Source organism: Sorex araneus, chromosome 1, assembly GCF_027595985.1.
Source record: "Sorex araneus isolate mSorAra2 chromosome 1, mSorAra2.pri, whole genome shotgun sequence".
NCBI lineage: Eukaryota > Metazoa > Chordata > Mammalia > Eulipotyphla > Soricidae > Sorex > Sorex araneus.
In genome coordinates, this window is record NC_073302.1 from 23124321 (window position 1) to 23248009 (window position 123689).

The following is a 123689-nucleotide window of genomic DNA, read 5'->3' on the forward strand; positions in this document are numbered from 1 at the left end:
TATTTTTTTGTGTTTGTTTTTGTTTTGGGGCCACACTTGGTGGTGTTCAAGGGTTATTTGTGGGTCTGCACTCAGGAATCACTCCGGAGGAGCTCTGGGAACCATATGGGATGCCAGGGATCAAACCCAGGTCTCAGCCTCATACAATGCAAGTGTTAAGTGTAAGTGTCTTATCAGCTGAACTATCTCTTCAGTCCCTATATAATTTTTTTTGAGGAATTTGTTCAACTGCTCTCCTTATTTTTTTGATGAGGATGTTTGAGTTTTAATTATTGAGTTTTGTGAGTGCCTTATATTTCTTAGTCCCTTTGTCAAAAACCAAGAAGCTTGTTTGTACATTGTCAGCGAAAAGATTTCATGGTGACTGCTGGTTTTTTTCCCCATTAATCATCAACTTCAAAAGTAAATCAACACACGGGGGCTGGAGCAATAGCACAGCGGGTAGGATGTTTGCCTTGCAGGAGGCAGACCCGGGTTCGATTCCCAGCATCCCATATGGTCCCCTGAGCACCGCCAGGGGTAATTCCTGAGTGCAGAGCCAGGAGTAACCCCTGTGCAATGCCGGATGTGACCCAAAAAGCAAAAGAAAAAAAAAAAGTAAATCAACACCAAAAATCACACATACAAACAAGAACTTAAAGATTCTGTCTGAGACAAGCAAAAACTAAGCTCTCCAGTAAAGATAAGTCCCTTTATTAAGCAGAAAAAGGAAATGAAAGCAGAAGGAAATGAGATAACAAATACACTGCCAACACAATGAGCAGTTCAAGCGTGTTACATATTTGAACCCAGATTGATGAGTTTCTTCATTAACAATAACGAACACTTAACTATTGTATGAAAGCACTGGAGGGCAGGTAGGGGGAAGAGAGAGAAAGGGTACAAAATGACTACTGAGGCAGGTTGAATACAGTTCCTTAAAGAGGTAGACACACTTGGAGACACAAAATGACAGACACACACAGGAAGTATTGGGCTTCCTGCAAATGCCTGAATATGAGTTTTGGGGGCATCAAGAGGCAGAGATTTAACAGATGGAGCGAGTAAAGGGCTATTTCGGATCCATGAGCTGGAACGGAAGCAGAGAAGCTCTGGCTCCATTTGGAGAACAGGGTGGTCCAATGGGAGTAAGGCAAAAGGTGGGCGCTGGTGTTACAGTGGTGACAGGTGAAAAGAGAAAGTTTCCTTTCGGACAACCTTTGGCAGGCTTTGAATAATGTTGACAAATGTGGGTAAGAAAAGTGCCAAAGGCAAAAGTTAGACACTAAGTCATTTTAGTCTGAGCAGAGAGAAAATTCAAAACATTGGTATATAGAAGCAAATAAGACCAAAATGGAAAGAAATAGGCTGGAAGTAGGACCAGGAAGACTCAAACTCACTGGATGCTGTCTGTGGCATAGGGAAATTGGTGGAAGATCCCATCACAGAACAGGAAAATAAGGTGGACAATTGACTACCCACCATTCTCTTGAATGCTTAAAGAATTCCAGTCAGAATTCTTTTTGGTTTAGGATAACTTAGGTCCGTGGGTGGGAAGTGGGCGCTGCTTCTTCATTAATTAAAAATGATTGCATCATTGCTTTAATCCTTCTTCCTATTCTCCAGCTCCAATAATTCGATCTCTGTGCCTCCCACATTACCAAACTGACTTCACAACAGCTACCATTTTTTCACATCTGCCTGGCACAAGACCAGATACTCCCTGGATTCAAGAGCAATTTCTAGCTCTACCTGAGTGTGCCAGCCCTTTCTCTTTCACCCAAGAAAATAAGCTCTCAATTCAGAACGAAGCTATGTGGTCAGATAACCTCACCTTTCATTAATCAAACTCAATTCATAATGGACCGAGATCATGCACTGTTGACACATTCCTGACTGTCTGTCCATCACCCTCTTGACCATTTTTCAGAAAGCCCATTCCAAGGCTCCTGTGACACTGCTTTCGCTACTTCCTTTTGCCGTTTTGGGGCCACACCCAGTGATGCTCAGGGCTCACTCCTGATTCTGTCCTCAGGAATTACTCCTGGCAGTGCTCAGGGGACCATATGTGGTGCCAGGAATAGAATCTGGGTTAGCAGCGTGCAAGGGAAGCATGTTCCGCACTGTTCTATCGTTCCCGCCCTCCTTGCTTTTTCCTAGAAAGGGGAAGCTAACCTTCCCTATGCTTTCTGTACACGACTTCATTTCCTTATGTCTACACCTCAGCTAGTGTTTCAAGTCTCAATTATTAGCAGCTGATGGCTTGGGGAGATATAGCAAGGTGTGTCCAAACTCCTCCAGCCCCTGAGAAGCTTAGTCTGCCCTCATGTCTGGCAGCCCCTTTTCTTGTCTTTTCCCCATTACATTTCTAAATAGGCCCCCGTGTCACCCCCAAGCTTCAGTCCTTAGCTCTCACCTGCCCACTGACACCGCCCTGAGTGACACATTCACTGTCATCAACTATGGAAATGATTCTCATTTTCCCACTTCTGAACCTTCGCCCAAGTTTCAGAGCTGTACCCGAGTGAACTCTGCCTTCTCCCACATCCTGTCAACGCTCATTGTGTTGGTCAGTCAGGAGGTGATAGAAATTCCAGGGCTGATGACAAGGGCAGGATAGCCAAGTCAAAACAAGATGACAAGGGTAGGTGAAAGAGTCAGAAGAGGCCAAGGCAAGTTGGCCAACACAGATACTTCTAGGCCTGGCTGGAAAGAAATGATAATTTAGATAGTTTAGATAATTACAAGTCCATGCTAAGAGCATAGATGAGTAACAGTCTAAACACCACAACCACATGAAACCACTCCACAGACAACAGCAGCCTCTGCCCATCTTCCTGGATTAGGGAGGAGTCATGCAGCAGTTGGACACATTTTTGATTCTTAAGACAATTAAATTGTTGCTTAAGGAACTGTTTTATGAGAGAAAACAATTCTTTGAGGACTAAGGGTCAGATAAAAAATGTTTCCCATTGTTGATCTGAGCCCCATGAACTTTGGTTATGCATGCCATTTATTTTGGGGTGGGGAAAAAGTAGTCCCAGGTCTCTCAAATGGTGCAAAATTACAAACAAGGTCAAGAGGCTTATGGACCCTTCCAGCAATTCATGGAAACGTGTTGGGTAGTTGGGGGGGACCTGAGTGAGAAGGGGGGGTAATATTGGGGACATTGGTGATGGAGAATGTGCACTGGTGGAGGGATGGGTGTCCGATCATTGTATTACTGTAACTCAAACAAGAAAGCTTTGTAACTATATCTCACAGTGATTCCATTATATATATATATATATATATATATATATATATATATATATATACACAAGATGTAGAGGACAGAGGCATACAATGGCATACAATGCTGGAATTGACTTATACCATATTGTGGGGCCACTCCCAGCTCTGCCAGCCACCTGGGTGTAACCAGTGTTGACACTGTATATCTGTGTGTGTGTGTGTGTGTGTGTGTGTGTGTGCCTATGTGCGCATGCACTCTAAATTGAAAGCAAGGGCTCTTGGGGCTGGAGTGATAGTACAGGGGATAGAATGTTTGCCTTGCACACAGCCCACCCGGATTCAATCCCTGGCATCCTATATGTTCCCCCACAAGCATCGCCAGGAGTAATTCCTGAGTGCAGAGCCAGGAGTAACCCCTGAGCATTGCTGGATGTGCCCCCTCCCCTTAAAAAAACAAAAAGAAAAAAAAGCAAGGGCTCTTCAAAGTTTGCCTAGCTATAAGAATTAACAACATAAAATTCACCATTTGGTTAATCATTTCTTAAAACACTGGGGCTATACAAAGTAGGAGGAATGAGCTTGTTTGGGTGTGAAGGTATTAGGAGTGGAACCTCCGGTGGGCTCTAACCAAAGCACCCCTCTTCCTCTCCTGAACCTTAGATCCTTAAGATTCTTCCTCTCCTAAACCTCACCCCCCAACAGGAGCATTCTGCTTTTATAGGCGAGCAATAAAACATGTGTCAGAGGAGATGGGGAGGAGTCCGGCCCTGGACTTTGTGCAGGTAGCAGTTAAGTCTGGCTTGCATTTAGATCTCTGACAGCAAAACCGTTCCATTCCGTATCTTGGAGCAGACTTTTAGTCGCTGCAGCATTAAGATCTTGAAGGCTGGGTTCAGGTAGTGAAAGACAGGTGAGGGGAGCCTAGGGAACATTGAGTCTATTCTAAATGTTATTAATGGCCAGTGCTTCTCAGAAGAGCCTGCAGAAAACAATGGAAAAAACAGGAACTTCTGCATCTGTATATATATATATGAATTTGTAGAAAGTTGTCCAGGAGACTCTAATTACCTCAATAAATGCAACTTTAAGTGGTTACCTAATCTGTAGCAGAGATGAATGGGAAGATTTCAAAATTAACACTTGACAGAATTCTTCTAATAAATATTATATACAATCGATGAGATGGGCTGGAGCGACAGCACAGTGGGTAGGACATTTGCCTTGCACGCAGCTGACCCGGGTTGATTCCTCCGTCCCTCTCAGAAAACCCAGCAAGCTACCGAGAATATCTCGCCCGCATGGCAGAGCCTGGCAAGCTACCTGTGGCGTATTTGATATGCCAAAAACAGTAACAACAAGTCTCACAGTGGAGATTTACTGGTGCCCACTTGAGCAAATCAATGAGCAACGGGATGCCAGTGATACAGTGAATTTTATTTTTGTAGTCAAGGGATTTTTACTTTATTTAAAAAAATTTATTTTTTATTTTATTGAATCACCGTGAGATAGTTACAAGCTTTCATATTTGGATTACAATCTCACAATGATCAAACACCCATCCCTCCACCAGTGCACATTCCCCACCACCAGTATCCCGGGTATACCCCCCCTTTCCCACCCTCCCCCTGCCTCTATGGCAGACAAGATTCCCCATACTCTCTCTCTACTTTTGGGCATTATAGCTTGCAACACAGACACGATACAGTGACTTGATGAGATAGTAAGAGCATAATAAAAGTATAAAAGTACACCAAAACACATTGCTCGTATTTTGATTGTATTCAAACTTTTAATTTTTTTCAACAAAAACTTAAGACAATGATTTTAAATAATAAAAACATGGTATAATCTAGACTTTTTTTTCTATCGACAGTTTATTAAATTTAGACTCCTACAGTTCTGTTGTGATGCTTTCTTCAACATGTATATTGTTTCTAGTTTATCACTTAAACTTGCTAAACAAAGGCTCATTCTGACTGCTTAAATGAGGCATCACTTTACGGAAATATTCCACACTCCCACATAAAACACATGTACAGAACAGTCATATTTTCTATTTACAAAATACAAGAAGTCTGTCCCGCCATTTTGGTTTTGCTGTTACACTGCCATATTGAGACCAGCACAGAGCTAAAAATATGCAAGGTTTCACTTCAGCAGCACAAAGGATGGCATCAACCAAACTTCATTAAACAAACCAACAAAATTACAAACAAGGTCAGCAAAATTCAACTGGGTAATAGTGATTCAACAATAAATAAAAGAGTGGGTCACAACTAGACTGGTTTTCACTGTGCAACTTTCCTTGGGGAAAATATTACCCATTTCACATACACAGGAATATGCATCAAAGCCTTTGTTCACGAAGAAAATGCCCTTCAAAGTAACTTATCATAAGGCAAAAAAAAAAAAAATTAAAAAAAAAATTAAAAAACAAAACAAAGCAGTTTGGCCCAGAGAAAAGTCTCAAAATATGCATATACAAAGTATATAAATATTCTTGGATATACTGCCATTTAAACCATGTAGAGAAGTCATCTTACAACGAAGTGAATTGGCTCAGTGAAGTGAAAACGTGTTCATTTTCTATAGATCTGTTATTGCTAATATGCTATTCATTATGCTTTGACGTAAAAACTGGCATCACTTGGAATTTAAAGCTGCCATATTGCCAGGTCAGCCTTGCAGCAGGCATTCATAAGGACAACATGCCATCCAATGCTGGAGGAAAGCAAAAACTCCACTACCAGAAAAAGGAAGAACCAGAAAAATAAAATAAAATAAAAGGGGGGGGAGGGGCTATTTATGCACTGTCTCTTAAATGTTTGCCTATTAAAAAAACAAACAAACAAACAGAAACAAAAACAGTCCAGTTCACCACAAGTTAAGCACAACCCGACAAGCAATTTCAGCGCATGAGGGGTAGGAGAGTGAAATTCAGCATGCATTTACAACTAGCACTGCAGTCTATTGTCATACAAAGTGGAATACAAAAATCCAATTTAAATAGGGCTAGACTAACTGTAATAGTAAAAACAAAATCACACACACACACACACACACACACACACACACACACACACACACACACTAGACAGACTTAGTTTGATGACTTAGTTCGATACTGATTCAGTTGAAGGGTCAAACTTATTCTGTCCCCCCCCCCCTTAATATTCTAACTGCAGTTTATTCATTGATGGCTAGAATATTTACTTTAAAAAGACATTAAATACCTGTATCATGAAAGTACATTCTTTTTTTTTTAACAAGAAGACATACTGTGTAAGAAAATAGCTCATGTGTGAAATGTGTCTGAAATGCATTTTTTTCCTCACAACTATCAAAACATCCACTCACACAGAAATAAAACCACCCCCACCACCCCCCAAAAGATAAGGGAAGATGGGGTGGGTCAGGAGAGAAGAGAGCAGGGAAGGAAAGGTTTACCAGCACAGTGATTGATTAACAATGGTTCAAGACAGAGTTGGTCACAAAGATGCCTTCAGTACGTGGCTACAATTAAAAACCAAACTCGGCCACTTTTGGTTCATTGCAGTGAGACCAAAAACATCTCCTCACAGATTCACATAAATACTAGACTCCAGCTCTTTTTATTAAAGTTTTTCCATTTGTTTTTGCAAGGCCTAGCTACCTTATTACAGTTTTTATTTGCTCTGCAACAACTACAAGAGGTAGGCATAAAGCATGAAAAAGTTTCTCAGTACCTCAAACGCAGCTGTTCGGTTCCATTTAGATACACGAAGTGATTCCCTTCTAGCTATTTCTAAACCTTCGAACCACGCTGCTACCATCCCTTAAATGTTGTGTCATTAACAAGTAAGAAACTTTCTCGACTGAAGGATACTGTCAGAGGGCTTGTTGCAGAGCATTTATATATACGACCTGTATTTAATTTTAAAAAATAAACAAAACCCAAACCCAGGTTCCTAGAACCAAGTCTCTTGATTCTCTACTTCCACAAAATAAAGTGTACCTGTTGGCCAAGACTACCGATGTGTTTTGTTTTGTTTTCCACAGACGCAGGTGCCATGCAAAATAAATTAAAGAACAAGATACCAAAACATACATGTGATAAAACTACTGAAGGTAGATCTTTTAAAAGCATTTCTATAAACATAATTTATAATACTTCTCTTTTCTTCCTTTATGTACAGTCACAAAGCTGTAGTTATACATCGAGGATTTCCTCAGCTGTGCCACCACAGCGTAACCTGTAGCGACCAGTTCTCCAGCTAATCGTAGGGTCCCATAATGCCGACAAGAAAATATATATTGTCATGGATTCCCGGATGAACCAAGCTACTGCATAATCAAGTTTTGAAAAACACAGCGTGCCACCCTAGGAATGAAAAAAAGAGAAAAGGTAACTGACTAATCAACCACAAGACTAAGATATGCCCAACAATCATTTCTTCCATTTTAGTCTTTTTAGTAGTATATCAAAGTTGACTCTGCTTCTTTAGATAATTCAATTTCCATACAATACTGATGAAAGTGTTCATTACAAGAAACAGTAGCATTGGAGCTGGAGTGATAGTACAGCGAGTAGGGTGTTTGCCTTGCACTCGGCTGACCCAGGTTCGATTCCCAGCATCCCGTATTGTCCCCTGAGCACCGCCAGGGGTAATTCCTGAGTGCAGAGCCAGGAGTAACCCCTGTGCAACACTGGGTGTGACCCAAAAAGCAAAAATAAATAAATAAGAAGCAGCAGCATTAACATTACAGCTAGGGCCGAAGAAACAGTATAGAAGGTACAGTGGGGTAGGCACTTGCCTTGCAAGCCGCTGACCTGGGTTTGATCCCTGGCACCCTATTATTGTGCCCAAGCGCTGCCAGAAGTGATTCCTGAGCACAGGCAGTGTGGCCCAATCAACCCCTCCGAAAAAATGAAAACCAACTGCTTATAAAATACAGCTACTCTAACACACTATTTGTGATAGCTTAACAGTTTTCAAAAGCTTAATAAAAGTGACTATATAACCACTTTGTCTTCTTGGGATATTTAGGAGTTGGTGGGATGCAGACAGTAGCCTACCACCGGTCATATCCCGGCTATAAAACCCCTGAATGTTAAACATCAAGTTCTTAATAAAATCATGCCAATGTGCGGCAACATGGGTTGAATGGGAGGATGATCTTTATGTTAAATTAAAGGGCAAGGCCACACTAAGTTATTTTCACTAATCTCTGGCATACAGAATAACCTGCCGAGGGAATGGCAGGTAGCAAAGGCGGGCAAAACACTGGCTCTAGATTACAACATAAAAATGGCAAGGCAAGAGAGAAATGGAGCCAGGAAGTAAGAAGAGATCTGGAAGCAACAGAGGGCAAGGAACAAGGGCCTTGGATCCCTCTATGCTGTAGACGCAAAGTATCTGAACACATCTACACCACTCGATCCAATACTACTGTCGACCTGGGGCCCAAATTATAGCAATTAAATGCAATAGTCAAAGGAGAGACTGAAAAACCCGATGTAAATAACTACGTAAATCATGGTGTTTAAATGGGAAAGGAAAAGTTACCAGATTACCAAGCGGTGGGCAGAGGTGGTCAGAGGAATGAAGTGAAGAAGTAATAGAAGGACAGTGGCAGAGGGCACTGGGCATTTTGGTGGTTGGTGAGCTGCAGTAACCACAGCCATTAAAATCATGTTAATACTATTGTCACTGTATAATCTAAACTGTAATAGTAATAAAACATTTTTACTTTGACTTTTATGTTCATGGACTATTAAGGAAAGCAATGTTTAAACCCCAGAAGTAACCTCTAGTGGGAAGCTGAACAACGGTTTAGATCGACCTTTCACAAATTAAAATAGTTGTAGTTCCAAGTGACTACCAAGCCTTTTCACGCCTATCCACATACCTGGACACCCCTGAGTTGAATGTAGTCAAATATAAACCATGCCAGGCAATGACACATGAAAAATACCATGATATCCCATCTGAATACATGGTGGGCTGCCCAACCAATTATTAGGCTGGCAACAAAGCATTCTGAAATTGGCTCACAAATTATTGTAGCAGGAAGCATGTTGATTCGTAATTTGGTCCATCTTAAAAAAAAAAAAAATTAAGGTTTACTTTTCATAGCCCGGTTTCAAGACTAATGATTCTATTCTTCAAAATATCACAGGTCTCCACACTATTACATAGACACGCCTCTATATAAATCTTTAATGAAACTTTCCACATTTATTTCATGTCAAATAAAAGTCTATAAATTTATTTGAAAGACATTCTTGAAGAACAAAGGTTATAAAATCCAAAGAGCAGATAGAATGTTAAAAAAACAGACTAGCATATAAAAGAATAATCTAAGTTTCAACATCTGTTTGAATTCAGTGTAATACTCAACCAAGAAAATATACACATTTAAAGACAGAAGTTAAAGTCTGTTTTGTGGAACTAAAAATGTTAAAAATCTACCCTTAGCTTTTATTTTAAATGTTAGACTACATAAAAATGAACTCTACCTCTCTACTAAGAGTATAAAAAGAAAAAAACTCAGCTGATTTACCTGATCATTCTGGACTGAAACTGAGAAATTGAATAGGAGCCAGAGTTTTGCATGGCAACTTGAGTGGACATTGCAAACCTCCAACCTCTGAAAAGGAAGATAATTAGAAAATGAGCTCTGGACTATGAACACATACAAGCCTGACTGGTTGTGCATTTTGCTCATCGCTATACAGAGTTACCAACTGCTCATGTTTTGGGCGAGCCTGGTTCTCAGGATGAGCATCTGGCTTAGGTACATACCATACTTAGGGATGTTTTAGCAATTACCCAGACCTACAACAGTATCATCTAAGAGCTGGGAAGAACTGTAGCACTATGGTTTAAGGAACTCAAAATACATAGGCATTCTAAAGATACCAAATGCAGAGAGGGCTCTGCTGAATAACTGTCTATAATCAGTACTGATTAAAAGAAAATTAAAAAGGAGGGGTTATGAAGACACCAACAAGTCCAAAAAACACAAAATGAGAAAAAGTGACATTATGCACTTGGCTTTTGGGAGACAGAGTGATGCCATGAACCACATGAACACCCTAATAGAGAATTTTTTAAAAGCACACTTCAACTTTTAAAATCCTATCTTTATCAAATCATCACACAAGGCAACGACCCCCTTTCTAAGCAAACATGTTATCATTTTGGGATAGAGAAATGCTGAGTCAATCATGGCAATCATTAGATGGTTTCCTAGCAGAGTACTGAAATTTCAAATTTGAAATTATATTCTGTAAGATCTCTCCTCTAGTGGCTTGTGTATGGTTGTTGGTTTTTGTTTTGTTTTTAAAGAGGCCACATCCTCTTTAAACACGGAGACTTGGCCTGTTGGTGCAGACTTGATGGTTCAGTGCTCGGAGGGCTGGAGACATGCGGTACTGGCACTAGGATTCAGGACTGTGTGTCTGCTAGTCATGGGCTAGATCACTCACGCCATCTCCCCAGGCCCCCTGTAATCATGATTTTTAAAAAACTCTTCTAAAACACATAAAAATTTAAATCCATCATAACAGAAACTCAATCACAGGGCGACTGCCTTTTAACCACTTCAAAGGCATTAATCTGAAGACTGGAGTCACTGGAATGCTTATTTGCTTCATTAGGATACATCAATGAAAATACTGGAATTACTGTCAAAAAGAAAATTGAAACACATTTGTACTCGCTAGGCGGAAATTAAACGGACTTTGATCCAAGAGTAATATAATGAACAGAGCAGATCAAGTGAAGCTGAACACTGAAGATACCACAGCCTAGGGAGTGCTGGGAAGTGCTCGAAGGTAGAACCCCTGTCTTACTGCATGAGGCCCAGAGTTCACCGGGCCCCAGTCACCCAGAACAGCCCCCACGCCAAATGTGACCCTAGAAGCACTGCCGTGTGCCACGCCCAGCACGCAACCAAGGGAACCACTGGCGCACTGCAACCCGCATGTGTGAGGACCACAACTAAGCAGGAGAATGTTTGTTAAGTGTAAGGCCAAGTGTGTAAAGGTCCCCAGTCATTGCAGCAACTATAATGGGAAGAGGGTAGGGGAGCTCAGGGTGGACATACAGAACTTGACTTAATTTCATTTTCTTACCGATCAGCTATTGCTTTGGCCATAAAGTAATCTTCAGCGATGTACTGAGCAAACGCGATCAGCCCTCCTGCTTGATCTAATACGTCCTTTCTCATTAAACAAGACATTCCTGTCACACATTTGAAACCCGTTACATTGGCAGAGATGTAGGACCTTGGATGGGAAGTCCCAAAGTACACCTGTCAAAACAAAAACAGCAAGAGGACAATTAAAATTTGATTATCAAATGTATGGTGTATGTGGCCTTTTCTCGTAATGAATTTCCTTTAAACATACTTGAATGCCGATATATAAATATGTATAACACATATTTATACATAAATTTATGTATATGATTCTTAGAGAAACTACCTGTATAAAAAGTGGTACAAAATGGCATTTACATACATCAGGCAGTAAGTTCTTATTTGGTTGACCACTCTTGTTATTATCCCCTTTACAAATATATGTCCCCAAACAAAACAAACAAAAACAGATTATTTAGAGGGAGGACAAGAGAATCTTGTTCTGAAATACTGCCATTTCTAAATCTGCAGGAAGACAAGATTAATCCAAACAGAATTTAATTTGGGAAGAAAGTAAAACAGGTAAAATATCAGTTAATAAAACATTAACAATGCTTTTTAAAGGAGCTACACCCAGTAGTGCTCTGGGGCCACTGGTGCTACACCCAGTAGTGCTGAGGACTGAACACAGGGTCATGCACGGGCTTCTCTAACTGTGCTTGCTTCCCAGGCCCAGCAATGTGCCCTATGTTTCCTACTTACAGAATATTCAGGAAGTGAACGAAGGGAAGACCAACAATACACCCATAATACCCCCATACACACCCCCCCACGTGGGTCAACCAACCTACAGGAGAATCCTCCTGTAACCGTTTCACAGCTGTGTGCTGCCTGACCTTGAGTGGGTCAGTTTCTTCCTAATTTCTCCAATTTTATTTTCCATAAGCAAGATGCGTATTAAAATCCCCCTATTTTCATGCCCTTTCCCTAGAGATGCTTTGAAATCATGAGCCATAGAAGCTGCCAAATTCATGGTAGAATAGTGGGACATCACTGCAGTTACTACACATGAAACCATGCATCGCTTGCATCTTAGATATGCTGAAGTTTCTAATTAGCTTTGAATAAAGAACAGTGTGATCTTTCTCAATGGCCGAGTTACACCCAGAGACTTGGAATGAGAGAGGCTTGGAATATGGGACAAGAATATGACTCTGATGGCCTACTTCCATACTAACCTATGTCCAAAAAAGCAAAGAAAACTTGAAACCAACTTCTAAGACTAGAAGCATACATCTTTATTCTTTAGGCAATTATCGATAAGGTGACATCTCAGGAAGGAGACGAAAGGAGGGACCATGAAGAGGAGTTACTTGACAGACTGGAATAATTCTTTCCATTCACTCAAAGTATGGCAGAATGTCCCTTAGAAATTAAACCTAAGTATCTGGGAGATGTTTATCAATGACACTTACATTGCTTGGATATTTGTAACAAAAAATCAAGGTGGCACATAAGAAGTTTTTTTTCTTTTAAAGCATCTACTTAATATTTTTAAAAATTTTTTAATTTTTTATTTGGAGTCACATTCGGCAATGTTCAGGGGTTACTCCTGCCTGGCTTTGCTCTCAAGAATCATTCCTGGCAGAGCTCGGGGGACCATTGGGAATGCCAGGGATAGAATCTGGATCACCCACATGCAAGGCAAGAGCACTACCAACTGTATTACCACTCTGGTTATCAGAATAAATTTTATTAAAATATTATTAGAATAAATTTAGAATAAAGCCACAATTATTAGAATAAATTCTAATTTATTTAGAAATTTCTAAACAAATCCTATTTAAGACTTCTGATTTCATACTGTAGGACAAGTATATTTGAAGCACTAATTAGAAGTGCTTATGGTTTATACTATCAAAGGTCAAAATGCAAGTTTTAATAATGCACCTGTATCTTCTGTGTGGCGGTCATAAGATTATCAATTCCAAGGATCATTAATGCAGATAAGCTAAAAGCAATCTGCTATACTCAGAGACTGAAATAATAAATCCCTCCCTTATAACGTCAAGACAAATCCTTCATTCTAAATGCTGAGCAGTATAAGGATAGTCAAACCAAGTACAGAATAGATAGATGATAAGACTATAATAAAATCAATAAGAATTACTTTGGGGGACCAAGAAATACCTCAATGGGGTCAATGGGCAGGTGCGTTTGCCTGGCATTCAGAAGACCCCACGTTCAATTCCCCGAAACTGCATCACATACCCCGGGGCACACCGCCAGGCAGCCACTGTGGCTCCAAGTCCTGCCAGCCTGAGAATTATAACATCACCAGACCTGAGCACTGGACTAAAGAGCCCACATAATAGGTTCTGACCTTCTGAGCACTAGTTGGGGGAACCCTAACCTCCCAAATTACTATTAAAAGAAATTACTAATGATACAGAGGAAAGCTTAAGGACTGGGGGCAAAAAAAAAGGTGCATGTTGTTTTTAGAGTACGACTTCTATCAAAGTGGAAATATACTAACAAAAATAAACAAAAACTTGTAATTTTAAAAATTTAGTTATATGTTCCATGGATTTTCTTTAGAAATAATTTACAATTTCCTATACACAGGTCTGTATCTCAGTTATAGGTTAAAGAGTGAAAAATAAAAATTTTTGCAGCTATTTAGCAGTATCTTAAATTGATTTTATATTTACTATGAACAACTTTCATTGTTTATACACTTGAAATACTCTGATATTTAAAATCCATTCTTTTAAGATTGGTTCTTTGAAAGAACTATATAACTTGAGCTTTTACATCCCTCTAGAGGGGCTGGAGCGACAGCACAGCGGGTAGGGCATTTGCCTTGCACGTGGCCGACCCAGGTTCGATTCCCAGCATCCCATATGGTCCCCTGAACACTGCCAGGAGTAAATCCTGAGTGCATGAACCAGGAGTGACCCCCCCAAAAAAAAACCAAAACAAAAGACAAAAAAATACATCCCTCTAGGATGTTCCAAGGGGGCCACAGCACAAGACTAAGGGGCCAATGAGTAGGACAGGGTGGGGATGGGTATAGAAAGAAACTAAAGTAAGAAGAGGGTCATGGTCAGAAAAAGGTCAACGAACTCTGGCTTAGCTTATTTAGACCACGGGTCAGTACAGTACTGAATGGGGGAACTGGGGGGTGTCACCCAAAAAACCCTTCACATTTAAAAATGAAAAAATATGGGGATGTGGTTTGGGCCACCACATCTAGAGTGCTCAGAGCTTTCTCCTGGCTCCGGGCTCAAGAATCACTCATAGTGGGGGACTGGGGATAGAACCCAGGTAGGCCACATTCAAGGCACGCACCCTACTCAACTGCACTATCTCTCCAGTCCTAAATAAAAATTTTTGTGCTTCATTATCAGTGAATGCTTGATGAGTATGCCTAATTTAAAACCCTAACTATCCAACAGGGAGTTGGATAAATATTTCTTGGGTAGAAAGAGCTCACAAGTGGGCAAATCTACAGCAGGGAATCTCAATGTTGACTTCACAGTGGAGTCATCTAAACAGAATTAAAAATATTAAGGCTGGGGGCTGGAGCAATAACACAGCGGATAGGGTGTTTGCCTTGCACGTGGCCGACCCAGGTTCGATCCCCAGCATCCCATATGGTCCCCCAAGCACTGCCAGGAGTAATTCCTGAGTGCAGAGCCAAGAGTAATCCCCGGGCATCTCCAGGTGTGACCCAAAAGGGGTAAAAAAAAAAAAAAAAAAAAGGCCTGGATCCCACACTCAGAAAGGCTCCAATATCACTGACATGGCTGTGGTCTCGCCCTCAATCATGTAATTAGGAATATTAGAAAGTCATTAGGGGCTTTAAAAGCTCCCCAGGTGATTTAAATAAGAAGGATGGTTTAAGACTCCTTGGTCCCAAAGAGAACAGCAGAAGTGAGAGCAAATGCTCTTACAGAGGGTCTAGTGTGTTGAGCTGGTGATCAGGTGTCCAGATGTTTCCTGTACATTCGCTTTCTGCTAAGGCGTAGCAAGTTCAGTCATGAGTGACCCAGAAATGTGCTCACCAAAGAAAACACTTGGGCCAGAGAGAAGCACGGGAGGCAAGGTACTTCGCCCTGCTTGTAGCAGACAACTTGTAGCTCAGTTCAACTCCCCGAGCACTTCTAGAAGTCCCCTCTGAGCACAGAACCAGGAATAGCTCCTGAGTACTGTAGGTATGACCCCAAGAAATAAAAGTTACTTTCAACTTTGGTCTCTAAGACCTGGCAGATTCAAATGGATCCAGTGTTCAGGGAGCTCATCCCAAATCTCCAGATCATGTCAAATTTCTGAAAAGCTAGCAAGCCGGCAATATTTAGGAACATTTATATTCAGGAACATCACACTTACCTGTTCTAAAGTGGCAGCAAATCCTTGTCTGTCAGCCACGTAAGGCAGCCCATGTACCAACCCTACTTTCTCTGTCATCTGGTTAACCATGTCAGTGAGAGTGTCTGGAATTACTATAATTAAAAAAAAAGGAGGGAAGGAGAAGGTAAACAAGAAGGGAGAAAAGAAGTATTTTAGTAAGACACCCACTAATGCAAAATGTTATCTTGGGAGTTATGAATTACTAAAAGCAATTCTTTAAACACTTGTATCTAATAACATACATCTCAAACACCCTTTCTGAGTGGAATACAAAATTTTATAAAAGCTGAATTTGTAAGAAGCAATGTACCCTCTACATGTCTCCAGGCTCATCTACACCTATGTACCAGCAGCAGAAGATATTTTGAACTACACCCTCCACCCCCCTGTCAGAGCCTCTAAAGTGGAATCACGACCTCTGTGTCTTAAGGGGGAAAGGTACAAGATATAGGAGCAGAGGTCAGTGCACCTCAGTTCTTATAATGGCTCCCCATTTCCTAGCCATAGGAAATGAGCACCCATTTTCTCAGAGGGTATGAGATAATCTATCTTATATAGCTGCCAGGAGGAATCAAAGGAGATTATACCTGATCGATTTGCATGCTGAAAAAGTAACCTACAAACAACAGCAAATAATCTAAGAACAAATGTGAGAAACAGTCTCTGATCACGAGTTCACTGAAGTGTATCAATGCTGATTACTAAAAACTGCTAAGCCTCTACTAACTGGAGCAATAGCACAGCGAGTAGGGCGTTTGCATTGCACGAGGCCAACCTGGGTTCGATTCCTCTGTCCCTCTTGGAGAGCCTGGAAAACTACCGAGAGTATCCTACCCACGTGCCAGGGCCTGGCAAGCTACATGTGGCATATTCAAAATGCCAAAAACAGTAACAACAAATCTCAAATTGGAGGCGTTACTGGTGCCCGATCGAGCAAATCGATAAACAATGGGAAGACAGTGCTACAGTGCTAACTTCAGGGTAAAAGAAACAAAATCCACTGTACATATCCAATAGCAAACATCTCATACCATTTCACATAATGACTACATTTTGATTTCCTTCAAGTATTTAGGAATTTTAATCTGTTGTATAATTAACGTGGATTTTTTTTTTACCTGAAATACTACACCTATCATTCTAGGACAGTGGTCCCCAAATGCTGCCTCAAAGGGGCAATGGACATATTCTGGGGATATAAATGGAGAGGGGTGCTATATTAAGTAGGCAGAAGTCACCTGATAGATCACCTCAGCAAAAAGTATCCAATGCCAAATAGCAACAGGAATGAGGTGACTGGGGAATGTGCACTGGTGGAGGGATGGGTGTTTGATCATTGTGTGATTATAACCCAAACATGAAAGCTTGTAACTATCTCACGGTGATTCAATGAAATTTAAAAAAAAAAAAAGGAATGAGGTGATTATCTCCAATGATGATTATTAATAACCATCATCTCCAAAAATGGAAGCAATTATATCTAACATAATTTGTTATGCTTCTCACATTTAGAACACTAAAGGTAAGAACATAAACATTTAAAAGTATAGATTATAATTTCACTATATAAAGTTTCCACTTGATACTGAAATTTTCTACAGAACAAAGCCATGAATTCTGAAATGTACGTATCCTTGTAAAAATCTGTTCATTTCTGTCTCTTTGTGTGAGAAAGTACCTTATGAGTGCCACCGATTAAAATGCAAAATTTCATAAGAACAATGTAAAAACTACACTAAGAACTTAGAAGCTTTTATAATGACCCTTGACTTTTCTTTTTCTTGGAAGGGGGGGCATACCTGGCAGTGCTCAGGGCTTACTTTTGGCTCTGTGCAGAGATCACCCCTGATGGGTGGGGGGGAACTACATGCAATGTCAGGGATCAAACTGGGGTCAGCTGCATGCAAGGCAAGCATCCTGTATTATGTCTCTGGTCCATGACTATAAATTTTGAATGGCTGGAATATTCCACTAAAAATGGAAGTATTTTTATACATGTAATTTTCTAGGTTAGCATAAAAATATCAAAACCACAATAAGCATAATTTGCTATAATACCATGAAACAGCAATGAAATGATCCACTTTATTAGCAATAATGTTTTTTGACTGTTTTTAGCATTTTATCATGAAATAACAGTTCCCATAAAATAAGACCTCACCTCTTATTCCACTATCACAAATCCATATAAGATCATACTTCGCAACTTCATATCCAGGCATTAAATTATTAATTTTAGGATTAATGCCAACTTTTTTGCCACCTAAAAATTTAAAGGTAGAGGTGAAACATTGTGGAAGTGATGCAACAATGAACATATTCTATATTCTGTAAACACATGACTGAGAAAAATGAAAATTTCATACATATTTAATAATTTTTAAGTGAAAAACTTTTCATACCTAGGGCCCCAAAACAAAACGGAGAAGAGACATTTGCACTCCTAGGTTCCCTGCAGCACTATCCATAATAGCCCAAATCTGGAGACAACCCAAATGTCCAAGGATAGATGACTAGATAAAGAAATTATGGTACCTATGCACAATGGAATATTGTAAGGCCATGAGAGAAGATCAAATCAAGCAATTTTCTGTTACATGGGTGGATCTGGAGAGTATCATGCTGAGTGAAGTTAGTCAGGAAAGAAGAAATGGGCACAGAATAATCTCTCTCAGATGTGGGATATAAAGAAACATATAATAGAATAAAAAAATGCGCAAAGACAATGGAAACAGAGAGCATGAAAACTGGCAGGAAACTCGATATGAAATATAACACTTGGGGTGGTGGGCGTGTGCTGAAGGATAAGACAGGGAGAGAGCAGTAATTATGGTAGAAATATTCAATGAGGAACAGGGGGTGGTGCTCAATGGTGGTAAAATGCTATGTGTGAAGCCCTATCAAAAATAGTACTGTAAATCACAAGCACTCATGGGGGGGAGCCCCCCATTGGTGGAGGGAAGTGGACTCTAGTAAAGAGACTGAATCACTGTATGCCTGAAACCCAATCATGAATAACTGCAATTTCATGATGACTAAATTTTTTAATTAAAAAAATAAAGCAACAAGTTTTGAAATTGTTTTGTATGTTATTAGCCATACAAATAATTCAGAAAAAGAATTCTTTCTTTCTATTCTTAGAAATTCATTAGTTTCAGTTATCTAAGTCTTATGTTCTACGTCAATTAAAAAAAATGAATATAAAATGACAAAAATACCCCTCCAGTCTTTAGAATAAAGCAAACATGCTAATCATTTCAATGGGGCTAAGCTAAGCACATTAAGAGTTTAATGCAATACTACTGACTGACTATACTATTAGAGCAAAATAATTACTTCGAATTTCGATTACTTACCTATAAACAACCTAGCATCAACATTTGGATATTTCCCCAGAAGCTTCTTACACACATCAATGGCTGGATCGTCATGATCTTGTACACAAAGGAGTACTTCATACTAGTCAAAGAACACATTTCATTTATGTTAAAACTTTTTTGAAAAGAAAATAAGCACTTATTACTAGCACTGAGTGACGGGTTAAAAAAAAAAACACATTAAGAAAAACAAGCAACTGTACTAAGTTTTAAAGTACAGAGTGGAGCCGGAGAGATGGATCAATGGGTTGGCATGCAGATGGCAGCTGGATTTGATCCCCTGAACCACCAGGGGTGACAGACAGCTGAGCCGGGCAAGAGCTCCTAAAAGCACGCCCTGTGTGAGCCCTGTCCCCAGCAATAAAAATCAGGAAGTGAAGTGAGAATTCAGAATAGACCTATACACCCAGCATAGCACTTGCTTTAATTGACAGTAACTTCCCCAGAGTGGGGAACTGGTTGCAAGCAGGAGAAGGAAGATGTTAGATGAGCCGGCAGCTGCATCTTGCCATTCCTTCCTGGGGAGGCCTGGCCTAGTAATTAAACTCCATCTCAAGCTGCTCCAAATCATCACGGAGAAATCTTCTCTGATGCTAAATGCTCACGGTGTCAAAGCAGCAGAAGAAAGCAAATAAAAATAAAACACCCTTTCCTAAAATCTGTTATTTCATGAAAATGCTGCAAATTATAAATCAAATCAAATTCAGATCAATGTAAAAGGCCTTTCCAACTTTCCAAACTCTTAAAAAGTAAATGTGACATTAGACGGGGGGGGGGGGGGGGAGGGGGGTGTGTGGAGGAGGGGGTGGAGTGCTAGAGCTAGAACCCAGGGCCAGGTCTTGTACCACGGTACTGCTTTGCTGCCCCCTAGATTTTGTATTGGTAATAATTTTCGGAAATAAAATATTCTTTTATTTCTTTCATTTCCTTCTTTTATGGGTGGGGGGTGGGGGGGCCCAGCGCTTAACTACACTAGGCTGTGTTCAAAGCCTTCTCCTCTGTTCAAATATCATTCCTGACAGGGCTTGGGGACCATATGCGGTACTTGACCATATCAAACACTGGTTGGCTACGTGCATGTAGCCTTATCTGCTGTACTCTCTCGCTGACCCTCAGTGTTTTATTTTGCCTGCTTCTATGTTAGATAGTAAACTAAGGAAGTCATTTAAGAGCACTTAACCAGCTATGTCAAAATTTTCCTGGGGCAAGCACTTAAAAGAGAGAATCTGGGAGCTGGGACAATAGTACTGCAGGTAGGGTGCTTGCCTTGCACACGGCCAACTCATTCGGTCCCCCAGCCCTGCCAGAAGTGATCCCTGAGCACTGAGCCAGGGAGGAAGACAGGAGTAGGCTCTGAACATACTGAATGCGGCCCCTTGACCTCCCTCCTCCAAATGACTGGGTGGGGAGGGAACAAAAGGGCCAGACAAAAAGCATGTAAGTTGGGGCTGGAGCAATAGCACAGCAGGTAGGGCATTTGCCTTGCACTCGGCTGACCCGGGTTCGATTCCCAGCATCCCATATGGTCCCCTGAGCACTGCCAAGAGTAATTCCTGAGTGCAGAGCCAGGAGTAACCCCTGTGCATCACCAGGTGTGACCCCCCAAAAAAAGCAAAAAAAAAAAAAAAGCATGTAAGTTAAGGTGTTTGTCTTGCACAGGGTGAGCCTGTTTAATACGTCACACCACATCCAGCTCCATTTATACTTACTTTTGTTTGGGGGCCACAGTCAGCAGTGCTCAGGGCTTACTCTTGACTCTGCATTCAGGGATCATGCCTGGTGGGGCTCAGGCGATCATATATAGTGCCAGGGATCGAACCCATGTTAGCTGCATGCAAGGCAAGCGGCCTACCCACTGTCCTATCTCTCCGGCCCATCCATTGTACTTTTGCAATAGAATCTCTGGGGCTTCAGACATCGTCAGGTTAATAGTGATCTACTTTTCCTGGGTAGGGGCCACACCTAGCAATGCTCTGGAGTTGCTCCTGATAGTTCAAGGGATCATGTGGTGCTGGGGATCAAAATGGGGCGGTGGCATGAAAGCAGGTGCCTTCACCCCCTACTTAGCCCTATACTCCAGCCCAGGTTTATAATAATCTTGAGTAAGTGTCTAAGTTACCATTTAGCAAACTACTAAAAAACTTTTTAAGTGCCTACTCTGATAAATGGAGATACTACCTTATTATTTTCTGGAATATGAAAAAAAATTTTGAAAGTGATGTGGTGATAAATTCATGCTGACTTAGCTAAACATTGTGTGTGTTGTGTTTTGGGCCACACCCAGCGGTTTTCAGGGATTATTCCTGGCAGTGCTCAGAGGACTATATGGTGTGCTGGGGAACAAACTTATTTCCACTGCATGCAAGGGGAGTGCCCTACCCACTGTAACATCACTTGGGCCCAGTAGGTTAAACATTTTTAAGGAAAGGCGAGAGTTTCATGTCCATGAAAATTTAACAAAGCTATTTACCTTTCTGATCTAAAAAATAACAAGAGCCACAGGCACAACTTTCTAAGTGACTAACAGGCAAGGACTAACTCAGGGAACAGGAAGGCCAGTTTAATTATTTCCATTGATAAACATGCCCCAAGAAAAGGAAGAAATAAAATGTTTACAGTGTCCTCAAGCACAATGATTAATTACCATTTGCCTTACATTTAGCAGCAAAAACTGGCAGTAAGAGAAATGAGTGGTTCAGCACTTAAGGACCAGACAGACCTTCGATCAATGAAGGTTAAGCTAACAAAATAAAATTTCTTTTTCCCCTCTGCGAAAAAACAAACCAACCACATTTTCTTAATAATTGTGACGGGGAAGAGGCACTGTGCTTTCCCCTTCATTCCACCTACTGCTCTTATATATTTGCATTATATACTTGCTCCAACTCCTACCTTTAATGACTGACCCAAACTTCCATTCAAAAGATGTGAAAATTATTAAGTCACTTATAATAACCAGATGAATATCTTAGCCTGGGAAGGGCACCACTCCTGGCACAGCCCTGAAATTTCCTAGGGGGTGGTTCTATGTCTCTAAATCGTCAGCATCCTCCAAACTCGACTTTCAAAACATTGCTCTGTGCAGCTGCCAAAGAGACAATGATCTGAACTATGAAGATTAGAAAGGTTCAACGGTGGCTTTCCAGAGGATAAGAGTAACAATTAGCTTTCCTCTGGTACTCTGCTTTGGAGCCAGGCTTGCTCTCAATGGATTTCTTTTTCCAACCAGAGCAAAGCTTTCTTAATGTTTTCCTGGAGTCGGCGTTCTTCAGGTCTGAGTAAATACCGTGAAAGGAAAACTTCAAAGCATTTCAATTTCATAAAATGTAACTAAAAGACTAATCTTAGTTTTAAGTCCTTATTGTCAAGAAAAATACAGAGAAATATACTCAAACCGGGGGTGGGGAGCCTACAGTACGTTAGAGCAAATTTTGTGAGAACGGGAGAGAGAGAGTTTACCTCTATTGAAATTCAAAGTTTAAGTTTTATTGATTATACTTCTTAAAGTTAACTTCAGGGACTGGAACGATAGTACTGCGGGTAGGGTGTCTGCCTTGCACGTGGCCGACCCGGGTTCAATTCCCAACATCCCATATGATACCCCGAGCACTGCCAGGAGTAACCCCTGTGCATTACTGGGTGTGACCCAAAAAAACAAAAAAAAAAACCACAAACAAACAAAAATTAACTTCAAATGATAAACAAATACCTTCTGATTAGCCAGATTTCAAATGAAACTCAGTATTATCTTAACTATGTTCAGACACATAACAAATCGATAACTTCCAGCTGTCTCTGATATCAAAAACCTTATTAAATTGGAGGTATGGTCCAAGTCTTCTTGAACAAACTTTAAACCTCAACTGCTCAGGATATTCTCTGGCACTGAAAGTAACGAATGTATGTTAGATTAATGCAGAGTTTTACAAGAAAATTGCTCTGAGTTTAAAGTTCTGATGAAACTGAATACATATCTGATTCTAGAGCTATGTAAATTATATGGGTTTTCAAATCTGGTAAATCCCCAATCTATCAGACTTTAGTTTCATTCCAAGTATGGTCAGTCTTATAATAAATGTTCCTATTTTCAACCTTCTTGGATTCTTTGTTAAAAGATTAGTCAAAAAATAATTCCTCTTAAGGAGAGCCACACTACTGACAACGAAGAATCTAAACAGCAGAACTAGAACACTGTAAATGAAGTGTGTTTGAAAAAAAAATGAAAAATGAGTATCAGCTACCATATTAACTTCAGTTATTAGCCATCAGTTATTAACCTCACTGCTAATAACTGATCACTAATTAAAAAGATCTCCTATGGCCTCCTGTGGTTATTAACAGTGAGGTTAATAACTGATCACGAATTAAAAAGATCTCCTATGGCCAGAATTTTTAAAAAGGTCACTGTCGGTGCTAAAACTCTGCCCAAAGGACATCTTATATTCAATTTAATAGAAAACGAACATATCACTTTCTCATTCTGATAATCTTTCCTAAGAAACGACATTTTCCCCCAAAAGAACTAGGTATCCATATACGGTAGGTTCTTAAGACAGAGAAATCTCTCTGGTCCCACCAAAATGTCAACCTAAAAATTCACAGCTAGATCCAGTAGTAAACATCTTGCATATCCAAGGTTAAACAAAAAAAAATGAAAAACTTCAATGTGTTCTTTTCCTTTTTTCCACAAAGAAAAAAAAAAAAGACTTATAGTATCCTCAGCCCAAGAACAGAAAGATAAGTCATACCCACAATGTAGGGCCAGAGAAATAGTACAGCGGGCGGGGCACTTGCCACACACTTGGCTGACCCCAGTTCAATCCTTAGCACCCCACATGGCCCCTGGGCCCGGCCAAGAGTGAGCCCTGAACTGGTGGAGGGATGGGTGTTTGATCATTGTGAGATTGTAACCCAAACGTGAAAGCTTGTAACTATCCCACGGTGATTCAATAAAATTTAAAAAAAAGGGTGAGCCCTGAACACGGGCAGGTTTGTGCACCCCTCCCCCACCCCACCTCGAACTCCCAAAACTGCAGGATGAAAGTATTTCCATTCTTTCTTAAAAGAATGTTTACACTCGACAATAAGAAAAAAAGTCAGTAATCAGGCGTGCTGGGGCTTGGCGGTCACAGGAGGCCTGTGTGTGTGACAATAGCCTCATCTGTTCGCCCTCACGCCAGCCAGAGTTCACTGGCTCAGCTCCACTCCCCTGCAGAATACTCACCACTGTGTTTTTTTTTAGTCTTTTGAAAAGCAAATAAAATAAAATAAGGTGCGATCAAAACCTTCTTTAGATTGCAGATCCAAACTATCTTTCCTCTCTTTACCAAACGGCATGACTAATAAGAGATACCTTTAGAATTAGCAATGAGTTTCGGACTGAAAAATAAAAACGGGCCCGAAAAATAATACAGCGCGTAAGGCCTTGGGAGAGCTCTAGCTTTGTACACAGATGACCTGGGCTCACTTCCTGGAACAGCACTGGGTCCCCACAGCCCTGCTAGGAACTAGGAATGATCCCTGAGAAAGAGCTGGATGTGGTCCAAAATCAAAAGAAGTAAAACAAGATGCTTGAGTAATCCCAAGTTGTAATTTTTAAATGCCCAGTTTCATTCAGAGAAATTAAAAAAAATATCAATTCATCCCAATTTTAATATGGGTAAATATGTTCCTGAGACAAGTATGTTCTACAACTTAAACTCACACTAACTTTCATAGCCACTGAAACAACCAGACTGTAATTCCAGAAGAGAAGCTGCATAAAAACCAGAACTAAGTTGTATGAGGGGTTGACCCATGAAAGAGCAAAGGGTTATAAAAACTAGAGCTGTGAGACCAAGTCTCACACAGGAAGATGCACATGATTCTAAGCTGTGAGATTCAATCAAAATCGATACAACTTTTTTCTTTCAGAAGTTTAAACTCTTCTTTGCATTTACTTGCAACGAAAGAGGTTTCAAATAATTTCATTTTTCTAATTGCAAAAAATTCAAAATTAGTGTTCTTTACATCATTCAGAATTAGAAAGGACCACACACTTCCAGTGCTGGAACCATAGTTCAGTGGGTCCCTGGGCGCTTGCCTTGCTTGCAGCTGACCTTGGTCCCATCCCTGGCATCCCATATGGTTCCCTGAGCCCTGGCAAGAGTGATCCCTGAGTGCAGGGCCAGGAGTCAGCACTGAATGTGGACCAAAACCAAAAAAAAAAAGAAGAAAGACTGCACTTTCACTGTTAGCTTGATTAAAAAAAAAAATCAAGTACTTAAACCTTAATTTTTAAAAATTATACAAATGTACTCTGAATTATTATACACAAACTGGAAGATATACTATTGCTTTAATTAGTTTCACATATCTAGACTCCAAAATTCCTAAAGTTATAGTAGAGAGCTAACACTAAAAGTAACTGGATGATACTCATATCTACATATTGGGAAAGAGCTGCATTAAGGCTATCACGTCTGTATCTTTTCTATTCTTTTCATTGGTGCTCCTGAGAAAAGTAAGGGCTAAAAAAAAAAAAAGAAGAAGAAATAAGATCATGAAAACCAGTCACTAGGAGAGATCGGTGTATACTTATCATCTACCTTTTCTTTACTTAGGCTACATTGTCCTGATGAAGGCAGGGCTATCTGGGTGGCAAAATCTAAATGAATGCAGTGCCACAAAGAGGCAAGTAAAAAAGTGAAGTTAACTAGCCCCCCAAAAAACCCAAAATATCGAGGAATATAAGTCTCTTAAGAAACTTAAGGAAAGAGAGAAAAAAATTTCTCCCAACTGAAAGTCCTGCAGTGATGAGGACTTTACAGACCTACAGATTGTATCGATAAACGAAAGGGGGGAAAACAAGTATTAAAATCCAGAGAAATCGGCCACCTTGCCGCACTCAGCAGTGAAGAAACCCAGCAGGCACCACCACACCGGAGAATTCTCCGGGCCCCAGACTGAGTCGATATCTCTGGGACCCCCAGATGGAGCAGGTGTGGTCTCCCCGCCTTCTTCGGATGGAATCCCGGCGACCATGAGCTTCTACAAGCATGGCTTACGCAGCCGCATGACCTTTCCTGATATGCAAGGTGAGCAATGGAAAATAAATGATCTAGCGTCTGCCCCTGCCCAAAACTAGAGAGAGAGCAGTGACATGCAGGGCCTCATGGGATGGGGGGTGGAACCGGCCCCTCTCCCCATGCTGACAAGGCCCCGAGTTGCCTCCCACGAACGGCTGCTGGCACCTGAAGGGCCATGATCCCAGAGGCACACAGACCAATCTCGGAACCCAGCGGCTTTTGGCAGAAATGCATCTGGACTGAGCATTAAACTACAGCGCTATGCCACCCTGGGTGGGGAAAGGTGTTTGTCCCTTCTGCCTTTTCTCCCGGGCGGCACAGTGGCACCACCTTCTCAGCGCCTATTGGACAGCCAGCTATGAGACTGCAGTGACATGACACTTGGGGCCTCATGGGATGGAGGGATCCCAGAGGCAAACAGACCAACCTCGGAACCCAGCGGCTTTTGGCAGAAATCCCTCCAGACTTATAACTAAAATATCAGAAATCCAAAATCATCATATGCTCTTCAGATCAGCAATAGAAAACAAATTACCTAATGATGCCTTTATGGCAGGTCTGATTGTTGGGGAAAATTCCAAATAATAATGGTGGGTCTTTTGTCAAAATATTGAATGTGATCAAAGTTGAGAGAAGAGTAAAGGGGAAATCATCTGCCACATAGGCAGGGGGAGGGGTGAGATGGGGGTATACTGGGGTTCTTGGTGGTGGAAAATGTGCACTGGTAAAGGGATGGGTGTTTGATCATTGTATGACTGAGACTTAAACTGGAAGGCTTTGTAACCGTGTTCTCACGGCGATTCAATTAAAAAAAAAAAAAACCAGAGAAATTAATACAATTAAAAATCAGGCATGAAGCCCCATCATCCCAGAAATAGATCTAGTCCAGATTCCCAGGGAATTAATTTTCCTTCTATCTGTCCCTCTGTCTGTCCATTCATACCACTGGGCATGATTTTTCATTCCCTGCCTCCAGCCCCAGGCGCTTGCACACAGCTCAGAAGGAATACATCTTCCCTGCTTAAATGACCAGGCACCCACTAGTCTCCCAGTCTCAGGTACTACCGATTCTGACAGTGGTTACGGGTGGTTACAAAAGGAACTGACAGTTCAGTTTCTCAATCCTATTTCTGCCCTCTGACTTAACATGTAAGTCCAATGAGAGGGACATTATCAGGAGTTTTTAACACCTTTACCTTATACTGTATCATCCTTTTCAAGTGTTTACCAAGAGAAAAGAGAAAAACTAACAAATATTCATCTAGTTCATTCCAAATGAACACAACACTACTTACTTTGGGATAATCCAATTCAAAGAATGTTTCCAAGTTGTTGATTAGGTTAGGATCCACTCCTTTCAGGGGTTTCAGAAGAGATACTCCTGGGAGCTTGCTATATGGCTGTTTGTCTGTTGCTTTCTTGTTGAGGTGTAGCCGGCTGAAAGGCAAAGGATACATATGTTACTTCTCAAAAATCAAGCAGTGCTTGGGCCTGGAGCAATAGCACAGTGGGTAGGGCGTTTGCCTTGCACGTGGACCGGGGTTTGATTCCCAGCATCCCATATGGTCCCCTGAGCACCACCAGGAGTAATTCCTGAGCAAAGAGCCAGAAGTAACCCCTGTGCATCGCCGGGTGTGACCCAAAAAGCAAGCAAACAAACAAACAAACAAACAAAAAATCAAGCAGTGCCAACTCCACATAAAGTATTATCACACTATCAATAAAACTGTTTAAATGTTTACACTGGGAGTCCAGGGAGGTTGTATGAGAGATACAACACATGGCTAGCATGTGTGAGACTCTGTAATCCCCACTGCCCCCTCAACAACACTCACGGCATTATTTCATTTTCCAGCAACCATCAGGCTTGACCTCACTGCCTATGGTCACAGACCCTACTCCAAGCTCCACTCAGGGCAGTCTCTCTAAAGTAATTGCTTTTAAGACTGCGAGGTTTTTAAAGGAAATGGAAGAAAATAAAACAGGAGAACCAAAACTAAGTAGAATGAATGGTTCATTAAAGGTTGGAACTAAATACTACCAGTAATTGCTGCGTGCCTCGTGCCAGGGACAATGCCAGGCAATCACTAAACACACAGTGGAAAAGAAAGGAAGGACAGTTCAGTCCTACCAGAAAGTACAGGGGGCATGGGGGGTAAACAGGCAATGTTAACAAACTTCTATAACAGTCTAGAAGTACCAAGTTGCTGGTTTGGCAAGTAATATGTCAGGATAACAGACAGGATTGCCACCATCCACAAGCTCAGGATGATGATGGCAGACCAGAGAAATATTGAAGGAAAGAACAACAAAAATCTCAATGACTGGGGTGGGGGTGGGGGGGAGAGCAGGGGATGGCAGAAGGGAAACTGGGGACAATGGTGGTGGGAAATGTACACCGGTGAAGGACTGAGTGTTGGAACATGGATGACTGGAACACAATCACAGTGGTTCAATAAAAAGGGAGAAAATAATAAAAATTATCTTGCTTCACTAAAAAAAAAATTTCTAATAAAAATCTCAAGGATGAAAAGGTAGCTATCAATGACACCGGATATGATGTAGTGCCACCAACCCACAAGCAAACTGGCCAAGACTCTCTGTGCCGATCCAGCCCAAGAATACTGCAGCCCGGAAAGAGGGAAGTCCAGTCTATAGAGAAAACAGAGTGGTCCACCTGTGATTAAAGGTTCTCACAACAAAAAGATGCCATTCGCTGGGGCCGAGGATGGGGAGCTTGCCTTGCATACTGTGGACTTGAGTTCCATCCTAGTAAGTCCTGAGCACCTATGGGTGTGGCTCTCAAATCAAACAACAAAAAGATGCCATTCAGCAGACATTTATTCCAAAGGAAGTCAGCGATGACTTCCTCTTTCCTTTTCATAAGCAAGTCTCCAAGCACTCACCAGTAATTAGCGGCTAGAACAATCATGGCATCATCTGAAAGATCTTTAAAGACCTATGTGCTCCTGTGTTCTAATAACTTTGAAGTCTTTGGCATCTTCCTGACTTAATAGCATAAAGCCCAACCAATAAGACCCTTTCAGAAGATCAGAACAGCAGAATGCATGCATCTTAGGCTCGATGAAAAGCATTCTATCCACCCATAGCTTTTGGAGGTACCCTAGTATCATTACCTACAGCAGTTAGGTGAAGACATGCTCCCCTAATTAAGGCAGGAGCAGGCTGGAACAAACACCTACTGTTTCAAATAAGCCAAGACAAACATCTTTACAGAAAGAGAACTGGTTTACCTGCAGCAGAAGAAAATTTAAACCAACAGGGAAAATAATGAAGTACCATCTATAAGCAGGTGATCCACAAGCTTTCTGAAACTTACTGATGATGAGTAGAAGTAGCGAGAGAGCACTTTGAAGTGTGCTTAGCAGTGTGACAGTGCCATGACACTCACCTTTGATCCATTACTTGATCAGTGGTTTATTTTTATTGCAATTAACCGAAGTATCGGTCTAAGCAGATTGGGAAATTTTGAAGAACTGTTCCTTGACCAGTCTGAAATATACCAATCTACAGAGGTTTCCCCAACTGCTGTGGTGACCACCCCGTTTTCAGAAACACAATTACTCAGCACCCACCACTGCCCCAGGAAAATACCTTTCTATTTTTATTTTTAAGGACCCTAACACCCTTCCCTTTCAACCCCTCTGTCCCCACCAACTCAGTTGTGTGAATCAGTACTCCTATTATGTTGTCTTGGGACCTTTGTTGCTACCTTGCTGTGTATACATATTTATGCTTTTTAATTTATTTTAATCGAATCACCATGAGATATAGTTACAAAGCTTTTATAATAGGGTTTCAGTCAATGTCCCAACACTCATCCCTCCACCAGAGGACATTTCCTACCACCATACCCTTTCTATCCCTCTTGCCACCACCCTCCACCCCCCCCCCCACAACTTTGGGGCATTATGGTTTGCAATACAGATACTGAGAAGCCATCATGTTTGAATATACCTTTAAGTGAACAAAATGAAGAGACCCCCACCTTCCCCCATCTCCCTGTTCTTCCAGAAGCCTGGCGGTCACACCCATGAACAACTGCCTCTGGAGCCATATAAGCTCACCAACAGTCATGATCCAGACACTCACAAATAAATCTCGAGAAAGAGAGCCACAGCTGCAGAGATGCCTATGAACCCAAAGTCACCATCCAGTTAAAAATTTAACTCCAGTGATATCACCCTATTTAAAATTTTAGAATTCCTGGAGCTACATCTCATATCTAAGCCACTGGTGTACTAGGAGTAGCACACCACATCGGATGGGATGTGAAGTAAAAGGCAACTGATCTTAATTAAAAATAAATAGATAAAAAATTGAAAACTTTATATATTTGCATACAAGACTCAGCCTCAAGCTGTAATAACATGTTAGTAATCTCTTAGACAAGGGCTTAATGGATCCAAGGTGAGATACAACAATCTTCATACACTCTCCTCTATGGAAAACTTTTTGAATCATTTTTTAACAAATTATTCTTAATAAGCAATACAAAATAAATAGGATCTGCCTATGGGTCAGGCTTGGGAGGTGGTGGGGAAATTCAAAATAATGGTGGTAGTAAGGTGTAATGGTGGTGGAATTGGTGTTAGAACACTGAGTGTAATAAGTTATTGTGAAAACCCGTGTAAAAATAAAAAAATAAAATAAATAAATTGGAACTGATAATGATGATTCACATGATGATTTAAATCACTATTAAGAGGTTCATATAAAACCTCCTATCGTTTCACTGCCTCATTCCTATCACCAGCCTTCTCCAAATTTCCAAAATTAACAGTTTTGTGCTTATCTTTCCAAGGTTTTTTTCTTGGAGGGGCCACATCAGAAAATGTTCAAGGATTACTCCTGGTTCTGAGCTCGGAATTACTACAAGTAGAGCTCAGGGGATCATATCGGATGCCAGGGATTAAATCTGAGTCAGCCATGTGCAAGGCAACCACACACTCCATTGTACTATCACTCTGACCCCCTTCCAGGGATTTTTAAATGCATAGAGCTAGGATAGATAGATAGATAGATAGATAGATAGATAGATAGATAGATAGATAGATAGATAGATAGACAGACAGATAGATAGACAGATGTTCTCATATAATATGTTCAACATAGATAGACAGATACAGATAGACAGACAGATGTTCTCATAATACATTCTACATAGATAGATAGATAGATAGATAGATAGATAGATAGATAGATAGATAGACAGACAGACATAGACAGATAGATGGATGTTCTTATATAATAAGTTCTCCCCAAATACAAATGCACTAAATGTGTATCTAAATGTATCTAAGATGCTGGAAAAAGAATGGAAAGCTGCCCTACCTCTCAGAAATGAGGAAAGAACAAGTAACTGGCTGATGTTTGCCCAAGGCCATCCGCCCAAAGACCTGGAGCTGTCACGATTCTGAGACAGAATCATAGGACATCTAAGAACCTGGTCCAAGACAGAATCCCTGAGGGCAAAGAGGTCCCATGGTCCAAGCTTAGCGCTCTGAGACAATTTCCAGGTATGGCACAGAGGAAGGAACACAGGCAGAGCCCACTAGGACCCCCGAATTGAGGAGGTAGAGTCAAGTGTCCAGAAACATAAAAATATCCAGTACCCAACAAAGCTAACTTCAAACTCTCTGCTGTCTAAGAAAATATCTGGTATGCCAAAAGCCAGGAAAAACCCTACAATGAGGGAAAAAAAATCACTGGAAAGCAACACTGAGATGAAGTCAGCAGACAAGTCTAACCCACTGCTCTAACTCTTCCTTCAATCTCCTTCAAACTCCTCCTGAACCCTGAGTGTTTTCCTTTCTTCTATGTTCAGGCTGTGGGGGATGTAAAATCTTGACAGCATTTCATATGTTTAGACTAGGACAGAAGGTCAGGGATGGGGCTCAAAGGTCAAGTGCACGTTTCACATGCATGAGGCCCTGGATTTGATCCCAGGCACCAAACCGTGACTAGGAGATATGGTCCTCAAATGCAGGAACAACTTCTGTACAGTCTCTGTAATGCAGCCTGACAGAGACGATACTGAAAGCATGAGGGCCAAAAGAAGGAAGCTGTGTGCCTTTCTTATGAGATAATCCTTCTTAAGACTTTCATATTCCAAGTGTGCTCCTCTGACTAGCAGCATTGGCACGGGGGAACTTGCTAGAAATTCAGCACCCTTGAGTCCCACCCCCAGACCTACTAAACCAGAATCTGCTTTTTAACAAGCTCCCGAGATGATTCATAGGCACCTTCAAGTTGGAGAGGCACTCCTTTAAGACTCAACTCTGCTATAAACTCTTTCTCGACATCACAGACAAGGAGGAACAGAGGCAGAGCTTATCGTATAGGTGAGAAATAGCCATGCAGGGATATAAGGAAACAACAAAGATAATTAATGGATAGATAATAGAACAGGGGCAGGGGAGATAGAAGGCAAGGAAAATAGAAGTCCCCAGAAGAAAAAGTGTGTAATTAAAGAAGCAACAGAAAGATGGGGGAAAAAATGAGAAGTAGAGAGAAAGAACTCAGAATTCATGGGGCTTAGCTTATGGACAACAAGGGGGCAGAGGTGGAGGCTATGAGGGAGAACAGGAACTGACCACCGTTGAATCCCAGTTTTAGGGCAGGTAACTAGCAGCACCATTCATAATACCTGTGCAATATAAGCTAGTGGGAAAGCAATGAGCATTGTTTTAAATGCACTAACTTCAGTGTTACTCTTAGTTCATCACGTATCAGTATCTCTGATCCAGCAGGTAAGTGTTTTTCAACGTTTAGTACACATTTAGTCATGGGTTGCTAGGATAGAACTCAGTGGTAGACACACACACACACACACACACACACAGAAGACACAGGTAGAAGATCACAAGTTAAAGACTCAGGTGCAGAGCCAAGGTATCTGTATTTTGAGAGGGCCAAACTCAGCGATGCTGGGAGACCATATGGTGCCTCGTGGGTATCCCGGACCTCCAGTATACAAAACTCTGCACTAACTCACTCCACTGAATTATCTTTTCAGCTCTGAAATTTTACATTTTTGTAATAATTCCAAATAATTGTGAGGCAGATTTTCAATGAATCACATTTGCAGATACACTCCAGGAAACAAGTTCTCCTGCGCTGAGCAAAATAATATATAGTATGCTGTCAACTCCATAAAGGATTGAATAAATCGACAATACTACAATTCAGTATGGTTATATAAAAATATATAACAAATACACAACTCAGGGGCTGGAGCAATAGCACAGCGGGTAGGGCGTTTGCCTTGCATGCAGCTGACCCGGGTTCAATTCCCAGCATCCCATACGGTCCCCCGAGCATCGCCAGGAGTAATTCCTGAGTGCATGAGCCAGAAACACCAGGTGTGACCCAAAAAGCAAACAAACAAACAAACAAAAAACTCAGAAACAAATACATAACTCAGAAAAGTGGCTTTGATCTAGAGATAAAAATATATGGGAACTAGGCTCAGAGGGATAGTATAGGTGTCAAGACACCTGCCTTGAATGCAGCTAATCCCAAATAATTGCTGAACATTGGACCAGATAGGGTCTCCTGAACATTGCCAGGAGATTCCCTGAGCACCGCTGAGTGTGGCCCCCAAACCAAATAAAAAATTTAAAAAGACAGTGAGGAAGAAAGGTACGTTGCAGAAGAGTTTCTTTGGCAAGATAGTTTTTTTCCCTTTTTGAAAGGGTTCAAGAAAGTAACACCATGAAAGTTAAGGAGAGTTCAGGACAGAACCAAAATGCCCATTGAGTGTGTGTTCGTGGTGACCTCAGAGCACTGTGGACAGGGGGAGAGAGATAAAAACAGGTTAGGACGTAAATGAATGGGAGGGGAGATGCGGTCACAGAGAATAAACACTAGCTTTTCCTGAGCCCTGGCAGTGAGTAAAAGGGTTGAAGTGACTCGATGCAAAAGGGTTTTCAGCTTAGTAAATACTATAAGGGGGAAGAATGATTAATGGACATATTTTTATCCTTGTAATTACTATATTCTTTCAGATGAAGTTTTAAAGACCACGATTTAGTGCCATACGGTTGGTGCATTTTTATTTTTGAAAGATCGGTATATACTTTCAATTTTCACCTCAATTCAATAGTTATTTATTTTTACAGCATTCTCCCGGTCTTTTTCATTTTTACTGAATCGCCGTGAGATAGAGCATTACAAAATCATTCATGACTGTGTTTCAGTTATACAATGTTCCAACACCCATCCCTCCACCAGTGTAATTTCCCAGTGTGTCCCCAGTTTCCCTCCCTCCCACCCTTTCAAGTGTCCCCATCCTAGCCTGTCTCTATGGCAAGCACCTCTCTCTCTCTCTCTCTCTCTCTCTCTCTCTCTCTCTCTCTCCCTTCTTCCCTCCCTCTCTTATTTTAGGCATTGTGGTCTGCAATACAGATGCTGAGAGGTTCTCCTTTACCTGCTTTCAACACTCAGTTCTTGTCTAGAGTGACCATAGTTCAACACAGTTTTTAATTAAAAAGTGAGTCAATGGGGGCAGATGTGAAAGAAAACAATGGCACGGCAGGATCCGCAGACAAGAGTCCAGCCAATCTGATTAGAACTGGGGCAAACAGTGAAGATTTCCAAGTGAATCAGCCAAGAAGGGGAGTCACAGCTCAACAAGAAACCAAGCACTCGAGGTATCACTGTGGACTGAGCCGAGATCTGAGCATGTGGAGTCGCACCCATCACGCGCCCGTGATTAACCTCTGCAGGTGGAGAAGCTGGAAATTATGAGGCGAGTCAGGATCACAGGTCAGACTAGGAGGCAAGGCCAGGGGCAGGATCACGAAGGGATGAACTGTGTATTCTAGGCCAGATAAAGGGATGAACTGTGTATTCTAGGCCAGATAAAGAAATGAATGAAGAGGCAGCAGGTGGAGGCCAGGGCTGTGCCTAAGTAGCCTGTGGCAGTTGTTTTCAACCTCATCTGCACATGAACACCACCTAGGGAGCTTTTAAAAATCCTGGCTCACATTAAATCATTAAATCAGAATCTCAAGGGATAGACCCAGGGAGGGGGGCAGACAGGTGGGTGTTTAAGCCCTCCAGTGATTCCAAACACAGTCAAAGTTGGGGGTCGGGTGTGTGTGTGTGTGTGTGTGTGTGTGTGTGTGTGTGTGTGTGTGTGTGTGTGTGTGTGTGTGAGAGAGAGAGAGAGAGAGAGAGATGTATTTCAAGTCCTGGTCATTCCAGATTCCAAGTGCAAAGTTGTGTATATGTGTGTGTGTGTGTGTGTCTGTGCACTGTTTTAAGCTCCAGTGATTCCAAGTGCAGTCAACGTTGAGGGTGTGAGAGCGTGCGTGTGTGTGTGTGTGTGTGTGTGTGATGTATCTCAAGCCCCAGTGATTCCAGATTCTAAGTGCAAATTTGAGTGTGTGTGTGTGTGTCTCTGTGTGTGTGATGTATCTCAAGCCCCAGTGATTCCAGATTCTAAGTGCAAAGTTGAGTGTGTGTGTGTGTCTCTGTGTGTGTGATGTATCTCAAGCCCCAGTGATTCCAGATTCTAAGTGCAAATTTGAGTGTGTGTGTGTGTGTGTCTCTGTGTGTGTGATGTATCTCAAGCCCCAGTGATTCCAGATTCTAAGTGCAAAGTTGAGTGTGTGTGTGTGTCTCTGTGTGTGTGATGTATCTCAAGCCCCAGTGATTCCAGATTCTAAGTGCAAAGTTGAGTGTGTGTGTGTGTGTGTGTGTGTGTGTGTGTCTGTGCACTGTTTTAAACTCCAGTGATTCCAAGTGCAGTCAAAGTTGAGGGGGGGGGCAGGGGAGGGCTGGGGGTAGGGCTCTTCCAGGGAGTGAAGTACTGTGGGGTGGGGTGTGGAACGAAGACACTCTTGTCAGTCACCTCAGGGTTGCTAGCGTAATAAACAGAGATCCAGAGCAACGGGAGAATTTCCCATTTGGTCACCCTATCCCTATGGATTATTTCCCAGGTTATTTTTAGGTTATCACTGACAAACTTGAGCATGCCATTAAAGACACTGGGTAGGAGGCAAATGCTTGGATTTCTATACCCAGGGCAAGTTATTTCTTTACCTGAAGTTTCATGCTGTATTTTTTTTTAAGTATGGACAAAAACACCTACCTTATAATGTAGTTGTTAGAAATAGATGAGATTAAGCCACAATATATTTGGTTATTATTATTAACAAGTTAACTGCTCTATTTTCCACCAGAAGTACCTCAATTACCAAGTTCTCATTAGATTTTGAAAGATGAACATTGATGAGTTATACACCAAAACAAGATATTCATTTATTTAAAAATTCACATATATTTAAATATTCAGCCATTCTGTTCCTAAAAAAAGAAATAATAATATATGCAACCCGTGACTAAAAATTAAGCAGGGAAATAAAACTCATCAGAAGGACTGAATCATGGCTAAAACAGAATAAGCCAAAACAAGATGCAAAACCACTAATGTCAAGTTTAAATTATACCCAATATGCAGACTAACATAATAGCCTAAGGAAAGTCCAATATAAATATCCAATATTTAGGAACCAACTCCAAGTTCAATGGTGAATATCCAACAGTGTAAAAACAAAACACAAATTGGGGGCAGGAGCATTACCACAAATTTTCATCTACCAACAAAATGACTTGTCACTGTTCTGTCCCTGAGTTTTCCTTGTCAGCTGTTAGAAGGCATCTAATAGCAATGCTGACTAGTCTTCCTGGCTTCTCTTTTTTTTTCCTTACTCACATGCTGAGTTACACTGTCCCCAGAATTTCTCTTTACTTGATTCTGTTAAAAGGCAGCAACTCCACCCCAGGTGGAAGCCAACGATTCCAGATGGAATTTCAGGCTGTTTCAAGCCCCACCACTCAGTCTTAGACCCCAAAGCAAGGGGTATCAGCAGGTCACCACAACCCCTCCCAGACAAAAAGGTCCCTCTCTACCACCTGCAACACGCTGATTTTAATCAGCACTTTGATTTTCATCAAACTTGTAGTTTTTTTAAAAATTTTATTGAATCACTGTGAGATAGTTACAAGCTTCATGTTGGGGTTACAATCACACAATGATCAAACACCCATCCCTCCACCAGTGCACATTCCCCCCCACCAATAAACCCGGTATACCCCCCCTTTCCCACCCTCCCCCTGCCTCCATGGAATACTATGCAGCTGTTAGGAGAGATGAAGTCATGAAATTTGCTTATACATCGATAGACATGGAGAGTATCATGCTAAGTGAAATGAGTCAGAAAGAGAGCGACAGACATAGGAGGACTGCACTCATTTGTGGAGTATAGAATAACATCACATGAGGCTGACACCCAGGGACAGTAGATACAAGGGCCAGGATCACTGGAAGACTTGCAAATTTGTAGTTCTTAAGATAGAACTTCTTCTAGGGACCGGAGCGACTGTACAGCAAGTAGGGAGTGTGCCTTGCACGTGGCTGACCTGGGTTCAATCCCCTTCACCCCAGATGACTCCCTTACAAGCCCTACCAGGAGTGATCCCTGAGTGCACAGTCAGGAGTTAGCCCTGAGCACTGCTGGGTATGATGCCAAAACCCAAATCAATAGAGCTGCCTCTTCTAACAAGAACGCCCATTTGATTTTCGGAAGTTTGATTTTATTACTTTTCCAGGAATACCTGGGCAGGGTGGGAATGGGGGTGGGGGATGGGGGTGTATCAATGGAGGGGGCATCCTATATGACTAGGCAATGCTTTTGATTTGCTTCATTTTCCTAGAATAATCTCAAAATATATGTGTGGGCAACTGGGGGGGGAGGGAGGGGATCCAGAAAGCACAAAACCTGAATGTGTCACTTTTCCCAAGGAATCATTTCCACATTTAATTTTAAATCAGGTTCTAGTGACCCCCTGTCAAAAGAGAAAAAGAGCCCTTGAACTCTTTGGGTCTCTTTCGCTCACGGACACGGAAGGGAGGTGCTCCTGGAGCACTGGAGATGGGACAGGACTGCAGTCTCTCCAGGGCGTTTCCTCAGAGCAATGAGGGGACCAAAAGGCTGAAAGGCACCTCATGGTTCCCTGAATCCTTTTGGGAGCAACCCCAAAGCAGAGCCAGAAGGAGTCCCAGCCCACAAACCCCCCATCCCCCAAAGAACTATTAAGGGGCAGGATGTGGCACTGGTTTAGTTTACTGATTTTTAATTCCCTTTCAGCACACAAATTTTCTTTTTCTTTCTTTTTTTTTTTTGTTGGGGGGCAGGTGTTTTTTGGGGCCACACCCAATGCATGCTCAGGGATCACTCCTGGCTGGCTCAGTGAACCTTATGGGGTGCCAGGGATCAAACCTGGGTCAGCCCCCCCCCCACGCACGGCAAACACCCTACCCACTGTGCTATCTCCCCAGTCTCGTTTCAACTTTGAAGTTGACGGGATGCCTTATTTTATCCAAGTTGATTTATACTATACATTTTAAAATGTGTTTTTCTAAGTATATGTTTAGGGGCTAGAGAGATAGTATAGTGGCCAGGGTGTTTGCCTTGAATGTAGCTGACCCCAGCACCCCTGATGAATCCCCAGTACCCCATATGGTCCCCGGAGCGAGCAGTGAGCAAGGACAAGAGTGGGCCCTAGGCATAGCTGGGTGTGGCCCCAAGCCAACCGAACTCAAGTGTCCCTGTTTAGAGGTACACAAACTTGATTTGCCAAAACACCATCTACCAAGGTGATGTTTATTTCAGAAGAAATCAGGCTCTAAAGCTGTTGCTGTCTTTTCTTCCTTTTTTTTCTTGATTTTTTTTGCTTTTTGGGTCACACCTGGTAATGCACAGGGGTTACTCCTGACTCTGCACTCAGGAATTACTCCTGGCGATGCTCGAGGGGCCAAATGGGATGCTGGGAATCGAACCCGGATCGGCAGCGTGCAAGGCAAACGCCCTACCTGCTGTGTTATTGCTCCAGCCCCTGCCGTCTTTCCTTCTGAAGAACTGTTTTTCCTTTGGGGGCTGGAGTGATAGCACAGCGGGGAAGGGCATTTGCCTTGTACAAGGCCGACCCCGGTTCGAATCCCAGCATCCCATATGGTCCCCTGAGCGCCGCCAGGAGTGATTCCTGAGTGCATGAGCCAGGAGTGACCCCTGTGCAACGCCGGGTGTGACCCAAAAAGCAAAAAACCCAAAAAAACTGTTTTTCCTTTTCATCTTTTAGCTTGGCCTTCTTTTTTTCACCGTTTCTTCTCTTTCCAGTTCCTCTTTCTGTGGTGCTCTTCCCGATGTGAGGGTTTCTACCCTTTCAAATAAGTTTCTAAACCGGAGCTAAGCCTGGTAGGAGAAGCCCAGAGCGCTCCCCACTCCCAGAGGTGAGAGGCACCAGAACCTCCCTCAAGGCGTCTAAGGGAGAAGATACAGATTCCTTGAGGGCAAAGTGCACCTCGTCCCAGGCTGCTATTTTTATAGCTCAGCTGTGTGATTTAGTGGAAGCAAATTATCTCCCAGGAATTTATCTCCTCTGCTCTCCGTTACCAAGCCTGCTAATATTTCATGTAGGACGCGTGCCAGATCAGCTGTGCCCCCTTCACCTGCGCCATGGCAGCCATTTCCAAAGATTACAACGTCTGTTTTGTTACTGACAACTGGGCTCAGGAAGGCGTGCCTGTGTGTCTCTGGGCCAGTGGGGTGTCAGGCCCTATAGTTGAGTGCTCATTCTCCGGTAGAGCACTTATCTTTCCCAAGGGAGATGGCATCAAACAGACGTCATCAGCGTGACAATGTACTCCTGGAGAAAGGGAGCCCAGAGGGAGATTCTGCCACAAGGCAAAATGGTCCAGAGTTAGCTTTACAGCAAACCCACTATTTCCTTTTCCTAGGCACAGTAACTTTCAGGCAAATGAATACAAAAGATTCCACCATCCGGGAAAACAAACAGAGATCTTGACTACTTTTGTCTCTTTCCCCACTCACCTCTACCCGCCCCCGCCCCTCCCACAACCCCAAACCAAACTCACTAATCCTTTGGTAAAAATTGTTAGCCCTAGGGTGTGGGAGCGGATAAGCAAAGTCTTTTGCTAACAGTAGCTAAGGCAGAAAGGGACCCAGAAGACAATGTGGTCCCAGCAGATAATGGGCCCCAAAAACAAAAACCCACAGAAGACCTACAAACAAGCACAATCTATGCTTCACATCAAGAAATTAACCACGGCAGTATGCTTAACAATTCCCTAGAGCCGCCCTTGACTGGCACTGAAGGTAGTGCTTAAACTATTTTTGCATATAAAATAAAGTTCTGGGGACTTGTGATTTGCAGAGTGAACCATTCAGAACAGCCCTTGGCTCTGTGGCCCCATCTTCCCTGAAGGACAGAGTTAAGCACAGGACAGACACAGCTTCTAAAAGCTTTGGGAGAATTCATGGTTCTGTTTCTCTCTAAACTGTAATAGTTGGGGCTGGAGCGATAGCACAGCCGGTAGGGCACTTGCCTTGCACGCGGCCGACCCAGGTTCGATTCCCAGCATCCCATATGGTCCCCTGAGCACCGCCAGGGGTAATTCCTGAGTGCATGAGCCAGGGGTAACCCCTGAGCATCGCCGGGTGTGACATACAACGCAAAAAACAAACAAACAAAAAAAAACTGTAATAGTTAAGTTAGAAACTATTAGAAAAGGTCCCATGGCCACTGAAAGCATCCTGAATTCTGATCACTTCAAATCTCAACAGCCAAATGACATGGAATCGATTATCTGATACTACTGGAAAACCTTCAAATTCCTTTGATTTTGTTTTGTTTTTTTTTTGTTTGTTTTTGGGGTCACACCTGGAGATGCACAGGGGTCACTCCTGACTCTGTACTCAGGAATTAACCCTGGCAGTGCTCAGGAGACACCATATGGGATGCTGGGAATCAAACCCTGTCAGCGGCTTACAAGGCAAATGCCCTACCTACTGTGCTATCACTCCAGCCCCCAAATTCCTTTGATTTAATGAGTAACAGTCTAATTACCAACACACTGGATGGATACTAGTAAAGATATCACCATCCCTACCCTTAAAAGCTTCCAATCTCACTAGGAAAAGAAACAAAGAACACATTTACTATTCAGATGGGTAGATCCATGGACAGAAAAGGGGTGTAGGCTAATCCAGTAAGCAGCTGAAGTCTAAAACAACTTGAAGAAGTTTGACAAAATGCTAGGCAGAGGCAGAGAAAGAAAAGGAGAAAGAACTATAAAGAAAGTATGTTGCAGGCTTGCTTTCAAGCCCATGCTCTTCCTTCATCATGTAGCTACCCTGCTTGTCTCTAAGTCTGCTTTTTCCACGCTGAAGAGTTCTCTCTTGAACACACAATCCCTCTCTTTTCTTACTCCTCACCATCTTTCTAAATAAGTTTCATTCAAAAAGAAAAAAAAAAAGTTTCATTCAAAAACTATCTTGCTTGGGGCTGGAGCAATAGTACAGCAGGTAAGGCGTTTGCCTTGCACATGGCTGACTGGGTTCAGTTCCGCCACACTCCACATGGTCCCCCAAATCCTGCCAGAAAGAATTTCAGAGAACAACCCCTGAGTTACTGCTGAGGAAGGGGGGAAGGGGGGAAAAGAGGACGGAGGGACGGAGGAAGGAAGGAAGGAAGGAAGGAAGGAAGGAAGGAAGGAAGGAAGGAAGGAAGGAAGGAAGGAAGGAAGGAAGGAAGGAAGGAAGGAAGGAAGGAAGGAAGGGAGGGAGGGAGGGAGGGAGGGAGGGTATTCAGGGGAATGACAGCAATTCAACTGTTGCTAAAGAAACAGGTCCAAAGGGGACAGCTCCACTCCTTAAGGAACTATGCATATGGCTCCTTTAAGAACTATGCATATCTTGCAAAAAAAAAAAAGCACTTTTAACCTGAAGGCAAAGAAAAACCATTGTAAATTTTTATGCCATTTGATCTAAGATTAGTGCCACCAAAGGATAAGACAACGTTAAGAAAAATAAAGTAGAAAGGGAGCAAGAATGTAGGTAGAGATACCAGTGAATAGAGTTTCAATAATCCAGGGGGTGGAGAGAAAGGAACCAAATCAGTGTGTGTCAACCTTGTTCCTACCTTGGCCCCCTTCTGACCTTGTTCCCTCCCGGCAGAGTCCCTGTCGTACATGTGGGCTCCTTGACGTGTACTCTGCCCCCCACCGTTTGATTGTCACCATACAGTATCCTGGAGGCTCACGGGAGCCATATGGCCCATAGCTGGAAAAGGCTGCGCTGAGTTATGTAGGAAAAGGAAGGGAAAATGAATGAACAGCCATCGCCGGACATTAAAACTCAATTACGATTTTCATTTTGCTTTTTAAATCCCTCACATTAGAGTGCTATCCTGTCTCTTTCCAGGCTTACATTAATGAGGCTCAACTGTCTCATTCATTCAGCCAAAGTGGTTCTGGCAGCAAAGGCCTTAGCCAAACACTCGGGAGCAGGGCCCAAGTGCATGCTGGGGATGAAATCTAGGGCCGAAGTGCTTGATTCATGTTCCCCGGAGGTGCAGAGAAACAACATACAAGGAATTTTAAGCAACACACACACACACACACACAAAAAAAAACACACCTGAAGAATCTCAAACCATACTATCTAAATGTATTATCTGAAATGATAAGAAATGGTATTAAAACAGTCTGGTTTTGACAGGTAGTTTATCAGTTACTCTGATACAGTGAGTCCTGAAATTCCATTTGAAAGCTATCTAGAAAAATTTTTAAAAAGCAAAATTAACTTGGGAAAAATATTCTTCAGGGAAAGGATCTCTGCTTTACTAGAGAGAGTCATTAATATTTATGGAACCTAAAAAGCAATCCCACACTAGCCTGGCACCTCCAATCAACTAATAGAAAAAATACATCTTAACGTGGAACATTAGGATATTATGTCCAGAGGGGGTAAAATAACCCAAGGCTGAATAAGAGGAAAAGAGAATGAAGATAAAAGGAAAGTAATGCACAAACAGACAAGATGTTTTTTCGCTTTGATACTCTCATCATCCATCAACATGGCTCCTAAGTACCAAAAAATAAATTAAATAAAATAGATAAAGAAGACAAAAAGAAAAGAAATGGCTGTGGACTTTTCTATGATTTTACTGCAGCAGCCCACATGTGATCAAACCATACTAGCTCTCAAAACAGTAAAAAAAAAAAAAAAAAAAAAAAAAGGCAGCTCAGTAGGGCACTTGCCTTGCATGCAGCCAACCCAGGTTCAATTCATGGCATCCCATAGGGTCCTCTGAGCATCTCCAGGATTCCTTAGTGTAGAACCATGAGAAAGCCCTTTGCATCATTAGATGTGCAGCCCCCTCCCCCCACTCCCACCCTCAAAAAAATCCCAGGGGGGAAAGAAAACCTGTAAAGATCACTAAACCAAGGCTGCCTACTGAGGATATGAACATTTATTATTTTTAGAAAACCAAAAACCTTGGGGGAAAGAGTCCTGGATTTCAAATGCTTTGATCTAAATGTGATCTTTAACATTATAGGCAAACATCCCAGAGATCCCTGCCATCTAAAAGTGTTATGAAATGCATCAACATGAGAATCGGAGTTAGGAAAAAAAAGCACTAGATTGGTACCAGCAAGTAGAAATAGTTTCTCAAAAATACAGAAAACACGGTTTACTGAGTTCTATAATATCTCAATTGTGAAAAACGTGAGACATATAGGAATTACAGGAAATTAGAGAAATCTAAACAAGTTAATTTCATGGAACAGAAGTTTTCACTGTATTAATCAAATACAGCTGTTTTATCTTATTTGGTGGGGTGGTTGGAGGCCCAGAATCACAGGAGGGGCCCCTGTGGCCCAACGCAGGATGCGGTGTTGCCAGAGCCCTGTGGTGCTGAGGATATAGTGTTTACCCCAGCATTGTTCAGGGGGCCTCAGGGCCGGACGTACCCAAAGATGCTAGGGGGACCCTGTGGTGTCAGAAATCAGACACTGATCAGGCAAATGCCATGTGTCCTAACCACTGTACTATCTCCTGGCCCATCTGCTCCATTTTTAAATGCAGATTAATACTTCACTCTTCATACCATTTAAAGAAAAATAAAAACACTCTGAACCTGAAGATTACCCACTGTATCTAGTTTTCCCCCTAAATAACCAACTGCTTTCTTTCACATCTTATGGTTTGCCTCAGCGATTTTTACTACAATAGTTTTACTACTTCAGCGTTTTTAGCAAGGAGGAGCTAACAGATTATTCTAACACACAACTAGGGATTCATATACTTTTTGGAAATAAGCTCCATTTCTATCATCTATAAGCATAAGGTTTTATTAGGAGAGCATCAATATTTGTTTATTTTAACTTATTACACTTTATCTTATCTTAAGAAAGGATTTGAGAGAATGCAGAGCATGCATTCCAAACTTAATTTTATTTTTCAGTAAAATACAGAGTGTTTAGCACCGTATTTTCATCAAAATCTTATTCCCAATGCTCTTAACCCTGCCTGCCAAAATGCTGATATATGAAATTTGCAATTTTGCTAAAAATAGGGAGAAGCAAAAACTTAGTTCTCTAGCTAAAGGCAACTCATATTATACTGAGAAGTGTCTTTACTTCACTAAGACTCAAATCAAACACATAATTATGAAATTGAGACCAGAAGAAAGGAATGTTTCAAAACAAGGTAAGACTGGATATGTACATACATTAAGTTGTTGGCTATTTGTTTTGTATTTCATAATCATTTCAGAAAAAAAAATGTAAGAATCTTAATTAGCTAATCATTCAAACTTGCTATAAATTGCACTTGCTTCATTCTACTGTCACCTAACTTTTCAGTATCCTCATACTGTCAATAAAGGTCATTTTTATGAGTGTCAGAAGATAACCCAAAACCTCTCAACAATCCCAATAAAGTGAAATGTTTACAGTATTCTCTGCGCTCAGGGTTTTGTTCGTCTACTTGGTTTTTGGTTTTTAGCCCAAACTGACTGCGCTCAGTCATCATTCATGGAGGTGCTCAGGGGACCATGTGGTGTGCCAGGAATTGAACCCAAGTTGGACATGTGCAGGCAAGTGACTTAACCCCTAGACTATTTCACCATTCCTACACTGGTCTCAAAAATTAAAAATACTTTCTAAAAACTTGCCACTAAATCACTGAGCACAAAACAACCTCTAAAACCAATTCTAGATCTGTTTCAAGTTTAAGAGTATAAACATTCCCCAAAAATAACTGTCTGCACTCTTGGGCTATATCATATTATTACTTTTTATTAAAGATATATGCCTTTATAATAATTATAGAGAAAAAGAAGGAAATACATCATAATCCTATTGGAAAGAAGCAAATTTTCTCCAAGCAGACCTATACATTAAACTATTACAACTAAGAAATAAAATAATTTAGGACCAGAAAAATAGTACAAGAGGAATTCCAGCACCACATATGGTCCCTTGAGAAATGCCAGGGTTCACTCCTGTAATAGTCCCTGAGAACTGCTGGGTGTAGGCCCCAAAACAAACAAACAAAAAAAAACTGAATTACATTAAATCATTTAGTCTTGGAGAAAAGGATGCTAATGCTCTATAAGTAAAAATGTACATAAAAGCAAAAAGAGTTTATAAAAGATAAGGAGGGGCTGCCCTTACCAGTAACTGGGTAAAAGAGGTAAGACATTTTCATTATAATTGTCCCTCAGGGTCCCCAATGGACACCAAAATCAACCGATGCTCCAGTTCGTTATATAAATTGGCACTTGTAAAAAAGGGCATAATTTTGACTAAGGCATAGTCCATGCATACTTTCAAAACTCTCTAGAGGGGCCAGAGTGATACAGCACAGCAGGCAGGGCATTTGCCGTGCACATGCCCGACACAGGTTTGATCCCCAGCATCCCATCTGGTCTCCCCTGCACTGCCAGGAGTAATTCCTGAGTGCAGAGCCAGGAGTAACCCCTGAGCATTGCTGGGTGTGACCCAAAAAGCAAAAAACAACAACAAAAAAACTCTTTAGATTACTTATAATACCCAATACAATGTAAATACTATGGAAATAGATACATAGATTTGTGAAACCAAGTCTGTTTATATTCTATACAGAAGCACACACAAATCACCTTCATAGTTAAATGTGTAAATGAGGACTCCTTTGGCAAATGAGTAATTCAAACAGTATTTACTGATAGAATTTGTTTGTTTGTTTTTGGGCCACACCTGCTGGAGCTAAGGGATGAGTCTTGGCTCTGCTCAGGGATCATTCCTGGCAGGCTCAGGGGATTGTATGGAGTGCCAGGGATTAAGCCCAGGTCCATGGCATGCAAGCCAAATGCCTTACCCCTTGGACTATCTCTCTAGTCCCAGCAGTTACTGATACAACTGGTAGATCAACAGCACTGGATCTGAAACACATCCATGTACACAGGGAACAGGGGAAAAAATGTCTCTATTATAGATTGTATTTCAAAACTGAAGAATAATCAAATAATCAGTCAATGAATGATTTGGGGACAAGTGCCAAACTAATTAGGCAGAATTAAAATTAAGGCCCCTAAATCTCATGTAACGAAAATAAAATGAGTTGTAAAGGTTAAGAAAATTCAAAATACTTAAAGGAAACATACCATATAAATGGGGGGCTGAAGAGATATAAATTTTATCTTTTAACTTTTTTAATGCCAGAAAACATCTAGAAAATAAAGATAACAGATATACTTTCTGTTGAATGTACGTACAGAGTTTAGGAACAGAAAATAGACTTGGAAAGAAATAGGTTTAACTGCCTATCAATGCAGCAATAAATTGTAGCTCACACATGAGCTTGTAATTTATAAGTATGTATGTGTAAGCGATATTGGAAGTAATAATTTTAGGAAGAATAGAAAAAAGCCTGAGAGTAAGTAGAATGGGCCTATGAAATTGTTACCACTACTATGAAATCAATACAACCTTCCCAGAGGGCTATATGTAGCAAAATTTGCAACGCCTGTCCTCCTTAAGAAATGTGTATTTTCACAAAGGGGGCATTTTCCAAAGACATATGCCTAAAAATGTCAGTGTTGTTTGTAATCTTAAAGCATTGAAAACTATCTAAATGCCCATCAATAAAACAATGAACACATGTGAGTACTTCAAATGAAAATGTCAGACATCAGATAAAATGATGTAGCAATCATACATTGACATGAAAAAATTTTCTTCCATGTAATTATTCCTTGACATGAAAATACCACATCAACAGGGGTCCTTGTGTTCTTCAATCCTATTTCCAGCACCTAGAACAGTGCCTTGTAGAGAAAGGCTTCCCAGAAAATATTAAGACTAAATTTTGCTTGGGGTTTAGAGGGGTGGGTACACTGGTGAAGGGAAGGTCACACTGGTGGTGGGACTGGTGTTGGAGCAATAAATACCTGAAAGAACCGTATTACAAACAGCTGTAATGTAAATTATGGTGTTTAAATAAAGTTTCAGACGTTGAAATGAATGAATTTTTAAAGCAGGTTACAAAACAACAATCACAATAGTCTTTCTAATCAATAATCATAATATTCATTATGTGCATGCACACTCTCCAACACACACAGACACACACACACACAAAACCAAAAGTATTCCAATAATTTGACAAGGTATATGGGGTTTTGGTGTATGTTTAACCTTATTCCTCTGCATTACTGAAATTCTTTATACAGCATTTATTTTATAATTGTTGTGGTTGGGGGGAAAAGCAACAAGACATCTTAAAAACTCATACACAGAAGACAAAGTCTAGGTCAGGTTCAGCGACTAAACTCACAAACTGCAAAATCCAAGAGGTCAATAATAGTCTAGCAGCAAGTCTTCTTTTATCCTCCAAGTACTAGGGTTATGTTTTGTACTATGGAACATCCTTCTCCAGCACCAGGAAATGCCACACTCTACTAATAAAATACAGCATTTCCAGAGGAAAAAGCCCTCTACTCTACCAACCTCTTTCCTCTCCTCTACCTACCCAGTTCTAGGTGGTGGTAAAGATGTGCCTCCCCCACCACAAACTAAAAGCTAGTGTGAGCGGAGCGGAGGGGAGGGGAGGGGAGGGGAGGGGAGGGGAGGAGAGGGGAGAGGAGGGGAGAAGTGGGGAGGGGTGCCGCACTAGCTCAGTGGTAGAACACTTGCCTTCCATGTGTGAGGCCCACACCTGATTTCCAGCACCAGAGGAAAAAAAAACAAAACAATGCAAAGCCCTAAGAATCCTCATCAATATAACAAGCTCTACTCAGTCTTTTCACTTATTTGCAAAGGCCATTTCATTATAAGGACACTGAAACTATTCAAACCAGTCACATACTTGTTTAATTCACCCCTGCAACTTATTTTATTCACGGCGTTATCACTGTGTGCAAGGTTATTCATAAGTCATTAGCACTGCCTGAAATTATTGGAATTTTATTTATTCTCTTTCCCCTCTAGAATGGAAGCTCTATGAGGCCAGGAATCCTGTCCTGCTCCGGCCGTACTGTGTCCCCAAGTGAATGGCATCTGGTAGGCCTCAAGAAGAATTTGTTAAATAAATGATGAAGAGATGGGGGAGGAGGGGCGCGACACATTTAACCAAGAAGACAACCAGCAGGAATTGGGGAGTAGCGGCGGGGATGGGGGGTAGAATCACACACTGAGGCGTAGAAGCTGCCAGGACGCAGCAGCAAGGCTCTAAGGCCAGCTGGGAGGTGTGACAGGCATTTTTCAAGGTGCTTCACACTTAAGTATAAGGACACGGAGCTCTTCCCAGAAGACAATCCCAGAGAGGTCTCCAGGTGGCTTCTGCAGCTCCCGGGGGAGTGAAAACGATCATCCCCATCATAAAAATGTGGTCCGGGTCGGGAGCAAAAGGAAAACAATACACCGTACATCCCGGCCCAGATGCACGCGAATCCCCAACCCAGTCCAGTGAAGAAGCGACCTTCCAGCCTGCACGCTCCAGCCAGGGGCTCCGCAGCCAGCCTCACCCGCCACTTTCCCTTCCCGAGGACCACCCCGCACCCCCCGCACCAGCTGGTCCAGGGGGGGGAGAGAATAAGGGGCACATCCTAAGATAATGCCTCCCTCCTCCCGCCCCGCGAGCCCCATCCCCTCGGAAGCGCCATCCCTGCCCCCTTCCCTTCTGATGGCGAGGCCCCAAACCCCGCCACGGGGTGCTCTGGGGGGCCCCTCACTCACGTGTAGATGATGGCCATGAAATGCATCAGCCACAGCACCAAGAAGAGGATGAACCCGAAGACGGCCATTCCCTCCAGGGCCAGGTCCAGCAGCGCCATCCCCCGGCCCGGCCCGGCCCGCTCCGGCCACCGCCGCGGAGAGCGCTCCCACCGGAGGACGACAGGGTGGGCGCCCGGCGCGGGGGCGCAGAAGGGGAGAGGAAGGAGGGGGGGAGAGGAAGGGGCGGAGGAGGGTGGGGACGGAAGGGGCGGGCAGGGCCTGCGCGCCCCCGCCCGCGCGCCTCCGCCCGCGCGCACCGGCCCGGGGCGCGTTCGCGGTGGCAGCCTCTGCGGTGGCCGGGCTCCGTGGTCAGAGGGCGGCCGGGGCCTCCCGCGCGCCCGCTGGTCTCGGTGCACCCTCGCAGCCGCCGGCCCGACCCCGCACGCCCGCGCCGCCCCGCGCCGCCCCGCGCCGCTCCGCGCCCTGCTTCTGCCGCCGCGGCTCCGCACACTAATCGAAACCGGCGGCGGGAGCCCGGACTCCCCGGCGCGCCCCGCCCCGCCCCCGCCCTCCGGCTCCGCGGCGCCCGCCCGCCCGCCCCCACCCCCCAGCAGGGGCGGTGCGCGCCCCTCCGCCCCGCCCGCGCGCCCGCGCGCCCGTGCGTCACCGTGGCCGGCGCGCCTCCGGCCAGCCGCTCGGGCCGGACGCCGGCTTGGGCTTTCCCCGCGCTCCCGGCTAGGGCCGCCGCGGGCCCTTTGCCACCGGGTGCGGGCGCCCCAGGCGGCCGGCGTTCCTCCTGCTCTGGGGCAGGTCGCCCCGCGCCGCGGCGGCGTCCGGGGACCCCGCGGCCGGTGCGCGCGCTGCTTCTCCCTTGGGGTGGCTCCGGCGTCCCGGGGCGTCCCGTGGCGTCCCCAGGCAACTGGCCGTGATCGGTTCTCGCCGGTCGGTTTGTGGCCGTGCTGCGTCCGCAGTGTCTCCTCTGCCCGGCCCCTGCTCGGGCGACTTAGGGCCTCCTCCGGGCCACAGTTCCCGCCCCGGGGTGCCCACTTGCCTTCCTGCCCGTTTGCTGCTGGGGAGCCCGGTCACAGCCGTCCCGAGAGTCCGTGCCTCTTCGGCACAGATCGCTAAGCACCTTAGGGCCCCCGTGCAATAGGTGAGAAGTCAAACTCGGAATGGGAAGAATCGGTTCCGATGAAAGTCACATGAGAGTAATGACTTGACTATGGTTTGGTGGTGGGAGTGTGACGGGGTCAGGAGGGGAATCGCTCACGAATCGTCCTGACGGTGTTTGGGGGACCCTTATGCGATGGATCTTACCCGGGTTGGCCACGTGCAGAGCAAGCTTTTTACCCACCATACAATCTCTCCGGCCCCTAGTGGCTGTTAAGATGTGGCGAGCCCGCGCTGAGATGTACGTCCATCCACTAGATGCCTAAGAACAACCTGGTACATTTTAAATTGATGTTATGTTAGGGCAGTATTTTGGATGCATTTAGGTTAAATCAATTATTGCATTGATTTGACTTATTGTAATTGGTTTTACCTTTTAAACGGGGTTTGGTGCTAGAAATTTTCTGTCTTACACTTGAATAGCCCCGCTGAAAAGGGGTGATATTTTGGCTATGAAGGTAACTTGGTATTTATCTTCATCTAAAATCGGTCCAGGAGATGTTTTAATCCCAGTACTAAATGGGTCTGTTTGTTTCTTTAGCCTAGATGAGTTTAGATTGGTTCTCAATTGTTTTATGCTTCGACGCTGTTTATTATTTCAAGTGATTTCTTCTTAAGAAATCCTTGACCTTCCTGGAGAGATTTAAGAGTTGAATTCCATTTTGAAAAGAAGTTTATCTTAGCATTGCTTGCTTAGTATAGTTAATACTGAGTAAATGAGCTACCTCAATCTACAATTAAATGATGCACTACTCTCAGAATAGTGTTTGTATTGTGACCCAGTCTTGGAAAGTGAGAGAGAGATACTTAGAAACCAAATTCTCATTTTTGAGAGTTATGTCTGATAAATTAGTTACAGTAGAGTATTATACTAAAATTGAAATAACATTGCTAATGGAAAACTAAGAATGTCACTAATGTAGCTAAGCATTTCTAAAATACACTTTTGGAAAACTAGCACATTTTAACTTTTCTGAAGAGGAAATGCATTGCAATCAAGGGAATATTACAATAGATTGAAGGATGTATTTTCATTATGTAAAATAATGATGCATTTTGCAACTAAAGTTCTCTAAATTTAATGAACTTCATAAAAGTCAGTTTAAGCATTTTTAAAGTCTCATTTCCAAAATATTCTATCTGAAACTTAGGACAAAGTTTCTTCTACATGATTGGCTGAGCTGGAGACAACTCAGGAGGCTGAAAGCTTGCTTTGTGTTTGTGAGATCTGGGCCTAGCACCAAACCCCATTGGTGCTAGGTGCCACAGTGACCTCAAGCACAAGTCAGGAGTATCCCCCTGCACCACGGGATGTGGCTCCCAAATCACAAAAATACATGGTGGATCATATAGTAAAGATTTATTTAGCTTTGCAATAACTACCAAATTATTTTCTGAAGTGATTTAAAACTCCATTTATTAGAAAAAAATATTCTACATTTTCCATCACTGATCAACTACTTTGTCAAGTAGAAAAGATTATGTTTTTTATTGAAAGTCAATAATGTAAAAAGCCAGATTGTTTTAAAACCACACTTTTCAGTCTGAAGGAATAGTGCAAATAGATGAATGCAGTGATCTTCAACTATGGACTCATGGGTTGGTGCCAGTTTGCAGATGTTAAAAGGCTACCCTGTGGTAGAGAGCACTTGCTCTGCAAGCCTATGGAAATGAGTTCAAATTCCAATGTCTGGAGTGCATTGAGCATTGACCCCAGCAACTTTGCTCTGTGAGCCTGGTTGTTCTGTAGTCTGTGATCCCTAGAACAACACACAATTTTCAATTACAGTGCAGCCAGTTATGTGCACATACCACAAAAAGGCAGGTGACCCCTCCCCCCAATACACACACCCAGCAAGCACCAGAAGTAGAAAAATGTTCAGTTGACACAGCCAGAAGTGCAACTCTTGGTAGATGCATATGTTAGCACTGCAACCAGGACCTGGGTTCCTCAACTACTTGTGCAAGCACCAGGACCAAGAGCGTCGCAGCATAACTAAGGTGGGACCCTCCACCAGCCCTCCCTTCCACGGCTGAATGTGGGAGCACCACAGCCATGAATCACATCATCATCATCATCATCATCACAACAACAATGAAAGAAGTGTTAGGAAATTTAAAAGAAATTTTTTTTAAAAAAATTAAATAAAACACTTCATTTCTCAAAACCAAACACTCGTATTTGTATGTGTAAATTTCTAACAGTATTTCCCCTCTCCCAGTGTCCGTGTCATGTTTTAAAGTCTATGGAAAAATCTCACCAAACTTTCTGGGTTTTGGGAAAGGAGACAATTCAAGTAAAGCTGTCCCATTACTGAAAATGTCATTGTTTCGAAGTGTAATGCAAACTTTTAAATACAGCTATGTGGGGCACACTATAACTGTAAGTACTGTGAGATTATACTCACACACTATAGACACACTATAACTAAGCCAACAGTGAGATTGCTTTGTTTCTCTGCAATAACTTGTCTACCTGTGCTCTACCAACCTTCTATTCTTATCTTTTTCAAGACTTAAGGCTTGAATCATTGCTGTTTCATTTCACTTCTAGCTTGATATCTGCTATTGTTACTTGGGTTTGGGTCAAGCAGAAAATGTGTTCCAACCGCTTGGTTTGAACCAGACACTTTGAATTCCTTTCTTATTAAGGTTTCCCAAACTAAAATATCGACAGCATCAAGTGATAGCCAAGCTTGGGTTTTATTTGCCTCTCAAAATATCACTGCTTAAAAATGTATGAATTCAATATATACTAAATGGTACTGGACTAGAAGCCCTTAATTTGGTGGAACTTGTTTCTAAGAAAGAAGGATCCGAGATAAACAAATAATGTTAACTACCAAGAATGTTATCAGCAGGGGCTGGAAAGATAGCACAGTGGGTAGGGTGTTTGCCTTGCACGTGGCCGACCTGGGTTCGATTCCCAGCATCCCATATGGTCCCCTGAGCATCGCCAGGGGTAATTCCTGAGTGCAGAGCCATGAGTAATCACTGTGCATTTCCAGGTGTGACCCAAAAGGCAAAAAGAAAAAAAAAAAAAAAGAATGTTATCAGCAGCCAGGGTCTATAGCACTTCAAGTAAGAAGAAACAGACTTTACAGTATCTAAGATTACTATATCTTATATTAGCCTGTTTTAGAATCAGACTTGTACAAATAAAAGTTTAACTAGGCTCATTCACATAAAACAGAAAAGGTCATTTATCTGATATTCTCAATTAAAACAAATATGTTCACTCTACAGATTGTTTCACCTTTCTCTGGTCTCACTTTTCATATTATTGTTCACACAAAATCCTGCACATGGATTTTTACAGAAGCTTTATTTACAATTGCCAGAACTTGGAAACAACCAAGATGTCCTTCCCTAGATGAATGGCAAAATACACTGTGACACTTCAGACAATGGACTACCACTCAGTGTCTAAAAATGGGCTATCAACACATTTTTTAAAAAATAGAGGAAGCTTACAGGCATATAGCTAAAGAAAAGAGTCAGTCTGGGAGACCACATACTAAATGATTCTGTTTTGGAAAAGGGCAAAACGATGGAAACAAGGAAAAAGATCACTAGTTACCAAATGGGAGAGGAGAGGGAGAGACAAATAGGCAGAACAGGAAGGATTTTCAGGTCAATGAAACTATTCTACTGGAGATTATAGAGGTGAACACATATATTGTGTTAATTATCAAAACCCATAGATAGTGCAGTACTAATTATGAATTCTAATGTCATCTATGGATTTTGACAATAATAATGTGTCAGGTGGACTGGAGCAATAGCACAGTGGGCAGGGCATTTGTCTTGCACACAGCCAACCCAGGTTCGATTCCTCTGTCCCTCTCGGAGAGCCCGGCAAGCTACTGAGAGTATCCTGCCCGCACAGCAGAGCCTGGCAAGCTCCCTGTATTCGATATGCCAAAAACAGTAACAACTATTCTCACAATGGAGACCTTACTGGTGCCCGCTCTGGCAATATAGATGAACAATGGGACGACAGTGCTATAGTGCTAATGTGTCAAGATAGGCTCATGAGGCCACTCTGATGCAGGATGTTGATGGGCTAAGTTATCTGTGTTGGGCAGAAGGTATATGGGAACTTTCCACACACTCTGCTCAAATCAGCTGTAAACCTAAAACCGCTTTTACTTTTACTTTTGAAAATGTTAGTGAATACGCCACTCAAAATATTATTGGAAAGATTGAGTGAATTAAGTGAGACAAAGACAAACTAATGTGGCATCAGATTCCTAGGGTTTTGCACCTTTGGTGCTAATTTAAATTTAAATAAATTTATTGAACAAATAAATGTAAAATGTCCATTGAGAAAAAAATTTGTTCGACCTTCTGTGTTTGAAAATTTTTAATATCTCTTAATTTAATATTTTAATTTAAAATAAAATGTTTTAATTAAAAATAATTATTCAAATTATTTTTCCTTTGTGTAATAGAAGTATTCATGAGCAACCATATACTTCCTTCCTGCATTATACAGATGAGACCACAGAGTTAAGAGCATATATATATTTGTTCACTTAATCATAAGCTAGAGTTCTGTTCCAAAGTCTATCCACTCCTTGACATACTCACTATGTGATTATTGGACATATTGTTATCTTTATAATTGTTATAGTCTGTCATGTAAAGCCTTAAAGATCACAGTTCAGTCCCATATGATTGGTGCATTGTTACTTTTTTAAAGATAGGTTTACTTTACTTTTCAGCTCAGTAAATTTTTTCATTAAAAGGTGATTCAATTGGGTAGGTGTGAAATTTTGAAAACTGGACACCGATGGGAAATCTGAGGTGCCAATGTCAAAAGAAGCAATGTTAGTTCTTGTCCTTTTCTTTCCCAGAGCTTAAAGTTACTAGAAAAACACTTGTACTTAATAAGCATAGAAACTTATGTTAGTTTTGTTACTCATGGAATGGTAACTGTAAAAGTCTCTGACCCTTAGATACTGTGTTATTGTGAGGAGTCCTGGAATGATATAAAGGCTCCAGGCAAATTGTCAGTTCCGAGCCTGATCTTGATAAACCACTGGGGTAAAGTGTTTATATGTGTGGGTGTGGTCCAGGGGAGTGCCTGGAGTTCACTAAAGTTCATCTCATCCTCAGCTGTTTTGCTAACTCATATTCAAATGACTAACTAAAATGTTTTGTGCCCTAATCATTTTTCTTTTTTGAATTTCCCATTTGATTTTGTCTTTTTCCACGGTGTGCTGAGTAGAATCACTAGTGTTCGTTCTAAAAAGAAGTGACATTGAAATGATTTTCAGAGTGTCAGGTAAATATAAATTATTTTCTTTTAAAGGTGTTTTTGAAATTGTTCTTTCAGCTAGATAGTCATGACTCAATACAGTGCATTGACAATGGTAATGTTAAAACCTTTATCTATACTCCATGTGTGTATGTAAACAAATGTGGCCAGTTTATTAAAAAGAAAATAGTGTTAAAACCATCTATATGCGCTATGTGTGTGCATAAAGACAAACTTGGTTTGCTAAAGAGAGCTAGAGACTAAAAATATGATTTATTATATTAATTGAACCCAAGGCACATAGGTTTTTTTACCAAACAAAATTTCAAAATATTCGCTTGATTTTCACACTCATAAACTGTTCATAAGAAGCAGAAAAAACTGAAATTTATGTCCCAGGTGATATAATTGAAAAGCAAGAGGGGCTGGAGTGATAGCACAGCGGATAGGACGCTTGCCTTGGATGCAGCCAACCCGGGTTCAATTCTCAGCATCCCATATGGTCCTCTAAGCACCATCAGGGATAATTCCTGAGTGCAGAGCCAGGAGTGACCCCCGTGCATCGCCGGGTGTGACCCAAAAAAGAAAAAAAACAAAAACAAAAAAAGCAAGAGAGCCAGTCAATGCTATTTTATAAAGCATAATATTGAGTGAATTTAAATATATATAAATAACCAATCTTTAAAATTCACATTGCAAAGTCATTTTTGGCTTAGCAATATTTACTCTGGTTACCAATATCCTATTACAGTCCATTCTACTGTCTGAGACTTAAGAAAGTATTCTTATCAGATGTTTGCTTTTCTATTAAGACACAGAGATAATTTAAACAGTTTGCCCTTTTTCATTACAACTTTTGCGTCCATTAAGAGAAATTTCACCATGCTACTTCAGAACTAATCATCTAAGAAGATAAACAAGATTTTAAGTCTTTTTCATAACCGATTTCTCCTCAAGTCATTTAAAAAAATATCAATGAGCTCAGTCCTTTATGATATTACTTCATAGTATTGCCATCAATATCATTAAAATATGAATTTGCTAGGCCTTTCACGTGTTTGACCTGGGTTCAAGTTCCAGCACATAGTACAGCATGTAATGGCTTACCTTGCAATTAGTCAACCTGGGTTTGATTCCCAGCATCACATATAATCCCCTGAGCCCAACCAGGAGTGACCCCTGAGCACAGAGTCAGGAGTAAGCTGAAACATAAGTAGGTGAGGCCCTAAAGTAAAAATAATAATAACAATAATTTATTGGGTTTGGTGCCACACAGGCCTATGTGCAGGGCTTACTCCTGTTTTTGTGCTCAGGGATCACTCCAGGCAAACTCAAGGCACCATATGGAGTACTAGGGACTAAAACCAGGTCTGCTGTGTGCACGGAGGTGGCTCTAACCACTATACTATCTCTGGGCCCCAATCATTTATTTTTATTAAGAATAGTGGCTACTGAGATAAACTACATCTCCTAGTTTGGGATCTGACCAAAATGCCTTCTACCTTAGAACTTCTTTGAAGGATTCACAAGCCAATGGTCAAGCACATACTCAGAGAAAATAAAATTTGAATCCCAGTTTCACCATTTATTTGTTTAATCATCTAAACTCACTTGACCTCTTTTCTTATTTTTTTTTAAATTTGTGTTTGGGCCACACCCAGTGTTGCTCAGGACTTACCCCTGACTCTGTGCTCAGCGATCACTCTGGGTAGGGCTTGGAGGACCAGATAGGGTTCCAGAGAGTGAACCACGTTGGCCATGTGCAAGGCAAACACTCTACCTGCTGTACTAGCTCTCCAGGCCTTCTTCGTTTTCTTGTCTCTTCACGGGTTATGGGCCAGGGGGGGGAAGGGAGGAGTAGGTGGGGTAGCTCAATGGGTAGTGCATATGCATGCCAAATGCCATACATTATTTTCAACCCCCAGCACCACAATTTCTGCCCGCCCCACTGCCAGGGTGGCCTGATGATCCCCAGAACTTCAAGGTACAGTTTCCACATTACACGGTTAAACAATGAGCAGTTTGGCCCACTGCCAGCCTGAGCATCACCAAGAGTAACTTCATGTCTACCCCCCCAAGAGCCACTAGGGTGACCCGTATAAAGTAAATAAATGAGAAGCAAGAGAGATAATACAGGGGTAGGGCATTTGCCTTTCACGTGTTTGACCTGGGTTCAAGCCCCAGCACAACATACTGACCCCAAGCTCCACCAAGAATAATCCTTGAGTGCAGAGCCAGGATTAAGCCCTGAGCAGCACTAAGTGTGGCCCCCCAAAACCAAAATAATATTAATAATGTTAGTTACTGATACTGATAACCAATAATGATAAAATGAATGCGAATAAAAGGAGTTGCTATGAGGACTGTTAATATATATAAAACGTGTAGGATAGTTTTAGTCACAAGTAAATTCTATGAGAGTTTTATTATACCTTATATTGAGAGAGTTCATTCTGATTTCATTTAGACCATATTTTTTTTTACAAAAATGTATACTTGTGTTGCCCTTTTTGGCTTATTTTGTTTTGTTTTTGACCCCCTCTGGCACACAGGTGCTACTCCCAGCTCTGTGCTCAGGGAGTCAATCCTAGGGGATTGATGAAATGGTCCCGGAGATTAATTCTAGTCCTCCTGTATGCAGAGTATGTGCTCAGTCCATGGTGCTCTCTCTCTAGCCAATAGATTTGTATTTTTTAGCAATTGGGTCTCTTTATGATAGAGACATATAACATCCTACAGTTTGTGTTTATAATACAAAACAGAATATCCCATAAATCTTATTTTGTTCATTTAAACGCTTTAACAAATTAGCAATAGCTGTTCTTAGATAACAGTTGTCTAAAGTGGGAAAAAAGGGATTAAACAGTAAAAGAGCAAACAAAGATACTTTTATTGTATTAAAAATGCATTTCATGCTTTGAAGTAAAATATGCTACAGAAAAAACACTAGAAAGGCCATTTAGATGCACACGTACCTTTTGAGAAATGTAACTAGAGTACAAAATGTTAGGCCAGGGTTGTGGCTTATACCTGGAACGTATGTGGTCCTGGCTCAAATCTCAGCACCCTCCACAGAGGTGTTAATATTATTTAAAAAGATAAACACCTTTAATTTTTTTTTTTCTTTTTGGGTCACACCCGGCGATGCACAGGGGTCACTCCTGGCTCATGCACTCAGGAATCACCCCTGGCGGTGCTCAGGGGACCATATGGGATGCTGGGATTCGAACCCGGGTCGGCCGCGTGCAAGGCAAACGCCCTACCCGCTGTGCTATCGCTCCAGCCCCAGATAAACACCTTTAACTTGCTCAGAATATATAAAAACAATCAGGATATAAAGATTTATACAAGGTGATATTTTCAAAATTTACATGATGATTTAATTTTTTTTTTAATTACATTTAGAGATTTTTCTGGACCTTAGGCAAGGCTAAATAAACTGGGGCACGTTGGAGGTGGGGACAGGTCAACCCAATGAGTGCCCAAACAGAGCCCTGGCAACCAAGAACTTCCACACTTCACAGTTGACCCCAACCTCCCCCCACTGGACTCCACTGCTTGGGACAAGCCCCACCCAGAAATAAATCTGCTGAAAAATTCAGGTATGTGGGTTTCATGACTGAAATTTCCAGGCTTCCACGGAGTTGGGGATGAGCTACCTCTCCCCATCTCCTTATACTTCCTGAAGCCCTGGCAATCATGCACACACCCAATGCCGCCATTCAGTTAAAAATTTAACTCAGCTGTATCACCCTGTTAAAATTTTTGGACTCCCTGGAGTGTGTGCTAGCAAATTATTGATAACAAGAAGTATAAAGTAAATTATTGAGAACTTGAAATCCAATCATGTATAACTTTGTAACTGCATATCTCAACTGCATATCTTTGTAACTGTGATTCAATTAAAAAATTTTACCCATTAAAAAACATTTATTGAGGGGCTGGAGTGATAGCACAGTGGGTAGGGCGTTTGCCTTGCACGTGGCCGACCCAGGTTCGAATCCCAGCATCCCATATGGTCCCCTGAGCACCGCCAGGGGTAATTCCTGAGTGCATGAGCCAGGAATTTCTGTGCATCTCCGGATGTGACCAAAAAAAAAAAAAACATTTGTTGAGGGACTACTTTGGTGGCAGTCTTAAAGGGTGGTTGGAAAAAATTGGAGACAATGGTGGAGGGAAGATGTAATGGTAGTGGGATTGGCGTTGGAATACTGAATGCCTGTAACAAATCATCATAAACAAAATATAAAATAAACAAATCCTTTATCAAAATAATCATATTTTCGTGAATGAGTGCCAACCTAACAATTACCTTGAGAAGATGAACTTTTTATACAAACCATTTTATGGTTGGAACATCATTCCCAACTTTTCAAGTCTTTGTTTCTGGCTGGTAAGTGTACTCTCGAGTGTGAAGAGACATGAATGGAACCTATTGTACAGCTTGTAGAAGTACAAACAAGCCCCAAGCTCATCCCTAAATCCAATTGCCTATTTTAAGATGATTTTAGTATCAATTAGACTTGGCAGTCGTCATTATATAGTGGAAAACATGAAGCAACATTGTTTGAGCATTCTAAGATGACAAAGAACACCAATGAATGGCTTTTCTATCTAACATCTCTTTTCCTTTGTTCCTCCACAAACATAAAAAGAAACTATGTTGGGGCCGGAGTGATAGCACAGTGGGTAGAGTGTTTGCCTTGCACGTGGCGGACCCAGGTTGGTTCCCCGGCATCCCATATGGTCCCCCAGCACTGCCAGGAGTTAATCCCTGAGTGCAGAGCCAGGAGTATCCCCTGAGCATTGCTGGGTGTGACCCAAAAAGAAAAAAAAAAAGAGAAAGAAAGAAACAATGTTCCAGGATCACATTGTTCTCATGCTTTGAATACAAAGTTTAAAGTGATGTAATCCTTGACAGAAGTTCAAAGTTGGCTAGGAAACATGCACAAAAAAATTGTGATGCCCTTTCTTGGATGCTTATCCACAGGTATGAGAAGAATTGTTAGAGAACTGGGGAAGTGCTTATATTTAGTATTGTCTACGGAGATTAGATGGGAAAGTCCTGGGTACTGAAAAGAGAGTTAAGTGGTGAGCAGGTAACGCCTGAGAAGAAACCAAGTTTTTGTCCACAGCCTTTGTGGTTACTTGGTGAAGCCAAGAATTTCAAACAACTTAAGAATCTGGGGGAGCAGTCTGGGAGACAACTAGAAAAGTCTGAAGGGACAAAATTTGAAGGAACAGTTGCTCTTAGTAAGCTGAGATTTATTGACATGCCATTGAAAATCCAGTTTAGGGAGAATGGTCCTATAAGTGATTGTTTAAAACAGGACGCTATTGAGAAAGAAATGGGAGCTGTTAACAATCAGACTAGAGAAGTGGTGTAAACTGAGACTGTCCCAGGCAAATTAGTCAGATGGTCACACCCTATTTAAAGGACACAGGAGGTGGGTGAGGTTCCATCAGGGCTCTTGCTCCATTTTCTCAGAGTTGAGGCTGGCTCCTTTTCCCTGGGTTGGTTTTGTTCTGAATCTGACTCATTTCATGGTTATGAGGGGGATATCAGTGGCCCCCTATGTAAATGGTGTTTCCTTTACACGCAGAAAGAGAGAAATGTGTGGTTTCCCATCACTAAACAAAAATACTTTGTTTTATAATGCAGAAAAGACATCTGCACTCCGATATTTATTGCAGCACCACATACAATAGCCAAAGTATGGAAACAACCCAAATGTCCATAACATGATGACTAGATAAAGAAACTATGGTATATAGACACAATGGAATACTTATCTGCCATAAGGAATGAAAAAGTCATGCAACTTGATGCAATGTGGATGGATTTGAAGAGTATCATGTTGAGTGAAGTCTGTCAGAGGGAATCAGGATCAGGCAATTGCTTTGAACCACTGAGTCGGGTTGGCTTACAGTCACTAAGAAGGGCACTGAGGCCCTCTGACTACCACTTGGGAGATATGAACCCTCTCCCAAATTCCCATGTTGATTTTTCTATTAGGTTTTAATGTTTTTATTGAGTTGCAGAATTCATTACTCTAGATTGAAGTCCTTTATTCAATGTGATCTGCAAGTGACCCCTGGTGATACACAGGGGGTGTACCACCAGGTGATGCTGGGGATTGAACCAATATCTGCCATAGGCAAGGCAAACAACTTAATCTCTGCATTCTCTCTCTCTCTGGCTTCTGGACACCCTTTTTCACTTTAATAATTTTATTTATTATTTTTTCTTCTGTCACTTATTGTCACATCAAAGAAATTATTGCTTAATGCATGGTCATAAGATTTACTCTGGGGGGGGGCGCAGTACTGGCACCACTTTCCGCCCAGACAAGACCCCGAGTGGCCACACACAAACGGCTCCTCTGTTCTTGAGCGACCATGATTCCGGAGGTCCACTAACTACTTTCAGCACCTAGCAGCTTCTTGAAGAAATGCCTCTAAACTGTGAACTAAGCTACGGCCCCATGCCGTCCCGGGAGGGGAAAGGTTTTTCTCTCTCGGCATTTCCTTTTGGTGGCAGCATGGCAACCGCCATCTTTTAGAGTCCACTAAACAGAGGTACAAGCTTACAGTGATGCAACTTCTGGCAGAAGTTTCTCTGGACTTAATTACTAAATACCAGAAGTCCAAAACCGCGTGGTCGCTCTTGCAGCGGCACAATCTCATATGCTCCTCATTCTCAGCAATGGAAAACATATTATCAAATGATGCCTTTTAGGCAGGTCTGATTGTTGGGGGGAAATTCCAAATAATAATAGCGAGTTTTCTGTTGAAATATTGAATGTAATCAAAGTAAAGAGAGATTAAAGTGAAAATCATCAGCCACCCAGGCAGGGGGTGGGGATGGTGTGGGATGGGAGGTATACTGGGGTTCTTGGTGGTGAAACATGTGCACTGGTGAAGGGATGGGTGTTTGATCATTGTATGATTGAGACTTAAATCTGAAAGCTTTGTAACATTTCTCATGGTGATTTAATTAAAAAATAAATTAATTAATTAAAAAATACTATACTCTAAAAAAAATTTACTCCTATTTTTTCCTGAAACTTTTATAGCTTTAGTATCTAGGTTTTTAAAAAATTATTATTATTATTATTATTATTATTAATGATTATTATTTTGCTTTTGGGGTCACACCCGGCAATGCACAGGGATCACTCCTGGCTCTGCACTCAGAAATTACCCCTGGCAGTGCTCAGTGGACCCTATGGGATGCTGGGAATCGAACCCGGGTCTGTCGCGTGCAAGGCAAATGCCCTACCTGCTGTGCTATCACTGCAGCCCCTATTACTATTATTATTATTATTATTTTGCATTGCTAGAGATCCAACCCAGGGCCAATATAAGTGAGTCATGTGTTTTATCACTGAGCCTATGAGTTTAACTTTGTTCTTTTGCACATGGATATTTAGTTGCCTTAGCATTGTCTGAAACACAATTCTTTTCCCATTGAATGGTCTTGTCATGTTTGTCAAAAGTCAGTTGGCAATAAATCTGTGGATTTAATTTTACTCAAATATGTTTAACTTTAATTTGAGCTAATTGCCAGAGGTATATCTTAATTATCATAAATTGAAGTAAATTTGGAATTGGGAAGAGTCAATATGTCAACTTCATTCTTCCTTAATTCTTATGACTTTCCTGAATTTCAATATGAATTTTAAGATCTTTATACATATATATATAAATTATATATTAACTATATATATAAAAACATATAAGTTGTTTTATGGTGGAGCAATAGCACAGTGGGTAGGGTGTTTGCCTTGTATGCCGCCAACCCGGGTTCAATTCCTTCGTCCCTCTCAGAGAGCCCTGCAAGCTACCAAGAGTATCCCATCTGTATGGCAGAGCCTGGCAAGCTACTCATGGTGTATTTGATATGCCAAAAACAGTAACAACAAGTTTCACAATGGAGATGTTACTGGTGCCCACTCGAGCAAATAGATGAACAACAGGATGACAGTGCTGCAGTGCTATATAAAAACAAAACTGGCATCTTTATAGGAGTTGCAAAATGTGTGATATTTTCACCCACAGATTAGTTTGGGTAGCCCGGCAAGCTACGGAGAGTATCGAGCCCATGCGGCAGAGCCTGGCAAGCTACCCGTGCATATTGGATATGCCAAAAACAGTAACAATAAGTCTCCCAATGAGAGACTTTACTGGTGCCCACTCGAACAAATCAATGAGCAACAGGATGACAGTGACAGTAACAGTGAGTTGTTTATTGCTAGCATACAGAAAATACAATTTATTTTTGTATGTTGATCTTATAGCCTGAAGTCTTATCAAAGCTTTTTATGATTTAATATGGCTTCCTTGTGGAATCATTACAATTTTATATCTATAATATCTTGAACAAAACTAAATGCTATTGAGTATTGTTATCATAAGTGATATTGAATTTTGTTATATATATTTTTTACATCTACTGAGATGGACAAGTCATTGGTATTGATAGACATCTGAAAGTTAAATTTGGGGACACTCAGATTAGAAGTTCTTTAGAAGTTACCAAAAATGAACTCGTCCAAAATAGAAAACTAAACAGACGTAGGAGGAAAATGAAGTAGGAGGAAATCAGAAGACTTTAGTGTCATGAATGTTAAATAAAGATAAAATTAAAGAATAGCTTGATTAATTATAGCAATATTTACAGAAACTCAGTAACTTCTGAGAACTGACCGTGAGATTTGACACTAAGAAGCCCACTTGTACTTTAACAGTAGTTTCTGAAATGGACGTAGATAACATTTCTGAGAGTTGTAAAAAACGTTTAGAGGCAGGAATATTTTATTTTCTTTTAAGAAATTAGATAGTAGGGGCTGGAGAGATAGCACAGCGGGTAGAGCGTTTGCCTTGCACGCGGCCGACCCGGGTTTGATTCCCAGCATCCCATATGGTCCCCTGAGCACTGCCAGGGGTAATTCCTGAGTTCAGAGCCAGGAGTGGCCCCTGTGCATTTCCAGGAGTGACCCAAAAAGCGAAAAAAAAAAAAAAGAAAAAGAAAAAGAAATTAGATAGTAGGGCAAGTTTTTAGATGATACAAGTAAATTAATATCGAGTAAGGAAGATATTGGAATGTGCGAGAAGAGTATATAGTATATACATTTGACACAAGGCTGAATTGACATCAATCAATGCTTAAGGTTCCAGAAAAAATATGGTACAAAAAAATAAGAAAACGGGGCTGGAGTGATAGCACAGCCTTGCACGCGGCCGACCCAGGTTCGAATCCCAGCATCCCATATGGTCTCCTGAGCACTGCCAGGAGTAATTCTTGAGTGCAGAGCCAGGAGTAACCCCTGTGCATCGCCGGGTGTGACCCAAAAAGCAAGAAAGAAAGAAAGAAAGAAAGAAAGAAAGAAAGAAAGAAAGAAAGAAAGAAAGAAAGAAAGAAAGAAAGAAAGAAGGAAAAAAAGAAAACGTACGTTTAAACTATTTATATTTAGTGTTTTTTCTCTTAAAATTTAATGAGTTCATCATGGATAAAGTCTGAGATTTGTCAGACTTTCTTAAATATAGCTCATAGTTTAGAACTCTTCATTTTAAATGGCATTTTGTATTTTCCATGAAGTCAGGGATGAGTCAGATATTGAACTTATCAGACTTACCCCAAACAAAACATTCGTTTACCAAATACAAATTTTTCTAGTATTTATAAAATGTCTTTCGCCCCTATACCCAGGTCAGATGATTGATTTGCACAGGACTGCTAGGGACCTCCACTAGAGTTTCCTCTGGCTTCGCCCTGCCCAGGCATAGTTCACCATCTTTTGGGTCCTAACACTGCGCTCGTGCTCCACCTCCCCAGCGCGATGGGTGAGATGGGGCAGGTGATGCGCCCTCAGCGGACTACAAAGGCCTCAGAATCCCACTTCTGCCTGACCACCAACCCACACCCCACATGACCCCTGGCCCGCATGCCTCGAGGGACAACGGGAAGGGAGAGGGAGGAAGGCAGGTATAGCTGGGACCCCACGTCTGGCTGTCTTCACTGGGGCCCCTTGGAGTAGGGTGGGTTGAGTTTCCATCCCCTCCCCGAGCAGAGCCCTGGCAGCCTCCGGAACCCAAACACAACCATGCTCAAGGCCACTCTCCACATACGTGGACGAGGCTCACACATGAAGGAACCAGCAGAGGAACCCAGGTGTGTGGGACCTGGGGCTGAGATCTTCAAGGCTCGGATCGGGACTGGGTCTCCTCCACCCAGATACCCCATTTTCCAGTAGCTAGCCAATCACACCCACAAACTGCCCCAGTGCTGTGTAATCCCATCAATGGCTAAGATCCAGAGACTATAAAACAAAGCTCCTGGTAGCGCACGGCTGCATTTGTGGCCCCATGAACTCTTATTGTCTAGTTCTCCCTCTTGAAGAACCTGGCAAGCTACAGAAAGTATCCTGTCCACACGGCAGAGCCTGGCAAGCTCCCCGTGGTGTATTTGATATGCCAAAAACAGTAACAATTATAGGTCTCATTCTTCTGACCGTAAAAGAGCCTTCAGTGAGGCACTGTTGGGAAGAACAAGTAAAGAGAGGCTGCTAAAATCTTAGGACGAATAGAGATGTTACCTGTGCCCACTCAAGCAAATTGATGAACAATGGGATAGCAGTGATACAGTGATTTATAATATGTACTATTCAATACTTATATTTTGTTGATTTCATAGAATGAGATCAATTGCCTTCAAGTAATATGCATCCCACTAAAAATATCTTAGGGAAAAATCAAAACATAAAGGGTGAATAAGAAAAAGTGGTCTTTTTCCACGTGGCAATCACCATCTTCTAGAACACCACTACCCAGAAGTACAAGTTTGCAGTGACGTGGTGTGCAGGAAATCTTTGGGATGGGGGTGTTACTGGCATACTCTTTGCCCAGATGAGATCTGGAGCAGCCACACACGAAACTGTGAACTGAGCTAAAATATCAGAAACCCCAAACTCATATATTCTTCATTCTCAGCAATGGAAAACAAATTATCAAATGATACCATTTCAGCAGTTTTGATTGTTGGAGGAAAATTCTAAATAATAATAGTTTTCTGTTGAAATATTGAATGTATCCGAAATATAAAGAGAATAAAGTGAAGATCATTAGCCACACGGGGGGGGTGGGAGATAAGAGGGGGGTATACTGGGGTTTTTGGTGGTGGAACATGTACACTGGTGAAGGGACTAGGATCTGATCATTGAGTGACTGAGACTTGAACCTGAAAGCTTTATAACTTTTTTCACAGTGATTCAATAAAAAAATTTAAAAAAAAAGAAAAGAAAAGAAAAAGTGTGTTTTAGAGTGAACTGGGGAGGGGAAATAGTCTTTCCCTGAAGGTAGGACCCTGTGCTGTGGAGGTTCCAGGAGTGATTTCAGTCATAGATTAGAAAACGACCCTCCAGCCATGGAGGCAATACATAAGCAAGACAAGGAGTTGACCCTGCAGAAAGGTCACTTCAGGATTTATTCAGGTTATAAATTGTTCTAAATATTACGGTACTCTTCTATGATCCCTGAACCTTCAATCTGCACTGTCTGTAGCACTGCCATCCCATTGTTCATTGATTTGCTTGAGCAGGCATCAGTAATGTCTCCAAGTGAGACTTGTTGTTACTGTTTTTGGCATATTGAATACGCCATGGGTAGCTTGCCATGCTCTGCCGTGCAAGTGCGATACTCTTGGTAGCTTGCCAGGCTCTCCGAGAGGGACAAAGGAATGAAACCTGGGTCAGCTGCGTGCAAGGCAAACACCCTACCCGCTGTGCTATCGCTCCAGTCTCTTAAGCATATCTCATGAAAAGATAGGCTGATCTCTGAGCTGTGATAAATGACAGAATTTCCAAGGGTGTTGTACAGAAATGATCTCTGTACAATCTCTGATGTGATTCAGAGATTGCAGACCTACAGGTTCAGATTCACTTACCCCTATTCACGTGACTAGGAAAATTCAAGGAGCTGTCCTGAGTACTCAAGGGTCTGGCACATGCAAGTGCTTATTTGGGTTCATCTTCAATAAGGGCTTTGAAGTTCATTTCAGAGGTTAAATAATGTGTAGATGGCCTCATCCAAGATCAAGTTCTTTTCACAGGTCGATCCTTACTCAATGGATAATATATTGTGGTATATGATATTCAGGCCTCTCACAATCAGGGTCTATATTGATGGGTCAGTCACAGCTTTAGATAGAGGCATATTGACTGAGACCACTACTGAGATGATGTCACAATCAACTTCTGATTAAATCTACTTCTTTCTCTTTCTTTTCATAGATGTGTCATTCAAGATGTGTACCTAATAAACTTCTTACCTGCTAATTCTCATCAGAGTTTGCTTCTGTGAACCCAACCACAAACCAATTCTGCTTTGGGAATTAAAGACTTTGTAAATCAAGACAAACGTGTGGACACTATTCTGAGGGTTAGAGATGATGATGCTCTCAACTGTGGGTATAAGATCCCCTGTCTTGAGGGTTAAGAATGACCTAATAAACGATCACTGTATGAGTGAAATGCAAACACAAATGTACATAAGTTTGTAACTGTACATCACAGTGATTCTCTAATAAAAAAAAATTTTAAAAGGAATGGCCCAAGAGAACTCAATTAGAAGCAGGCTACCTTAATGTGACTACTGAATTTTACATACAAGAGATGATAATGCCTAGTGCCATAAATTTAGAGATTTGACCATGGAAGTAGAGATAAACATACAGATTCTATAAATATTCAGGAAGTTCAATCAAAGGACTAATTCATTATATGTGTGGGTGAAGACCTGAAAAGAATAAAAAATTATATACATTAGTAGAGATACGGGCCAGGGGTATCTCCCAAAGGTTTTGAAGCCAGTCTCATGTGCTGGGAAGAGGGCAGTTGGGATGGAGAATGGACCACTAAGCAAATGATGACTGGAGAGACCACTCAGGCTGGGAGATACATGCTGAAAGTAGACTAAAGACCAAATATGATGCCCTTTTAGTATCTGTATTGCAAACCATAATGCCCCAAAATAGAAAGATTAAGAAGGAATGTACCTTCCACAGAGGCAGGGGGTGGGATAGGGGGTAGGGGTGGCAGGAGGGATACTGGGAACATTGGTGGTGGAAAATGTGCACTGGTGGAGGGATGGGTGCTCGATAATTGTATGACTGAAACTTAATCATGAAAATTTGTAACTACATCTCACATTGATTCAATAAAAAAAATTTTTTTAAATGATGTCCATGTTTGTGGACCGAGCAAGTAGTGATACCATCATTGATCACTGATTCCAGCTCAAGTTCTTTAAAAGGAAGGCATTTCGACTGCATCTGAGAAGCATATAAACTCACTAAGTGTCTAATAATCTCTTAGGCCCTACATATGATTAGTTTCTCCCATTCACTCCTTATTGTATGGAGCTAGATATTTCCCTTTCTGTGTCCCAGCACCACTAAAAAAATCAGGAGAATTGGGTCTAACTATTTGTGCCTGAAAAAACACACATGCAATTATTTATGTCTGGAGGAGAATTAAATTGAACCTATGAAGAAAAGATAAGTAATAATTCTAGAAGTATTACATAATGGAATAATAATTCTATATAACATATATTATGTACATTACTAAAATTATACAATAAAACATTAATGGAATATAACATAAAAATCAATAATCTGTAGAATCTAAAACATGAATTTTGGAATTAGACTGAGTTCAAATCTGGGCTTCACCAGTGATGGCATACCAATTTGGGAAAGTTATTAACATGTTCCCCAGTTTCTTTTTAAACTGAAAAATATAAATAATGAGGTACTGACTCCCAAGCATTATTACAAACATCAAAAAATTAATGCACCTTGGGGGCTGGAGAGATAGCACAGCGGGTAGGGCGTTTGCCTTGCACGTGGCCAACCAGGGTTTGATTCCCAGCATCCCATATAGTTCCCCAAACACCGAGGGGAGTAATTTCTGAGTGCATGAGACAGGAGTAACCCCTGTGCCTCGCTGGGTGTGACCCAAAAAGAAAAAAAAAAGTTAATGCACCTTTATCCTCAATGGGTAAAAACTAAGGGGCTTTCCTCTAAGATCAGGGACAAGACAAAGATGCCCACTCTCACTACTTCTGTTCAATATAGTACTGGAAGTACTTGCAATAGCGGTTAGGCAAGAAAAAGATATTAAGGGCATCCAGATAGGAAAGGAAGAAATCAAACTCTCACTATTCACAGATGATATGATATTATATCTAGAGAATCCTAAAGACTCTACCAAGAAACTCTTAGAAACAATAGACTTGTACAGTAAAGTCACAGGCTATAAAATCAATACCCAAAAGTCCATGGCTTTCATATACACAAACAATGAGACAGAAGAAAGGGACATGAAAAAAGCAATCCTGGTCACAATTGTGCCCCAGAAAATCAAGTACTTCGGAATCAGCTTAACCAAGGAAGTAAAGAACCTCTACAAAGAAAACTATAAAATGTCACTCCATGAAATAAAAGAGGACAAGAGGAAATGGAAGCATATCCCCTGCTTATGGATAGGGAGAATCAACATTGTCAAAATGGCAATACTCCCCAAAGCACTATACAGATTCAGCATGATCCCTATAAGGATACCCATGAAATTCTTCAAAGAAATCGATCAAGCTATCCTGAAATTCATATGGAACAACAAACACCCATGGATAGCTAAAGCAAATGTTGGGAAAAAGATGATGGGAGGCATCCCCCTCACCAACCTTAAACTTTACTACAAAGCGGTAACAATTAAAACAGCATGGTACTGGAACAAAGGCAGAGCTGCTGACCAATGGAACAAGGAGGAATATCCCTGCACACAACCCCAAATGTATGATCATCTAATCTTTGATAAAGGAGCAAGAAATGTGAAGTGGAGCAAGGAAAGCCTCTTTAACAAATGGTGCTGGCATAACTGGACAACCACATGCAAAAGAATGGGCTTAGACCTCGACCTAACACCATACACAAAAGTCAGATCAAAATGGATTAAAGACCTCAACATCAGACCACAATCCATAAGGTACATTGAAGACAAGGTCGGAAAAACCCTCCACGATATTGAAGCAAGAGGTATCTTCAAAGATGACGCGCAACTGATCAACCAAGTGGAAACGAGATAAACAAATGGGACTATATTAAACTAAGAAGCTTCTGCACCACAAAAGATACAGTGACCAGAATACAAAGACAATCGACAGAATGGGAAAGGGTATTCACCCAATACCCATCTGTTAAGGGGTTGATATCAAGGGTATATAAGGCACTTGGAACAGCCTTGGAGGCTGAACTCTCCAAGGCTGCTCGGATCGGGACTGGGCCTCCTCCACCCAGATTTCCCATTTCCCAGTAACTAGGTGGTCACACCCAGGGACTGCCCCCAGTGCCGTATAATCCTGTCAATGGCCACCATCCAAAAGCAAGCTCATTTGAAGCTGCCGCGTGATATCTCCCTTTGGGAGAACCTGGAAAACTACTGGGAGTTTCCTGACCACATGGGAGAGCCTGGCAAGGTCCCCATGGTATATTAATATGCCAAAACCAGTAATAAGCTGGGTCTCATTCCTCTGACCCTAAAAGAGCCTCCAGCACAACATCCTTGGAAGGATGAGTAGAGAGAGGCTTCTAAAATCTCAGGGCTTAGACAAATGGAGATGTTACTGAGACCGCTCGAGATGATCCTCAACGGGATGATGATGATGATGATGATAAGGAACTAGTTGAACTCTACAAGAAGAAAACATCTAACGCCATCAGAAAATGGGGCGAAGAAATGAACAGAAACTTTCTCAAGGAAGAAATACGAATGGCCAAAAGGCACATGAAAAAATGTTCTTCATCACTAATCATCAGGGAGATGCAGATCAAAACAACTGTGAGATACCACCTCACACCACAGAGACTGGCATACATCCAAAAGAACAAAAGCAACAGGTGTTGGTGTGGATGTGGGGAGAAAGCAACCCTCCTACACTGCTAGTGGGAATGCCGACTGGTTCAGCCCTTTTGGAAAACAATATGGACGCTTCTCAAAAAATTAGAAATTGAGCTCCCATTTGACCCAACAATACCACTTCTGGGAATATATCCCGGAGAGGAAAAAAAGTATAGTCGAAATGACATCTGCACTTATATGTTCATCGCAGCACTGTTTACAATAGCCAGAATCTGGAAAAAAACCGAGTGCCCGAGAACAGATGACTGGTTAAAGAAACTTTGACACATCTACACAATGGGATACTATGCAGCTGTTAGAAAAGATGAAGCCATGAACTTTGCATATAAGTGGATCAACATGGAAAGTATCACACTAAGTGAAATGAGTCAGAAAGAGAGAGACAGACATAGAAAGATTGTACTCATCTGTGGAATACAAAATAACAGAATAGGACACTAACACCCAAGAATAGTAGAAATAAGGACCAGGACGTTTGCTCCATGGCTTGGAAGCTGGCCTCACATGTTGGGGGAAAATGCACCTCAGATAGAGAAGGGAACACCAAATAAAATGTGGTTGGAGGTCCTGCTCGGGATGAGAGATGCGTGCTGAAAGTAGACTATAGATTGAACATGATGGCCACTCAATACCTCTATTGCAAAAAACAACACCCAAAAGGAGAGAGAGAACAAAAGGGAATGCAGTGCCACAGAGGCGGAGTGGGGGATGGGATTGGGGGGTGGGAGGGGATACTGGGATCATCAGTGGTGGAGAATGAGCACTGGTGGAGGGATGAGTTCTCGAGCACTATGACTAAAACACAAGCACAAAAGTATGTAAATCTGTAACTGTACCCTCACGGTGATTCACTAATAAAAAAAAAGTTAATGCACCTAAAGTTCTTACTGTTATTTCACTATAAAATAAGTTCTCTTTCTTTCTTTCTTTCTTTCTTTCTTTCTTTCTTTCTTTCTTTCTTTCTTTCTTTCTTTCTTTCTTTCTTTCTTTCTTTCTTTCTTTCCTTCCTTCTTTCTTTCTTTCTTTCTCTCCTTCCTTCCTTCCTTCCTTCCTTCCTTCCTTCCTTCCTTCCTTCCTTCCTTCCTTCCTTCCTTCCTTCCTTCCTTCCTTCCTTCCTTCCTTCCTTCCTTCTTTTCTTCCTTCCTTCCTTCCTTCCTTACTTTTTTTGTTTTTGTGTCACCTCAGAGTTTGCTTCTGGCTCTGAGCTCAGAAATTGCTCGTGGCAGGCTCAGGAGACTATGTGGGATCAAACTTGAATCAGTCGTATGCAAGGCAAATGCCCTACTCACTGTACTATTACTCGTATCCCACTAGAAAATAAGTTCTGTGAAAATAAGAATTTGTCTTTTAATTTTCAAATGAATTCTCCAAAGTCTGAAATAGGGTCTGGTGTCCAATGAATAGAGATACACAGGATATATTTTTCTTGAATTAGTGAAATCCCTAAGAAGAGCACGAGCTATTCATCTTAAATGTGTGTGTTCTCTCACTGCTTAGGATCAGAATATGGGATTTTGCTTTCACCATAGTATCATGAGAATTCTGTTTGCAGGTTCTTTTGAAGCTAATCTCAGTTTTTAGGGTATTTTTCGGGCCAATGGGTGTCACACAAGCGGCACTCAGGCCTTATGCCTCGCTCTGTGCTCAGGGATCCCTCCCAGTGATGCTCAGGGGGTCATATGTGAAGCTCGGAATAGAACCAGGATCAGCCACACAAAAGAAGTTCCTTAACCCCTTGTACTGTCTCTCTGACTCCCCCCACTCCATTACTTTTTTAAAAAACAGAAAGAATAAAAGTACTTTTCATAGCACTTAAAGTTTACCTTCTGGGTCGGGTTTTTTTTTTTGGGGGGGGGGATCCATACCAGGCAGTGCCTGGCTCTGCACTTAGGAATTACTCCTGGCAGTGCTTGGGGGAACATATGGGGTGTGGGAATCAAACATGGGTTGGCCACGTGCAATGCAAATTGCATTGTACTATCCACTGTACCTACCAACTATACTATCTCTCTGACCCCTAGAAGTCTGCTTTTTAAATATATAGCACACACTGCAGAGAGAAGATTATTACTTCACCAGTTAAAAAGGTTGAAGAATAGTATATTGATAAGCAACTTACGGAAGATACAGTGGTGTTTGAAAATTGGTTATGGGTTGGTCGTTTTCCCATTTAGAACATCTTATATGAATTTACGAGGAGAAACGCTTTGTCCATAATAAGAGGAAAGATAAACTATATATCCCAAGTGTCCATAATGAATGAACTTTTTCCACCTACATGAGTTTACCTTAAACATCATACCTGAGAAGGTGGGTATGATTTGCTATACTTTAAAATAAAGAAACTGAGAATAAAGAGACTAGAGGTGTTTTCACTGGCTTGCTCTCCTCATAACATTCTTAAGTTGTGGTGTAGGATAGCAGTGGGATGTACGGTAGTGGGATACAATAGCAGTGGGATAGGCTAGTAATAAAATGGGATAGTAGTGGGGTAGGATCGTGCTGGGATGGGATAGTAGTGGAATAGGATTAGTAGTGGGATGAGATAGTAGTGGAAGGGGGGTACTAGTGGGATGGGATAATAGTGGGATGAGATATTAGTGGGGTGGGACAGGAGTGGCATGGGGAGTAGTGGAATAGGATAGTGGTAGGATAGGATAGTAGTGAGATAGAATAAGTAGTGGGTGAGGTAGCAGTGGGATGGGATAATAGTGGGATGAGGTAGTAGTGGGATGAGATAGCAGTGGAATGAGAGTATTGTGATGGGATAGTAGTGCATGGAGTAGTAGTGAGATGGGATAGTAGTGGGATGAAAGTAGTGAGATGGGATAGTAGTGGGATAGACTAGTAGCAGGATAGAATTGTAGTGGGATGAGATAGTGGTGGGATGAGATATTTGTAGAATAGAACTTGAATCTGTGTCTGCCTGGCCCAGAGCCCTCACCTCTCTCCTCACCCTCTCCATCCACAATGCTAACCCCATAAATTGATTCTCTAAATCTTGGAATCCATGTTATGCCTCTCATGTCTAAGTACAGTCGGCATTTATTGTCGCCTTGGCATAATTTGCCTTTACCTTTTCATTTTCTGCCATATTAGGAAGCCAAGACACATGGCTCTAAGTTCATTTTTATTTTTCACAGACCTTGTTGTCAAACCACAGATTCCTAATAACAAGGTGACGGTGGCTCCATAATACCTTCCCCAACCACTCTGACGGGCTAGAGCCTGTCCTTCCATACAGACAGAATGCAGGTGACTCAGCTGAGATCATGAACCTCTCCTTAGATCAGCTGAGAGAGGGCATGGCCTGGCTAGGCCACAGTCCAGCTCTTCTCCTCAGAGTTGGTCTCTTGTACTGAACATGACCTCAAGGCTGCCAACCTCCTGCTTATCTCAGCGATGCCATCACTATCCATCTGGTAGCCTAAATCAGAATCCTCTGACTCTTCTTTTGACATACATAGACTGAATTTCATTGTTGATGTATGGGAACACTCCAAGTAGTGCTTAGAGGGGCCATGGGATGTTGGAGATGGTACCCAGGACTTCATATATGCAAAGGATGTACTCTATTACTTGAGCCACATTCCTTGCCCCTGCATCATTTTTTATTGTAGGGGTGGCAGAGTGAGGGTAGCAAGGAGTGATGAGCAACATTTGACATTGGTGCTCAGGGCTTGCTCTTGGCTCTATGCTCAGGAAACACTGAAGGTGAGATTTGGGGATGAAACCAGAGTTGGCTGCTTGCAAGTGAAGTTCCTTACCCCTTACACGACCTCTCCAGTCCTTCCCTGCATCATTCTTAACTCTTCCTTTTTCTTAATAAATAAGAGACACCAAATCTCCCTTTCCCTTACCTTTTACGTGTAAAATTTATCCACTCCTTAGTTTAGACCACTATTCCAATGATGTTATTGCTCATTCTTCTCCTGGCCTTCTGTCTGTTCGACAACATTAAGGGAATGATCACGCCAAAATACATGCCTTGTTGGGTCACCTTCTTTTTATTTTTTCAATTAATATGTGACTGACATATAATTAAGTGCCCAAACTTTAAATATTTATTTTAGATATGTATTCCAGATCAAGATATGGAATACTCAGTGCTTCTAGAAAGCTACCTCATTGGACTCAGATTGTACCAAGAAGGTATTATGATATCTGTCAACACTAAAAATTAGTTCCCCTCCCAAATTCATATAATTAAAATCACATAATAGATTCTTTTTGTCTGTGTGTAATAGTTATCCAGTGCCTGTAATAGTTATCCAATGGGAGTCATTCTTTATTGCTAAGTAATATTTTAATAAATAATTGCTAAGTAATATTGCTAATAAATTACATCGCCCTTATTTACCCTTTCTACTGTTGATGAATAATGGTCATTTTTTTATATCCTAGATAGCATGAATAAAATTGTTACACTTTTGTAGGTATCTTTCAGTTGACGTAAGCATTCATTTCTGTTGGGCACATAACTCACAAAGGGAGTGCTGGGTGTTGCTTGGTATGGAAATCAGGAATTTCAGCTATTTTTCATCATCATCTGCTCTCATTGCTATGAGGCTTTTAAAATCTTAACTACCCTGATGACTTAAAAAAATCTCAGCATGATACCCCACCCACATGCAAACCAGACTCCAGAAACATGCTAAGCAGTCATATAGTCTGACATTTACTTACCTATTAAGGCTCTTTTCTAATCATTACCCACCTTGAATCTTAACCTAAACTCATTAACTTCCTTGTTGGGGTAGGGGCCTCCACTGCTTTTTGTTCTAATTTTGCTCCACTGGTTTTGTTCTGTTCTCTCCTGGTCTTTCTATTGATTCTTCCTAGTGTCTGCTTTGCACTAAGTTGTGTCTTTCTCAACAACCAACTCAACTTGGACAATGCGGCTAAGCTTTCTCAACCCCCAAGCCTTGGTGAAATACTTTCAACATTCATTCAGAATTCCACATGTACTTTCAACCTTCATTCAGAATTCCACATATTCACTCCTTTCTTAGTTTATATGCATCAGACCATACTATAACTGCCTGCTGACTTGTCCATTTTCTCTGAGGGCAGGGCGTGTCTTGTTTCTTTTTATATCCCTAGCACTTAGAAGAGTGTGAGCAAAAAATAGGTGCTTAATAATATGTTCAGTTAGTGAACAATTTAATGAGGAAATAACTGGGTATTAAAGGAGAAACATCATTACTAAGAATGAAACTATCGGAATGTTTTAGGAAAAACTTATTTCTGAATTTCATTCTTTCAGCTGCACTTTTGACAAATGGTAGTAAGGGAAAAAACACAGCAAGTATTAAATGTATTTCATCCACAGATTTAGACTATTTTAAATATATCATGCTATCAAATAAGTCTAAAATTGTAGGATGGTTTTTGATAAGAATTTCACAAAATATTATATCTTCAGTGGTTCAATTTCAAACTATTTGAATAATCTACAGAACTTCACAAAATTCTGATGCCTGGTAGCATAATTTTAAAGTATCTGCTTTAGGTCCGAGTGAGTCTTGTTAGGGGAGGGGATATAGTTGGGCCTTCCCATGTAGTACTCAGGGTTCTCCCTATGAAGATCCTTGACTCTGCATTCAGGAATCGCTCCTGGTGGGACACAGGCACCCATATGGGGTATTGGGGATTGAACCTGGGTCCACCGCATACAAGGCAAATGCCTGACCCTGCTGTACTATCCTTCCAAAAAGAGTGAGTCTTTTTGAGGTTTGTCCATGGTAAAGCAAGTTAATATCAGAGTCAGAAAGTCCTGGAAAAGAAAGAAATTTATTGACAAGAAACAAGTATAGCAAAGTCAGTAGACAACTATCTCATGCTTCTCATAAACACTATTTAACAATCAGACTCTCATGGTTCACATCAACCTATCTTTTTCAATGGAAAACCTCAACTAATAGAGAAGGAAGAGAATCAGATAGAGAGAATCATAAGTACAAGGTAATATTGTAAAAATATACACTTAGCTTGGAATGTCTGTTAATAAAAAAAGACATAAGGGATATTTAGCTGAGCTCTGACCCTGATATAGTTTCTAATATCTTGAGTATGAATGATCAATTAAAATGTGTCTATAATAAATATGAGTATCAGATTTAATTGGGTCCCAGGTATTTGGATTGAGTCTATTGATCAATGATGGGATCAATTCAATATATTCTTTTTTCTCCAACTGCCCTTATATATATAAATGAAATACACTGGCAAGATTCTCCCCATTACTCGTTGGATCCTAAAGGAGCTCCTTGAAAGCTAAATAAACTGAATCAACTATTGCGGCTCCGTAGCTGGTGGTATTTCACAGAATCATCGGGCAGAGGCCAAGGGGCTTAAATCTCATGGTCTTTTCAGCATCTTGGGTTTCTACATCTCTGCCCCATGTTTCATTCAAGTCCATCAACATGGAACTCAGTCCTTTCATTGATTTCTACCTAAACTTCATCCCTGCATGTAGGTTTTCTTTCCAAGCAAGGTTTATTGGAGAGAGATTATGTCACATAGATCTCAATATTTAAAAAAACAACTTTTAAAAGTGACCCAGAGGATGGTTTCACGAAGCCCCGTAGGCCAGGCATACAATGGAGAGTCCCTTTTCCCCCTGAGACCAGGTGGCAGGCTAGGTCCAACGCACAACTGGGGAAGTTCTATTAGAATCTCACTGCCCATTGTCTTCTGGCATGACTAACCCAAAGGCAGAGGGCTAATAAAGGCCACCTTCTATTCAAATCAGCTTCCTTTGAGCCAGTGCCAGTCCCTGGGACCTAGAAACAATGGAAACAGGATAAGCAGGTTGGACCGAAAAACTGAATAATGGGTGACTTGACTTTCCTTCTTGTAGGGGAGACTGTCACCATGGAGCTGATGCTGCACACATACTCACATTCATGGTGTCCTAAACATGTGTGCCTTGGTCTGTCAAGATACTGGGCCCCTATCAGGGCGCACACACACACACACACACACACACACACACACACACACACACCCCACATCACACACTTCTAAGCCTGAGTATATAACTTGCATGGACATAAATTATTTAAAAAAATATATCCTATTCATAAATAGGCACAATTGTCTCTACAATACTGCTTTCTCCCTCTTCCTCCATTTCTTCTCTACACACACAACACACACACACTCACATACACAGATACACACAAACACACACACACACTGCTTCTACTCAACCTTCAGATCTGATACACACATCCTGAGTCCCCACAACACCCTCATCCTGACCCACAGACATCACACGCCTTGTTCTTACCCTGTTTGAACTGTCATATACCTCTCCCACCAAGATCATATGTACTGCTCAAATATTCAGAACTTCACCTAAAACATCTTGTCCCCCCCCACACACTTGTATATTATAGCATTAAAAGGAGCGGCCGCAGTATTGTACAGTGGGTAATGTGTTTGCCTTGCAGGCAGCTGATCAGACTTCAATCCCTGGCACAGCCTGTGGTCCCTGAGCCCCATCAGGAGTGATCTCTGCACACAGACAGGAGTAAGCCCTGAGCATAGGAAGGTGTGTCAAAAATAAAATAAAGTGCCAAGCTGCTTCATTCGGGGCAACCTGGAGGTGGGCAGGAGAGGCCTCTCCCCTTCCCAAATAGATCCAGCCCTGGCACCCAAAAACCTGCAGAACTCAACTGCCACCATGCTCACAGCTGCTCGCCACACACCCAGACGGGCCTTACCCATGAGTATTCCTGGACATCTTGTACTTTACACCATTAATATTCCAAGAATAGCGTACCACATTTGATGGGGCTTAAATCTTAGGGGGAAATGTATTTATACAGATATAGGTAAAAGCACACAAGGCTCAACCTTTAGCAACATGTTACTAACCTTTTAGAGAAGAGCTTAATGGGTCCTGGGTGAAATACAACAATCTTCACACACTTTCCTTTAAGAAAAGCTTTTTTGTCTCATTGTTAGCAGATTATTCATAACAAGCAATACAAAATAAATTGATTTGGTTCTGCTTTGGGTGCAGGGCTTGGGGTTCAAGATGGAAATGTGGTGAGAAGATGTAATGGTGGTAGGATTGGTGTTTGAATATTAAATGTAATCAAATATTGTGAACAACTTTATAAAAATAAGATTAAACTTAAAAAATTAAATAAAAAGGAGATAATTTAGGATTCCAAGGTTACTCAAGAAGTGACTGTGTTTGCCCTGCTTACCAACACTATTTTTAATGTTGAAGAACTGGCTTGGGTTTCCATTAGGAAATGTGTAGTATTAATTTCTCTCATGGACCTGTAGCCAATACCTTAGATTTTCAATTATTAGATCATGTTCCTTTTGAAGAAATGAAAGGGAATCCTGGCCACATATAGACATAAGAACATAAATCAAAAGTAAATTGAAAACTTAAGAGCTTTTTACTTTCCATTAAGAGGAACCACTTGCAGGGGGTGGGGGCGGGGGAGGAGGGAAGGATGCAGTGAGGGAGAGTGCGAGTAAGGGGAGGACACTCTGATGAGGTGTGTGGTGTTGGACTGTTGTATGCATGAAACCTGTCATTAACAGTATTCAGGCATAAAATAAAAAGAATAATAAAAAGAGTAACCACTTCTTTGTTTTTATGTCCTGCAAGGTCTGAAACTAAAGATAGTTGGCACATCCTTAATATGTGCACGCAACTGTTACATAACTTGGTCTCAGAGAAAACTCTGTAACACATGCAACTTTAAAGCCAAAACAAAATGTGTGTGTTGAGACCGAAGTCATAGTACAGCAGGTCTGCACATAGCTGGCCCAGATCCAATCCCTCGCATTCCATATGATCCCTGAGCCTGCCAGGAGCTTTGATCCCTGAACTAAGAGTCAGGAGTAAGCCCTGAGTACCACATGTGGCCCAAAAAGAAAAACAAATGACAAAAAAGTGTGTGTAGAGAGAAGTGCATTAACATTCTTGAATTCTAGGGTTAATTATTCTCATTGCCGGCAGCCTAGGAATTCTATCTGTGGCTATAGTTGCTTACTAGTGGAAACTGAGCCACCAACTAAATGTTGACAGGGTTGGGCAGGAGCAATAGCACAGCAGGTAGGACGCTTGCCTTGCATGCGGCCACTCCGGGTTCGATTCCTCCATCCCTCTTAGAGAGCCCGGCAAGCTACCAAGAGTATTCCTCCCCCATAGCAGAGCCTGGCAAGCTACCCATGGCATATTCAATATTCCAAAAACAGTAACAACAAGTCTCACAATGGAGACGTTGCTGGTGCCTGTTTGAGCAAATTGATGAACAAAGGAATGACAGTGCTACAGTGCTATTATTACTATTATTATTATAGCTTATGTAACAGGGTACAGTGGTGTTGCTGTTTATAGTTTAGATGTGCAATGCCACTGCACCCACAAAAGTGTCCAAAACCCTCTTCCACCACTGCTTCTATCTCACTTCTAGTTCACCTCTTGACTTTCTGCTCCCCCACCACTCATGCCCCCACTGCTTGACAACCTAAGTTTTATAATCTTTCTAAGACCAAGAGTTTGTCATCATTTGGTATTGCCTTGTTCACTTGTTTTGTCTCTCTGTATACCACAGATAAGTTACATCACCCAGTATTTGTCCTCCCTGATTAATTTCACTTGCTAACACAACACTTTCTAGTTCCATCTATGTTGCAGTGAACTAGATGATTTTGTTTTTTCTTAGAGTTGCATAGTATTCTGTTGCATAGTATCCCATGGTTTCTTTATCCATTCATTTGTCACTGGACATTTAGATTATTTCACCGTGCTACAATGAACATAGGTGTGCCTATATCTTTTTTTGAATTAATGTTTTTGTGTTTTGAGGTAGATGTCAACAAGTTGAATAGCTGGTTCATATGCGAGCTGGCTTTATCTTTCTGAGAAATCTCCATTTTACATCAAAGCTGAACCAGATAACTGATGGGTCCTTTATCACCACATCCCGAGTTGGGCCGTTTTTAAGTTCTGAACACTACCACTTGTGATAGCGGAAAGTTTTTGAATGTTGAAACAAAAACTATTTCCTTGGCATTAACGTTTTTGTTCCTAGTCCTCCTTCTGAAATAAAATGAAATATTTCATTCTCTCATTCTAATAAGTAGTCAATAGGTGATTTATTTTTTTTAAGCTCCTTCAGCTAGTTTATTATGTTTCATGTACTATCGTAGTTGCTGGATCAATTAATGGTAAGAAAACCAGTCTCAGACCTGATTGCCAAATCTACTAACAGTGACTTCTCTGGGGATTCTTGTAAATGGGATTATGAAATGGATCTTGAGCAAGTGGGAAGGATTGGTACTGTGAATTAAGAAAGTTTATTGTTCAACAAGATCAGCTTCTGTTAGTCATTTCTGTTCTCTTGATGAAATGGCCACTAGAGAAGAAACAGACATTGAAAGCTACAAGATTTGCTGTTTGAGAAGAGGAGAGCATTTCAGAGTTGAAAATGAAAAGAAGCCAATGGACTCCAACATTTCCTGGATACCTGCAACTAACCAGGTCTATAGATACTCATGATTCTAGGGCTCCAAGAAAAAACACATATTTAAATAATTTTTTGTTTTAGCTAGAAAAACAATATTTTTTTAGTGTATGTTTATGTCATGAAACATTTGGGACATATACTAAAAATTTTCTGATGACCATTCAAAATTCAAATAATGGGCAAGCTATATATATGCATATATGTGTGTATATGTGTATATATATGCATATATATGTACACACATATATAATTTTTTTAATTGGGGGAAGCATCCTAGCGGTACTTATCTGTTGGTATTCTGGGATGTGCCTTATTTTTATTTTCTAAATGTGGCATCTTTTCCTGATGCCAAAAATATGTAAGAAAACCAGAGTTCTCCAATTTATGAAACTGGCCTTTTAAATTGGTTCATAAACAGACAAGAACAAAATAGAGTCAGACTTCTTAACTAGAGCCCCAGAGAATCCCAATGAGAGAAAAGAAATAGAGAAGGTTGGAAACAGAGATAGTTGGGTGGTAAAGAAATTAGAGTTCATGGCCTATTCCTGGCCAGAAAACTGAGCTATCAATCTTAGCATTTGATTTTATTGCCAAATGAAATTAATCTCTGACCATGTGCATATTTTAAAAAACTTTTGTTGAGATAGTTTAAATTATTTCATATTTTAGGAGTACAAGATCACACCTCTTCAATGTTCTGAACCAACCGCCAACAAAAAGTCAACATCCCTCTCCTTTGTCCTTTTGACCTCGTCTTCAAATTTTTAGTATACATATATGCAGATATTTTAGATATTTTAATCTAACTTGCAGGGATGCTAAGAATGAGGTGAAATTCAGAAGCTATAGCCTTTTAACTGTGTTGACTAACTTCAGTTTTGACTGAAGTTATAGTTCATTTTGGGACTAACCTGCATGGGTAATTTTATGCTTTGTGTTAGTCTAGTCATCATTGCTTGCTTGCTCTCTTGCTTTCATAGAAACCTTTCTTTAGAAAAACTCCTAACTGTAAGGAGAAAAGGATTATTTTTCACACTCAGGAGTGGCTAAATCATTTGTTATGAAGTTCATCTTGTAGAGTTCAACCAGTGCCTTATATACTCTTGATATCAACACTTAACAGATGGGTATTAGATGAATATCCTTTCCCATTCTGTAGATTGTCTTTGTATTCTGGTCACTGTATCTTTTGCGGTGTAGAAGCTTCTTAGTTTAATATAGTTGTTATGAAATTCAGTGACAAACAAAAATGCTGGGTCTCCTTAACAATCGTAATGTCTTTCAAGGAGATATTAAATGAGCACCTAGGCCTTCTAAGTGCAGGTCCTCAGGAAACAGCACAGATCACAGACCTCGGAGTCATCTTTGTTGATTTCTTAATCATGACAGAGAGATACACATGCATATTTGTGGTAAGTTTGTTGGCAGAAGAAATTTGGGATTATTGGAACTCACGGGGTAAAATAAACCAGGTCAAGAGAGAGACAGAGGTAGGACAGTGGTGGGCATTCCACAGCTGCTCCACATTGCTCTTGATCTGTTCTCTGGCTGGCTCCCACCCTGCGATGGGTGATTCCATCTAGCAGGCCTCCTCTTACTTGTTTCTACCCCAGCTTTGAAGCCACTTGCATCTGACAAGCTTTTTAGACTATTTGCTACCTCTCGTGGTCCTTCCTGCCATTTATCTCACCTGTCCTACCTTTACCGTAGAAAATTGTTTCGAGTATATGACAACACACAGCACAGTATGACACTTCCTTCCTGCGATCTATACCAGTACATCCCAAACTGAGTGATTCCATCCCTCTGGGGATCGCTGGAATGATTCAGTGGGGGCCAGGAGTAGCTGGAGTAGCTTCAGGTGACACTTTATTTTTGTTCTCTGGAAGAAGGTCAATTTTTCAAATCAGGCATTAAGTGATTTTTTTTCTGAAAAGGGGTCAGGAAAGTTATGGATTTTTTTTTCTGAAAAGGGGTCAGGAAAGTTATGGATACTCTGACTGTGAACACTTCTAATTCACAGCATACTGATATACTAGCTTTTTCCAAAACTACGTCTTGCTTGGAGCTTATAGTGAGCCAATAGTCCAGCAAAACTGATCAATTCAGTCCACAGGAGCTAATGCTAAATCAGGTCTTGCATTTCTACAGATTTCTTTAAATTCAGTGTGCCGGACTTTATATAGACCTGATCTAAATTCAGTTCACTGGTTTCATCACTGCATTCCAGTCAATTAAAATTATTTTGTAATATGATTCTGTCATCTATATCTTAGCTGGCTTCAATTTATCTGTCGATTTAGTAATTCCGTCATCCCTGTGGAAGATGCTGAGTAGGGCAGGGCCAAGGACAGACAGGATCTGCCACCAGAAACTGGCTGCTGAGTGACACAGGCTGTAATCCCATACCTTTAGGTGTGGTCCAGACAAGAGTGGGGGTGTGTGAGGAATCCTAAGAGGAAGTGAGTGATCTGACAATCCTTTAGAAATGAGCAGCCTGAAAGTTACTCGAAATGTTTTCTCAGAGAAAGTATTAGAAACTTTATAAGTATCACAGCAGAAAATGCTAAATACCCAGGCATATATATGACTGGTAGGCATAGGACATACATTTAGAAAGAAAAGAGCCAGAGAGATAGTACAAGGGTAAGGTGCTTGCCTAGCAAGTGGCTCTGGTTCAATCTTTGACCCTGCATATGATTTCCTGAGCACTGCTAGGAGTGATCCCTGAGCAGAACCAGTAGTAAGTCCTGACCACAGACAGGTGAGACCCCCAAATCCCCAGAAAAAAAACCCAAAATAATTAAGAAGGAAAACACATAGGAAGATAAAAGTAAAATAGAATAGGGAAGGAGGAAGATAATTAAAAGGAATTAAAGGAATGATTAAGATCAAGAAGGAGCACAGGAGAGAAGTTTCTGATATCTGCATAAAAGTTATGTCATCTTGTTTTAAGACATTTCACTATTGCTTCTCAATGAAAAATGATATTAATCATCAGTCTTTAAAGACCCCTTTTTGTGTATATAATGAATGGACTGATGGATCACATCGAGTAAAAATTAGTATTCTTGTGTGTGGTTTTTCTTTTTTTTGGCTTTTTGGGGTCACACCTGGCACTGCACAGGGCTTACTCCTGGCTCTGCACTCAGGAATTACCCCTGGCGGTGCTCAGGGTACCATATGGGATGCTGGGAATCGAACCTGGGTCGACCGCGTGCAAGGCAAGCGCCCTACCTGCTGTGCTATCACTCTAGCCCCTAAAAATTAGTATTTTATGACTTTTTAATAGTCCAGAAATCTCTTTATTTTTGAACAAACACCTCTCATGCCATGAATTCATTGGGAATAGACTCCAGCTCTCAGACTCCTTTCTGCTGGTTCTTATAAAGTCTGCTTCTCTGGGTGGAGCAGGCTGGCGCTTTAGTTGAACCCCATTCCTTTCTCTTTGGCTTCCTTCTTTTTCCTGATCATTTCCCGTCACCCATTTCAGGAAGATGTCTCGACTTTTAGAGTGCTTAGTATGCTCAATATGGACATTAATTCTCTCTCTCTCTCTCTCTCTCTCTCTCTCTCTCTCTCTCTCTCCCCCTCTCTCTCTCTGTCTCTCTGTCTCTCTCTGTCTCTCTCTCTGTCTCTCTGTCTCTGTCTCTGTCTCTGTCTCTGTCTCTCTCTCTCTCTCTCTCTCTCTCTCTCTCTCTCTCTCTCTGTTTTGGGTCATACTCCGCGATGCACAGGGGTTACTTCTGGTTCATGCACTGCTGGGAATCGAACCCAGGTTGGCCATGTGCAAAGCCCTACCCGCTGTGCTATTACTCCAGCCCCCAATTCTCTTGGCAAGAATCTTGCCCCTGACTTGTTTGTGAACGACAATGCCAACAGCATACTGGGTAACACTGCAGACTCTACCAGTTTTGCCATGATAACATTTGTGAGGCATTCCTTTTTGGACAGTGCCTGTTCCCTTTATGTCTCTGTTATCACCTTTCTTGTATCTATACATGTATGTGGCCAAAGGAACAACTCCATGTTTTCTGAAAGGTCTAGAGAACATATAGCAAGTCCCCCTCCGCTTTCCCTTTGTGTTGGCCATTTTTGCGATTTACTGGATGCTGGCAGTTCTGGCCGAAAGGGCCCAACTTGGAATTTTTTGAGGTTTAGTTTCTAACTTGATACTATTGGTCATATTTCTTTATCTTACAAAATGTAATGAATTTTCTTAAGATTCTAATAAAAATCGGCCAGGAAAATCACATGAGAGTAATTGAGAAACTATTCCCTTGATGACTACTAATAACCAGTGCCCTCTGCAAATACTACAAACTACCCAAAGTTGAAGAGGTAAAAAAAAAAAACTTCTTTGCATTTCTTTTTCACTTTTCTTATTAAAATTTAAATGACATGAAATCATTTGTGTGTGTGTGTGTGTGTGTGTGTGTTTTGTTTTGTTTTTAGAGATCAGTCTAGCAGTGCTGAGGGTTAACTCCTGGCTCTGTGCTCAGTTTTCACTCCTGGTATGGCTTGGGGAACCAAGGTAAGGTACCAGGGATCAAACTTGGATTCAGCCATAAGCAAAGCAAGTGCTTTACCTTCTGTTCTATCTCTCCACCCCAGTTCTGATTTTATGCTTACCAGTTTTTTTTTTTTTAAAAAAAAAAACTTCTACTAAAGAAGAGGACTAAAATTAAGGATTGCTTTTATTTTGCTGACATGCCATCATCATGTTGCAGGAAGATAGGTAAGGGGGCACTGGTAGTGTACTTTTGGGGAACAATAAAACTTAAGAAGAGATCCCCAGTCCTGAAGTGGCCCAAGGACATAATGACTGCATCCCTTTGAAATACAAATCCTAAATTCTTTGAAGAGGAGAAATTGAGGCACCACCCAGAGGCAGAAATCCAAGGCTCCACCCAGCATAGGGTGGACCCCAGCAGAAAAGAAGAAGCTACAGAAGAATCTAACATTATGAAGAGACCATCAACAGTGCAAGAGATGAGATTATAAGACCATCAACAGGCTTTCCTCTGACAACACCCAGATTAACTTCCATGTATGCAAAACTTTGGGGAAAAACCATTTGGAAGAGTTGCATAAGGTTCGTCCAGAAAACTATTCAGGACTTGCTTTTCAACACTATCTTGCTTGCTTGTCTCCTTTTTTTTGTTTATTTGTTTGTTGTTTCTTGTTGTTTTTTTTTTTTGGGGGGGGGACTCACATCCAGCTGTGCTTGGGGCTTACTCCTGGCTCTGTACTCCTTCCTGGTGGGGCCTGGGGGACCATATGGGACGCCAGGGGATGAAAGCAGGATGGCTGCGTGCAAGGCAAATGCCCTGCCCTATCTACTGTACTATCACTCCAGCTCCTTATCTTGGTGTTTTGGTTTGTTTGTTTGTTTGTTTGTTTGTTTGTTTCTTACTTATCATTCTGGAGAAGACTGCATTCTATCTTGAACACATTTCCCCTCTTACTCTTCTATCACATCTTTCTGAGCAAGCTTAGTTCAGCAAAGACTATCTTGCTTCACTATTTCACCTCCTCCTGATACGCTTCTGTGAGGGGAAGGCAACAGACCCAGACAAAATAACTGTGGCAAGTTTAGGAGAGACTTAGCCAGTCCTGACCCAAGCCAGGCATTTCTCCAGCGCTGGTGGCTGAGCTAGATCAAGCATAGAGGTGGAAGCACTTTTCTTGAGCCTACCTCCGTCACTCCCCACTCTACCAAGACACTGGTAATGATCAGAATGGGTGTTCAAGGAACACTTTTGTCTGCTTTCCCAGAATATACTCACTCAGTCCCCTCATTCGCAATTTTGGCATGTGTTCTCATTTGTCCGTAATTTTGCTCAAGTGGTCTTTTCTATTTGGTATGCCTTTCCCCCTTGCCTGTTTTTCTAATTGCTATTTATTCTTTAAAAAATTAGTTTAGAGCCAGAAATAGCTCTGTGGCACAGCACAGGCATGAGGCAGCAATTTGATCCCTAGCACTACTCATATGCCAACTGTCATCCCAGTGCCACTCTCCTTTGTGATCCCCAGCCCTAAAACAAAGTATGTAATCCTCAGCACAACAAAGTTAAAGAGTGAGCACCACAGCTAAAATATTAATGTTGGAGTTTCACAATCAACTATGCAAATGCCACAACTAAGTGTGCAACTTTCAGTTGGCACCATAATCAAGTGTGACTCCCTGGTTATTACAGGAAAAGAAAGGGAAGGACAAATAAAATTTTAAATAATGAGTTCAAGTATCACCTCCTTAGAAGGAGTTCCTCCGCAAAAATGTCCTTCCTGGGTTCTTGGATGAAGTAACATCTTCTCTCTTTTCCCTGTCTTTTAATAGTGTTAAAGGAAGAAATTGGGGGCTGGAGAAATAGCACAGCGGGTAGGGCGTTTGCCTTGCACGCGGCCGACCCAGGTTCGAATCCCAGCATCCCATATGGTCTCCTGAGCACCGCCAGAGGTGATTCCTGAGTGCAGAGCCAGGAGTAACTCCTGTGCATTGCCAGGTGTGACCCAAAAAGCAAAAAAAATAAATAAATAAAGGAAGAAATTGGTTGTTGTTCATCACTACAGTATCTTAAAATAATATCTGATCATTGTGAGTGCTTAGAAAATGTTTGTGTAAAGAGAGCAATAGGGAAGGTGAGAAGAGGAAGATAGAAAGGGAAGGAGAGAGGAAGAGATTATAAAGCTCATCCTATGGAGTGGCTTTTATAATTATCTCCTTAAAAGAAGAGGTGCCCTTTAAAAGATTATAGAATTATAAGACTGGATTCTAGAATTATAAAATTAGACTCTGTCTGATGCACATTTGACAGATAATCATGTCCATTGGTGAATTTTTTTCCTATTAGCTAAAGGAAATAATCAAGTTTCTGATGAATATTCAAATGCAGTTGGATGCAACCTTACCAGTATATAATAAAAAATTATATCTTGATTATGGTAGTTCAAAGCAACAGAAGATAACTTTTCGGTATGTAATAAAGTAATTGAGACTTACAAAGCAATCATCCATCAGAGAAATAAAGCTCAACTTTAGCAGATGAAATTTGGAAAATGACTGATAGATTTATTTTTTAGTAGTTTTAACACCAAGGTCAAAAGCATACCTCCAATATTTCATCAGAAATGTTTATCTCTGTCTCTCTCTCCTCTAAATGCAGCACATAGAATTGTACCACGATTAGATGGTAGACTACAAAAGGGGAGGTTAAAAATATCTGCAGAACACTGTGTACAAAATATATTACATATGTATATACATATAATATAAAGTATATAAAGTACGTATATTAGACTTTAAGAGGTCCAGTAAGTCATTGGTTACACATTGTCCCAACTGGTTGCATAATCATACAAAACGAGAAGGATTTCTAATAAAGACTCAGCGTCTCCAACTGTCTTTCATTTCCTGATGACTCATAAGAGAGGAGAAATTCTTCTGGATTCCACATTTGAAGGTTGAAATGAAATTCAGAGTTATAACATCTGAGTTTTTAGCACCACTGAAATACCCTTGAAAAAAAATGTGTTAATGTGCTGAAACCTTAAAGGCCCTTTGGAGAAAAAAACTAAAAAAATTATTTGGTCCGTAAAATTTCCCACATTATCTTCAAATTAATGTCTAGTTTCCTATGTGTCAGAATAAAATTGGTTGTACAGGATTGAGTTTTCTCCTAAAGATGAAGGTCTGCATCTCCTAATCTTTACAGCTCTACTGTAATAGCCCATCAAACAATTTGCAAATATAATCCTTGGGCCAGGGGTGTAGTTCAAATGGTAGTGCACATGCCTTGCCTATATGAGTTCCTGTGTTCAATCTTTGGCAGGGAATGGCCCCTTCCCCACCCAGCACTGCTGGGAGTGACTTCCCCCGGCCCTCCAAGCACCAGCAAAAACAATGAGAAGTCCAGGCAGAATCTCCTGACTCCGCACCAGGCTGTCTTCACTGGGGCACCTTGGAGTGGGGCAAGGTAAGTTTCCCTTCCTGCCTCAAGCAGAACTACAGCAACAGAAAACCTCCAGAACCCAGCTGCAGCCATGATCAAGGCCACTCTCTATGCTCAGAGGAGCTTACTCATGAGGGAACTGACAGAAGAACCCAGGTATGCGGGATCCGTGGCTGAGATCTCCAAGCCTGCTTGGATCGGGACTGGGCCTCCTCCACTCAGCTCCCCAGTTTTCTAGTAACTTGGCAGTCACACCCACAAACTGCCCACGGCATTGATGTAATCTCATCAACACCTAGATCCACAGACTATAAAATAAAACTCGACCTCCTGTGCTCTAGCTCACTTACATACCTAAAGTAGCACACATTTTTTGCTTTTAAGATACTTGCTTGTATTCTCTTACATTCAGGCTTAAATGGCTCCAGAATGAAATACAACAACCTTTACCCACTTCCCTCTTATTGTGGTGGGAAGATGTTCGCTGGTGGAGTGGATGTTTGAATATTGTCTGTAATGAACTATTGTGAACTACTTTATGAAAATAAAACAAAAATCGCAAAACAAAAGTCCCAATTCCTATTCCTCAAAACCTTTCCTCTTTTTGACTTCTTACTTCTATTAAATGCTTCCCCATTAGAAATTCTCAGAATATTTCCCAGATGAAGCAAAGGCCAAGTAAACCCACCAGGTGTAAAAGACTGTGAGATGTAAGTAGGGAAGGAAATAGTAATATAGTAATTATCCCAGGCTTTTAAGTAGTGGAGTAAGGTCCATGAGGAGCCCAAATGGTCTAATTGTGAATGCTGCTTTGGCTTTAGAATAGTTCTAGATCAGAGAGCAGAGGAAAAGAGATGACAAATGAAGGTAATATTGCATACTGGAGATAAGGAATAGGGACATAAGGTAATTATTCTTTAATACTTTTTATTTTTTCTCTAAGGTATAAAAGAGGCCACAGACATGAGTGAATTGGTTGAGTAGGACACAGAAAGGGTAAAATTTGAAGAGATTGTTGAAATACCTGTGAAGGGAAGAAGAGAGGAAACCTAACCAATTATGTTATGGAATGTTCAGCTATCTTCCTAGGTGGGCTAGATAAAAGAGCAGACAATTTTGTCAACACATTCCATTGATATGTAAAGTTGAAAGAAAATGGAAGAATTTTGTACTTGGAGGTCACAGTTAAATCAAAGTACAGTCTAGAAGAAGCAAGAACTGATAAGAAAAGGGTTACAAACAGAAGGATGCCAGAGTTGAAGATTCAATGGTGGAGTTTGGCATAACTGGCAAGATTCAAGTTGTGTCTGTGAACAGGGATAACTAAAGTTAGATGGAGATCATGAGGTGAGAAGGTCAAAGGGAAGTTGGACAGGTCAGTCACACAGACAACCTGTCTACCTATGGTGAGTCTGGCACTAGATTAGGGGTCCGAGGTAGCTGTTAGGAAAGTGCTAGATAAATGGTAGTTTGAATCAAGGAAGGGAGATATGGTAAAACCTAGTGGCGTGAAGCTCAACAAAGGGAAATATTTTACTTGGACATAGAGGTATTATGTTCTGTCAAAGACGGAGATATAAGGAGGCCATTCTCTCCTCTGGATCTTATGGTAGATGGAGTATGGAAAGACTATGAGGGGGAACCATGTCCTTAGGTGAGAACCAGTGTCAGTTATATCTGAAGGAAGAGGCCAAAGTTTTCATGATCCAGAAGTGAGAGGGGAAAAGGGAAGCTAGTTTTGAAAATGGAAATAGAGTCCTCCTTCAGGGAACTTTCCCAGATTGGTCCAGTTTTTATTTATCCCTCATTTTCTACACTCCCAAGCTTATGTCTTCAAGTGGGCCGTGCTTAGTATTCAGTGCTGAGTCATTGTAGGATGCTGCCCCTCAGTATCCTAGATTCTGATGAGATTACAGACCACCTTCAAATATTGCAACTATTCCAGTTTTCCCCAGGTGGCCCAGTAAGTTAAAAGTGGACAACACTGTATAGTAAGTACATGTTCTGAATGCCAAGAAGTCCTAGTGATTTGAACATATACTGACTGCACTTCCCTTTTGGGTGTGGGGTTTTGTCAGGCAAAACCAGAAGTTAGAGGAAACTTTACCAAAGTGTACTCTGTCCCAGCCTTTCAAAGGATTCAGCCCATTAGCACCAAAAACAATCACACTCTTAAGATTTAGGTGTGAAGAGAAGAGCCAGAGTCAGCTCTTGAATCTTTTTCTTCTAAGAAACCCTCTCAATCAGTACTCCATGTCTTGCTGAAGCTTTTGGTTAAGGGGACACACTGCATATACTGTTCACCAAAGCATTCTATTTTTATTTTTTTTTTATTAAAAAAAATTTTTTAATGAAACACTGTGAGATATAATTACAAACTTATACACTTTTGTAATTACATTTTAGTCATACAATGATTGAGTACCCAATCCCTTCACCAGTGCCCATTCTCCACCACCAATGTTCACAGTATCCCTCCCGCCAACTCCCCTTGCCCCCTCTTAGCGGACACATTCCCTTTACTCTCTCTCTCCTTTTGGGTGTTATGGTTTGCAAGACCCAGCTGGGTCTCATTCCCCTGACCCGGAAAGAGCCTCCAATGTGGCATCATTGGGAAGGACGAGTAGAGAGAGGATTCTAAAATCTCAGGGCTAGGATGAATGGAGATGTTACTGAGACTGCTGGAGAAATTCTACGATAAACGGGATGATGATGATGATGATGATGGTTTACAAGACAGGTATTAAGTCGCCATCATGTTTGGTCGTCTATAGTCTACTTTCAGCATGCATCTCCCATCCTAAGCGAGCTCTCCAAACATCCTTTGACTAAAGCATTCTTGATAAAAGTTATGGGCCCGAGTGATAGCACAGCGGGTAAGGCGTTTGCCTTGCACGCGGCCAACCCAGGTTCAATCCTCAGCATCCCATATGGTCCCCCAAGCATGGCCAGGAGTAATTCCTGAGTGTAAAGCCAGGAGTATCCCCTTAGCATCGCTGGGTCTGACCCAAAAAGCAAAAAATAAAAAATAAGTTATAGTTGAGAAGATGACTGGATCGTGCCTATCAAGCCAACAATGCAAAGATGGTGGATTAATTATTCTAATGCTAGTGAGAGGGGCTTGAGCTCTTTTATATAATCAGAAAGTTTTACAGGCAGAAAACTGACTTTTGGGGTGGCACCGGCCCCGCCTGATGCCGAGATGTGATCCCAGGGGCCACACCTGTGTGCAGCCTCTCCGCAGCTGCACGAGCGTGACTCCAGACGCCAGCTAAATTTTTCGGCATGGGCAGCTCCTCGCAGAATGTCTCCAGACTGAGAACTAAGTTGTGGCCCCATGCCCACCCAGGAGGGGAAAGGTATTTCTCTCTCTCGCTTCTTCCTTGCCCGGGGTGAAGGGCGTGGTGACCGCCATATTATGATGACCACAGATGGGGTTTACAAGCTTGCAACGATCCAATATCTGAAAGAAATCTCCCTGGACTTAGTTGCTAAAGTACAGAAACCCAAAATCGCTATTGCGGCTGTGCAACCTCATATCTCTTCACAACAGGTCTGACTCTAGTGGGGTACTCCTAACAATACTAGTGAAGTTTTTGTTGAAATATTGAATGTAACCAAAGTAAATGGAAAGTAAAGTGAAATCTATCAGTTACAAGAGGAGGGTGCGGGGGGGGGTGTGATGGGAGGTGTACTGTGGTTTGTTTTTTTTTTTTTTGGTGGTGGGATATGGGCACTGGTGAAGGGATGGTTGTTTCAGCATTGTATAACTGAGACTTAAGCCTGAAAGCATTGTAATTTTCCACATGGTGATTTAATAAAATAAAATTCTTAAAAATAAATAAATAAAAGATGAAAAAAACAAAGAAAACTGACTTTTGTATTGAATATTTTCCACCAGCTCTTTGTGGTGTTTCCTAGTAGTTACAATGATCTACGTCAAAAAAAGTTTCTAGGACATGCAGCCAACAAGATCTCTGAAGAGAATGGTTTTAGTTCTAGGTACTGGCTCCTCCTTGTCTAGCCTGTTCTACTGAAGCTAACTGGGCCATTGTCAGCCTCATTTCAGGATGTGACGACTTATCATGGGAAAAGAGATCATTATCATTACTACTAATAATGGACATTTATGAGAACTTACTACATTCCGGGCATACTATATATTTGACTCATTTAATCTTCTCAACAACCTTATCAGGTTGTTCCCAGTGTTTCAGGCCAGGGAACTGAAAAATGAACTATACTCAAGGTTACAAAGCTAGTAGATATAAAAGCCTTCAGAAAGCAAGCATCCTGGGGTTAGAGAGTACAGGAATGAAGATCTTACAGAATGAGACTGACACCAAAGGATAGTAGATACAAGGGTCAGGAGGATTGCCCGTAGCTGGAAGACTGCTTCATGAGCGGAAGGGAGAAGGCAGATGGAATAGAGAAGGGGTCACTAAGAAGGTGATGGCTGGAGGAACCAGTTGGGATGGGAGATGCATGCCGAAAGTAGGTAATGGACCAAACACGATGACCTCTCAGTGTCTGTGTTGCAAGCCATAATACCCAAAAGTAGAAAGAGTATGGGGAATATTGTCTGCCATGGGGGCAGGAGGGCAGGGGGAGGGTGGGGAATGTGCACTGGTGGAAGGATGGGTCTTTGATCATTGTGAGATTGTAACCCAAATATGAAAGCTTGTAACTATCTCATGGTGATTTGATTTTTTAAAAAAAAAACCTAAAAAAAAAAAGATCTTACAGAAATGTGGCCAATTCTAGTTCAATCTCTGGCACTGCAAGAAGTAATTTCTGAGCAGAGAGACAGGAGTAAGCTCCTCTGAGAAGTTCTGTGGCCCAAATCCTACACACACACACACACACACACACACACACACACACACTCACTCACTCACAGACACACACAAATCAAGCATTGTAAATATGGGGAATTTGCTGTCAGTACATTATTAAAACTCACTTGTTTCATACACAGACAAAGTACCATTGTTGCCATTTGTACATTTTACTAAAAGAGAGGTCTACATAAGATGGAATAAACTACCTAAGTAAGCTGGTAAAATTTCTCAAGCAGTCAGAACTATATGTCATGGGCGTAAAATCACAGATCATTGATGGAGAGTGGGAGATGGTCAATTTATCAGATAGCACTGAGGTTGAACTTGAGAGGATTTTCCAATTCCATTTGAGTAAATCCATGGATGCTACCCTCTTCTATGCACACCCATGTAGGATGATAAAGTCCAGCAGAACTCCAGGCACCACTACTTCACAGAGAAAAAAAAATTGATTTTCATCATTCTAATGAAACATTGCTTCAGATGAAACTCAGAGGGGAAAAAAATGGCAGGGGTGAGATTTCCACCCACAAGAGCATTTCTGTTTCCTGCCCACACTTATGTCATTAATCACCCATCCACTCCTCCAGGGTCCAAAATTATCATAGTCTTTACTGACATGTACATAGGTGAGTAACTGGAGAAGGATTGGGGAAAAAGAAAAAAGGAAGTTACCATGTATCAGCCAGGTCCTGTACTCTTTTCATCCTCACAACTACCTGTGACCTAAGCATTATTATCTCCGGTTTGCAGATTAGGAAACTGGAAACCGGTCACAGAGCTAATGAAGGGTGGAACTAGGACTTCAAGCTCCTAGTTTTTACTGTAGCATCCTGCACACTCATATACAGGTGGGAGGGAAGACAACTTCCACAAGGACTTAACGAACAAAGGGAAAAGCTGAAGTCGGTACAGTCATGTTTGGTATGGCAAGGACAATTATATCCTTGATTCTCTTGGGATGAGCTAGATAGGAAAAGAAGCCAAGGCTCTGTGCCTTTCAATCCTATCTTCCTTCACCTCCCCACAGTCTCTCCTGGGCTACAAAGCAGGGCTTGCTGCCAAAATAGCTGGTGGGTTCCACTTCTGAAATGGGGAATTTCAATACTACATCTTGAAAGAACAATAGAGACCTCATTCTATTATTGCACAGCCCAAGGGACTAAGCTTAGAGAATTCAGAACTTATTCAAGATCAGGCATAAAGATAGGAAGAATACAGTTGGAAGCTGGACCTTTTTCCCAGGGTTTTTTTTTTTTTCTAGGTGATAATGCTGGGAAACTGACTATTCTCTGCCTTATCTCCTTTAATTTGAACAACTCAAAACCAAGTCCAGTTGTATTTTTCTGGGATTGTCTAGAAATTTCCCATATGAAAATGTGAAGAGAATGAAGACTATATATTTACATCCAGTCGCGGTATATTTGGGAGATAAACATCAAAAGGATTAAGGTGAGGCATGACTAGGGAGAAATCAAATGGCTCATATGAGTCTCATTCCAAGTTATAAACGTAGTAAGATCTTCAGAAAACCCAAGTTCTAGAGATTGAAAGCAGGGGGCCTGATGTGGATGGTGGTGTTCACTCTGAACCTTGCTAGGCAAAGCCTGTGCCTTTCCATCCTGTGTGTCCACTCTAGTTTGTAAACTCTATCTTATCATCCAAGGATCACAATCAGAGAAGATAAATCTGCTTGCTACAATTACACCACCTTTGTAGCTATAAGAGACCCCTTGTATTTATTGCAGAGTCCAGTGTGTACAGCCATGCTATGCCATGCTATTTCTCATTAGAAGAATCAGTGTAATCTTTCCATCTATTGTATTTCCAATCCCCCCAATCACATCGGGAAGCATGTAGGAGAGAGATGTACCCAAAAAGATGCAATTCTGATGGGAATTTGTCCTTTTTTTTCATGCCTGGTGGTGCTCAGGGCTTTCTTCTGGCTCTGCACTCAGGGATCATTCCTGATGGGTTCAGGGGACCTTTAGGGACATTGAGGATCCAACATTGGTTAGTCACATGCAAGGTAAATGCCTCAATCCACTTTACTATTGTTCTGACCTCCAGTTTTAGTAGAATTTCTTCCACTTGTCATCAACTAGAGACTGGAAATTACCCATCTCAGTTCCTAAATTTGGGGGCATTTTGGGGACTTACTAAATTTGAAGATGGCAAGTGATTCTTAGCATCTCCTAAACTGTGTTTTGGCACACAGAGCTCAAAGAATGTCTGGGATGTGAAGGCAGAATATAAGAAAGAGGAAAAGACTAGGCGGAGGGAGGGATCAGCAGGGATGGAGATTCCTCAGTGACAAAGATCCTATCTATGTGGGGAAGGTAATAGAATTCCAGGATCAGTGTTGGGCCTGGCTGCCTTCAGACAGCTGAAGCACGATTAGCTGGTCTAAATGGTATGTAAGGTAGCAATCAATACATCTCTCTCCTCTCAGTCTTCATTGTCTGCAATGTCTTAGTAGATGTGTTTGGTCCTTAAGAGATAAGAGCACCTCCCTTAATAACACGTTTTTTGTAAATGATGTTTGACTTGAGTAGTGAGCACTAAGGTATTCCTGAACTGTACATTCCTCCCCCAGGGGTGGGTCACTCTCAACCTCAACACTTGACAGAGTGGAAGACTTTTTAGATTCAAGGCTCCTAGCTCTGTAGCTGAGAGAATGCATTTGGGATCAGAGTTAGATGCTGCGAAGGACAGAGGAGAGCCTATAGAGCAAGCGGAAGTCCTGTCATGCCTAGCCCCAAGGGACATGGCAGTGGCATTGTCAACACGCCATTCTGAGGAAACCAGGGTGTTGACTCTCTACAAAACCCTAGTGCTCTGGTGTGTGGGATGACAAAATAGGCTCTTGCTCATATCATTGCTGGTATTATCTTAATTATTGTTAACAAGAACAACACCAGCATCAGCAAATAGTTCTTGGGTTCCTTTATGGTAAAATCATCAACAGGATTCTTGGGTTAAGGTTCTAAAGGACCCTTGTTTCAAAAATGAAACCAGACAACTCTTACAGAACCTTAAAAAGTAATAACATTAGCCACATAAGATGTAGAGATTCAAGCATCTCATAAGATTCTTATAGAATTTAGACAAAAATTAAAATCTATGCCCCAAACTTGAAAACTACAAAGTAAGGTAGGTGGAGAAAGTCTTCCCTTTGCCTCTGTCAATAGGCTTCTCAATTCCCCTCAAAGGATAGTTATTCTGATAAAATTATCTTCCACATCACTCCCACTTCATCCCCAGTTCTGTTCTCAGGGAGCAGCTTCTTTTAATGATTAACTTGAGGTCCCCCCAAGTAGCACTATGAGTGTGACCCCTGAGCAGGGGCAGGAATAAGCCCTGAGTTCTGCCATGTAAGGTCTCAGACAAATAAACAAAAAATGTCATTATCCTCATGCTATATACATATGTATGTACATATATATGTGTGTATATATATGTATATATATATATATTATCACAATCACAAAATCCCATTAATCGTCGAGTTGCTCGAGCGGTCTCAGTAACCTCTACATTTGTCGTATCCCAAGATTTTAGAAACCTCTTTCTTCTTTTTTTTTATTATTATTATTTTTTTTTAGAAGCCTCTTTCTTCTTGGCCTTCTTAACAATGCCACATTAGAGGCTCTTTCAGGGTCAGGGGAATGAGATTCAGCTGGTTACTGGCTTTGGCATATGAATACACTATGGGAAGCTTGCAAGGCTGTCCCATGTGGGCAGGAAGCTCTCAGTAGCTTGCTAGTTTCTCCCAGAGGGAAAAGTAGGTTATAAAATAGGTTATAATCTGGGAGTTTGCTTTTAAGTCTCTGGATGTTGGCCGTTGATGGGATTACACATACCTGGTTTCCTCTGCCAGTACCTTCATGCATGAGGCTTGTCGAACGTGTGGAGAGGGGCCTTGAGCATGGCTGTGGCTAGGTTCCGGTGGTCTACAGTAGCCGGGGGCTCTGCTCAGGGCGGGGAGGGAAGCTGGAGCCCACCCCCTCCGAGAGACCCCAGGGAAGACAGCCAGGCGTGCGGGCAAGAGACTCTCTGCCACATATATATATATGTATATATATATGCATATATATGCATATATATACACTCTTATATATCTCTACTTCTTAGTTATACATTCTAGGTACTATCTGTTAATTACTTAAGTCACAGTTCTCTTGATTTTATATTATGTACATATAGATATCACTGTATAGTCATCCCGTTGTTCATCGATTTGCTCAAGAAGGCACCAGTAATATCTCCATTTGTCCTAGCCCTAAGATTTTAGCAGCCTCTCTTTACTTGTTTTTCCCAATGATGCCGCATTGGAGTATCTTTCAGGGTCATGGGAATGTGACTCATCATTGTTACTGTTTTTGGCATATCAAATATGCCACAGGTTGCTTGCCAGGCTCTGCCATGTGGGTAGGATACTCTCAGTAGCTTGCTGGGTTCTCCAAGAGGGAGAACTAGACAATAAGAGATCCTGCGGCCGCACTTGCATTTGCTGTTGCATGCTCCCAGGAGCTTTGCTTGATAGTCTCTGGATCTTGGCCATTGATGGGATTACACATGGGGGGGGAGGGGCACTTTGTGGTTGTGACTTCCTAGCTACTGGAAAAAGGGGGATCTAGGTAGAAGAGGCCCAGTCCCGATCCGAGCAGGCTTGGAGATCTCAGTTCCAGGTCCCGTACATCTGGGTTCCTCTGCCAGTTCCTTCATGTGTGAGGCTTGTCGGAGCATGTGGAGAGTGGCCTAGAGCATGGCCGTGGCTGGGTTTCGGAGGTCTTTGGCTGCCGGGGCTCTGCTTGGGGTGGGGAAGAAAACGCAACCTGTCCCCCTCCGAGGTGCCCCAGTGAAGACAGCCAGGCGCAGGAGACTGATATAGATATAGAATATATATATATATATATATACAGTTATGGATATATAAAATAATTCTTTTGTTTAGTATGTGTTTATCTTTAAACAATATGCTTAGGAGTGGAGAGATGGTATAGGAGTTGAGGAGCATAACCTGCATAAAGTCAACCCCAGTTAGATCCTAGATTCCACAAAGGTCTCAAGCACCTCGGGGGTGACCCTGGTTAATTCCCTGTACTGCAAAGCCCAAGCAGCATCACATTCTCAGGCCCTTGCATTGATTCACAGGCCCAGTTGGCAGAGATTCAGCAGAGGACCTTCTGAGCACTGCTTGGGAGGTCCAAAAGCAAAACCAAAACACCATATGCTTGAGTTTCAGTTTCTTGTTCTATCAACTCTTAAAAAAACAAAACAAAATAAAATCTTAGTTTACAGAGTTTTTCATAGTGCAATTGTTATGGGCCTTCAATGTTCCAACCCTAACCCCACCAATAGAGTTACCTTCCCTCCACCACTGTCGCCATTTTCTCAACCACCCTCCAAGCCTGCCCCCTTACAGGCACACAATAATTTATTTTGTATTGCTTGTTATAAATGGCGAATGGAATTATCAAAAATACGTCAGTAAAAGAAAATTTGTGAAAATTGCTATCTCTCATCACAAAGTTGTTAAGTCCTTGCTGAGGATTTACTAAACTGCTGAGTTGAACCATCTGTGTTACTGTGTTTTTGTTTGCTGAGTTTAGTTGACTTCTATGTTACTTTCCCATCTGACATTGTGTGTTCTAAGTATTTTCAGTATTGTGGGATTTGGAGGTGTCCAGAACGTCAGGATCTGTAAAACTGGGCTGATGAGTTGACATTGTAGCAGATGTGGGAGGTGGGCGTGGTTGCCAGGGATTCCAAAAGTAGAGGACTGGAGGGAAGTGCAGGTTGTCAGCCCCTTCTCCGAGAGGACCCAGAGTTCTTAGCCTGGACACCGGAATACCTGAACTTTCTATGGTTTGGTACCTCCGCAGAGGTTATTGGTGAAGCAGTGGAGTTGAGCCACTGTTGTGGTAGCAATGGTGGAGTGTGGTGAGGCTGCAGGGTCTACTGCAGTGGGGGGACCCTGCCTGCTCCCCTTCCAAGGGTGCCCCGGAATTTTCAGCTGCGGGAACCAGTGTACCCATGAGTTTTAGCTGCTTGGCTTGCATTTCCTCAGAGATTTAGTTGTGAATTGGAAGAGCAGGCTGGTGAGTGAGTCGACACGGCAGCAGCTGTGGGAGGTGGGCGTGGCTTCAGGAAGTACAGGAGTCTGGGAGGGCAACCGCTTGTCCCCACTCCAGGAAGATCCCAGAGACCTCATCCTGGACACTGGAGTACCTGTTATTCCATCAACTTTTGGCAGGGTCCTGACTGTCTTCTTGACTTAAGCATGTTCTTTTCCAAACTAAGAACACACATCTTCACTTTGCCAAGTTAACATGTGTATCCTGCTAGCAACTTGCAAAGCAGATAACAATATTTACACTAGGATTGCCAGATAGTGTCCCATGCCTGGCTTGGGAGCACGTTGGGATTACATTTTCTCCTCCAATGTCAAGATCTCTCAGCTATAGAAAACAAATTGTTCCTAACATCTAGGTCCAATGGCATTTATTTTCTTACACTATCAAGCTACTAAAATTAAGTTTTAGAAATTTCTGTTTCTTATCTGCCCGAGGCTTCTCTGTCATATTAACATTACTACATTAGTTTTTACAAAGTTAGTATTAAAAGATATATTTTATTCCTTTTTTGATATTTAAGATTTATCCTTAAACACATAAAACTAGTTTTTTTGTGTGCTTGTGTGTGTGTGGGGGGGGGGGGCGGGCAGTCATACCAGGTTATGGGTATAGGGGAAAGCACACTAGGTCCACACTCACCAGTAGGCTGGTTTTTATTAAATTCCAATTTGATAATTTTTGTTTTATTAAGGGGAATTTCATTCATTTATACATCTTATTAATACCCTATTTTACTTAAATTTGTTACCTTAATGTATGCTGCTTGCTATCAATTTTCATGTTTTGTTTTTTAACTGCTACTTTCCTGTCTTCATTAAACTTCTGATGCCCACTTAATTTTTTCCCACCATTAACTTCTCTATTAATTAAATGTTAACTATTATTGGCAATTTTTCTTTAAAAATTCTTTTATTTTAGACACCATAGTTTACAACACTGTTACTGGCATGGTTTCATATATAAAACATGCAGCACCACATTTTCCACCAGAGTGTCTGCTATCCTCCACCATGGTGATTTTTCTATTTGTAAATTTTAAATTTTATGCATATGATATCTATTTTCTAATTAATAAAAGTTCAATATTTCTCCTAATCCAAATAGCAGATCTAAAATTGCCATATCCAAAGAACCAACTGCTGAAAATAGGTAAAGGAATATACATGATAACCTTTCAGTTCCTATATTGCAAACCATAATGCCCAAAAGAAGAGAGAGAGAGAGAGAGAGAGAGAGAGAGAGAGAGAGAGAGAGAGAAAGCCTTCTTTAAAGGCAGGCAGGGATGATGATGGTGGGAGAAAAATCGGAAACAATGGAGACATTGGTGGTGGGAAATGTACACTGGTCAAGGGACTGTGTTGGAACATCACATGACTGAATCCCAATCATGAGCAACTTTGTAACTGTGTATTTCATGGTGAGTCAAACAAATATAAGTAAATAAATAAAATGGCCAAACCCATTGACTAGGCTTCCCCTCATCTTATCTTATTTGGAGTTACAGTTTTGACTTTATTTTAAAATACACATAAATGAGCATTGTAGCTTTTACAGTAATAGTAAAATTTATTGGCTTTTTTCCCTTTTTTTATTGAATCACCACGTGGGAAGTTACAGAGCTTTCAGTCTTAAGTCTCCTTTATACAATGCTCAACGCCCATCCCATCACCAGTGCACACTATCCACCACCAGGAGCCCCAGTATACCTCCCCCCTACCCCCCACCCCCGCTATAGCTGATAGATTTCACTTTACTTTGATTACCTTCAGTATTTCAACAAAAAACTCACTATTATTGTTTGGAGTTTCCCCCCAAAGTCAGACCTGCTGAAAAGGAAGCATTTGATAATGTTTTACATTGCTGACAATTGAGAGGTATGAGGTCATGCAACCATGAGAGCGGCCGTGCGGTTTTGGATTTCTGTATTTTAGGGAAATTCCTGCCAGAAATTGCATCACTGCAAGCTTTTACTTCCCTTTTGTGGTGCTCATAAGATGGAAAAGCCGAGAGAGAGGAACCCTTCTACCCTGGCGCCGCATGGGGCAGTGGCTCAGTTCACAGCCTAGAGACATTTCTGCGAACTGCTGGTGTCCAAAGTAGTTTAGTTGGCCTCTAGGATCATGCTCGTGCAGCAGTGGAAAGGCCACACACGTGTGGTCGCAGCGTTTAAATCTCAGCAGAGGGTACCACCCACCACCTGGGATCTCCCACTCATCCCGTTGCTGCTGGCTGGTACCTCCATCTTGCGCTCAAAAAGTGGTCATCTCCATGCGGTGCTCGGGAAGGAAGGGCCAAGAGAGAGAAACCCTTCCCCCCTGGTGCCACATGGGGCAGTGGCTCAGTTCACAGTCTAGAGAGACACTTCTGCGAGCTGCTGGTGTCCATAGTAGTTTAGTTGGCCTCTGGGATCATGCTCGTGCAGCAGTGCAAAGGCCTTGGCTTTTTTTTTCTTTATGGGTCACATCAGTCAGTGTTCAGGGCTTATCCCTGCCTCTGCACTCAGGAATCACTCCTGGTGGTGACTGGAGTCCATATGGAGTGGTAGGGATCAAACTTTGGCTCCCTGTATGTGAGGCATTCATCCTACCTTCCATACTAGAACTGCTCCTTTACTGATATTTTTATTCATGGTGTCTCTTTTACCATGTCTTCTCTGTTCCATGCTAAAGATTACCTTAATTTGTTCCCCCAGTATGTCAAGGTATTGATTTTATTTATTTATTTATTTGTTTGCTTTTGGGGGGGGGTCACACCTTGCGATGCTCAGGGGTTATTCCTGGCTCTGCACTCAGGAATTGCTCCTGGCGATGCTCAGGGGACCATATGGGATGCTGGGAATCGAACCCGGGTTGGCCGAGTGCAAGGGAAATGCCCTACATGCTGTGCTCTCTCGCCCCTGATTTTATTTATTTTTGATTAATTTTTTTATTGAGGTAGCATATACAATAGTGAATCGTTTTAATACTCTTTATAGTTGCAGAGCTATTGTTCCTCCATCAGTATTTCAAGTTCCTGCCAGAATTGTTCCATGGTCCCTTCCCATATCTGGTCACTTCAGTTCCTGATTCTACTGGTTATATCTCATGGTTTGTTTGCATTGAAGATGATCTAATCCCTTTCATTGCTCCTTTATATTCCACATATGAGTGAGTTCATCTGGTATTTATCTTTACTTTCTGATTCACTTCAGCTAAAGTACCTCCTTTAATTGTACCTCCTTTAATTGTTCTTCTGGTGAGGTTCTGTGGATAATAAATTTAAAAAAAATTATTGAATCACCACTATTTGCAACTTTACAAAGCTATTCGTGATTAAGTTCAAGGCAGACATTGTTCCAGCACCAATCCCTTCACCAGTGTCCACTACATTCCACCAGTGTCTACAGTTTTCCTTATAGCCCCCACCCCAGCTTGCCTCCATGGCAGCACTTTCCCCCTCCATCATTGTTTTAGTGTTCTCTTCCCTGACCTGTCCTTCCAGCTCCCCCGCCCCCACCCCCGCCGACTCTAGCTTCCAACTACTTTTTTAGCAGTCTCATGCTCTTCTTTTATATTGCATTTGGGCAATTTGTTGTTCCCTTATTATGTTTCTTTATATTCTGCATCAACTAGAGCGATAGCACAGTGGTAGGGCTTTTGCTTTGCATGTGGCCGACCTGGGTTCGATTCTTCTGTCCCTCTTGGAGAGCCTGGCAAGCTACCGAGAGTATCTTGCCCACACAGCAAAGCCTGGCAAGCTACCCGTGGCATACTCCATATGCCAAAAATAGTAACAAATCTCACAATGGAGACGTTATTGGTGCCTGCTCGAGCAAATCGATGAACAACGGGAAGACAGTGCTATATGGTGCTATAATTGCATATGAGAGAGAATTTTGTGTCTGTCCCTCTCCTTCTGACTATCTTCACTCAACATGATACTTCCAGATCTATCCATGTAGCAGCAAATTTCATGACTTCACCTTTTCTTATGATCAAGTAGCATTCCATTGTGCATAAGTGCACAATGGATAATACATATTTCAGTATTTGTATATCTGAGCATATTTTAACCTCTTGTTGGTTTAGGTTAAAAAATTCTTTGTGTGTGGTTAATTCTTATCAGCACTTCCTTTATCATTTTTTGATTTTCATAATTACTAGCATTAAATCTGCTCCTGATCTTTCACACTGTAGATAATTCTTTATTTTTCCCTGGAATATTTTATGTCCATATCCTTAATCTTTTGCAGTTTTATTATGTCATAGTTTGGCACTTTTATGAATCCATCTTCCTTTCAGCCTATTTCAATTCTCCTACTGAAGTTTTATTAGAAAAACATTGAACCTCAAAATCTATCCTCCATGTCTTCCAGTGCTCTTTCATATTTAACTTCTAACTCTGTATGGCATACTAAATAGTTCCCCAGTTGTTGGAATACTTTCCCTTTTTCAGCTGCCTTCTGGAGATAATTTCAGAGGCAGTTTTCCTTTTCTCACAGAAGCCTGGCTGGTCTTTGACACGCAGATCTTAGGTGCTAGCCAGGCCTGACTTGACATTGTAGATTCCAGGCTCTGGCCCAGCCTAGTCTTTGGGATGTAGATTTCAGGTGCTGTCTAGTTTGTAATTGACATGTAGATTTCTTGTGGCAGCCCAGCCCGATCTTTGGGATGTAAATCCGAGTGCTTTCAGCCCAAGGAAGGCTTCCTTCTTTGGGGGGGTGGGGCTAGATTAATGGCCTGCAGATACAAGAGAATAATGTTGCCTCAATGTTCTTACTGTAACATCTTTTGGTGCCTTTGGTGAGGTCAATGTATTGCGCCCTTTGGAAGTGCCATGATCAATAAAAGGGGTTTGGAGAGAAGGAGAGGGGGAGGAGAGTGTATAGAGGGAAGATTGGAATAAACTGCAAGTGAGACCAACCATCTTGGCTCCGTTCCTTCCTTCGCCTGCCACATCATTGCCATAAACCTCCCCCGGGGTGGGGGAAGCGGCCGAAGGCTACGGAACTTGGGTGGCTGGCGGGAGAGACAGCTGCTGCCCTAGGCCCTGTGCCTGGCTCCGTGCGGTGAGGTGCTCTTTCCCTCACCCGCGCCTTTCTTTTATTTTTAGTTTTACACACCCAGTCATTCTCCAATTTCTAATAAAGCTTTCCATTGTGTACAAAGTGTGTTTGTGTGTGTGTGTGTGTGTGTGTGTGTGTGTGTGTGTGTGTGTTGCCAGGAATGGATCTAGGCCTCACACATGCAAAGCATGTGCTTTACAATTGAGCCATATCTTTAGCACCTATAGTAGCCTTGAAACTAGGATGCCCTTACTGGAGTGATAGAACAGCGGGTATGGCATTTGCCTTGCACATTGCTGACCCGGGTTCGATGCCCAGCATTCCATATGGTCCCCTTAGCACGGCCAGGGGTGATTCCTGAGTGCAGAGTCAGGAGTAACTCCTGTGCATCACCAGGTGTGACCCAAAAAGGAAAAAAAAAAAAACTAGGATGCCCTTAAATAAAAATAATTTTTTAAGATTATCACTGAGATTTTAAGGAATAATTTTTTAAATTTTGTTTTATTTCTATGAAGTTGTCCACATTAATTTATTACGTTCAATTTTACAACACCAATTCCACCACCATTACACCTTTCCATCACCATTATTTCTAGTATTCCTACCACCCCCGAAACCTGCCCCTAAATAATTTATTTTGTATTGCTTGTTATGAATAATCTGCTAAAAATTATCCCAAAAAGTTTCCTTAGAGCAAAGTGTGTGAAGATTGTTGTATCTCACCCTGAGCCATTAAGCCCTTGTACAAGAGATTACTAACATGTTGTTACAGGTTGCGCCTATGTGCAAATATATTTTTTGATTGAGTCAGTTCTTTCTACTTGACACCCCATCAAATGTAGTGTACTTCTCTTGGTACATCAGTGGCAGAGAGTATGATACAGCACTCCAGGAATTATAAAATTTTAAGTAGGGTGATACAGTTGGAGTTAAATTTTTTTTAATTTTATGTTAATGAATCACCCTGAGGTACCGTTACAGACTTACAAGCTCTCATGATTATGTTTCAGTCATATGATGTTCAAGTACCCATCTCTCCACCAGTGCCCATTCTCCATCACCAGTGTTCCCAGTATCCCTCCCACCACCCCCTGCCTTGTGGCAGGCACATTCCCGGGTTTCCCACATTCCCTACATTTTTAACTGGTTCATGACTTCAAAGTCCTGAGGCATCTCTGCAGCTTGTGGCTCTCTTTCGAGATTTATTTGTGAGTCTCTGGATCATGGCTGTTAATGAGCTTATATGGTGCAAGAAGCATTTAATGGGCATGACTGCCAGGCTCCCATATTCTAAAACAGTTTTGTTGAGGCAAAATTTAGATAGCATAATCACTGTTTGGTTTTGGGGCCACACCTGGCAGTGCTCAGGGATTGCTCCTCTTGCTCTGTGCTCAGGGATCATTCTTGGCAAAGCTTGGGGGGGAGGGTCATATGTAGCACTAGGGATAAAACCCAGATTGACCATGTGCAAGGCAAGAGCCAGCCCTGCTGGACAATCTCTCCAGCCCCCTAATTACCCATTTTAAGTCTATAAACTTCAGTAAGTCTGTAGTTGTGACATTCTCATCAAAATCCAGGTTTTGAACTTTAATCTCATCCCTAATCAAAGCCATTCTCATTTGTAGTAAATCTTTATCTCCATACCAGTCCAAGAACGCACCATTATTTTGTTTTAACATATTTGCTTTTTTTTTTTTCTTTTTGAGTCACACCCGGTGATGCACAGGAGTTACTCCTGGTTCTGCACTCAGGAATTACCCTTGGTGGTGCTCAGGGGACCATACGAGATGCTGGGAATCGAACCTGGGTTGGCTGCGTGCAAGGCAAACGCCCTACCCACTGTGCTATTTATTGCTCCAGCTTCAATATATTTGCTTTCTTGACATTTCATATAAATGTAATTTTATGATATATGGCCTTTTGTATCCAGCTTTCATTTAATATTTATCCAAGCTTTTTATATGTAAGTAGGTCAATCCTTTCTAATTATTTTTTTTTCTTTTTGGGTCATACTAGGTGATGCTCAGGGATTTCTCCTGGCTCTACGCTCAGAAATTACTACTGGTGGTGTCTTGGTATCCCATATGGGATAACAAGAACTGAACTTGATCAAGCTGCACGCAAGGCAAATGACCTACCCTCTGTACTATTGCTACAGCTGATTATATTTTTGACTTTCAAAAATTGGTTTACATAGAAATCCACATGGGAAAGTCTTGTATGTTCTTTGTTTTCTAATATTACAGTCTTTTCAAAAGAAATTATGCCCTAATTTAATTTTTTTGTTATTCTCAATGTATTTGTGGTTAAAACCTTATCAGACCACTCTATAAAGCATTAATCTGGACTAAATTTTAAGTCTAACTTTTACTTATTATCTTTCTTAGCAATAAATTTTTGTGTTAAAATTTTACCTTTTTAGTGAAATTTTGTTGTCTATTTTAAGTTGTTATACATACAATTGCATTTGATGAGATTTATGTTATGTCTTTATGTGATTAGCTTACACATTTACAAACTCCAAGAAACTATCCTGCCTGCACGGCAGAGCCTGGCAAGCTATCTGTGGTGTATTCGATATGCCAAAAATAGTAACAACAAGTCTCACAATGGAGACGTTACTGGTGCCCGCTTGAGCAAATTGATGAACAACGGGATGACAGTGCTATAGTTTTAAGTTGTTAACAACTTAAATTTTTAAGTTGCTAAACATTTTTAATGGGCACACATGCCCAACTCAGATTCAATTTTTCTCTCAATTTTTCTCTTCATCTTTCCTTGCCTTTCAGTTCTAAAATTACTTCTCTTCAGCCCTTTGACTCAGAACCAGCTCTCAATAGTGAGTTAGAGGTGATATTGTTGTGATCAGGGACAATCCAGTCTTGAACCTTTGGGGGTCTTGATTTATTTCTTCATTGCAAGGATGTAAATCTCCCTAGGCCTGCAGCTCACTAGGAATTACTCCTTCCAAGTATCCCATCTCCAATTCTTTTCATTTTCGGTCCTTCAGAGTTTCTCTTCCTTTTGGGAATTTGAATACATTTTTCTGATATGGAGCCAATTTAAGTTGGTATGTAAGTTTTATTTATATTTTGATTTTTATTATGTATGGTGCAAAATAGGTTTTCCTCATACAATCCACTGCATCATCTTGATCCGAAAGTCTATTTGTTTCATATTTGAATCAGAACTTCTTTCTTTCTTTTTCTATTTTCCCCTCCTCTGATTATATTTCTTTCTTCCTGATTTTATTTGCATTTTCATTTTACTGGAAATTTTTAAGTTGTTAAACATTTTTATTGGGCACACATGCCCAACCCAGATTCAATTTTTGGAACCCAACATGGTCCCCTGAGCTTGCCCGGAGTAATCCCTGAGCCAGAGCCAGGAGCAAGCCCTGAGCACAGAGGAATACGGCCCCAAGACTAACTAACTAGCTAACTAACGAACTAATTCACTAAATAAGTAAAATTCTTGGGGCTGTCATTATTTCTGGTATAGCTGCTCTCTAGACTCCCTGATTAACTTTGTCCTGAAACTTTTTTCCACTACTTGTGAGTTGAGTGGTTCACTATATCCTGAACCCCACATCTCATACCTTTGGGACTCTCGTCTATCTTCTCTGAGGTACATTCTCAAGTAAGTTCTGAGAACAAGTCCTTAGAATATGAAAGTTTAATTCTTATGACTGAAAAAGAATTAATTTTCTTTCCTTTGATTAATAGTTTATTATAGTTTGGAAGTAAAGTTAACTTTAGCTTTGGAGACCTTTGTTCACTGCTGACAGAAAACTTACCCTGTGATACAAACTATTTTCAGGTTTAAATTCAAATGATGACAAATGGTTAGATGAATATTGTATTCCTTCATGTCTTTCTATCCCTTTGTAGAAGGAATCTTAGTTCTGAATGGCCTGAGTCTTGGGTGGTGTGTACCGTCCTGAGTTTGGAGTTCACAGGCAGGAGCAGACTGCCCCAGTTGTTCTGTTGAGAGGAGCCAAGAGTTTCCTTTGTGAAATATTGGTTGCCTATTCCCTCTTTAATCATGCTGAGATCACTGTGTCCCCTTGAGTCACCGTCTCCAGGACTTTGCAGTTAACTTCATATCCTCCTTGTCCATTGGTTTCACTTTCAGCCATTTAGTTTCCTATTGAAGTCATGAAACATATCCCCAACTTATTTTTAAAAGCTGTGATAAAATGAAAACATTAAAATTTTCATTTTAATGATAATTCCAATGACATTATTGTTCATATTCACATTATTGTACAATCATATCCATGTCTACAATTTTTCATGATCTCAAACTAAAACCCAAAACCTATTTAGCAATAACTTCCCATGTTCCCTTCCTCCCCCAAGCCCTTAATAACTATGGTTTTGCTTTTCTTAATATTTTATTAATATTTTAATAAAAATATTGCTTGATATTTGTCTTAATATTTCTTGGTTTCTTTATACATATATTTGTATATTTGTTTTTTGGGGTCACACCCGGCAATGCACAGGGGTCACTCCTGGCTCTGCACACAGGAATTACTCCTGGCAGTGCTCAGGGGATCATATGGGATGCTGGGAATCTAACCAGGGTCGGCCATGTGCAAGGCAAAAGCCCTACCCGCTGTGCTATTGCTCCAGCCCCAGTTTCTTAATATTTTTATGTAAATAAAATTATACACTTAATATAACTTCTTTATAATAAAATTATTTAAAAAATTTACCTTTTGCATCTGGCATATTTCATTTACCATAATGTTTTATAGGTTCATTCTTATTATAACATGTGTCAGAATTTCTTTCCTTTGGGCACAATAAAACTATCATGTGCATGTATAACATATTTTTAATCTGTTAATTTATTGGTGAATATTTGGTTAGCTTCCATCATTGGACTATTATGAATAATGCTGATATAGACACGGCTAAAAATACATTTGAAGAGTGGAGGATAGTACAGTGGTTAATGAATTTGCTTCACATGTGACTGACCCTGGATCAATTCCCCGCCACATATAGTTCCCCAAACACAGAACTAGGAATAAGTCTGAGCACCACTAGGTGTGGCCCTAAAACCAAATGTATATATGTTTGATTTTTGTATAAATTTTCCACTGGTTTGGAAAGAACAAAACACATATGCATGCACAAACTTTAAAAAAAAAACACAGTTTTTGTTTTTAATTCTTTGGGATATATACCTTGGACTCTCTTGGACAGCACACCTGGCTGTCTTTCCCGGGGCCCCTAGGAGGGGATGGGCTCCAGCTTCCCTCCCCACTCTGAGCAGAGCTCCCGGCGGCTGAAGATCACCGGAACCTACAGCCATACTCGAGACCCTTCTCCACATGTTCGGACAGGCCTCACGCATGAAGGTACCGGCAGAGGAAGCCAGGTGTGTGTAATCCCATCAAGGGTCAGCACCCAGAGACTTAAAAGCAAGCTCCCAGAAGGTATCCTGTAGCCTACTTCTCCCTCTGGGAGGAACTGGCAAGCTTCTGAGAGTTTCCTGCCCACATGAGACAGCCTTGCAAGCTTCCCATGGTGTATTCATATGCTAAATCCAGTAACAAGCTGGATCTCATTCCCCTGACCCTGAAAGAGCCTCCAGTGCAACATCATTGGGAAGGCCCAGCCGAGAGAGACTTCTAAGATCTCATGGAAAGGACGAATGGAGAGGTTACTGAGCCCGCTTGGGAAATTGACGATTAACGGGGATTTCGTGATTCGTGATATACTTTGGAGTGAAATTGCGGAATCATATGACAATTATATATTTGTTTTTTGTTTGTTTGTTTTGTTTTTTAACTTTTTAATTGAATCACTGTGAGATAGACCCTTACAAAGCTGTTCATGATTGGATTTTAGTTATACAGTATTCTAACACTCATCCCTCCACCCGTGTACATTTCCTAGCACCATATATTTGGTTTTCTAGGGAATTGCCTCCACACATATGGGAACTTGTGGAAGTTCTCTCAGATCACCCAGGATGCCAGATTCCAGAAACTGACCTGCCCCTCTATGCCTGGAGACCTCGTTTAGCATTACTCCTCAGCTCAGATGCTTTCCCAGGGTCTAAAGTTTCACACCAAGTTGGTCATCTTTGCAGACAGTACTCTGGGGTTCTTGGCAATTCTCCTGCTCTGAGAGTCACCTGCAGCTGAGTGGAACAGCTGATGTGTTTCTTAAATATCTTTCTTGAGATTCAGCCTGTAAAAAATAGAAACTACACTCCTTTAGCCAAGTTCTTTTTAGATCTCTTCTCGTTTTATTTCTTATGCTAAGTGACAGAAATTTTACTTCCTCTTGACCAGGAAAACTGCTCTTACATCATCCTATATTGTTACAAAGTCTGAAGCTTATGGTATAAACTTTATAGTTAGATTTTGACTCTTAATTCTCAGAGCCAAGTTTCTGAATTTAAACATACTTGACTTTCAAACAGCCCAACTATTTCAACTGGTAAATCCATTGTCTGCTAGTAATTTCAAGAGCCTACTATAGCTTCAAAGCCAAGAATTTGGCGTTTTGGGGGGACAGAACAAAAGGACAGTAAGTAGAGTGCTTGTCACGCACATAGCCAACCTCATCACCAGAACCCCAAATGCAGTAATTCCTGCATCACCACCAACAGTGCCCCCCTGAGCATAGAACCAGGAGTAAGCCTGAGCACTGCCAGGTGTGATCCAAAACCCTAACTTTTTTTTAATTAAAAAAAAAAAGAATTTGACATTTTGTCCTTGGCTGTATAGTCTCTCTCCCAAAGCCAATGCATAACACAGCCTGCAAAAGTGAGGAAGCTAACACTCAGAATACTAAGATGTCTGAGTATCCTGAGATCAGATTCCTAGACAATTCCAGGATGCAAATAGAAGCACTAAGAACTAATACCAGTGGCTGACTTCAGCACTGTATCAGTTGAAATTAGCCTGCTTCAACTGATCCTGTTGGAGTATAGTATCAGTTCTGCGGGTTAGTATCAGCCATATATAACAAAGAAGTCAACCATTTAATTATTTTTTAAGTGTTTCTGGCACTCCTACATACAGCAACTTAGCTGCAACCTCCTGGATGGAATGCAGCAGGAACATTTTATACTTGTGAGGCATTTACCTTTTGATTATCAAAAATAGTATAAGGTAAATGCTTGGGAAAGAATTTGTGTTGGGGGCGGGGGAGGAGAATTGAGGTGGAACCAACAATTCTTGAACTGAGTCCACAGTTCAATGCAAGGGACCAAGGATGTAATACTGTCCAGACACCATGGTTCCAGGGATATCCAGCCCATCCTATTAGTGCTGAGAGCCTCAGGAGCATATCTGGTGGTTCTTGGGTGCCTCTAGAGATGCACCAGCAATGCTCATGGGACACCATTAGTGACAGTAAGTTTAGTCTGGACTGGGGACATGCGAGGCAAGTACTCTAACTACTATACTATCTACTTACCCCAGGAATATTTTTCTCAATAGGTTTTTTGCATGTGCATGAAAGATATTTTTCAATATAATTGCTTTGAGCCAGAGAAGTAGTTACAGGAATTAATGTGCTGCTTTGCATATGGACCTCATCTGTGTGATCCCTAAATCCCTATATGAACCCCAAAGCACCACCAGGAGTGATCTCTGAGCTCTGAGCCAAGAGTAAGTCCTTTACACCATTGAATGTGGTTCAAAGGCCAAGCAGGGAGGTGGGGGGAAGGAAAGAACCATAACAATTAACAGCGGTTGATTGCACAGGCCTTGTGATCACAGGTTTAGGGTTCATTAAGCTCTAGCCTTTATCTCTGCCCTTTATTAGTTGTTGCTTGGGTGAGTCCATATGGTCTCCTTCCTTCGCTTACAAAATGAAGCAAGATTAATTATAAGGACCAGCCTCACTCCCAGAGTGGTTTGGTATTATTAACTATTTTTAATTAGCATCTTCTGGAATTAAGCATTATCAAAATAAAACATCTGCTATCTGTGCTGGTAATTATATGGGGTGGAGATGGCAGATATCACAAAGAAATTTTTTGACAAATGGAAATCATGTAAGGATTTCTTACTCTCTCTCTCTCTCTTTATTTATTTATTTATTGCTTTTTGGGTCACACCCGGCGATATACAGGGCTTACCCCGTGGCTCATGTACTCAGGAATTATTCCTGGTGGTGCTCAGGGTACCATATGGGATGCTGGGAATCAAACCCCAGGTCGGCCATGTACAAGGCAAATGCCCTACCCGCTGTGTTATCACTCCAGCCCCTTATTCTTCTTCAACAAGTGTTAGTTCACAAAAAGCAAATGTTTCTGATGATGTCATTGTAGACATTTAGATACCTCCCTGTATAATCTCTGGGCAGCTAGGGAGCCCTGGCGGCTCTCCGTCTCTCGCCGCCCGGGTTCAGTGGACTTGGGCCGCTTGCCTACCCCGGGCGGCCCAGGCCATGGGCAGATAAAGGAGGAAATGAGGGCCAAGCTGAATAAAAGATGATCAGTTGTCTTTTATTCCATTCTCCCCACATGCCTGTTCCAGTCTCACTAAGTTTCCCCATTCTAGTCTCACACTGCCCCTCATTCCCGTCTCCTGCGGTCTCTCCTGCTCATCTCTCTGCACTCCCTCTCGCAGCCTCCTCTCTCATCTCTCATTCCCGTCTCCTCCTGTCTCTCCTGCTCATCTCTCTGCACTGCCTCTCGCAGCCTCCTCTCTCATCTTTTCACGCGCCTGCTCCTGCATTCTTCCCCTACATTCTTTCTCTGTCCCCCCTTGCTAGTCTCTCCACGCTCCATCTTGCTGCCCTGGTTTCTCTCTCGTCTCTCTCCAACTCCCTGTATTGGAGATAGACACCACACCCCCAGTAAATTCAACATAAGAAAGCCCTTCCTTTGCTCACGGGCAAAATACCACTTATGGTGTTTTTCTCCTTTCATTAGTCCAATAACTTAATTAACATCATTCTACTTCTTAATATTAGTTGTTTTGTATGGACACAGTAAGAGATATATTGAGCTTCTGGGTGGCTCTCCTGGAGACATCTCACCACAGACTCAGACTACAGTGCTCAGGCCGGGGTAATCATTCCTAACCCTAGCAGGGTCTGAATCTAGTTATTGCTTTTTGGGTCATGACAGCAATTGTCCATGACCATGCTCTTACCTTATAGTTAAGCATCATGGCACTTTATCCAGGCCCATTTTGATGCCAGAGTAGCACATAGCTCACAGCTTGCTCTGGGTCCATCCAGTCCCTCATCGGGACCCTGTTTTGGGGGTGTTAGGAAGAAGGCAACTGAGGCTTAGGTCGAAAGAACAGATGCCCCCGGAGGTGATATTATCTGGAGACAATTAACTCCCAAATTACAAAAGCATGTCTTTAACTGTCTTCTTGTGCCCATATAAAAAGGACATTGCTCTGAATTAACTATGCAAAGGACTTAAGGAGAAGAGAAAAATAATATTTACAAGTCAACAGAGCACAAAGAAAGAGGTTACAAGTAAACACAGAGGAATGGAAGCACTGTGATGGGAGCAACCCAATAAACCTAAGCTCTCTGTGGCAAGGCTGAAAGGATAAACCAATGTCATCCTACACCTCCCCACTAATGCCCTCTGGGAAAATAAAATCTTAAATCTCAAGACCCTGAAAGTAAGTGCAAATTAACTTCATCACCCTCAGAATAGAGGTACAGTTTCTGTTCATTTGTCATGTCTACTTTGGCTTCAGTAAATCCTCCCAAGATCTTCATTTTCAAACTTGTTCATGAAACACGTCATATGAATGGGGGAATTTATTTCCCACAAAGACATTGGAACCTGGTATATCATGTGAGAGCAGAATGACTAAATGTTCATGGTTCTTCAAAACTGTTTTCATAGTCTCAGTTTGTGTTTTCTGAAGGCACAAAAGGAAAAGGTCTATTAGGTGCCAGCACTTTGCTGGTTCTTGTGCACCTGATGTTACAAATTTAAGAATCTTCTTCCTATGACAATACAAGTGATGACACCAGGACCCAGGTCTGTTATATATGATGCCTAGTCCTGTTTTCTCCCTGATATTATATATGCAAAGTATTTGGAACTGTTCCTGGTTCTATATAAGTGTTAGCAATTCTTTACGTGGTTTGTATGCATGACTGTTTTTCAAGAGTTTCTTCCCCTTTTTCTTTTGATTAAGGCCTACATGTGCTAGACACAAATATGGACACTTAAACTTGAGAACAGGCATTTGTCCAATTAATAGACGAAGACATCCTACTTCCCATATTAAAAATCAGTTTTCAAAAAATTGTTTGAGGATATATCTTCCTTCCATTGTTTTGGGTTCCTTTCTATCTAATGTGAAGTTAATGACATTTTCTTAAAGTCCCCAGAGGGCACTGGGCTAGTTGTCACAGGTTTACCTCTTTCTTTAATCTTTTGAAACTTGATTATGTCTTGTGATATGCATGATGTTTGCATCTAACCAATCAGCAAGGAGACACAAAGTTATGAATAAAGCAAACTTGTTCTCTCTTTGCTGGAGGAAAAATATGAAATGTCATGTGAGTGTCACATAGGATAGAATTGGGAGCGTTTTTACCACAAAAAGAAATTACAGTCATGTAATATGATAGAAGCGTAATCACATCACATTATATATGTGTTTCAAATTAACATGTTGTATACATTAAACAATGCATCAAGCAATGGTGTATGTCAATTATATCTCAATTAAAAACTGTCACGATTAGTTTATTGTTCTATGTGAGCAACCTATATAAAATTATGAAATTTCTAATTAACATTTCTAATTAACACTCTTGATTTTTTACACACCAGAAGAGGCATAAAGTTCCTCCTCTACATGAAAACAGGAAGCATAGAGTTGTCTATTACATAATGCTTCACCTCCAGCGAGCACTCTGGTAGCTGCACTGGAATACTCCCTAATTATCCCCCCTACTACACCTGTTTTGGTTTTGCTGCTAAGTATAGACAGTAATTAACTTCCAGGCATGTGAGAAATTAGTTTCAATGTTTTGGTTTTGTGTTAAATTCAGTTCACATTCTAATAGATAAGAATAAGGGACAAGGAGCACTTGCCCTGCAAATTTGGTTCAATTTGGTTCAATTCCCAGCATCACAGAAAAAAATGAAGCCATTAATATCAGAGAACATATAGGGCAATGTATAAGGAAAATGAGAAAGTAGATGATGGGGAAAAAATTCATTTAAAAAAAACACAAAAACAGGCTGTCCCCTATTACTTGCAAAATGCTGAATACCTTCATACAAAACGTGAATTATAATATAGATGTTCCATATTCCATGGCTTACTGAAACTCAGTTTGTTTCTGTTGCTCTAGTATGATTATTAATACACATTTTTTTCTCCAAGAGTCTGGTCTCACTGACTAATATTCTTTTTCAAATATAAAGGATTACATTTTATCAAGTCAAAAGTTTTTTATGTTGAGGCTCCCACATACACAGGTCACTATAGAAGTATTTTTTTGACACCACTCTAATAAGGTCCCAACAATCATTCCTGAGTTTATTGAGTTAATAGAAGTTAGTTCTGTGGCACTTTTGAGATTATTTATTTTATCACATAAATGCTGTCTTCTTAGGCTGTCATATGAAATTCAAAGTCAGATTATGTGGCGGGATATTTAGGAGCCTGTTTCTTATTTTGTAATGTTTTCTGCTTTTGTGCCTTATTGATTAAGGCAGGTGAATGAGTTGGGAAGACACTCTTTGGCATCTACCCTGAGAACTAAACATTTCACCAAAACATTAATTTGTAAACCATTAGTAATCCTATGTTTATTGCAGAATTATTTATGGTAGCCATGATCTAGATACAACCCAACTGCCCAACAATAGGTGAATGGATAAAAAAGTTATAGTAATATACATAATGGAATAGTACACAGATATTATCACTGTATATCACTGTCATCCCGTTGTTCGTCGATTTACTAGAGCAGGCACCAGTAATGTCTCTATTATACTCAGCCCTGAGATTTTTAGCAGCCTCTTCTTACTCGTCTTTCCCAATGATTGGAGGCTTTTTCAGGGTCAAGGGAATGAGACCTATCATTACTGTTTTTGGCATATTGAATACGCCACGGGTAGCTTGCCAGGCTCTGCCGTGCAGGTGGGATACTATCGGTAGCTTGCTGGGCTCTCTGAGAGGTATGTATATATCTTTTACTGTATTTGGGATATGAATATACCATGGGGAGCTTGCAAGGCTCTCCCGTGTGGGCAATAGACTCTTGGTAGCTTGTCAGGTTCTCCAAGAGAGAGAACAAGGCTTAATCTGTCTGGCAGCTTGGTTTTATAGTCTCTGGATATTGGCCGTGGGTGGGATTATAGGGCGCCGGGGGCAGTTTGTGAGTGTGACTGCCAAGCTACTGGAAAATGGGGGTTCTGGATGGAGAAGGCTCAGTCCCAATTTGAGCAGGCTTGGAGATCTCAGCCCCAGGTCCCGCACACCTGGGTTCCTCTGCTGGTCCCTTCATGCGTGAGGCTCATCCGAACCGATGTAATAAAAGAAATTTGGTTTTCTGAGTTTTTTTGGTGTGTTTTTTTTTTCTGTTTACTGAATGTTTCTTTTCTTTTCTTTTCTTTTCTTTTCTTTTCTTTTATTGAATCACTGTGAGAAAGAGCATTACAATTCATGATTGGGTTTCAGTCATACAGTGTTCCAATACCCATCCCTCCACCAGTGCAATTTCCTAGCACTAGTGTCTCCAGTTTCCCTCCCACCCCTTCAAGCCACCTCCTACCCTCACCTGCCTCTATTGCAGTCACCTCTCTCTCTCTCTCTCTCTCTCTCTCTCTCTCTCTCTCTCTCTCTCTCTCTCTCTCTCTCTCTCTCCCTCTCTCTCTCTCTCTCTCTCATTTTAGGCATGATGGTTTGCAATACAGATGGTGGAAGGTTATCATGTATATAAATGAAGAAATTTGGCCATTTTTTTGCAACTTGGATGGAATTGTAGGGTATCATGCTGAGAAAAATGAGTCAAAGGGAGAACAAATAATATCTCTGATATGTGGAATATAAAGAAAGGGAATAAACAATAACCAGTGGTCACAGACCCTAAAATCTTCCTATAGAACTGTAGAGCAAAGTCTGCTAAGAGGGTGAGGGGAACAAGAAAGGCCCTAGAGATATGGGAAATGTGGTACTCTGATGGTGAATGTTATACAGTAACAACATATTCCTAAAATGTTAATATTAACACTAATATAAATTATGATCACGGTCACTGTCACTGTCATCCCGTTGCGCATCGATTTGCTCAAGCGGGCACCAGTAACGTCTCCACCGTGAGACTTGTTGTTACTGTTTTGAGCATATTGAATACGCCACGGGTAGCTTGCCAGGCTCTGCCGGTGGGCGGGATACTCTCGGTAGCTTGCCAGGCTCTCTGAGAGGGATGAAGGAATTGAACCCAGGTCGGTCAATGCCCTACTGCTGTAGCTATACTTAAAAATTAAAGGAATTGGAACTGGAGACGTAGTATAGGAGCTAAGGTGCATGGCATGCCAAACATGGATCTGTCCCTCATTAAATCCCTGGCACCACATGGTCCCCTGAGACTCACTGGGGAGGCTTTGGAGGATCCTGAGCACTGCCAAGGTGTTCTGAGTAATCTCTGGCACTGTAGGGCCACATCCTCCTCCTGGAATATGGAGCCACAGATCCAACACCGTTGAGAGAGAATCATCACAAGTGAGGGAGGGGGAAGGTAGCCTCCAGGCCCCCAGAGCCAGTGTTCAAGGCCAGTAATAATAATGAAATGAAAAAAAAAAAAAGAAGCTGGGAAGAGTTTTACATAAGGCAGAGGGATAGGTGCATTTGCTGGAATGGAGTAGCTCTTGATCTAAGCAGTCTGACGACATAGCAACAGAAAGAAGTGGGCAGTAGTAAGCAGACTGATCCCACAGCCCTGCTGAACAAGGCATGCCTGGCAGGAGCCCCTGGTTGATAGTCCTCACAATGCAGTCAGTTCAATCTTTTTTTTTTTTTTTTTTTGCTTTTTGGGTCACAGCCGGCAATGCTCAGGAGTTACTCCTGGCTCATGCACTCAGGAATTACTCCTGGCAGTGTTTGGGGAACTATATGAGATGCCAGGGATCGTACCCAGATTGCCCGCATGCAAGGCAAACACCCTACCCACTGTACTATCACTCCAGTCCCTCAGTTTTCTACTTATTTCTTACTCAGGCTTTTTTGACATTACTTAGATGCAACTCAAAGGGTATACCTAATTTTGATGTGCATGTTCCCTTCCGCCCCCATACACACACCAAACAACACCTGAGTGAGTGTTCTACAAGTCAACTCAGTTTTGACACTGTCAATTTTGAGATCTTGCTATGTAAGGATTCAGTTTAGTGAAATTGCTCTACCTTTCTCCCCAACTTGAGCTATCATTCCCAAGTACAAATTTCAGCTCTTGATCATTTCCCAGGGTTTTTAATTTTTTTCCTATTTTGAGGTCATACCCGGCAGTGTTCAGGGGTTACGCCTGACTCTACACTGAGGAATCACTCTAGGCAGTGCTTGGGGGACCATATGAGATGCCAGGGATCGATCCCAGGTCTGCCACATGTAAGGCAAATGCCATCCCTGCTGTCCTATCACGCCGGCCCCCCTTCTCCTAGGTTTTAATTTGCAGCTCACATAATTTAGAGAAACAGTCTACTTACTAGACGTCTGACTTATTAAGGCTGTAACTCAGAAACAGAAGAAATGCCTAGAGCAAGGTGTGTGGAGTGGATGTTAACTCTCCTCTCCCAGCATGTCATTCTTTTTCATCTCTGGTGTTCACCAACAAGAGAGCTATTAGAACCTTCTCCTTTTGACTTTCTATGGAGGTTTCATTTTATTTTGACTTGATTAATTAAATCATTGGCCATTGATATGTGAATTCAATCTTCAACTCCTCTCTCCTCTTGAAAGATTGAGCCGTGGGGATAGGACCGAAACCAACCTTCTTCCAACCCTCTAGTTTTTTTTGTTTTTTGTTTTGTTTTTTTGATCTGCTGGCAACAAGCCTCTCCTCAGGTGCTTTTCCCAGTTTTCTCATTGACATAACAAAAGACGTCTTTATCTCTCTCTTTACAGAAAATTCAAAAGGTTTTAGGAGATATTAAGAGACAGGATAAAGATTTTAGATACTAGTACGCTATTATTTATAATATTAATACCCAGTTGCATTCCTCTTGAGTAATTATAGGCAGAGTTGATGTATTTTTCCTTCAAAGAGAGCTATACATTCCTGAATTTCCTTCATCTCTGACATCATTATATCAGAGGAAAAAATACCATAGCTGGTGGGGTTCTTGCTCTGCGATGTGAAAATAAGTGTATGAAAAACAGGTTAATTTCTCCAGGCCAACAGGAACGTAAGTTTTCAATTAGGAAAGAATCAGGACCAGGACAAATAAGATGATAAGGAGGGCTTCTCAAAATGCCACAGTAGTGTCAGGCTTTATAACCTTCCATCTTGTTATAAATTAATTTTCATTGCATTTTTCAATTCTATCCCTAAATTCTCAGATATCTGTGCTTGATATCATAAGTAATTTTATTGCAATTTGTCTTTCTTTCACTTTGCTGGTCAAATTAGAAGCAATTATCCTGTGCTATTTTTTTTAAATCCAGGAGAAATTATAAGAATGTGGGTGATCAGGAGTTGCTAAAAGAAGGGTTGATTCAAAGTATTACCAATTTTAAAATTTTATCTAATGGTTCGAAAGAACATGTTATTAACGGACTTTACTCATCCATTTGACATGCAGTCCTAACCGCTAGATTTAAAGCTAAGATATATGGAGGTTAAAAAAAAAAACAACAAAAAACAAAAACAAAACAACAACCTCTGGTGCCATAGGTAGTATAGTAGAAAGAATCTTTAATTGGAGAGAGAGCACTCAGCATGGAGCCTGGATCATTCCTGATCACTTAATCTTTCTAAGATTCAGTTTCCTTATTATTTTATTTTATTTTTGCTTTTTGGGTCACACCCAGCGATGCTCAGGGGTTACTCCTGGCTTTGCACTCAGGAATTACTCCTGGCGGTGCTTGGGGACCATATGGGATGCCGGGGATCGAACCCGGGTCGGCCGCGTGCAAGGCAAACGCCCTACCCGCTGTGCTATCGCTCCGGCCCCTCCTTATTATTTTAGTGAAGTGTTTTAACACCTCACACTTGCCGAAAGATAGAACCAAACAAGCAACGATTTGTTAAGCTCCTACTTTCTGCCAGGTTTTTAAACATATGTGAAAAATTCTGTGCTGCTGTCTCCTTGTACTGGGAACTTCAGCTGGGAAGCTTGAATTGGGATTGAAACGTAGGGAGGTATTTGGATTTACAGGAGAAAGAAAAAATAGCAGGCAGAGAAAAACAGTATCTTTACAAGACTGTGAGGGGACTGAAGATCAACAGTAGCTGGGAAAAGTTTGGAACCAGATCACAAAGAGTCCCCAAGATCAAGCTAAGAAGTTTAAACTTCATTTCTTAGAGTAAGAGAAGCTTTGTAAAATGTATAGAAGTTGACATAAAAGTAACTTAGGTTAGAACCCTGGCTCCTCATTCCTTAGCTAAACTTAATTTGAAGGTGGGGAGCTGGGACATGAAGGTGGCCACACCCGGTGACGCTCAGGAATTACTCGTGATAGTGCTCAGGGGACCATATGAGATGCCAAGATCAAGCCCTGGTCGGACATGTGAAAGGCAAGTGCCCTTGCACTTGGCACTTGGCATAGGCGCTGCACTATGGACTCTATGCACTATGCACTATGGACACTAATAGCTATACTTTAAAGTAAGTCATCTAAACTCTAAACTCTTAGTTTCTTATCTACATAATAGAGATACTAATATTAACAAAATTTAAGTTCTAAGCATAGTAATCTATAAATGAAAGATTCTTAATATGTAAAAAAATTATATGTAGGTACTATTTATTGTATGTTAGTACTATTTATTACAACTTATAATAAATTGATATTAGAAAGTTTAGGCCTAAGGAAATGATTTATTTTGCCAGTTGGTTCCTTCTTCATTAGGTAATAGTGGTACTATTCTGACTATTGTGGTTCAAGCAGCTAGATTTCCCCAAGGTGTAGTTAATCTGATAAAAGATTTAAATAACCGATGTAATTTGATTACTCTTTCACATTAATATATTTTAAAGCAATAAAAGCATTATTTCTCTGTACACTTCCATAACACTTATGCCATTGATTGCCTCAGTGAATAATAGTCATTTATTATTTCCCAAGCATCTTCTTTCCCTGACACATTTACAGAGTAGGATCATTTACTTTCCTCAACCAGCACAGTTCCTTGCACATAATATGAGCTTTAATGTAACTGATACATAAATTAATGAGTGAATCCTCACCCAGTAGAAGTCAGAAGACCTATGATCTAGACATACCTGTATCATTTTGGATAAGCTGCTTAACCTCACTGGACAAAAAAATTAAGAGGGTTAGAGTAAATATTACTCAGGAAAATATTTAAA

At 41.4% G+C, this 123689-nt stretch overlaps 1 protein-coding gene across 1 annotated transcript; it reads right to left on the reverse strand.

The window, feature by feature from the left end:
- Positions 1-4977: 4977 nt before the first annotated feature.
- Positions 4978-49851, reverse strand: UGCG (UDP-glucose ceramide glucosyltransferase). The gene is made up of 9 exons (XM_004600301.3): positions 49311-49851; positions 27490-27631; positions 19107-19209; positions 17912-18013; positions 15730-15842; positions 11333-11511; positions 9757-9843; positions 9103-9292; positions 4978-7573 (listed from the first exon to the last, which is right to left on the reverse strand). Exons 1-9 carry the CDS (start codon positions 49406-49408, stop codon positions 7403-7405), a joined length of 1185 nt encoding a protein of 394 aa, XP_004600358.1. The 5' UTR covers positions 49409-49851; the 3' UTR covers positions 4978-7402.
- Positions 49852-123689: the final 73838 nt, after the last annotated feature.

Bases quoted from the DNA above. Each gene is read 5' to 3' on its own strand.
- UGCG (XM_004600301.3), bottom strand. From the start codon at position 49,408: ATGGCGCTGCTGGACCTGGCCCTGGAGGGAATGGCCGTCTTCGGGTTC. The intron at 19,210-27,489 runs GTAAGTAGTGTT...TTCTTTGACTAG, and splicing joins TTGAATTGGATTATCCCAAA to TATGAAGTACTCCTTTGTGT. The intron at 18,014-19,106 runs GTAAGTAATCGA...TTAAATTTTTAG, and splicing joins TGATGCTAGGTTGTTTATAG to GTGGCAAAAAAGTTGGCATT.